Source organism: Arvicola amphibius, chromosome 9, assembly GCF_903992535.2.
Source record: "Arvicola amphibius chromosome 9, mArvAmp1.2, whole genome shotgun sequence".
In the NCBI taxonomy this organism is placed as follows: domain Eukaryota; kingdom Metazoa; phylum Chordata; class Mammalia; order Rodentia; family Cricetidae; genus Arvicola; species Arvicola amphibius.
The window spans coordinates 87,023,173-87,143,385 of NC_052055.2; the positions used below are offsets into that span (position 1 = coordinate 87,023,173).

General features: G+C 39.4%; 1 protein-coding gene across 5 annotated transcripts; it reads right to left on the reverse strand.

The window, feature by feature from the left end:
- Window positions 1–37,777: 37,777 nt before the first annotated feature.
- Phf3 (PHD finger protein 3) lies at window positions 37,778–112,198 on the reverse strand. Of its 5 annotated transcripts, none has more exons than XM_038342065.1 (16): window positions 111,903–112,198; window positions 101,202–101,470; window positions 80,736–80,897; window positions 73,158–74,880; window positions 67,434–67,743; window positions 64,707–64,890; window positions 56,448–56,592; window positions 56,212–56,368; window positions 52,876–52,992; window positions 50,639–50,770; window positions 49,751–49,883; window positions 48,543–48,738; window positions 47,506–47,653; window positions 44,905–44,994; window positions 41,187–41,382; window positions 37,778–40,967 (listed from the first exon to the last, which is right to left on the reverse strand). In XM_038342065.1, the coding sequence occupies exons 2-16, from the start codon at window positions 101,443–101,445 to the stop codon at window positions 38,878–38,880; spliced, it is 6,027 nt and encodes a 2,008-aa protein (XP_038197993.1). In that variant the 5' UTR covers window positions 101,446–101,470; window positions 111,903–112,198; the 3' UTR covers window positions 37,778–38,877. The 5 variants fall into 5 exon arrangements, with proteins under 5 accessions (XP_038197993.1, XP_038197994.1, XP_038197995.1 ...); XM_038342066.1 differs by having other exon boundaries at window positions 101,202–101,378; window positions 111,903–112,197; XM_038342067.1 differs by lacking the exon at window positions 111,903–112,198 and adding an exon at window positions 81,736–81,928 and having other exon boundaries at window positions 101,202–101,313.
- Window positions 112,199–120,213: the final 8,015 nt, after the last annotated feature.

Sequence of the window (120,213 nt, forward strand, 5' to 3'; positions counted from 1 at the left end):
ACAAACCTTAGAATCACAGAATTCAGGTAGAAAATAAGGGGCTAAGGGGAGGGCAGGGAGACATAGCTCTCCCTATTGTTAGGAATTTTTCCTAATGTGAGCTCCCTACCGAAGCAAAAATTCCAATCAAGTCAAATCACAACAAGCCAAATTAAGAAACGTCCAGGTTTAATGGGATTCCTGCACTTTCGGGTGGCCCCAAGGGGGAACCGGGAAGCCACAAATGTGACCACCACGGGGGGGGGGGGGGGGGGGACACGTGGGAACTTTCCCGGGAAGTAGTTTAAATAGACTGGGGAGTGGTCAAGATGTTGGCTGGCGCATCTTGACCCTCCTCCAGGGACGGGGTCTCCATTCCCTGACCAGGACTTCCACCTATGAAAGGGAAACAATAAATACTTATGGATGGGTGGGGTGGGGTCTGAAACTGAAGGATCAAGTGGGAAGGGGAAAGAAGATGAGAGAGGGAATACAGGAAGAGACAACCAAAAGGAAGAGCCATTTAAGGGGTCATACGGAAACATAATGAAGTAGAACCTTCCTAAAATATATACGTATATGAAAGCAATCTAAGTGAAATAGTCAAATAATGGGGAAACAGAGCCCCAACTGGACATCTCTCACCAAATGAAGCTTCCATTACTGGGACTGAACTACATCTAACTGAGTCGTTGGCCAAAGAGGTTCCATGCGAACCCACAAACAACCCAGGCTCTACTATAGGTTGCCCTCCACAAACTGGTGGCAAGGCCCCATTGCTGAAGACAGCACCTACGCAACTCAGTAAACAGGCAGAGGTCGAGCTGCGCCTGCGTAGAGCTGTCCCTCCTCCATGCTCCAAGGACTTGCCCCTGAGAGCCAGCACAAGCAGGCAGAGGGAGCAAGCTTCCGTTCTTAGCAGAAGGTGTGGCCCAGAGTAAAGGTGAATCTTCCCACCTCAAGAGATCAGGGTTAAATGTGGGTTTTTCCACTTCAAATGATTTAATTAAGAAAATATCCTTCCCAGGCAAATGTACCGGGCCTCTTGAGTTTTAATTAACTCCAGATGTAGTTGATTGCTGCTGCTCTAGAGGAAGTGGGACGCGGGAGAATGAAGCTGATTTATTAAAAAATAAATAAATAAATAACATAAAAGTAGGCTAAAGTCTCATGCAATACCAACTTTATTCAGAGCAGCAGACAGTGTACACTTCGAGGGTTAAGAAAGTTCATATGAGTAAATTCCTGTGAACTCAAGACAAGCTGAGCACGCAAAAACATGTGTTTCCCTAGAGGTCCGCCGCGGACAGTTTAAACATTTAGCTAGTTATCAATACCAAGCGCTGATAAGTTACGTTTAATAAACCCACCCCTTTCTGCTGTGCCCAGAGGGAGCACAGAAACGCCTTCCAAGAGCATTTCTGTTTTGAAGAAACTGAGTCACGAGACCTTTGCCCTGCTCTCTTGGAGCGTTCCCACGAGGATTCGGAGTTCTCCGCACCTGACTCCATTACTGGGTAGACAACCAAGAACAGCCATCACATTAGCGTATCCATTTCCTTGCCTTTTTTAGCTTTCCAAGATGCAGGGTTTTTCTCAGTTCCTCGTCACGCCCCGTATTTAAAGGCAGAGGAGAGGCCCACTTTGATGCTACCATCTCCGACCTTCTCTTCTGGTGCCCTTACACTTAAAGGTCTGTGTGATGTCATTTGCAGACCAAACATTCCAAGACGGCCTCCTTATCTGAAAGTCAGCTGCATTGGTGTCATCTGTGACCATTTCTCTGCTATGGAACCTGGTGTTTACAGATTCTGCAAAGATGAAGATGTCAATAGACATCTCTAGTGGGGGGGATCCACTCTACCGGGGCTTATAAATTGTAATTTATATTGAATTATAATTAAATTGTTAGCCTTCCGAGATCCTTATCTATTACTACGTTTTGGTAATCTTGAAAGACAATACTGAATACAGTATACGTTTTCTCCTAATTAGAAATACCTTGTATGATAGCACAAACCCTAGGTTTTCATCAGTCACTGTGTAGGGAGAAAGCTCTATCTCACAGCTGACCAGGAAAGCCTTACTTGACAAAATAATTAGACATGAGCAATAACAATACATCTTACAAGTTGCCTTACAGTTTCTAAGTGCTTTCATATAGAAACAGGCTGGGACTGAGTTTTCATGGTGCCATACATACTTAACATAAACATGAAGGGGACTGTTGTGGTCACTCTGGGATTCTCCAACAGATATAACCCCAAAAATATTTACTATGTTAATTATTAGCTGAGGTACAGCTAGTTCTTATGATTAGCATTGTAATAATAGCCTCCGAAACTTGAAGTAGCTGCATTCTCTGTTGAGTAAATGATGCCTCAACAAAAGTGATTTAAAGATATCAAGCCTGACATTCATGGCGCTCAGCTCTCTCTGCAGCAGAGTTCAAAGGATTTTTTTTCCTTTTGAAAGTTTTTCTAATTCAGTTCCCAGCTCAATAACAACAATCCCCCCTTTAAGGGAAAATAAAATGTGGGTTTTATGATACACTTTTTAGTAATGTCTAAGACGTTTTCTTCTGTATTTACCCGAGTCCTGGGCTTTTACTTTTATGTCTCTACACTTTTGTGTCTCACCTGAAGCAGAACGATATTGAGTTTCTAAATAACATTATGGATAATAAAGGGCTAAACTCACTTTTCTGAAAAAGTAACTAACAGTCGTGATAAAACATTTTCTAAATTCCCAAGAAGCAAATCCTAAGCCAGAAGCATAAATTTTACAGTGTTTGAAACCAATTATAAAAACAGACTCTTGAGGCAGATCAAAGCTATCCTCCTGCTTCAGCCTCCAGAGGACTGGGGCTCCGGTGTGCACTGCCATAGAAAGCTTCAAAGTATGGAAATGTGTAAAATGCTCCTTTTGATCCACTCCTCAAAGCTAGGGAAAGGAGACTTTGCTTTGGTGTGTAAAGAAAACTCTCTTTAAGAGAGGGGAGAGAGCTGTGTGCAGAGCCCTGGCACAGTGTTGAGAACGGCGCCCTTCTGTTTGGACTCCGTCAGCACACAGCTGTTTTCTAAGGCTAGCTCTTGTGGGACAGGGCTATAAGCAGCGTTCATGGCAGAACCTGCCATGCTCCTGGTGAAACAAAGAAACATGAAACTATATCTGTTGTTAGTGAGTAGAAAAATTTGTGGGTTTTTTTTTTGTTTGTTTGTTTAACACTCTAGGGCTGGTGAGCTGGCTCAGCAGGTGAATGCACTTCCTGCTCTGCCTGAAGACCTGAGTTTGATCCCTAGAGTACACACACAGAGACAGAGATAGATGATAGATAGATGATAGATGGATGGATAGATAGATAGATAGATAGATAGATAGATAGATAGATAGATAGATAGATGATAGAGATAGATGATAGATAAAAATGTAATATAAATAATAAAACTATTCTAATTTAACCATGTGGTCATGTTCTTTGAATGTACTTAAGCAGGTTTTATTCCACTAACATGCTTTTCTTTTTTGATAAATATAAGACATGTATTTATGATGTATATCATATTTTAAGCATGTCAGCATGGTAATATGAAAACACAATCCGCTCTCATGGTTTCCAAAACGTAGATGCTGCAGTAAACATTCGCCGTGTGGAACCTAAGCATCCTGTGAATGGGAGCGATGCCCAGATGCACCCCTTAGGAAGCACCAGACAAGCTGGGGGTCGGGGTTACTGGGTGTTAGAACGCCTGCCTACCACGCGTGGAGCCCTGAGTTCGGTCGCCAGCACTGCTCAAAGGGAGGGGGAAGGCAAACAAGGTAGAGTTGTTAAGGGACCCCAAACTTGACAAACAAGTCTGAAGCCAGTGTGAGTGTCAGAGACGGTAAATGCAATCCCGTCGCCGGGACCTCAGAGATGAGGGTATAAAACATGAGACTGAGAGAGGGTGTGGAAATAAGAAAACTAACTTTGCCTTTCGCTTTGTCTTCTTGCAAGTACATAAGGGGACCACTAGATGGCGCAGCCATCATTGAAAAATGTAAAGACTGGCCCGCTTAAAGTTCTTTAATAAGTTTTACTAGTTTCATTTCTTTTGTAAAATTAGTAATTAGTTCAACTTTTATAAACTGTCTACATATTTTATGCTCTCTGTAATCTTCAAACAATAATCAAATTCGTATATGATTTAGTAAGAGATTAATTCTACATTTTGTTGACCTTCATTTTAAAGATTATCATTTTAAAGATATAATTCAAATTTAACTTAAACACAACAAGCACAAAACTTCCTACTTAATAGTATACTATTATATATGTATATGTGTGTATACATATAGATACATATAAATACCCTATTTTAATGCAGTGGAAATAGTCCCACAAGTGCATTTGGTGTGTCTGAGTGGGGTGTGTGTATACTCATTCCTTATGCCACTTCCTCTAACTTCTAAACAGATGATGACTTTCCATTTAAATTTCTCATTGTGTCGTAGTCTAGGAGAGCACCAGTGAGCATGGATTTGTCGGGTTAAGTATGCTCTCATCCATCAGTTTCTGGGTTCCAGCAGAATCTTGCCACGCCACACAACGGCTTCCGATCCTCCGCAAATGCATCTGGCACTCATTATCCCAGTGCAGCACGCCTGTCCGGAAGCCAGAGCTTGCTTCTCACACCTCAGCTGCCTGTCTGTCTTCTGCACTGGTGTTATGAATGGTTATTAGCCACCTGTGGGTGCTGAGAAACAAAACAAGCTCCCGGTGAGAGCAGCAAGTGCTTATAATCATTGAGCACTCTTTCCAGCCCATGTAAGGGGTCGGTTGGTTTGTTTTGCTTTGTTTTAACAGGGAGCTCCATTCGTAGGATTTAGGGAAAAGCTGGTACACTAAATGGTTATTCAAACCTGAATAAGTTTTCAGATGTATACTTCCAGAGCATTTTTACCTAACGTGAAAACAAACAACTGGCAGAGGACAAATAATAGGAAGCAGGATTCTCAAGGGCCAGCGTGGAAGTGGCTCTGCCCCTAATGCTGCCTGCTGAGGCCGTGAGACTATGAACTTAACCTCTGAGGTCTATACAGAAGAGGATCCAACATGAAGGCTAATATAGGCCTAAGATGGGAATCTAATAAGAGACTCCTCATACTTTTGGGGACCTGAACAGTCACACACATGTAAGAATAAATGAGAAAACATGAATTTATGCAGAGACAGCAAGAAAAAAAAAGCTTTAGACCAGTTGAAGGGGAAATATATGAAATGGCAAAAGATAGAAAAAATAGTTAAGAGCCCTCAAGAAAAATGCGAAGCCACTTACCTTGCCATTGCAGACATAAAACCATAAAACTGGAGAAGCTAAGACAGTGCAACATGGAATCAAGAACAGACTTACAGAATAAGAGTGTGAAGAAGAGGCGTGGGACCATGTTCAAAGGAGCATAGCCCATCAGCAAGAAGGCACACGTTACACAGTAACGCATCCCTACAGACTAATGGAACTGGATCTTTGCCCTGAATAAAATACACACATTTTTTTCCAGATGTATTAAGAGTTTTGTTTTTGGTACAAAGGACAACAATTGTTAAATGTTTCAGGAGGTAACAGCATACAGTAACAGTGTTGGCCAGGTGTGGCAGTGCACGCCTTTAATCCCAGCACTCAGGCCGCAGAGGCAGGTGGCTCTCTGTGAGCTCCAGGCCAGCCTGGTTCCACATCAAGTCACAGGCCAGCCAGGGTTATGAGGTAACAAACTGTCTTTCAGAGTAGAGTGATATTGGGCTGGAAAGATGGCTCAGCCATTAAAGGCTAGGCTCACAAGCAAGAATATATAAACAAGGCAAAAATGTTAATATCATACTAGGGAAAGTAAATAAATCTGAAAAAATTAAAAGCATAAAAGAAAGATTATGATTTCAACCATGCTGAATTATGATCTTGTTGGGAGCAGTGAGACCCCAGATCCTGAATTTCTTGTAATCCCCTGATCTGAGTGCCTACAGCTGCTCTGAGCACGAGACCTTCAGGAGTTCCTGATGGCAGGAGAGTGGTTTCTCGTGGATTTGGCTGGGGCGTGGCTATCTCTATATAATCTGTCCCTGAACACAATAAAGGGGGCATTGTTGGGGAATTCAAGGATGACCCGTGTCTCTGTCTCTCTGTCTGTGTGTGCCTATGTATTTTAACCTCCTGCCCCTTGCCCGAATCTCGCGAACTGGGTGCCAGCGCACCAAACGCAGACACGAGGGCACAGTGCGCAGAATGACCTTCTCTGTGTTATTACATTTCTGTGGCAATGGGTACAGTTTTCTGCATGGCCAGATCCCCATGCAGTCCTGACTCAGAGGCAGTGTCTGAGGCTTCTACATAGTGTAACACTACATTTAGATGAAGCATAAAAACAAGCAAAATTAAAAACTGAAGCTCTGAAGAAAAGTATTCTCTTTAGTTTAGGACAGTAGTTAGCTAGCTCCCAGAGTGTGAGATCAAAGGGTGTGGAGCCTACATCCCTAGGACTTTGAAGGTCTCATGAATTCTTCAGATTTTATGTTTGGGGCCTGGTGGTGAGGGTAGTGGGTTCAAAGAGGTTCATTTTATCATTAATCTTTGTGCTGTAGAAGCACATGGTTGTATAATGGACTCTGCAATAAAAAATCTTTCTGAACTAAAGAGCTACAAAATATTATGTGGAGCATTTTTAAATGTTAAAACTGGCTTAGAAAGGTGCTGAGAAGATGCCTACAAAGAGACAAAAGCCGCTTCACTGTGATCATCGGTCAGAGCAAGTAAATTTTTGTGTAGTTTTTACGGTGTGTTCTGACCTGCTGTGAAATCCTGAGTCCTGCTAGTGCTTGTGGCCACATCAGTCTGCCCTTCTCTGTGCAGAACACATCTTCATTCACCTAGGAAGAAGAGCTGTGCGCACCTAGAGACCCAGTATCTGGGAGGGTTATTCCAGAATGAAGAAAACACAAAATTAAAGACGTTTCATACTTCCTTTTTTTAAAAGATTTATTTAATTATTATGCATACAATGTTCGGCTGGCATGTACATGCCAGAAGAGGGCACCAAATCTCACTATAGATGATTGTGATCCACCATGTGGTTGCTGGGAATTGAACTCAGAACCTCTGGAAGAGCAGTCAGTGCTCTTAACCTGTGAGCCATCGCTCCAGCCCTGACAGTTCAGATTTCTACCTTCTTGTCTTTATAGTATCAGAAATTATATATAGGAGGTGATTTTTCTTTTCTTCTTTCTTTTTGTTTCTTGGGGGGGGGGGAGTCTTTGAGATAGGATTTCTCTGTGTAACCACGCCGGCTGTCCTGGAACTCACTCTGCAGGCCAGACTGGCCCTGAACTCATGGAGCCCTCCTGTCTCTCCGTCCCAAGTGCTGCAATTAAAGCTCTGTGCCCCCACTGCTCGGCAGGAGAGGTGATTTTCCATAACTCTGTAGTGTTAGCAATGGTACAGCTCACCAGCTGTCAGTCTGTAAGTGACTCTGAGACATGATGAGGGCAAGTATGTGCAGCCCAGGCCTCATGGCTGTGCTCACGACATCATTTACTGCCCCCCTTTCTCTTTTTGTATTTGTCACATGGCTGACAACTATCTATAATTCCAGTACCGGGGAATCAAACGCTCTCTGCTGGCCTCAGCTAGTACCCACATGCATTGCACATACCCACACAGACTCACACATACACATAGATAAATGTAGTGATGAGCTGCAGGCAGGCCTGCTTTTCATCCCGCCCGGCTCCCGCACGGCTAGCTTTACACACAAAATAACAACACACAAACTGTATTCATTTAAACACTGCCTGGCCCATTAGCTCTAGCCTCTCACTGGCTAACTCTCATATCTTGCTTTAACCCATATTTAGTAATCTGTGTAGCACCACGAGGTGGTAGCTTACCAGGAAGGATCTTAGCCTGTGTCCATCTCGAAGAGGAGAGCCATGGCGACTGCCTCACTTCCCTTCTTCCCAGCATTCTGTTCTGTCTACTCCACCCACCTATGTTCTGACCTATCAGGCCAAGCAGTTTCTTTATTAATTAACCAATGAAACAACAGATAGATAGAAACACTCCTACATCAGATAAATACATATTTAAATTTTTTTAATTTTAAAATTTGCCTCCTGGGCTGGGCTTACGTCCCTTTCAAATGGATACTACTCCATCCGCATTTGTGATTGCTGAATCCTCTTGTCTGAACCTTAGATGACACAAACAAAAAATCAGTGACCCTCCCCCAGTCAAAATTCATTCAATTGAGTTTATTTACTCAGTAGCGTAAACGGTTATGGATGGCACTTCCAAATACCCTGAGTGAACCCACAGTAAAAGATGAATATGTTTTAAAAGTAACCAAGACAGTTGTAGGGAAATATGCTACCTTTTTACTAAGGAAGAAAAAAGAAGAGGAGGGGAAAATGAAGAAGAAACCTGAAGCTGGCCATGGTGACACTCTGCTGTAAGCCCAGCACCTAAGAGAACGAGATAGGAAAGTTAACCAGCCTGGGCCACCATACAGCGAAACTCGTATGAAACATGACATGCATTGGATGGAACAGATTTTCTGACCTTCTGAGAAGCCCAGGTGAAACAAAATGGTAAGAGTTGCCACAGGATCATCATCTAATAAAGAAAGCATGCCCATCCTCACACCAAAGGCAAAAGGAAGCCTGACTCTGAACTTTAAAATTCATTAAGTAGGCTGGAGAGATGGCTCAGAGGTTTAAAAGCACTGGCTGCTCTTCCAGGGGTCCTGAGTTCAATTCTCAGCAACGACGTGGTGCCTCACAACCATCCATAATGAGATCTGGTGCCCTCTTCTGGTCTGCAGGCAGACATTCACTGTATATATAATAAATCTTTAAAACGCATTAACCAAGCTTTAATTTCAAAAGAAGACAGTTAACAATATGAGTTATCTTCGAAGACAATTTTATATAAATGAAATAGTACACGTCTGGATATTTTTGATTGGTTATATCATAAAGGCTAAAGGCATATATTAAGTCACAATTCTGTAAATACATCTATGTCACAAGCCAATTGGTAAAGTGGATTTATAATTTGCTGGAGGATTATTAGATTATTGTTCTTTAGTAAAAATGTTATTTAACATTTCTATTAGAATGTTATTCTTGGATGTTAATTGTGTCGGTCAAGTTTTTGCATAGAAATAAAATAAAGTAAAATACCCTTGGAATGCTAAGTGTCCCAGTTATTGAAAAGCTCACAAGCATTTTATTTCCAGGCTTATGGATAACAAAGTTGCTGAGTTACTGTAAAAATTGAAAGTTTAACTTAGTTCCTGTTCAGATCCTCTAATTCTCTGCAAAGCCTGGGAGTTCAGCATCTCCTTCCAGAAGCTGCTAATAGCAGGGATTACCAGATGTCTGCCTGCCATAAAACAGTACTGTGATTGCATAAAGCACTTAATTCTTAAACAACATACAATCCTGATGGTCCTCCAAAGATCATTTAGAATAAAAGAACTACCCAAATACGTAAGTGTGCTAAATTGTTAAATGGAATTGTTCAATGTTGTCCATCTGGGTGTTGAAGAAAATCTGCCTGAGGGATAAATTTATTCTTTCAATAGTTGACCCTTAGCCATTCCTTTTGTTAGCAATTAGCCAAACAGGTTCAATTACTCATTCATACAACTCTCCGTAGATGCTGACAATGATCCATCCTTCCAGGAGGGGCAGAAGATGCCAAGCTTCCACTTTTTCTACAATTGCCCTAATTTGTACAAACTGCTGAAGCTGAAGTGAGGGCGCAATGTGCTAAGAATTGGCACCGTTCTTGATGGGAAAGGTTCTTTTAGATTCCTGTTGAGGCTGAAGTTTTGCAGAGGCTACGGTAAGATGGCATGCATTTATGCACAGGCCTGAAGGGAAATGGCAGACTAATAAATGCTACATAAAGCACTAAAATTGCTCTCGTTTCTTTTTCTAAGGGGACGGAACATAGTTATGGGTAGGAGAACAGCTAGCATGTGCTAAACTCAAAATGTTCTCATTAAATGTCATAAAACTGAGTATAGAAAGAGGAGAACTCTCCAGTTTCCGAAGAACAAAGGCATGTGCACCCATGAAGGCTACCCATTGAACTTGCAGATTGTGGTATGCAGACAAAGAGAGCTATAGATTTATTTTGAACTATTTCTTTATTTATTTTGAATTACTTGACTCACTTTGAAGAGCAATGATCTGGAACTCATCTATTCTAGGGTTGGATCTGCAGGTAAAGGGCTTGTTCTTCTTGCAGAGGACTGAAGTAATTGGGTCCCCAGCTCTCCCATCAGGCAGTTCACAACTGCTTATAACACCAGGTCCAAAAGATTGGACACTTCTGGCCTGTGCCGGTACTGCGCAGACGACATATGCTCACACCTACACAGAAATAAAACTTATTTTTAGTCATCTACCTTAGAAGGCTTGTGGTCACCACAGCAAACGCGAGACTGTATTGCAGTCAACGTGTTTAAATATATCAGTGAATGAAATGAGCAGGTACGGCTGCAGCCAGGCTAGAGAGACATCAACATTTATACCATGCGGATGAAACACAGCATTTGACCAGGACTGCTTTAAAGCCACGGGGCAGGAAGGGGGAGTGCACACTAGGAAACTCTAGCCCTTCTTCCTCACAAAGACACCGGGTTAACAACATTCAGAGAGAGCCAGGCGTGCCTGGTGTGGTGGTGTCCGCCTTCAATCCCAGCACACGGGAGGCAGAAGCAGGAAGATCTCACTGAGTTTGAGGCCAGCCTGGTCTCCCTGGCAAGCTCCAGAACAGCCAGGACTATGTAGAACATAGGAAAACAAAAAAGCAAAACAAAATCTATTCCGACCGGAGTACCTCCATGAGGACTGTAGCGCCATCTCAGAAGCTAAAGTACACAGTCTTTGCCAAACAAAGCAAGAGTCCAGTGAAAGAGCTAATAGATTCAGTCACCCGTGCCTCTGCTCCATGCAGCACGGGAGAGCCGCTAGGGAAACACCCGTACCTGCTCTCCTTCCTCGGAAAGGAAAGTGAAGAGGGTCTGGGGTTCAGTGCCTGTTTTGTCCCAACACCCAGAGGAGCGGCTCTAAGCTGGCTCCAGAGTTTTAAAAAAAAAAAACACTGGAAACTGAGCCAGATGTGGTAGGTAGCACACTCCTTTAAATCCCAGCATTAGGGAGGCAGAGATCTCTCAGGTGGATCTCTGTTGAGTTTGAAGACAGCATGACAGCCTGATCTACACAGCAAGTTCTAGGCCAGTCAAAGTTAAGTGGTGAGACCCTGTCCCAACACAAAACAAAAATCCAAGGTGAACAGTCTGTAATACCAGAACTGACGTTCTACAAAAAGACACCAGGGGGCGCAAGCTATCAGAAAACGTTTGAAGGATCCAATGATAGAACAAATGACCAACAAGCAGTATAAAAAGAAAACCCAAACCTCCAAGGGTCAGGGGAAAAAGGAAATCAGAAGCAGAATAATATATTTATTTGTTTAGATTGTGATTATTACCAACCGCGGTTGGAGAGAGGGAGGGAGGATTGGTAAAGAACAAAACAAGTTTGGCAAGGTAAAGAGGCAATGGACCCCTCCCTTACTTAGTGTTGCTAACAAGCAAACTATGCATCCTGTTTGGAATCCTCATTACGGATGCTGCTCAAAATATTCAAAATAGAATTATATGGGCCATCAGCCCAACTTCCATCAGGGAAAGGGAAAGTACTTATTTAATAGACATAGAATTCAAAGATTGAAAGGTTAAAAATATTTGGGAGGTTTGTTTCATTAACAAATGTGAATAAAGTTAACATTATTAGGTGGTTACACTAAAGAAAATTAAGGATGAAAATGTTCAGATTGGTAAAAAAAAATACATTGGAATATTGTTCAGTCTCAAAAAAATAGAGAATTCTGTGACATCGTGGATGACCCTGGAAGGCATATGTTAAATAAAATAATACAGACACAAGAGCAGATATGAAGGCAGATACTTAATATGTGGAATATTGGAAATTGAAGCTCATAGAAACAGAGGATAGAATGTTTATTACCTGAGGCTAGACCATGGGAGAATTAGGGAGATGTTAGTCAAAGCACACAAAATTTCAGTGAAACAAGAAAAAAAAGTTCAAAGGCTTTATTGTAGATCACAGAGACTAAAGTTACCATGTTGAGAGATGCTAGGTGTTCTAGTCACAGACAGAAGTGTAAGGAACAGAACAGACAGAAGTTAGGGAACACAGAGTAGGTTTGCTTCACCACCCTGCATGTGTCCTCATATCAAAACATCCTAAATAATTACCTGTCAGCTAAAATTTCTCAAACAATTAGGACACTTCTTGTTATTTATACCAAAAATAAAATGGATGCCATTTAACACACAGTGGTGAAGCTATGACTTATTCCCACAACTATAGACAGCACAAGCTAAGTGGGTTTTAAATTTATGATCTCATATTTGGGTAATTAAGGTGAGTTTGATCGGTCTGGGTTGTATATACATATCTTGATTTATTTTCAAATATTATTATCATAAAATGCATATGCTAACTACAAGCTTCAGGTCGTATATTGTAGGTTGTTGGGGTTTCTATTGTTCTGATAAAGCATGAGCACAAATACTTAGGGAGGAAAGGGTTTATTTCAGTTTATAGTTGCATGACACAGTCCATCACTAAGGAAATTCAGGGCAGGAAACCAAATAGGACAGGAACTGGGCAGTATGCATGTGCTTATTGCAGAGGCCATGAGGGAGTGCTGCTTACTGGCTTGCTCCCATGACTTGCTCAGCCTGCTTCCTTATAGAATACACTAGCCCAGGTGTGGCATCTCCCACAGTGATCTGGACCCTCCTGTATCAACCATCAATAAAGAAAATGCACCACCAGCTTGCCTACAGGCCACTCTGGAAGGGGTATTTCCTCAATTGGGGTTCCCCCTTCCAAATTACTCTAGTTTGTATCAAGTTGAAATAAAATCAGCCAGGCTGTACATAAACCCTGGAATCTGAATTAAGTGAACTACAGATCTGTGTCTCGTAGCAACATAGATTTAGTGCTAGTATTTCAAGTGAAAATCAAATTTTGAGAGATAAACCTAAACTGTAAGTTTTACTAAAGTGTGTCAGTATTTTTTACAATTACTTCTTAGTTGTCAGTGTAAGTTTCTATTTCATGTTAAATCCAAAGTTTAACTCCAAATGAATCAGCAATATAATTCAAAACCTACAGCAGTAAAACTAATAGAAGCAGCAGAGGGTGGGTTGCCAGTCTGTTGCATGTTACAATTGCCCCTCACATATGGTGCAACAAAAATTCAAACAACAAAAGAAAGATAAACAGGGTTGAATCCAGACGTATGCTTATACATATAGGGAGGTTATTTTTATGAAAAAGAACTTATCTAAGAAAGGGGACACTTTCAAACCTCATAACATATATGTTTAGTGTATAGAATAGGTAAACTTTCAATCAGCAGTCACTGAGATGATGGACCATGCCACATGTCCAAGAGTCCACCTGATAAAAGAATTCTGCTTTTATAAGCATAAAATAAATGTTAGAAGGAATGTGAAAAAATGAGAGTCCTCATGGGTTACTGCTGGGAAAGTACAATGCTTTTTTACTTTTTTTTAAAATCACTGTGGGAAAGTGTAGAAATTTAAACTGAATTATCATACAAGCTAGAAACTCCACTCCTAGGTATATAGTCAATAGAACTGAAAATTCCGTGTGTAAGTGTATTTGTGCATGTGTTTTTGTGAGTGTACACATGTGTATGCATGTGCTTATTGTACAGCTGAGCGTGGAGACAAGGTTTATAGTATACAACTGAATCAAGAAGGTAGACGTAGCAAAGCTCAGTAGCAGTGTGATAGTTTGAATGAGAATGGCCCCATAGGTTCATATGCTTGAATGCTTGGTCCCCAGTTAATGGAACTGTTTGGGAAGGATTAGGAGGGTGTGTGGCCTTGTTGAAGGAGGTATGTGTCACTAGCTTTGAAGTTTCAAAGTTCATGTCAGGCCCAGTCCCTGTCTCTGTCTCTCTCCCTGCAACTTGTGGATCAGATGTGAACTCTCAGCTACTGCTCCAGAGCCATGCCAGCCTGCCTCCTGCCACATTTCTGACCATAACGTTCACAGACTAACCCTCTAAATGCTTTCCTTCCTTTATAAGATGCCTTGGTTATGATGTCTCTTCACAACAGTAGAACAGTAACTATGACAACAGTCTCTGGAGGAGAGCAGTCTTCAGACAGCAAATATCCAAAGAGAGATATCCTTCTCTACACCGTCAACTCTTGCACTTGGCCCAGAAGGCTTTGCCTTTCCTCTGAGCCTCACGGGAGTGGGATGGAGCATTGCCAGTTTCCCATGTCTCTGAAGCTTTCTTCCTTGATATACCAGATCATCAACACACATCCACATGGGATTTCATACACTTGGGACTTCCTCTACTCCCCACATATGAGATGGGAAGAAGGCGGCTGTGGTGACTTATTTCCATCTATCCATTTTTAATGAGACTCTTTCAGGTTCATTGGTGGAAAGTTTCCTATAAGACATTAAGCCTCAAATGGTCTGTCTCTTATTCCCATGCCCTCTTTTTAGATTTCTTTTTATGGATGTGCATGTATATCATATGGGTGGTATGTTATTACACAGAAAAATAACTACAGATAAAAAATAAAGTATGTTTCAAAAAGTTAGGCGTTTAAATATACTCACCACTTAGGTGATAAATGAGAATATATTTGCTTGAGCTGATTTATTCATTAAGTGGTATATACATGTAGCACATCACACCATGCTCCATTAATAAGGACAGTATTTATATATCAAATGAATGTTTAAAACATTTTGTTATTTTTAATTTTGTGCATGTTGGAGGAGAGATATGCACTCTTGAATACAGGTACCAACAGGCTGGAAGTGTGGGATCCTCCTAGAGGTTGTGTAACAGGCCACGGTGAGCCACCCAGCTGCCCAATATGGGTACCGAGAACTGAATCCTGGTCCTCTATAAAAGCAGGAAGCACTCTTAGCCACTGACCCATCTGACTCTAGCCTAGACAGGACATTTTTATTTTACTTACTCATTCAGGTTCTATTTCCTTTTTAAGGAAATATTTTTGGCATCTGAATATTCTTTTTCTCCTGCCAGCTCATACATTTACTGCAAAAGATGTCTCAGAAAACTTCATCCAGACTTTCAGTTTTCATGATGTGCTATCCATCACTTGATTTATTTTGAAGAAGTCCTTCTGACAAGTGTTGTGTGCAATACACTCAGACCTAGAAGAAAGCTGAGCGATATGAATAGGAGGCTGTGGGAGGGAACATGACTGTTTGGTCCAGAGTTGGAAGGAGCAGGTACTGTGCATGCCCCAAAAGTAACTGCGAACTGGAAGAGAGACAATGCTAAAGGAAATGGCCCCTGTACAGTAGTACCATTGATGAGTCAGTCTGCGGCCCGCCTGCCCAGCATGCTCATTGAAGACAGAAACACTGGTCCTTCTCTCCTAAAACTTCATTGGAGGCTGGGAAGAGAGGTTAGTGGTAGAACACTTTGCTACTGTGCTTAAAGTCTATAACCAAGCACAGGGACACCAGTCTGAAGGTCCAGCACTGGGAAGGTAAGGAGGCCGATGGAACATGAGGCCAAAGATTGGGGGCTCAACGTCATTCTCGGCTACATAGCAAGTTCAAGGCTAGCCTAGGATACATGAGAGCTTGTCTTGAAAACTAACAAATAAGTGAATACTGCACTAATATTTAAAAATAATGATTTACTTCAACAGAAGAATTAAAAATCAAACCATTTTGGAATTTACGGCACTGGTAAACTTGGCCATAAAATGGCAAATTGAAAGCGTGCTTGAACCAAAAATATAGATTATAGAAATACAAATATAATGAAAAAGAAAAGAGGACTAAGATATGCCTTAATGGTGGAATGCTTGCTTACCATGAACAAAACCCTGAGTTGAAACCCTGGCACTGTCCTTCCAATGAGGAAAGGAACAAGACAACAGAGAATTGCTAAAATATATCATCTATTTATATAGATGGGCTATATTTCATATTTCACCGGGGTGTGCTATTTTGGAGTACTTTGGTACCCACAAAATGTTAAACAAGGGAATTCTGATTTATATACAAAAGATGCTTCTTCCCAATGCCTATGAAATACATGTATGTGTGTGTTCTGTGTACATGGGCATGAGGGTGTACACACCTGTGTGGATATGTAAGTGGAGGCCTCAAGATGTTGGCTCTCTTCCTTGTTCCCTCTCCTCCTACAGCCGTGAGATAGGGCCTTCCACTGAACCAGAAGCTTGCCAGTTTGGCTAAGCTGGCTGGCCAGTCCGTTCTCAGCACCCCTTGTCTCTGCCTATCTCTGCAGGGCATAGAACTAGAATATACATCCATGCCTGGCTCTTTACTTGAGTGCTGAGGATTCAAACTTCACGCCTGCAGACCACAGGTTAATACCTACACATCTTTGCACACTGTTTTCCTCCCAGTTTCTGATTTCAAGTGTGATATTCCATAGTTTCAGAAGGTGCCTCCAATGGTTACCTCATCCCTCACTGCTAGCAGCATCAAGAGTAAGAGCTCAACACAGTTTCTCTGAAGAAAAAAAGATGTTTTAAAATTACACTCAGCTTCTAGAGTCCTCTATTGGTTCTTCTTTAAGCCCCAAACCAGATTCTATAAGAATGGCATTTCTATATTTAATTGCAGCCTCCTCTACTTTCTTGTGCTCAACTTGAGAAACAAATTTGGAATAAAATTTGAAAATCAATCCAACTGGCCACAAAATCTGCCTGGTCTTCCTGCTGTAAGTGCGGAGGGTTTTTTATTAGTAGGAAAACCTGTCTGGCTGGCTCTATCTTTGAGATGAGTTGTCAGTCTCCTAGGAAATGTATAAGTCCTGTATGCAAATAGATTTCTGGCAGCACCCTAACATTCTGCCAGATCTACCCAAGAGATACAGGCCACATGGAAATAGACAGGTTCAATGCAAGCTTCTCTTGCCAAGTTACTTTTGACTAATACGCAAATGCCTTCCTGGAAAAATCTTAGACTATACTAAGTCAGAAGTGTCTGAACCAACATGCAACAAGATTTAAATTTAGCCTTCCTTAGTCTCTAAGCATCACATGATGCCTCAAAGTTGAGATGAACTAGATTCATGTAAACCCATGAGTCTAAAAAATAGTTTATGGATAATTAGATATCGTGGCACATCTACTGAAATGCCCAAAATAAAGCATGATGATGCCACATGCTGGTGAGAAGCTGCGACTGTCCAGAAAGTAATGGTGGTCATGTCTTCACTTCATTCCTGTTACTGTGATAAAATATCCTAACAAAATGCAACTTAGAGAAGGGTTTATGTTTTCTTTCTCATAACTGCAGGTTACAGTTCATCATCTGGGAGAATATGAGACAAGAATGTCTTAAAACAACTGTTCACAGCACATTCGCACTCAAAAGCAGAAAGAATGAATGCATACGTGCTTATTAGTGCTCAGCTTCTTCTCCACTTTGTACAGTCCAGGATTCCCTGCTAGGTAATGGTACCACCCGTGATGGGCAGGGTCTTACCACATGAATTAATAAGACAACTCTCTCCATACATATCCTATAGACCCACCTATAAAACTACCCAATCTAAACAATCCTTCATTGAGACTTTTCTTCCCAGGTGATTCTGGACTATGTCAAGCTGACAATAAGTGAGAAGAGATGGACAGCCATTCGGATGGACACAGGAACTGGACTGATCCCTTTATCCATCTCCAGACTATGTGCAAAAGAAGAGGTATGGTAAGAACTGAAACTTTTGAAAAAAGATTATGAGCAAGATCAGGATGTACATAAGAAAATAAATGAAAACAATATAAAAGTACCCACAGAAAGCAAAAGACAGCGTCAGAGGGACATCTCATGATTCTTTCACTGTTGACAGTTTCTGCCAATTCATACAGAGCCACTCTGCTGAACCAGAGTAGAAGAGGGGAGAAATATCTCAGAACCAGATCTGTGTTCCCTGTAGTGAAGACTCAAGAGCACCCAATCCATGTATAAAGTGTCCTTGAGGCAAAAGTCTAAATTTTTCCTAATGGCAGGCCAGGAGCAGAGCATCACTCCAGGGAGCCAAGGTACTCTTCCATAAAGAGCATAGCAGGAGCCCCGTAGGCATGGCTAAGAAAAGAAGTTGACTGAAAATTCAAATTGTCTCAAGAAGAAGGTGGAACTCACAAGAGCAGAGAGAGGTGTGAGTCTTGTCAGTAACTTCAGGATGGAAGTACCAAGGCCGGACTGAAGGGCATCTAAATAGCAACAATGTGAGCACAGAGAGGATACATCCATCAGCAGACTAAGTAGCAGTATACAGGGAGGACCTGAAAATAGCAACAATGTGAGCGCAGAGAGGATACATCCATCAGCAGACTAAGTAGCAGTATACAGGGAGGACCTGTAAATAGCAACAATGTGAGCGTAGAGAAGATACATCCATCAGCAGACTAACTAGCAGTATACAGGGAGGACATACCCTATTTCTCTCATCACAGGTCTTCCAAGTGTTCTTAGAAAAGACCAATGCAACCAAGTGGAACAATTAACAGAATAAATAACAAAATGCAAAATGGCCAATGTGACCTGCCCCACTTTCCTACAACTTTTCAAACTTGTATCAAATAGAACTTAAGTTAGAATTAGGTAGATGATGGGGAATTTGATTCAGGCTGAATGAGATTTTTAAGCCTAAAAACATTTCACTGAGACCTGAAAATGATCAAAGAGTAAAGGGATTTGCCCAAGACATCATAAGAAAAAAAGGATAACGAGGTCCACAGGCAGATCTGAAAGGAAAAATCAAGTTGGGTCCTTTCAATAAACCACAGGTCCTTGAAGCTTTTCCCTGGTTCCCTGGATCCCTGGAACAGTATTTTGCTCATGCAAAAATTATCGTTCTCTGCTGCACTATAATGCCTGGTCCTATGTGTTCTGAAAGGATACATCTCTCTTAGAAGATTTTCTTGTTTCAGAATCTATGATTCAGTAAATCAGCATTGCAGTACTACAATCTAGCTGTTTCCTTATCACCAATTAGTACAATCTTCTTTGGATTTTCACCAGATCACACTGGTTGGGTGCCAGGCAATACTGCATAAGTGGAAAATGTAACTATTTTATCTGGAGGAGTAGGGAGGTCCTGTTTATAAAATCAAGATCATAGAATGGCCATCATTTCAGTAACACTGGAATTATTAATGTGGGATTCCCCTCTGTATGCTGTGAATGCCATTAGTTAATAAAGAATCTGTCTTGGGCCTGGCAGGGCAGAATAGAGGTAGGCGGGGGGGGGGGGGGAGACACTAAACTGAATGCTGGAAGAAAAAAGGTGGAGCCAGAGAGAAACCATGTAGCTCTGCCAGAGACAGATGCTGGACAGAACCTTGCCAGTAAGCCACAGCCATGTAGCAATACACAGATTAATAGAAATGGGTCAAATTAAGATGTAAGAGCTAGCCAATAAGAAGCTAGAGCAAATAGGTTAAGCAATGATTTAATTAATACAGTTTCTGTGTGGTTATTTCAGGGAACAAACAAGCAACCTCTTACAACAGATGTAACAGATGTATTTAGTGCTAGCTAAATACACATGAAACCTGAGAGGGCTTGGAAAGGAATTCTAGACACTGAAAAACAAAGTTTAGCTGCATTTTTTCAGATAGGCTCTTCTTGCTGGCAGTGTGCCACAGCTCCTTTAACAGGGGTCTTCCTAATTCAGCAATAGTAGCAAACAAACAAACAAACAAACCCATGTGGTTTCAAAACAGTAGCTTCCTGGGCTATGCAGCCAACAGGAACTCTGGCTCTTTCAGGAGACTGAGCATTTAAATGGGGTTTGTGAGCAACATGATACAAATGGTTTAATGGCTCGACATTGACCCACTGCATACTTGGAACTGGGGCAGTGTGTGTGGCTTGCAGAGGCACTGAACATGCCTCTGACATGTTGGACTGGGTGGAGGCAAAAGGCAAAGCAAGCTTGGTCCTAGTCACACCACAGTTTAGCATTTTAAGAAGCGTTCCTGGACAGAAAAAGAGTTCAGATACACAATAGGACAGATTCGGACGTAAAAGACCTCTAAATGAGACACAGTGTGTTTTTAAAAAGTACATAGGCTTGGGAGAGAGAAGAAAAAGAGTAAAGAGACAGTAAATGTAATATAAAAGAATACAGACAGTCATAGATTAAAAGAGTAAAGATAATAAAATAAATATTAAACTTGTTTTAAAAAGTAATAGAGTAAAAAATAGATCACATAAAGATGGACTATACACAGAGAGTCTGGATTATGTATATTATTGTGTTTTCTTTGAATTTTTTTATGTTAAAGAGCTACTTAACAAGAGATATTTCATTGTATAGACTGCTAAGTTAAACCAACATAAAGGTATCTTGACTTCAGAATTTGAGTTTAAGGATATGTTGCTTTGGAAAAGAAGTTCTGCACATAAAATGAGAATCCTTCCAAACTAATTTCCCAAAAGGTTGCCATGAACACCCCTAAAAATTATTTCACCCAACAAAAAGCAGGAAACACTTTGGAGAGAACTATGCCCAAATTTCCAAATATTTTTATAAATGCTGTTTACATTTAAAGGGGAATATGCTATAGAGACTTGCATTGCTATGGATCTTGGTTTATTGATACAAATTTTAGGTCAATTTTGTTATTTGTATATTTCTGCTCTTGATTAAGGTGTTTGTTTAGATCATTTAAAAATGTAATATATAATTAAGAAATATAGGTTAATAGAGAGTCATATATAATAGTCAAGCTTATAGTCATGTTAGTTAGGTTTTTTGGATGGACAGATGTATTTCAGATAGATATTCTTCAGATCTTTCAGAGACCTTCAGAATATGGCATTTGAAATGTTTTAATAACTTAGAGCTTTTCATGACATGAGACACATCTGCTCCTTGTAGCACCAATTACTTCAAGAGGAAGATGAGCATTGAAGAGGCTCCTTATGGAGTTTGCTAACCAATTGGGCAAGAACTGTTCTTGCCAGGTCTACTTGATGTTATACTATGTGAGCTGGACATGCAGAACCAATGGAGAGAAGGCTGATGAACTTGCCTAAAGGTGAGATGGTCCTCTGGGGTTCCTGCTTCATGAAAAAGTCTGCCAGACATTCTTCAGGATACATAAGAAAGTGACTAACAAACTGTCAGGATAGGTGGAACTGTCTTTGAAATTTCCTGCTTCATGAAAAAGTCTGCCAGATACTATGGGCCTGTAGGCTGAAGATGTTATAGAAGAATTTTGGGTGATTGTTCAGACAGCAAGATGTCTTTGTCAGTTCTAGAGTTTTGGAAGTTGTTTATAATATACTTCCTGTTTACTTAGGTAATATACCCTTCTGCAGTCTTTAATGGAATCAAAGAATAGATAGTTATAGTTATAGTTTCCCTTAGTTATGATAAGAGATAAAGTAGATATAAATATTATAACTATAATTCTTGTTTGATAACTGTTTTGTTATATGTAATTTTACTATGCTAAAGTTGAAACCTTTCTTTTAATTTAGACAGAAAAGGGGAGGTGATGCGGAATTTCCCTCTGTGTGCTGTGAATACCATTGGTTGATAAAGAAGCTGTCTTGGACCTGACAGGGCAGAATAGAGGTAGGTGGGGGGAAAATTCAACTGAATGCTGGGAGAAAGAAGGCAGAGTCAGAGAGAAGGCATGTAGCCCCGCCAGAGACAAATGCTCGATAGAACCTTGCTGGTAAGCCACAGTCATGTAGCAATACACAGATTAATAGAAATGGGTCAAATTAATATATAAGAGCTAGCCAATAAGAGGCTAGAGCTAAACCAGGTAGTTGTTGTGCATGCCTTTAATCCCAGCACTCGGGAGGCAGAGGCTGGTGGATCTCTGTGAGTTCGAGGCCAGCCTGGTCTACAAGAGCTAGCTCCAGGACAGGCTCCAAAGCTACAGTGAAACTCTGTCTCCAAAAAGCAAAGCAAAAACAAAAACAACAAAAAAATAAGCTAAAGCTAGTAGGTCAAGCAGTGATTTAATTAATATAGTTTCTGTGTGGTTATTTCAGAGTTGAGCTACTGGGAACACACAAACAAACTGTCACCCATTATTCCTCTCTGGAAGCTACCTTTGGGAAAGAACCCTTTGCACTGACCAGAAAAGAAACTGATTGTCAGAGCCCAGTAGATCAGTTATCCAAGAAAAGTGGTTTTCTGAATTCTTCTTAAACCAACCTGCTCTAATGAACAAGCTCTTCAAAGATGATTCACTGCCAGAGTGACTTCACATGAGTTACTAGGAAACCAGGAACTTTCCAGCATTTACTTCAGTGAGTAACAGAGGAAACACTTGGCAGTGCATTTCAAGATGATGGATACTGCTTACCGAATAGGGGCCCCATCGAGTCCTATTTGTAGCCTCTACCTACTTCTTCAGGCAGACCCACTCACATTCAAAGGGCATCAGAACTCTCGCTCTCCCACTTAAGCTGCAAACACTCCTGCTTAGTCAGCTTCCTGATTGATTCCTTGGAAAAAATAAAAACAGAAAATCAGCTTAAGGAGGAAATAGCTTTGAGTCATGCCTACAGCTTAGATCAGAGTGTCCCTCTGTAGTCAGAGTCAAAGACCCACTGCACATGTCTTGGTTTCTTTCCTGTGTCTGTGACAAAATGCTCTGAAAAAAGGCATTAATGAAGAAAGATTATGTAGCTCACAATTCCAGGCTACAACCCATCATTGTGGGGGACATCAAGGCAACAGGAACGTAAAGCAGCTGGGCACATGACATCCATAATCCAAAACAAAGAATGATGAATGCATGCATGTAGGCTAGTTCTTGGTTCCCTCTCTCCAGTCTTACACTCTGCACTTTCAGTAACAGTTGGCACCCACAGTGGGCAAAGCTTCAGCCTAATGCTGAAGACACCATACACTTGAGACACAGGGCTCAGAAGACCCTGAGAGGTAACTGACCTAAAAGCCTCCTCCCTGAGCACCAGCTTTCACAATACCAGAAGGTGCTATGCACACTTCCAAAGGAGGAAGCCACCAACAGTCCTACTCAGCTATGGGTGCCTATGAACCTCAGCAATGTGGAGCATGACACAATAACCCTAAGGGTCCAGTAGTGGCATGCAGACCTTGGAAGTAACCAATGACTTTCTAATCAGAATTAAGCCCCATTCAACATGTGACCCCTTACCTATTCTCCTATTGGCCCTAAGACATTAATGCTCTGTCACCTAAGTGCATGCATGACTTTTTGAATGTTTAAATGGCTCTCTGGTCACAATATCAGCAGAAACTTGGTGTCAAAACCAAAACACACTCATGAAGTGGAGTGTTAAAGCATATGCACATATACATTGTGTATATACATCATATACATATATGCACATAACAATAATTAATTAAAAAGAGGCAGCAAATTTGAAAGAGAGCAAGGAGAAGTGTATGGAAGTGTTGGGAGAGACGAAAGGAAGGAGGAAAATGTAATTACCTAAAAAAAATGCTGACCAGGAAGTGGTGACACACACCCTGAATCCCAGCACTTGAAAGGCAAAGACAGGTGGATCTCTGTGAATTCAAGGCCAGTCGGGTCTACAAAGTGAGTTCCAGGACACCTATAGCTGTTACACAGAGAAACCCTGTAAATGGAGACTGTGTCTTCATTTCCCAGCCACAAACCCAAATAATCACACAAAAACTATATAGTTACAACACTGTTTGACCAATGACTTAGGTGTATTCTTAGCTAACTCTTGCAACTTAAATTAACCCATTTCTATTCATCTATGTAGCTCCACAAAGCTGTGGCTTACCAGTTAGGGTCTGGTGTCCTTCTTTGGCAGCTACGTGGCATCTCCTTGACTCTTCCTACTCTTTCCCTATCTCTGTTCCAATTTTCCACCTGGTTTTACACTGCTAAGCCATTGGCCAAAACAGCTTTATTCATTAATCAGTAAAAGCAACACATATACAGAAGGACATCCCATATCAAAACTCTGTCTCATCCTCCCTTCCCCCCAAAATTTACTGGTTTAATAAAAAAGCAATATTCTAGAAAATAGATCCATATCTATCACCATGCACAAAACTCAAGTCCAAATGGATTAAAAACCTCAACATAAAACCAACCACACTGAACCTCACAGAAGAGAAAGTGGGAAGCACACTTGAATGCATTGGCACAGGAGACCACTTCCTAAATATAACCTCAGTAGCACAGACACTGAGAGAAACAATTAATAAATGAGACCTCCTGAAACTGAGAAGCTTCTATAAAGCAAAGGGCATGTCAACAAGACAAAATGGCAGCTTACAGAATGGGAAAAGATCTTCACCAACCCCACATCAGACAGAGGCCTTATCTCCAAAATATACAAAGAACTCAAGAAATTAGTCATCAAAAGAACAAGTAATCCAATAAAAAAAATAAGATACAGACATAAACAGAGAACTCTCAACAGAGGAGTCCAAAATGGCTGAAAGACACATAAGTAAATGTCCAACATCCTTAGTCATCAGAGAAATGCAAATCAAAACAACTCTGAGATTCTATCTTATACTTGTAAGAATGGTCAAGATCAAAAACACTGATGACAACTTATGCTGGAGAGGATGTGAGGTAAAGGGAGCACTCTTCCATTGTTGGTGAGAGTGCAAACTGGTAAAACTGCTTTGGATATCAGTGTGGCGATTTCTCAGAAAATTAGGAAACAACCTACCTCAAGACCCAGCAATACCACTTTTGGCCATATACCCAAAAAATACTCAATCATACTACAAGGACATGTGCTCAAGTATGTTCATAACAGCATTGTTTGTCATAGCCAGAACCTGGAAACAACCTAAATGCTCCTTGACCGAAGAATGGATAAGAAAAACGTGGTACATTTACACAATGGAGTACTACACAGCAGAAAAAAAATAATGACAGCTTGAATTTTGCAGGAAAATGGATGGAGCTAGAAAACATTATTTTGAGTGAGGAAACCCAAGAGTCTCCTGCATTAGGCATTTAGCCTACCACTGTGACACACCCCTCACTCATAATGTAAGTTTTGATATTAAAATTCCAAATTAGGACTTCTGGAATGCAATTAATTATTTGTTGTTTGATAGCACCATGCTTTTCTGTTTTTTTTTTAACTACTTTAGAGCTTATTTCAGCATCACTCATGTGACATGTAATGTGACGACACCTTTAAATCTGTTGAGACATCATGGCAGTTCTTTCGTTAATTAGTGCATTAAATAAAATCTTTCACCCATGTTTAAAATGCAAGTTAAAACTAATTGTAGATCCCATTTCGTCTTTGTGTTCTGTTGTTGTGAAGAGACACCAAGACCATGGCAACTCTTTTTTTTTAAATTTTTTTTCTCATTTTTTTTTATTAAAAATTTCCATCTCCTCCCCTCCTCCTCCCCCTTCCCTCCCCTCCCTTCCACCCATACCCCCACTCCACCCCTCTCCAAAGACAAAGAGCCATCAGGGTTCCCTTCACTATGTTAAGTCCAAGGTCCTCCCAGCTCCCCCTAAGTCCAGGAAGGTGAGCAACCAAACTGACAAGGCTCGCAGTGAGCCCGTCAAACTCTTATAACAGAAAGCATTTAATTGGAGCTTGCTTATAGTTTCAGAGACTTAGTCCACCGTCATCATGTGGGAATGGCAGCACACAGGCAGACATGGTGCTGGAGAATCAGATAAGAATTCCACATCCAGACCTAAAGGCAACAGGAATACAGAGAGACTCTGGGACTGGCTTGGGCTTTCTGAAATGCCAAAGACCACTCCCAGTGACACACTTCCTTCAACAAGGCTATACCTAATCCCTCTCATGGAGTGCTACTCCCTAATGATGTAAGAGCCTACAGTGGGGGGACAGTCTTCTTCAAATCACCACACATCTCCCCCAGTCAGAATGGCTAACATCAAGAAAAGAAAACTTGAGATTCTAGTGGAACTGCTTGCACACTGGGCAGGAAGTTGAGTAACAGAGTTGGGTTGGACTTTTCAGTCATACCACTGCCTTTGGTTCACCCATGCTCTTAAAAGTAACCCTGTGCTGCTCACCTGTGCTGCTATTGGCTGTGGGACATTAACTCTTTACTGCCTGTCTAAGTGCATACATGGCATTTTGAATTTCTGAATGACTCTCTGACCACAACATCAGCAGAACTGTAGTGTCAAAAACAAAAAGCACACCTGAGATGGAGTATTAAAAAGCTTGCTGGGGCCAGGTAGTGGTGGCTCACGCCTTTAATTCCAGCACTTGGGAGGCAAGAGGAGGGTGGATCTCTATGAGTTTGAGGCCATTGTCTACAGAGTGAGTTCCAGGACAACCAAAGCTGTTACACAGAGAAATTCTGACTCGGGGGAAAAAATAAAAATAAAAAATAAAAAGCTCGCTGGGATGGAGTGCACACTTTTAATCCCAGCAACTTCAGAGACAGGAGCAGGCAGATCTCTGTGACTTCCAGACCTGCATTGTCTACATAACCAGTTCTAGTTCAGAAAAGAGATAGTCCGTCAAAATGAAGCAAAAACCTAATTGCTGCTGTAGTCAGGAATACAATGTCAGGTAACAAGATAAAAGCCCATATAAACTAAGTATTCAGATGAACTGATTAATCCCAATAAGGATTCTACTATAAATTGAGCCTAAAATATACCTGAGTTAATGTCCCTGGCATGTGATGCCACCAGGGGCCACAGATGTCAAGTGTCTAGGCTGCAATCGATGACCATATTGGTGTCTAAGGGCTGTGCTGCCACCAAGCTGATTTGTGTGGCCAGTGCTGTCACCTGGGCAATGATATCCTCAGGACCAGGACTGCTGCCAAGGGCAATGTCTGGGTCCCTGACCCAGCCGCAGCCAGGGTCTGTGTTGATTTCCATAGCTCCTGAGACCATAGAAGGCTACGTCAATGCCAGGGGTCTGGGCTGCCACTTGGGGCCATGTTGGTGTCTAAAGGGCAATGCTGATCCAAGTGACCTGTGCTGCCACCTGGGACCATGGTGACATCTGGGCCCAGGCCGCTCCTGAGGACCTTGTCTAAGTCCATGGTCCTAGCATAGCTAGTGTCTGTATTGATGTCCATGGCCCATGTGACTACCAAAAACAACACACATGCCTGGGGCTGGGTCACAACCTGTGGCCATGAGGGGGTCTGAGGTCCATGGTGTTGTCCAGGCCAGGGCTGCTGCTGTGGATCTTGTCTGGGTCTGTGGCCCTGCAGAAGCCAGGGTCTGAGTTGATGTCCATGGCTTCTGTTACCACCAAGGGCCATAAGGATGCCTAGGGTCTGGACAGCCACCAGAGACAAAGTTGGTGCCCAAGGACCATGCTGCTGTCAGGGCCATACTGATCTGGGTGGTCCATGCTGTCACCTGGTCCCATGGAGTTGTCCAGGCCCAGGCCACTGCCGAGGACCATGTTTGGGTCTGTGGCGCTGCAGCAGTCCAGGTTTGGGGTGGTGGTGTCCATGGCTCCTTTATCACTAAGGGCTCTGCAGATCACCAGGGACCATGGTGGTGCCCAAGGGTCATGCTGCCACCAGGGCTATTCTGACCCAGGTGGCCTGTGCTGCTAGCAGGGCCATGGTGACATTAAGGCCCGAGCTGCTGCCAAGGACTATGTCTGGGTTCATTGTCCTACTGAAGCTGGGATCTTTGATAATGTCCATAGCCCATGTTATCACAGAAGGTCATTGGAACCATATTGGGCTGAGCTAGTCACACCCTTTAGTGGCCTTGGGATAGCTGCCCTGCCCCTTGCTAGACAGGAGAGCTTGTCCTACCCCTTAGGGGAGAGCTACCCCCAGCCCTCCTGCATTCATGAAAAATGGCCCCACCCCTCACCACAGGTGTGCACCTCACCTGGGCAGCACACTAGAGCTGACCTTGAGGACCATGTGGTGGCACAGGTGAGAGAAAGATGCCCTCCCCCATTCACCTATCACCACCTGCAGCAGGTGAGAGTTGGCCCCAGGGTCACAAGAAGGGGAGAGTTAGCTCTGACCCTCACCAGCTACAACACACAAGAGAGCAACCCCTGTACCCCATCTGGGGAGCACACTAGAGCTGACCCTGTTGTCAGGTGCACAGGTGAACCGACAACCCTGAGGGCATGAGACTAGGAGAGCTGATCCCAAACTCCCTCGTATGCCCCCTCTTGCAACTGGGAGAGAGGACCCTGCATCCCACATGGGCCAAACAGTAGAGTTGATATGAGTGAGGGGGACCCAGATCAGAGGGCCTGAGAATAGGAGAACTGGCCCTGCTTCTTGCTGCCAGATGCATTGGGTGAGCTAGCAGAGGAAGTGCTGGACAGCTCACCCAGGTAGTGACGATGAGGGAACAAGGTCCGTGTTTGTCTCTTCTGTTTCTGTGAGTCCTATGAGCCTGCTTAGTTGATTCTGTCCTCATAGTGTCCTCAACCTCTCTTTCCTTCCTCCCCTTTTTCTGCAGGGCTCCCCTGGCTCTGCCTAGTGTTCAGCTGTGGCTTTCACTTCAGTTTAGTATAATCCATTCAACTTCGATTTAGTAAAATTCACTCATTCAGTAATAGCAATGTGCAACTAGGAAATTTGCAGCCAGTTCCTCAATGAAATAAAATACAGGTTATGTGTAGGGGTGTTTTGTTTACATGGAGATAAAATTCTATAGCATAGCCCTGATCAAGCTATACTACTGCTTTTTCTTCCAAGACCAAGAGCCAGGCTTGGTGGTAGGCATTTGAGTTCAAGTTGAGGCTGAGGCAGAGGATTGCCACAAGTTTGAAAACAACCTGGTTTACATAGTGAGGCATATTCCCCTAATAACAACAACACCCCCAAAAAAGGCCACTACCAAGAGTTATGCCAGTTACCTATCCAAGCTGTTATAAAGAGAACCTGTTACAATACACTCTATTATTTAAATTTTTCTTTTTGTTTGGGATCTCCAACTTGGGGCCCCATTCCACACTTACCTCTCACTCCTTTCATTCCAAACCCCACCCTCAAGTGGCAGTCCCTCCCCTGGAGCTGCCCTCTTCAAACTCTGCCTGGGAGAAAGCCCTCCAAAAGTCAGCCCCTCCTTGGGGGCTGCTCAAGATCACGCCTGTAGGCTACTTAAAACCTGGTAGCCATATTTGCCAGGTGATTCCTCTGCTGCCCTCCTGAGGGTCATCCAGGAGTTGCTTTGTTCTGGGCATTAAACCTGGATTTAATACTTTGGTTTGATTGACGTATTACATTGGCAGTGGCAGATTTCCATTAAACAGGGATCCAGAACATCACTTTTGATAGCTGATGTTTTAATGTATTTTTTCATATTTACTTATTCATTTGGTGTGTGTGCCATGGCGCACATGTGGAGGTCAAAGAACTTTTTCTCCTTCCACCATGTGTGTTCTAGATATTAATTCCAGAAGGAAGTAACATTTGTTGACAAGTGCTTTAACTCTCTGAACCCTCTCAATGTACCACAGGTGACTTCCCAAGCGTCTCTTTATTATATAGTTCTGTTCAGTTTTGCTTCAACCTTGGTGACTAAACTATCCTTTTAGAAACTCTCAAAAAAAAGTGACCACTAATAGAGTACTTGGAAAGTCACTAAAGCAGGAAGAGTTGGTGTTGAAGGCTATTGAGAGTAGCTAAAATAACTATCACTTGCCAGCCTCTGCTACAGTCAGTTAATACAGATTTCCAAATTGGAGGTGTCATCCTTAAGACCTGTAAATCCCATGGCAATTGAAAACGAATCCATAGGTTTTCCAGTTGTGTTTGAGAAGTCATTGAAATTTCAGTTGCAAAATATGGACAATTCCAACATCAGACACACCCATCCAAAATACAGAAAGCAAAACCTTCAGTCCTCAGCGTGTTCTCATATTTCAGTACTACTGGAATGGAAGGCTTGTGTCTATGGATGGGCAAAGCTCAAAACGCAGAAAATTACTTTCTAACATCTGGTCTTTATATCGAGCCCCTGAAAATAGTATAGTAGAAAACAAGTAAGTGTCTATGGGGATTTGACAAAGCTTCATTCTGTGTAACAAATGGCACCATATTGTTATAACAAAAAATTCAACTCATAGCAGTGTCCTAGACAGAACTTTGATGCCAAGGACACTGACCCTCACACAATGTGTTACTCTACACTGTGTATTTGTTATTTTGGTGTCTGTGAGTATGGACAAGAGGTACTGATATTCGAGGGATTTTTAAGGTGCTCATGGAAGATAATGGAGAAGGCTGGAGGCTTTCCAAAAAGGACAGCAAATCCCCTTACCAAGAAATACAGGTGGGTGTGAGTCACCTGCCATGGGTGCTGGAAATTGAACTCCAGGTCTTTTAACAGGTCCCCAGACATTAGTAGACCCCCAGATCTTAGTATGACTGACTATTATGGAAATACCATTCAGGCCATAAAACTCAACACATAGACAGCACACCTGCCAGAACTAAAACAAGGACCTAAACTATACAAGTCCATAATTCTAAGAATTTTGAGTCTCTAAATATACTATCTTGCTTTTTTGGCTTCTGTAGTTCTGCCTCTGGCTAACTGTTCTTGTCAACTGAAGTATGTCAACCCAGGATATGGTTTTTGTGCTTAAAAGCTCACCCTGAGAAATGTTAAAAAACTACCCTGGGATTCTGAACATACAGTGTAGTCGTAGTCCAGCTAATAAAGACTTTCTATTGGTTTAAACCCATGTAGAAGTAGTCTCCTCTGGGTGATACCAGAGAACCCACAATAGCTCTCTACAACAGTAACAATCACTTATTACTTTCCCTCCCAGCGCTCCTTCAAATTCATGCTTTATTTTTCAATTGTTATTACATGAATATATGTATGTATGTACATATGTGTGTGTATATATATATATATACATATATTCCTAAATATAACCTGTTGTCTGTATAATATTTGCATGTGTTTTCAAGGCTAAGCATTTGCCATTGGACAGTTAATTGGTATCTCTTCTCTGGAAAAGGCCACCTCTCCCCTCCTCAGCTTTCCTCAGTTGCCTATTTCTTAAGCAGGGTTGAGATCTCCTGGGTTTTTCCTTGCCCACTTTGGTATGTCTGTTGGTGTCCTTGTTCAGCTTGTTTGGGCAGTCATAGTGGTGAGACCTTATGAGTGTGGCTTCTGATATCACTAGAAGAAATAATCTCACTGCCTGACCCTCTGGCTCTCACGATCTTACTGGTCTCTTCTGCAATGAGTCTTATGTGTGGGGCTGTTTTGTAGATATGTCCAGTGAGCCTCTCTCTAGCCCTCAAGATATATTTTTTTTTTTTGGTTTTTTGAGACAGGGTTTCCCTGTAGTTTCTAGAGCCTGTCCTGGAGCTAGCTCTTGTAGACCAGGCTGGCCTCGAACTCAGAGATCCGCCTGCCTCTGCCTCCCGAGTGCTGGGATCAAAGGCGTGCGCCACCACCGCCTGGCCCCCTCAAGATATTTTTAAGAGCAATTTTTGCTATCAAAACTAAAGGTATATTTCTTCAGGATCCAAAAAAGATTGGGTTAATTAATCAGAAGGACATGACATTTATAATGGAGATGAACAAGATTAGGCATGGAAGTTAACACTAGAGACTTTACAAATTATGAATAAATGTAATTATTTTGACAATCTTGTTATAATTTTGATGGAGGAATGAAATGTTTCCTACCACCCAAAGGAATCGAAGTGATACATATATATGCACATATGTAACATATATGAATTTTATACACACAAATGTATTACATGCTTATAAATTACAGCTAAAGTTGAGGCTTTAGTTGTCTTTCTTACATTTGATTTTTAAACATATTATTTTTTGAGACAGGGTCTCTCTACATAGCCCTGGCTGTCCTGGAACTTTCTACGTATACCAGGCTGGCCTCAAACTCACAAATCTGCCTGCCTGCTGGGATTAGAGATGTGTGACCCACACACAACTAAATAGGGTGCCTCAGGTATTAAGCTTTTCAAGTACTTATTCATCTGAGAAATTCAATAATAAAATTCAGATAAATTAATAATGGATATTGAAATATGAAAAAGCAAAAATTAACTAAGAAAAATAGCCATATAGTGAAATGAAGCTATATTAAACTTAATTCAGAAATAAAAATATTTATATTCATGTTTGTATGAATATATAATTGTAATACTGCAAAACTTAAAGGCAAAAACAAAGAAAAATACTGCATGACTAAGTAGGAAATTGAGGGAGACTAGTTAAGAGATAAATTTCTGTTTTTCATGGTAGGACAGCAGATATGGCCAGTACTTGGCAAATTGTGTATGAAGACAAATGCACAAGAAATACCTGAATGATTAAGTAGTGCCTAAAGGTGCCGAGGGCAGTCGCTGCTTATAAGCCTTCCGGAACATCCGATTTTAAAAACCATGCACCTACAGAACCGAACGGAAATAATGCTAATCTTTACTTACATTTGTTTTCAAGTCTAAAAATCCCCAAACCAGACATAGGACAGATTCAGAATAATGCCACTGAAGAGTACTAAACTTAGCTGCTCTGGCCTTTTTCTGTGTTTTATTCCCAGGGACTGAAGCACATGCTAGGCAAGTATCAGCTCACTGTGCTTTTCAAAAATACCTTTCTACTGAGTGTTGAGTTCATCTCTCTTTCCCTTCCTTGTTCCCTCCCTCCTGCTAGTTCCCCCTCCCGTGTGTGTGTGTGTGTGTGTGTGTATGCACACGCATGTGCACATGTGCTCATACAGGTCAGAGGACAACTGAATGCCAGTGGCAACCTGTTACTGATCTGGAGCACTTATGCGTAAAATGGGTCACAGGGAGGAGGTCATAGTAAGAAGCAGCTTGTAAAAATAAAAAGTAATTATCACCAAGCAAATGGAGAACAAATGACACAGAAAGGAAAAGCGAACACAAGCTGAATCTAGACTCCAGCCTGTGTAGACCAACCAGGCAAAGGGAAAGCTTTTGTTTTTTAAGATTTATAATACTAGAGAGTTTGGAAACTTTTATTATTGCTGTATTTTTGTTTATTTGGGTCTCGGTATTTTAATTACCACAGTTCAAAGAGGACATTTTGGGCTTTCATGAAAGTACTTAAAACCACTCTGTGAGGCATAAATAGCTCCAATGTACTGTAAGATTTAGGAAAATTACAGGATGTCTACAAATTTACCAAATGTTTTTCTTTTTCTTTCCTTTGAGACAGGGTTTCTTTGTGTACTTTTGGTACCTCGCTCTGTAGACCAGGTTGGCCTCGAACTCACAGAGATCCACCTGCCTCTGCCTCCCAAGTGCTGGGACTAAAGGTGTGTACCACTGATGACCGGTTCCCAAATGTTCAACAGAAACCACAGAAAACAACTCCATTTGCAGAAAAGCGTTTACACTTGCTCAGTCCTTGTACAGAATGTGAGATACTCAGATTCAAATCAACATCATAAAGGATTTTCAGGAACAGGGGAGTTGGCTCAGTGGAAACACAGCATGGGGTGGGAGTGGATTTATTTTTTTGGCAGCTGGTTCACAAACCTAAACACATTTCCTGAAGTAATGAATCGGTTCTGTGGAAGCTTTCTAAGGTTCAAGAAAACTGCATCTTCTATATTAGATTGCATGTTCTCCCCCAACACAGCATGGCCTTTCTTTGGAGAAACACTTCCCAAGGGTGTTGAAAGAACCCCCAGGATCCACTGGATCTTCACAGGGGATGAAGAATCCTCCACTTTCCTAAACTCTCTATATAAAGATCCCCCCACCCCTCTTTTCCTTTTGAGACAAGATCTCACTATGTAGACTTGACTTGGCATGGAATTCACTCTGAGGCCAGGCTGACCTCAAACTAAAAGGACTCTACCACCGTATCTAGTGCTAGATGTATTTCAGTGTTGTTTTTCTTTTGCAAAAAATATAACATGTGGGAGATTAAGAAAAATAGATGGCAAGATTCTATATTGAAGACACCACTCCTGTTAGATGCAGAACAGAGAAACCAAATTCAACCATCCAGGAAACTTTCTCCCTGCTAACTAGCTTACAGTGTCAGATGGTGTTATGCAAGCAAGTTCTTGGGCAAGAAAGGGTATCAATGGTTGAACCCGCACTGGAATAGGCATGATATCATATTGAACTCCCTAGCAAGCTCACTGGCTCAGTAAAGGCATGGTGCTTATGAGGATAACCAACCAAATTCTAGTTAGATATGAAGTTTACTCCAAAGGAGGGAATTCATGCCTGGTACTGTTAAAAAAAAAAAAAAAGTCAAAAGCAAAGAAAGGTCACTGGTCCTAGGGAGGAACCTTGTTTTATTAAACAGCCATACTGTCAAACTGCCTTCTCAATAGCGTTTATACTCATGGGTTTGCGTTGGTCTCAAGGTTAAAGGAACATTGCAGAAAAAGCAGGTGGGAAGAAACAGCTGGCCAATGGGGAGAAGTATGAAATACTGAATTCAGAGCATGGGATGGCTGATGCACTTATCTACGCATAGCTGCTGTGATTGCCTGCACAAAACCAAACCAGTCAAGATTCCAGCATACACCCTTGGCAGAGAAGCTATAAGCAACTGAAGGCTGATGAACCAGAGTCACTCTGCTTTGAGGACATGAATGCTGGAAGAGCTAAGGAGGAATTGGGAAGGAGATGGTCATGCATGGATAGAAAATATACTGTGTGAAAATTCTGAAGAAAAATATTTTTACAAAACCAATGACATTCTCACTTAGTGTGGAAGCTACTTTCCGTTCCATTTTGAAACGTGTGAGACAGGCTCATGTACCCCAGCTGGCCTACAACTCACCACATACTTCCACTCCAAACTGCTACCATTACAAGGGTGCAACCCCTTGTCTGGTACTAGGGTCTGAACCCCAGGTTTGTACATATCAGGTTAAAAAACAAGAAAGATCTACCAACCAAGCTACAGCCCTACACAAATGCTATACTATAAATAAGAGGACTATCGCTAAAGTAATTACTCAAGAGTGCTAGAGATATAGGTCAGAGCAACCCTGAGTCGTTGTCTAGCATGGGCAAGGCCCTAGGTCCAATCCACAGCAATGTGGGAAGAAAAAATGAAGTTTTACCACTCAACTTTGGCCATCTCAACTAGCTCCCCCACACCTGCAGTCTCACACTCAACTGTCACTCCTCCCACCATGTGGCAAGACCTGCCAGCTTGGAAACTTACAATGACACTCAGTAATGAATTTCAAGTGCCATGCAAACGTCTGCAGAGCAGGTACATTACAAACATCAACAAACTCAATGCTTCCTAGAGATGGCCCAGTAAATGGCTTGGTGAAAGTATCTTCACTTTAAAACTGTACTCCATGTAACAAACTATGAAGTGATGGTAAGCAAGGCTTATGTAAACATGCTTTGAAAGCATGAAACAAAAATAAGAATTCTACATTACTTCACTTTCTTCTATACTGTTGGTATTTACAATGACCTTATTCTGTATTTCCAGGCTAAGAATTCGACAACTACCTTAAAATTTGTAAGCCTGGCTAGAATGGTTCCCCAACCTCGGAGATGTCGATCCACATCTTAGTTCTACCAGAATCTGTAAACACCAGGTTCCATAGCAGAGAAATGGTCACAGATGACACCAATGCAGCTGACTTTCAGATAAGGAGGCCGTCTTGGAATGTTTGGTCTGCAAATGACATCACACAGACCTTTAAGTGTAAGGGCACCAGAAGAGAAGGTCGGAGATGGTAGCATCAAAGTGGGCCTCTCCTCTGCCTTTAAATACGGAGATGTGATCAGGAGCTAAAAAGTAAAGTGCACCTTAAAGCTAGAAAAGGCAAGGAAGTGAATATTCTAGTATGATGGCTATTCTTGATTGTCAACCTGACTACATCTGAAATTAAAAGTGGCTACGTACATACACCTGTGAGGGATATTCTTTTAAATAATTTAAAGTGGGAAGGCCTACTTTTATTCTGGATCTTTCGAGTTGTGTAGTAGCATTTCATTTGTACTTTAATAAAGGTTGCCTGAAGATCTGAGAAAAACGACCCCACTGTTCAATCTTTACAGACCAGGTAGTGGTAACATACACTTTTAATCCCAGTAGCCACACTAATTTGCCATAGAAATTGGGTGCTGCATACCTTTAATCCCAGACCTAGAGAGGATTATAAAACAGGAGGAAACAGCTCTCACAGTCTCATTCTGAGATTGCCAGAGGCAGGATCGCCATTTCGGACTGAGGTCGAGGTAAAAGCCAGTGGCTGGCTGCTTGGCTTCTGTGGTCTTCATCTTGAACCCCAGTATCTGTCTCTGAGCTTTTATTAATAGTGCTTCAGAAATCTTTAACCTGTACCACACTCTTTGCTTGCTTGCTCGTTGAAAAGTCCATTCCTTCATTTGTCATTAGAACTCACTTCCCTGGCAATTCTGACAGCTCAGAAGACCAACAGACTTACCTAGTCTTGTGGATTGAACAACTACTGGATTCTTCAATCGACCACTGGTAAACAGACAATGTTGGACTAGCTGGATCACAGCCTGTAAACTATTCTAATATATACTATTCTTTAAGTTCTGTACCTCTAGAGTATCCTAATATACCTAGATTCCCCAATAGGGGCACACCCTATGGCTACCTCCCTTATATGCGTGTGACATTTTCATCTGCAGAACTGCAATGAGCGGTTGTAGCCACACCGAGGTAGCCACATTCACAGCAGGGACAAATGAGCACTGGTGAGTGAGTTCGGGCACGTGGCTAACATAATCTAGCCAATCTGTGTGAACAGATGTGTGGGCATACAGTTGTCTTGCTATTCCTGTTTGAGTTACATTGCTGAAAAGGGGTTCAAGAATGCTGATGGAACGAACAGAAAGGCTATAAATGCTTTTGCTTCCCTCTCTCCATTTTTAGAGCACAACTATTGAACAGACTGTAAAGGAAAGCAAAGCTTACCTGGGACTCCAACTCTGATTATAGCAGTCTAACCTTAGACAATTTCCCAGGTTCCAGATTCTTAAATTCTTAATCAGCTGTTCACCTATCAAGGCTGGTCAAAGATAGCATGAACCATGAACATTCAATACAAGACTGGCATCTAGGGCTCAATGCAGCTATCTTTTTCCATTCAAAAATCCCTTCTTTTTACGTGTACCTTAGAAAACAAGTCAGGTGTCAGGTGAACCCACAAACCACACACATGAAGAAAAGCAGATTTCCTGACACATGTGGAGTAAGTAACCCATGACTTCACAATCATGTAAACAATGATTAGCTTTAGGATTGGTCTTGTGTAAGACCTTTCTTTTCCCTTGCAAGTTAACTTCCAAAACAAGTAGACCAAAGTTAAAAATACTTTATTTAAGTGAAAACCCTTCACTTTAGAACTTTCATGATGATGATAAACTTTAGAGGCAAAGATGAAAGAAATCTATTGTAATCCTTGCAATTCAGACAAAATGTTTGACTCTTAATTTTCTCTAGAGAGAATAGCAAGGTTAATCCAGTTTCAAAAACCTGGTAATGCCCCTTTAGGTACAATTTTCTTAATTTTGTGGAGTTCCTGGCATTCTTATTCATGGGTACAAGTAGGCAAGAACACTGATAGCTCTTGATTGGGTCTCAAGTGTTTTAGCATCGTCTGGCAGCTAATGGTTTATAAGTTTTAAACATCAGCACAGGCTGTATTTCAGGGTGTAGGTAAGTTTAAATACGAAAGAACAACAGTCTCATGTATTTTCTATTTCAAGTCAAACTGGTATATTCAATTTTACAGTTGCCCTACAAACAAATCATTTTACAAAAAAATTTTCAAAATACATTTCACTTAAAAGTTCTGCAGTTTTACAATGATTACTGAGTCCCATATAACAAAGTTTGATCATATATAAGTGTTCAGAATCATAATAGCAACTAAGTGGATAACTGCAAAGCTCCCTGCTGGCAGGTCTCGTTCTAGTCTCTTTAGAAGTGGTACATCGACTGCAAACCAACCATTTCCTGTTGGTCATGTCTGACATTGTGTCTACACGTCCTTCCGGGGTAGAAGAACTAGGAATGTCTCCCGGGAAAGCAGCTTTGAGGAACCTCACTCACTACTGAATTTCAAATCACACACACAGAGCAGGTGAGAAATTCTTTTATCATATTTAGAATCAAAATATCCCTTAAAATATTTACATTGTACAGTAAAAAGGATAGCAAAACACAAGATCATGTACAAGCTTAAGTATTCAAGTTTCTGAAGAGCCAGAAGGGAAAGGAATATGGCCTACCATAAAATGCAGGACATGGTAAGAAACGCCTTCAATGAGTGCAGATTAAAGCCATTAAGTGGACTCCTTGGGCTTCTGATTCATGGTCAAAAATTGCCCAACTAGATGATTAGTATGGTCTGACTATGAAGTCGCTTGGCTTTTTTTGTTGCTCCTCTACATTTTCTTTAAAAACAGTGCAATTGAAAACAAATGTACAGAGCACAGGTTACTTTCAAATTAGTCATTATATAAACGACATTCACTAGAGGCAGTAAATATATTTCATAGTTAACCATATTTACCAATTAAGGAATAAAACTAAAATTTCTAAGCCTTTATTGCATATTAATAAAACAATCTTTGAATATACAGCATTGTAAAACTTTCAAAAATATTAAATTCCTGGAAGTAGGATGGTGGATGGTGGGCACTGTGCAGACCTGCTCCAGCAGCTGACTGCTCTGTAGACCACCAAGAGGAAAGATTTAAAAGGTGGAACAGTCCTACCAGGCGATCTTTTAAAGATACACAACTTCTAATAGTTTTTTAAATGGGATGTTGAAGCAGCCTGCAAATTTCACCTTTTGCTTTTTGCTCTGTCAGTGTGGTCCCTGTCTTTATGGTACCTCTCTCTGTCCTTCTCCCCTTCTCTATGCTTATTCTTCTCTCGTTCCTTCTCCTTTTCATGGTCCAGTTTCTTGTCTGCATTCTTACTCTCTCTGCCTGCTTTCGCATCTGTAGCTCGATCACTATGTGATGCCCGTGCCCGTTCCTTATGTCCTTCCTCTTTGTTTTTCCTGTCTCTGTCTTTTTCTTGGCTTCTGTCTCTGTGTCTGTGCCTTTCAGAGTCTTGCTCCCATTCCTTGTCATGACGCTCTCTTTTCAAGTGGTGCGAATCACTGTAAAATCTCTGGCGGTCCCCTTTGCCCCTATTGAATGGCCTGTCTAGTTGCTGTTGGTCTTGCCTACCCCAAGGGTCACTATGGCGCCTTTCTGGTCTCCGAATGTCTTTGACCTGATAAAAATTTTGTGGGCCCATATACCTTGATGCTTGTGAAAGCGGCCCCATCATACGTTGAGGTTGGCCTGGGAGATGAACAGGTGGCCAAGGAACCATAGGGTTTTGAGGAAAACCAAAGCCTGGAGGGGAAAGTAACGGAGGTGGCAAATGTGGTGGAAATCCAAACACACTTTGGGAAGGGAAGTTTGGAGGGCCTGGAAATGGGAACCCAGGAGAACTAGACTTGAGATGCTGGAGATTAGGCTGCTGTGGCCTCACAGGTGAAAAGTTTGCACTTGCCCTGGGGCTGGTACTCCTAGAAGTAAAGTTGACACTTTTAGAAGGAAATTCTGACTGGCATGTATTTCCAGCTTCAAAATGAGATGATGCTGTAGTTGATCCTCTTCTAAATGGGTGAACGGTTTCAATATTTTGTGTTAAAATATCCTCCTGTAGAGGACTGGCTTGTTCTGTCTGTGAAGAATTTACGTTTTCCGCCGAGGATGGGTTTTGAGTAGTCTCAGAATCATCATTCTGCTCTACACATGAGTTCCTCTCTACGGAAGACAGTTTTCCCTCCCCACTGACTGGTTCTGCTAAGAGCTCTTTGCTGTGCGATGGACCAGGAAGAGCATGCTTGTCTCCATTTCGGCAGCTCTCTGCATCTTTGCTTTCTGAGGGTGTCTGCTGATTTCGTCCTGCTGCTTGCCTAGGATCCCTTTTCAGATTGATAAACTGGGGGGACCTTGTGTTAGCAACAACATTTTCACTGCAACTCACATTCCCATCTACGCTTCCCTTTCCTGTACTAGGCCTGCATGGAGAATGACTTGAAGTCCGAGTATCTTGCAAACTACTCTCTTGATCTTGGAGCAGCTGTCTTTTTAATGTTCTGTCTTTGTTTTCCGCAGTTTCCTCATGTTTTGATGGAATTGATAAATTTGTTAAGAATGCTTCTGTAGAAACATCTGGTGGTTTCCCTCTCAGACTAAGACTCGCCAAAGGCCCTGGGGAAATGGAAGGGCAGCCCACTAATGAAGTGTCTTCTACTCCTGAATTTTTACCTATAGATTCTGAAATATTATCTGCTTTAACTTTTATCTCCTTGGCTTCACCTTCAGCTACCTCCACTTTATCTATTTTCTCTACTTTTGGGTTGGTTTGATCATTTATAAAAGGAATTTCTTTGAGAGTGCTTTGTTCTCCAGCTGGCTGAGCCTGCTCATACACTTGACCAGTGGTGCCCAAAAGGCTTTGGAGTATATCATCCACAGGAAGAGGCTTATTTGCTAATTCCAAAGTAGAGGGTTGATTTTCCCAACCTATTAGGACCCCAGGAAGGAACCGCAAGGGTTTTGGTGGCTCTGGCTTATTGACTTCCAACAGAGGTTCGGTGGTTGTGGGCAGGTCTTCCGGCATCGGCTGAGGGAGCTTGTTTCTCTGCTTGTGCAGCACAGTTGTGAAGGAATTGAAAAAGTCATTCTCCTCCTCCACGCTTTCCTCCAGAGATGAGTCCAGTTTACCCTTTTTGTCAGGTGGCAAGGCTACTGGGACAGTCTCAGGAGTCTCAGCTGTGTGACTAGGGCCAGCACTAGCACTATGCTGTCGCTTCAGCTTCTGACGAATAATAAGGCCCAACAACAGATTAGGTCTATGCAGCTCGAGTCCTGGAGAAAACAAACAAACATCAACCGTCATTTGCAATCAATTCCTAAAAGGGTACATTTCACAAACAGTCCATTCCAAGCTACTGAATGGTGGCTAGCCCTGTCACGCCGTCTCTAATGGGTCTGAATCCTAAGACAGAAAGCAGCCATTCTTTTTTATTTGGACTGACCCCTCCCACTTTATTTCAGTCTTATTCTATTACCAAAACATGTACCTACCAGGTCCATCAAAAGGCACAAGAGGGTGTGGAATTTTATCTGCAGCACCCAAAGGAATAAGGTACATATCTTTAACCTGCTTCATGTTGTTAGCAGCTACGCCATAACGCTTTCTGCTACTGAAGTACGCAAACAGCAAAGTATAAGAAATTTGATCTTCTTCAGTTACTGGTGTGAAGCGAACCACACAGATTTCCTATTCAAGAGAATAACAAACAATTGCTTAAAATAATAATCTAAAATGTAGCTTGATTTCAAATACAGTTTATTAATTAGTGCTAATCTAATTTGGAGTTTTATGAAGGTAATCAAATAGCAGTCAAGTTAAATAGAAACTAGAATACTAAAAGGAAACAACTTCTAAGAAAATACCCTTCCTGGTTCATTGAGGATTCTGTACTATTTGAAGGCCTCCCGTAACAAATTGAGGTCTGTGCGGGATAGCGGCATACACACCTATACTCCCAGGCACTTGGGGACTGAGAAGCAGAAGAATCAGAAGTTTAATTCCTGCCTGGGCTACCCAATAAGTTCAAAGTGAGTCTGGGCAATTTAGGAGATGCTCATTTATGATAAAATATGGTCTATGCAAATAGCTCTCCAGAAGAACATTTGCCTAGTATGAATAAGGTAGGGATGCAGGGGAGAAAGGCCCAAGGCACTTGGACATAATGAAAATATCCAAGGTCATACAAATTATCAGTGGCAAAGACAATGTTGAAACCCAAGTCTTTTGGTATCTGCACAATTCCTGATTTCCAAAGATATAACCTCTAGAGAGCAGCCTGTATTCTGGGCACACTGAAATAATAGTGCCCAACACTACTACCCACAGAAGTTGGTCCTATTGTGGGAGATATATCCAAGACCCCAGCAAATGTCTGAAATCACAGATAGCACTGAACATTATATAAATATTCATTCCCTGCATGTACCTATGACCCCAGTGATAAAGCTAATAAATTAGACACAGAAAGGCATACATTAATGGAAATATATAATGTATTAAAATTGTTAGTATCACTAATTTTATGTTTCTAAAATTTATTTATTTATTTGTTTTTTTATTATGTATACAATATTCTGTCTGTGTGTACGCCTGCAGGCCAGAAAAGGGCACCAGACCTCATTACAGATGGTTGTGAGCCACCATGTGGTTGCTGGGAATTGAACTCAGGACCTTTGGAAGAGCAGGCAATGCTCTTAACCTCTGAGCCATCTCCCCAGCCCACTAATTTTAGGTTTTGAGGCTATTATATAAAATAAAAGTTATCTAATGATAGAGATAGTTAGCGCGTGGGTAGCACACAGTCTGAAAGCTGGACGACTCACATCCTTGATGGACAGAGAGAGCAGAATGGAAAAAATTTTTTCATCATATACCTTAAAACTAAAACCTCAGAGAGTGGAAAAAAGTGATAATTGAGGACTTAGATACACACAAACACGCAAACCTGGTATCCAGTCTACAGAGCCTGGGCATAGGAATAAAGAGGACTTGGTTTTGACAACACTCTGAAGACACATACACACAAACTCTAAGCTTTTAAGGCGATTGGCTAACTCAGTAAGTTTGCTGCCCATTTCTGGGGTTCTTGGATTTATTATAAATAAAGATAGTCATAATTTTGTATTATTTTAGTAATGGAGGGTTCTTCCTAAAGGTTTTCAGTTAAAAATGGCAAAGGCCTGCTTCACTACAATGCCTAATGACACAAAAAAAGAAATATATTAGTGAGCTAAGCTATGGTCTGCCTCCTAGACATTAGATATAGTTCTTACAACTCCAATCTGAAGATTCGATATCAATGCTCTCAACTCTGAAATTTGGAAGGCCAACATTTAGAAAACTCCATACCTGTCGACGTGTGATAAGATGCAATCAAAACATGGGTATCGTAAAAATATGGTATGAAATTACCTTCAGTCTATGCTTGTAAGGTTTATGTAACCCATAAATGCATTTCACATTTATACTTGAACCTCTATTCCAAAGGTACCATCTTACATATATGCTAACAAAATTCAGAAGTTCAAAATCTAAAGCATTTCCGATCGATCATAAGCAGTTTGGATAAGGGATATCCAAAATGTCTTAGAAACATCACATTACATATAAGCTAAGTATTCTTGTGTTTAAACTCCCCATGCTTTCTCTCTCTCTCTCTCTCTCTCTCTCTCTCTCTCTCTCTCTCTCTCTCTCTCTCTCTCTCTCTCCTTCTCACACACACACACACACACACACACACACAATGTGTGCATGTGTATAAGCAAACAATACAATTCTGTCTGTCTCTACCTCCCAAGCTTAGTAGCCTTTTACCTGCCTCAAAGTACTGAAACACCAAAATCAATTTAATTTAAAAATCTACATGGGGGAGGGGGGAGCCTTCAGTGTTTAAGACTCTCCATTTTGGTCCACTTTAAAGAAAAACAAGAAACTTCTACAAAGAAATTACTTAAATTATTCGTGTGCATTACCATTCTCTGAGTTTAAGAAACTAGAGAAATTATATAGAGAACCCAGAAGAAGAGAAATATTACCATGATGGGGGCTACTGATTACCTCCTAGTTTATAGTCTCCTCTTGCTGTTACTAACAAACCTTAATTTTTGGCTGGCACTTGAGCACCCAGTAGAGACCACGTTTGCCAGTTTCCTTTGCAGTTACATATAGCTGTTTGACTACGTTTGTGCCAAGTAAACTAAAGAAAAAAATTAAGTGATGACTAATATCTCAGGTTTGCCTTTAAGAACCGGTGGTGGCGCACGCCTTTAATCCCAGCACTCAGGAAGCACAGGCAGACAGATCTCTGTGAGTTCGAGGCCAGTCTGGTCTACAGAGAGTTCCACGATAGGCTCCAAAACTACACAGAGGAACCCTGTCTTGAAAAACATGAAACAAAAAAACCAACCAAACAAAAACCCTTGACAAATAGCCCTCACTTATCCCCACCAGTTGCTGACATGAGCTTTGAACAATTTTGCCTAATGAAGGCAAGCACTCTTGGAATCAATAAATGGACAGAAGCAGCCTGGTTCCCAAATGATCCTACAAGACCAGAGCCCGAAGCCTCAAGCACCCTAACTGGTAAAGGAGGACTGGCTTCTGCAGCATCTGAACCCCTGGACAGAGAGTGCGAAGCTCGCCTGCAGCCAGACTAAAACAGGGTAAATCAACAACGACTCTAATACATTTCCTTCCACAGTGCTGACAGAGCTATGGAGGACATATTCCAGAGGACAGAGACTAAAAGGGAATGCTGCACCGCTTTGAACAAAGGGATTTACTTCAGTATGCATATTCACATGTGTGGATCAGGTCAACCAAAGGGTCATTTCTAGGAAGCTGTCCTTACTGTTCTAAGAAACAATCTTGCTGGGCCCTGAGCTTTAATTAGCTTGGCATCTGCCCAAGCATCACAAGTCTGCACCTGTCTCTCCAGTGCTGACATCATCAATGTGCACCACCGCACTCTAGACTGTTATGTGAACTGGGAATTACACACAGGTCCTTAGACTTGCATAGATGTCATTTTACCAATTGAGCTGTCTATCACCTCCAGGGCCCTTTACCTCCATTCTGTAATGCACATTATAACAATTCAAACTTGTATTAGCTCCCTTCTCCTAAGAAACACTGGACCCTTGTATAAAACATTAAGTAGTTTGATTCTTAAGCATTTCACATACTGGTATTTAAAAAAAGTTTACATACCTTGGTTCCTGAGGCTTTTATTTTTTCCACATAATCCCAAACTGTCTGAGGTGATATCCTGCCACCTACTTGAATACTATCTGGTAAGTCCTATGGTTTAAAAAAAAAATTCAACAAATATATAATATCTTCATTACAATATCCATGATTCATACATATCTAGCTTTGAGAATAATTTGAATGATAATAAAAACAAGTAAGCAAGGTAAGAACATGGTGGTAGAACACGTACTTAACATATATAAGACTCAAGCTTCAGTCAATCTCCAGAACACACAGTTGAGTAAAATTGCAACAGAAAACAAAACACAGTAGAGAAATAGCAACAGATCTTATTTCAAATGCCAACTTCAAATAAGTAATACTAAAAATGCAGTTTACTAAGGAGGAAAATGTAAGATAAAAACATAAAATACAGTCTCAACACTAAGAAAAAATATCCAAGGTCATGCCAGGTCAGAATAAACAAGCACAAGGAAAAGAACCAGCGGCCAACACAGTGATGTGGGATTTCCCTCTGGATGCTGTGATTACCACTGGTTATAAATAAAGAAACTACATTGGGCCTGCACAGGCAGGAAAAACTAAGCTGAGTGCTGAGAGAAAAGGAGGTGGAGTCAGGGAGAAGCCATATGACAGATACCGGACAGAACATTAGCAGGTAAGCCACAGCCATGTGGTGATACACAGATTAATAAGATCAGTACACTCCTGGATACTCAGAGGCAGGCTTTCTGTTCTTCAATGGTTATCTGTGGTAGTGGACAGGACAATTCTTTGCCTTTGGTTTTTTTGTTTTGTTTGGCTTTGGTTTTGTTTTTTTTGAGTGAGGATTTCTCTGTATAACAGTCCTAGCTGTCCTGGAACTAGCTCTTGTAGACCAGGCTGGCCTCCAACTCAGAGATCTGCCTACCTCTGCCTCCTGAGTGCTGGGATAAAGGCATGCACCACCACTGCCTGGCTGTTTTATTTTTTCAAACAGGTCTCACTATGTAGACCAGGCTGGTCTCAAACTCATAGAGATCCACCTGCCTCTGTCTTCAAAGTGCTGGAACTACAGGCATGCACTACTATGCCTGGTGCTTCTTTTAACTTTTTTTTTTGAGGTATTCTTAATTATTAATAGCTGAAGTTCAGATTTGATGCAACTTAATTACAAAGTATATTTTTGTAAAAAGAAAATTAACTCTGTAACAATGCAAAACATTTTTGAAATATATAAGCACATACAAGGTATACTGCTATTATATATACGTATATAAAATTAATCAGACATTTAAAACTTTATTCAGTGTATTCCTTTTTTATCTGAAGACCAAGGAAAATCATAAAGTAGAATTAAGATTATTTAACTCATTAGTTGCTTTGAATATTTTGAGATTTTAGCTCAAAAAAACTAAAAAGCAGAAATGGAGTTAAAGAAAGTGAACACACAGAAACTGTGGCATTCAGGAAAACAGTTTCATTCAAAGTTAAAGGGTCTGGGAGTCTAGGACCTAATTACCATGTAAAAGAATTGCCTTAAAAATAATATAAAGAAAAACTAACAATTCAAGACTTTTTTCCTTCAAAAGACCATCACTGCCCCATCTAATTTTTCTCTAACAAAACTCACATTCCTAAAATATTATTATCCTAAATTATGTTACATAATTCCTAAAAAAATTATGTAACAATAGCACTGTGTCGTAACTAAAAACAACAGTGATGTAAGGGTCTGTGGCTGTAGCTCGGTGGGAGAAGGCTTGGCATGCACACAGGGCCCTGGGATGGGTACCTAGAACCACAAGAAGGAAAGGGAAGGACTCAGGACTCAGGAAAATTTCAGCCTAATCAAAAGAAAACTCACTTTAACATTATAGAGAATGATATATGATTTGGACTTGTTAAAATCTGAAATGAATTATTTAAATAACTGTGGTTATGATTAGAAGACTAAGAATAAATGAAAAAGCTAATCTAACAAACTAGCAAAAATAATGTACATAATACATGTATACTGGCTTTGTCTCCTTTGATGTAGTTGTTTAAATGTCACAGCTGGTCACTAATAACAGCATTATGCTACTACTGTTTATTTTCTATTACTTAACATTTTCTTCCTTTGGATATACAACCAACCAAAGGTATCACTGCACTGATTAGTCAGTGGTCTCCTGAGATTGACAATTAGATGTAAGCTTTACTTCCCAGTATAAACAAACAGGCAAATACTCCGGTCCTGAATATAAACAGTGTAGGAATTCCATTTCTTTAGCAATTTAGAGACTTTTTTCATAGGCTACGTTTGCCATAAACATGGAAGTCTTTTATGCAAATCTCTACTTAAAAACAAACTTAGATAATCATGGAAACACAATGGTTTTTAACTGTCTCAGTGAAGTGCATTTTAGAAAAAGTAAGGTATCTAAGTTTAAAACTTTCAGGATACAGTTTTCTACCAGTCTGCAAACTCATTTGTGAATTAATAATTTCATTAATATAACTATTTTAAGGATCATTAATAAATGAGCTTTTTGACAATTATTAACTGTATGTCTCCCTGACTACTGCTTTCAGAAACACAACCCAAGTAAGGAAAGGCAGCAAAGTTCACAGTACCTCTGTCAAGTACTCAGGGGATCCAGATACAGGGTAGGCTTTGGTAACAAACTTTGCCACACTTGGCATATTGATAAAACCTTTCCAAATAAAGTTCAATCGAGCCAGGAAGGTAGACTCAACTTCAACAGTTCCAGGCATCTCTGGACTAGAACAGAATACTAAAGTTAGCAACAAAGTCAGTCATATGACTCTGTGGGTAAAGACACTTGCTTGCTACCAATCTTGAGGGCCTGGGTTCAATCGCTTGTACCCACATAAAGGTGGAAACAGAAAATCAACAAAACCAAGTTGCCCTCTAACCTCCACATGAGTGTTGTAGCACATACACACACAAGCAAGTGCAATAAATGCCCAGAAAGGAGTCAATTTTCTACAAAGTCATTAAAAGCATTTTATGTCAAGAAGATGATCAATAAAAATAAGTATAAATAAAGGTCAGTAAAAAGAAAAGCTATCAATCCACAGAAGTCTACATTTTCAATTTATAAATTTACAATCACAAACACATAGTCACGGTTTACAAAGTCACTGTTCTGGGCTGGCCTGAGGTAGGCTAAGATCCAAAACTGTGCAAGCATAGAGCAAGTGCTGTATCCCGTACTTCTTGGGACCAGCATATTTAAATCATTTGCTTCTGGCTTAGCTATAAAGATTCACTTTTTATTTTATGTGTATGAGCATTTGCATATGTACCATATGCATGTCCATGGAGGGCAGAGGAGGGTGTCAGACCCTTTGGAACTAGAGGCACAGATGGTTCTGAGCTGACCTCTGGGAGAGCAGTCAGTGCTCTTAAGTGATGAGCCATCCCCCCAGCCCATATTAGAATTTGAAAGTTGTTACTTCATACTCTCAAGTCTCTTAAATCTAAAATCCATTCAAAATAAATTAACTTTCAGAGTCCTGTTCACTTATCTCACTTGGCCTGAAGTACAACAGATAATTTCTCAAAAGTCCCTAAAAGTATGTCACTCTTCTATTTGTAAAAGGACAAGTGAGCAATGGTTACAGAATTATGACTGAGAGAGAGATACCGTGGCGTAGGAGAGAACGTTGATTTGGGAGACTCCTGTTTCTCTTCCTCAAAGAATTCTGAAGCCAGAATAGTTGTAGTTGAAGACAACGCATCCGCTATACTTTCTGCTTCGTTGTCCGAATGTTTGCGAGCTCCTCCCACAACAACTTTCACGGTTTTTGGAGACAGATCATCTACAGGTGGTGCCATTCGACCTGAAGCCACAAGACACCAAAATAAACTTGTTATCTGAAGTTTTAAAATGTTCATTCAGTTTAGTTTCTACAAGGATTTCATTTCTTTGGCTCAATTATTGAGTAAAGATTTCCTGAGATGATATATACCTGCAATGTTTTCTCACATCAAGTTATTACACCTATTCTCAGAACCAATAAGGAACTGTTCCAGAGGACAACTCCCTCTTCCACAGAGACCTAAACTAACCAAAATGCAACTCCCAGCACACTGTGGAGGGTTCTACCTGAACTAACCTAACACCCCCTTTGACCATTTTATAAAACATCACAAGTAAATGAGGAGTTGATGATGTCTGTCCTCACCTATGATTGTGAAAAATCAGCAAAACAATGTTAACTAATCAAGCATACAGGCACATGCCTTTCATCCCAGCACTAGGGAAATAGAGGCAGGAGGATCTCTCTGAGTTTGAGGCCAACCTGGTCTACAAAGCAACTTCCAGGACAGCCAGGATTGTTAGCCAGGGAAACACTGTCTCCAGAGGAGGGAGGGAGGGAGGGAGGGAAGGAGGGAGGGGAAGGAGGAGGAGGAGGAGGAGGAAGAGGAGGAGGAGGAGGAGGAGAGAGAGAGAGAGAGAGAGAGAGAGAGAGAGAGAGAGAGAGAGAGAGAGAGAGAGAAAGAAATGTTAAGCTACACAACATGAACGACACTGTAGTTTAGAAAATGATACAAATGTGGGACTATAGCATGCGAAAGGAAAAACAACTCAAACATTCTGAAAACAGGCATGTCTAGTTATCTAACAATCGCTTCCCATGTGCTCCTGTAAATTTACATTCTTGTGCACATAGAAAAGCATGGCTGTGCCTGCTTTTGCATTTGTAAAAAGGACCTAATCTCATAGAACAGGAGCAGGTAGATGCTGCAGCACCCAAGCTGGGAAAACAAAACCTACCCCAATTACAAAGACAACTACAGAAATACCCCTTAAACAACGAGCATAATACTGGAGAAGGCAAAACTCCCAACCTATGCATATTTTGCAGTTCAGATCAAAGAGATGCTGTCTGTGTTGACTGGTGGTATCTTTAGATGTAGAGTCAGACTCTTTTTGTTTTTCAGATCCTTCTGGCTTCTCCAATGATTTATTGGCTGAAGATTCCTAACATAAGTGAAAATAAAAATAAGATTTAGCTAATAAAATCTGGCATTGATTTAAAAATCAACTTGCTATTTCATAAACATATTTTCCAAAGCGAAGCAATTATGTTTATAAGGTTCTGATTTTCTTAGAAAAAATAACAGTTGGGCATGGTAGCACACATCTTTAATCCCAGCTCTCACTTGGGTGACAGAAGCAGGCTAATCTCTGTGAGTTCAAGCAGACTGATCTCTGTGAGTTCAAGGCCAGCCTGGTCTACATAGTGAGTTCTGGGACAGCCAAGGCTATATTACACAGATCCTGCCTCAAAAAAACAATAAATAAGTAAAAATAAGAATTAGCATTTATTACTTAGAGCAAAATCTCAAAACAACTCAAAGCTTTTAATCAGTCTTCAAATTATTTTTTTCACTGGTATTTGAAAACAAGGAAATTTGAAATAAAAATGTCTCCATCTTGATCTACTTATTTCTCATTTATTATACAAAAGAAAAGCTGAAATTACTCTCAAATTACACTATTTACAAAACACCAAAGAATTACTGTATCAAACACACTCAGGATTCCAACAAGTTTTTAAAAGGCGTCTATAATACAGACAATTTTCTGCTGAGAAAAACAAGCTCATAATAACCAATCCAGTAAAACAGACTCCTTTAAAATCCACAATTTAAAAATAATGTTCTGCTTTAATAAGACAAGTCTTCCCCCATCTTCATGTTCTAAGCTACAGATAGGACACATCTGCTCTTTACCTGCATCTCCATGGCTGCTTCCTGTTCTTTCATTGGGGCATCACTCTCAATTTCTATCTCCCCTTTATGAGTTATTTTTGTGATTGGTCGTCTTTCCACTTCTCTTTGCTCTTTCTCAATCATCTCTATAGTCTAACAGAAAACATTTTAAGAAATATTTAAAGTATGTGCTTTAATTAATGTACTTACCTAATAATTTTACATAATTTATAGCTTCTCTCTCATAGAAAATACAAATAAACGCTGTAAAATATAGATTTCAACTCTATGTCTCAGTCACGAGAGGCTCACATTAACATACGAGATAGTGTATGGGCAGGGTGTCAAATAGAGCAAGGAGAAGTAAGAAGTGTAAAGGTCTGTCCATCTATTCCTTGTTTGTTAGTTGTAAAATAAATATTAAGAAAGTCAGATAGGACCAGTAAGACGGCTCAGAAGGTAAAGGCTCTTACCAAATAACCTGAGAACCTCAGTTTGATCCCTAGAATCCATGGGAAGGCAAGTGGAGCCATTGTCCATTATCATACACACAATAGCAGCAAATAAAACAACTAAAAAAAAATTCAAGCAGAAAATCCAAGAAAAAGAAAACTGGTCTCCAATGTACGGGCAGTCAATTTTAAAACTTAACTTTGGCAGCCGGGCGGTGGTGGCGCATGCCTTTAATCCCAGCACTCGGGAGGCAGAGGCAGGCGGATCTCTGTGAGTTCGAGACCACCCTGGTCTACAAGAGCTAGTTCCAGGACAGGCTCCAAAGCCACAGAGAAACCCTGTCTCGAAAAACCCCCCCCAAAAAAACAAAAAAAAAAACAAAAACAAAAAAACAAAAACTTAACTTTGGCAAGTGTATATTTAACATGTGGAGAGAAAGATGGTGTTAACATTATTTTCAAAATAAAGAAGAGGCAAGATTATGTAAGAATAAAGAGGAAAAAATGATGTACAAACAGATAAGATATTGCATGAAGGCCTCCTGACCTTCAGACCACTGCTGACAGACCAAGGAGGGTTAATGCCCACGATGAATGCAAGCGTCACGTGGTGTAGGAGGCCCTTCTGTTTTTATGTTGCTTTCATTGGTTATTAAAAAAACTGTCTTGGCCTAGTTGATAGGGTGGAACTCAGGTAGGAGGGGAAGACAGAACAGAATTCTGGGAGGAAGAAAGAGACAGGCAGACACCATGAAGCTCTAATTCTATAATCCACTGACCAGCAAAAAAATCAAAGAAAAAACTAGAAAAATGTATAAAACAAAAAGGCAATAAAAAAGGAAAAACCTACAGTAGGATATAAGAATTTAAGAAACAGGCTAAAGAGGCTCAGTAGTTAAGGGCACTTGCTCTTGCAAAAAATGTGCATTCAGTTCCCAGAACCTACATGGAGGCTCACACGGGATCCAAAGCTGTGCTGGTTAGTTTTATGTCAACCTACAGTTATCCGAAGGAAGGGAACTCCAATTGAGAAGATGCTTCCACAAGATCAGGCTGTAAGCAGACAAGCCTAAAGGCATTTTCTTTACTAGCAATCAATGGGAGAGGGTTCATCCCATTAAAGGAACACAATGTGGAGGAACACAATGTGGGGGATACCCCTGGCCTGTCCCCCTGGCCTGGAAGTCCTGAGTTCTATAAGAAAGCAAGCTGAGCAAGCTAAAATGAGCAAACCAGTAAGCAGCACTCCTCCATGGCCTCCACCCACATCAGATCCTGCTCCAAGGTTCCTACACAGTTTTGAGTTCCTGCCTAGTCTGCTCTCAGTGAACTCTGACTCAGGATAAACCCTTTCCTCCACCTAAGGCTTTGGTCCTGTTGTTTCATGATAGCAAGAGAAACCCTAAAACAGATGCCCTCTTCAGACAGAGCATGCATGTGAAACACATACAGGCAAAAAGTTCATACATAAAATAAAAATAACTGAATCATTTTTAAAAAGAAACAAACAAAAAAAAGCTGAGCACAAAGGCATATGCTAGTCATCTCAGCACTTAAAATGCTTAAGTGAGATCACTCAACCCTAGGCAGAATATAAGGTCACCCTGAAAAACTGGGGAACATGACAAAGTTTAGAGGAGAAGGGAGGGGGAGAGAAAAATGGAGAGGGAGAGAAAATAGGTGTTAGAAAACAAAGCCTGTTTTACTTGCACTCTGTATTAACTGATCTTTGTAAAGTTTGCCCCCATGGTTAAAAAGCAAAGACTTTGATAGCCAAGCTAAACACAGAGTTACGAATGTCCTTACGTGTCTGTTTTCCCTTCGTCTCCACGCAGCTAGCTCTTTAGAGGCTAGTTCTTCTGGGCTCATTCTTATAAGATGATCAGGGGTTACTTCTCCTTTTAGTACTTTTTTAAATAATATCTACAGGATTTTAAAATGAGAAGGAGACACAAACATTTAGAAGCAAAAGAGCTATCATGTGTGAACTTCTAATAAGTAAACTTTGAAGCAACTTTTAAGTGTGATTTATAAACATTCATAATTTATATATAACCTAGTACATGCAGCCTAGCAGCTTTGCATTCTGGACAAGTAAAACACTTCCTATATACAATTCAATTTGATGCCAACTGGTGTCCACACCTGTAATGCCAGCAGTAGGGTGGAATGTTCAAGGACAACCTCAGCTACAGCTTGCAACACTGTGACATTCTGTTTCAGTTCTGCTCCACCCCACTCCACCCCCCCCCAAAAAGAAAATTTATGTAAAAATTAACAAGAAAAACAAGTGCAATGAAACTATCATACAGCTGTCCAAAAACTGCATTAAGTATAACCCAGGACAAATTATAATAATCACCCACTGTATAGTAACGCACTGAATAAAAACAGCTTTTATCACTGTAATAATTTCTGTTTTTAAGACATTTACATTTGAATCCTGGCAGGCCTGAGTGGAAACCATAGCAAAGTACCAACTGCAAGGAAAAACAGTCTTCATTTGACTACTGAGAAAGTTTCTAGATTATGTATGTCCAAAAGCTCTTGGTCCATGACAGATTGTACAACGTAAATTTTCTTCAATAGGTGTTAGTAACCTAAAAATATTTCAATCAAATACAGTTGTCCATAAACATTAGGGAGATTGGTCCCAGAAACTTCCCTGATACCAAATCCTCGGATGTTTAAACTGCCAATGATGACATACTACTATTTGCATTTAGCCTATATTCATGATCCCATATATAGTTGTGTGTGACCTAACATTTCAGTCTATAATAGACTATCCAAATAATAATAATATACAATTTTAATGCTTAGTGACAGAGAAGATGGCTTAGCTGCCTTAGTCTACGAAAATATATTCTGATGTATACACAATAGCAAAATCACCTAATGATGAACTTTTTATACTGTATCAGCATTGTTAAGTGTCACATGAGTATAGTTTAAACTATTTCTATATTTACTTATAATATCTAATATTATACATGTACATGCTAAGAGCCATGTACAGAGTTGTTACACATATTACACAGGAAATAACAACTAGAAAAATAAGCCTATATATGTTTAGTACCTGTTCTGCTGATGGTGGAAAACAGATGCAGAAATTCACGAGTACTGAGGGATGACTACATTGCAGCAAACATTACTATGCAAACTTACATAACTGATGTGAAAGCTCTTACACAAATAGATTTAGTTTAATTCTATAAACTAAAGTCATCTTTAGCCCAAAATTTTCAATGGCTCTATGTAAATCTAATACACAAAATAATCAATCTTATTTATATTTTGAACTCTGTGAAAGTGTTCACAACCTAACTTTTGCTTAGTGCACACAGCATAGAACTTTCTGTGTATAAACACATACAAATACACATATATACACACATATAAAACACACATACACAGAGCTTTAAGACTTTTGCTAAGTCTCAAGTAAGAAATCCCAAAAGAAAATTAAGAGATCAATAATGTTTACGCCACATTTAAAAACACATTTTTTAAAAAATCCTATTTCTTTTGGTAAAATTAATTCAAATACTTTTCTCAGGGAAAGGGATATTGCAAGTTGTGCAGGAACTCACAGCTTAAGTGAACTTTCTGCCTTAGATTCCCTAGGCAGCTGTGAAGTCAAACATGTGCCATCATGCATGGATTTTTGCTTTAAGTTTATAACTAAATGTGACTTGGGATTTTAGTGAGAAATGCTTAGGCTTGCTGGGTGGCGGTGGCACACACCTTTAATCCCAGCACTTGGGATAAAGAGGCAGAAGGATCTTGGTGAGTTCAAGGCTAGCCTGGTCTACAAAGTGATTTCCAGGACAGCCAGGACTGTTAGAAAAACCCCGTCTCAAAAACCTAAAAGGCTTAGACTTAACAGATTTTGAAGAATACTGAAGAATTAATTTTTTATTCAACTGAGTTATGCAAGAGAATAAAGGAAAGAACATGCACATAAATCTAGACATACGGTTCAACGGACTCACAATCCCTAATGTATAGGATTCACAAATTAGTAGCAGACCCTATTAAAATGTTATGTTTTGGGGTACATATGCAGCTCAGGTGGTGAAGTGCTTGCCCACCTTGAGTGCAGCTCTGGATCTGAGCCCATAAACATGGTAAGGAGAGCAATGTGTAATCCTAGCACTCAAGAGCTGGAGACAGAAGGAAGAGAAATTTAAAGTCATCCTCAGCTACATCTAATTCAAGACCATGTTCCCTTTTCTAGCCAGTAGAAACCTAAGGTGTTTTTAGTGAGTGCGATGGTTTAAATGCAAATGCCCACCATATTCTAAGAGGGGGTGGCATTATTAGTGTGACTTGTTGAAGTAGGTGTGGTCTTACTGGAGGAAGTGTGTCACTGTTGGGGTGGGCTTTGAGGTCTCAGATATGCTCAAGCCACATGCAGTGTCGCAGTTCACTTCCTGTTGCCTGTGGATCAAAAATGTGGAGTTCTCAGCTCCTTCTCCAGCACCATGTCTGTCTGAATGCCATGTCACTCCATGATCATAATGGACTTAACCTCTAAACTGTAAACCACCCAATTAAATGTTTTCCTTTATCAGTTGCTGTGGCCATGGAGTCACTAAGACAGTGAGGAAATGCGGTAGGTCAGCTGAGGGGACAATCTTTATGACAAGAGGCTGAGTGCAGTCACTAGCTCCACAAGCAAATAAACCAAGCAGCAGAGAATGTTGTGTGAGCTGCCCAGAGGTGCTGAGCATTTTCACCATGTGACACCCTGTCATCTACAAATGTGCCGGATCACACTCACAGCTATTCGGGATGCACTCAAGCTACAAACCTCTTGCAGGACATTATCTGAGACAGTCTCACTCCAAATAATAAATTGAAGCGCTATATTATATTATTTTACATTATATTGGATTCCTATTCAGGAAAGCTGCAAGCATAAACATTCACAAGACTAGGGATATGGCTCAGTGTGGAAAGGTGCTTGTTACCAAGTTTGTGGAGCTAAGTTCAAGTCTCTGAACTCACTGCAGAGAGAACTGACTCCTGAAAGTTGTTCTCTGACAAGAGCCAAAGTACACACATGCCCCCATACACAAACTTACAAAATTAAATACAATTGAAGAAAATTTAGAGACAAAACAAGCTACTTACATTGTTTTTAGGATCTTTTAGATTGAACATCAAGCTTCTGTATTTATTCTTATACTTGGAATCTGTGTCTCGAAAAAAAGAGAAAAGCTCTTTTTCAATTTTTGTGGCAACCTTTGCTGCCTTTTCCTCTGGGACCTTCAAATTTGAGTCTGTAAGTCTTAAAAATAAAACAATTCAATTATTTTCAAATACATGGAGTAAATGTCATTCAACCTTTTATAATAACAACATATTACCTTCTCATAAGAATATCTTTAAGAGAATGCCGGACACTCTGTCTGATTTGATCTGCAGAGGGTTTGGAAGCAGCAGCAGGGGGCTGCACATGAGGTCCTCCTTTTTCAACTTTCTTCTTTTTCATCTCTTGCTTCTCATGTGTACCTAATTTGAAAAAGTATCTAAACTCATTAAACTGTTTTAAAAGGCACTTTCTTTTATAATAAATGATTTAAGTTTAAATCAAAGCAGACTAAGTCACTACTTAGAAATAACGTCAAATGTCCTGGTGTTAAAGTGATAATTAAAATGTCCAGTGTTCTTTTAAAAAGCAGCCCTAAAGCCATGAAGTGTATGCACTCTTGTCCCCATTTCAATAAGGATTTCAAAGACAGTTACTCTTCACAGTCTACTGCACTTTTAAAAAGGTACTTAGGAAGCCAAGGCAGTGGTGGCACACGTCTTTAATCTCAGCACTCAGGAGGCAAAGGCAGGAGGATCTCTGTGAGTTCGAGGCCAGCCTCTACAAGAGCTAGTTCCAGGAAAGGCTCCAAAGCTACAGTGAAAACTTTCTCAAAAAAAAAAAAAAAAAAAAAAAAAAAAAAAAAAAAAAGAGGTTACTTAGGAAATCTGACCCAAATTTATTAGATAAACTACTTCATTAATAGAACTGACTGAGCTTTTTACCTTATTTGACATTAACCGAATACTAATCTCTACTCCACTGGTTTTCTTTCTTCCATTATTAATTCTCACACATTTTCAAATTTTCAATGTCAAACAACCTACTACTTTGACATCAGCTGATTTATTCTAGAATCTTCTCAGCTCAAGAGTTCTTTTCATTTCTATTTGCTAGCATTCAGAAAAATTATTTCAGGTGGATTGAAAGGTGGCTCACTGATTAAGAGCATATGCTCTTCTAGGACCATGGTCCAGTTCACAGCACCATGCCAGGTTACTCATGATCACCTATAACTCTGGCTCTGGGGGATCCAGCACATCTGGCTTCCACAGGCACCTGCACTAACACGCACATAGCCACACACTGACATACACACATACACACCATTAGAAATAAAAGTACACCTTTAAGAATAAATTTGACGGGGGTAGGGAGAATGGGAAAATGAGGGATCAGGTTGGGCAGGTTGAAGGTGGGATGGAGGAAGAAAAAATTAAAGAGATGTCTTGATTGATGGGGGAGGGGCAGTTCGGGTTAGCAAGAAACCTGGTGCCAGGGAAACTCCCAGGAATCCACAAAGATGAATTCAGCTAAGACTCCTAGCAATAGTGGAGAGGGTGCCTGAACTCTCCTTCTCCTGTAATCACATTGGTGACTACCCTAATTGTCATCAGAGAGCTTTCATCCAGTATAGAAGCAGATGCAGAGATCCACAGCCAAGCACTGGGCTGAGCTCCAGAAGTCCTGCTGAGGACAGGGAGAAGGGAATAATCGTACAAGCTAGAAGAGTCACGGTAATGACATGGGATTCCATAGAGACAGGTGACCCTCATGAGCTAGGGGGATGTTATAGACTCTGGACCAGTCCAACAGCTAGGGAGACTGCATGCAACCTAGGCCCTCTGCATGGGACTAACCGCTATAAAGCTTGGTCTGTTTGTGGGATTCCTAGCAGTGGGGATCAGGACCTGCCCACGGTCCCCTGCACTTGAGTTGGCTTTTAGAAACCTATTCTCCGTGCTGAGTTGCCTCACCCAGCCTTGATACAGGAGGAGGAGCTTGGTTCTGCCTCAACTTGAGGTGCTATGCTTTGGCTTTGTTGCTACCCAAGGGAGGTCTGTCCCTTTCTGAAAGGAGATGGAGGAGGAGTGGACGGCGGGAGGGAGTAGAGAGAAGGTAGGGGAAAGGAATAGGAAGAGAGGAGGGAGGTGAAACTGCAATGGGGATGTAAAATAAATGAAAAACTTTAGTGAATTTTAAAAAGAATGAAATTATATATATATATATATATATATATATATATATATATATATATATTTAAAACTGTACTTACTAATTACACCAGGCAATGTATAAGTTACCTTAAAATTATCTCATCACTTATCACTTCCATGCATGGTGAACACACTTAAACGCCTTCTGAAACACATCATTACTATCTGCAACCACCTTGTAACTTAGCCATTGCATAAATTTCCCTATCCAACTCTCTCCAGCCTCTGGTGACTCCCAGCTGACAAAACTGCCCATCTACTCTCAGCTTCTGTAAAATCAGAGTTTCAGACTCTAATATGATAAAAAGTAGACTTGCCACATGCCGTTAATTCCAGCACTCGGGAGGCAGAGGCAGGTGGATCTCTATGAAGACAGCCTGGTCTACAGAGTGAGTTCCAGGACAATCAAGGATAAACAGAAATCCTGTGAGGAAAAACCAAAAGGAAAAAAAAAAGAGTAGACTTCAACTCTATGTGTATAATGCATCAGCTGGCAGACACTTTGATAGTACCATTTCTCTTCAGCCCTTCCCATAATAGCCATTCCTAAAAGAGATAAACTGATATTCTAACTATAGTTCTGATTTGTACTTCCCAGATGATTAATATTTTTCACGTATCTACTATTCTGAAAATCATTAATTCTTTAATTTTTATTATCTTCATAACCCCATTTCCAATAAAAATCAATTAGACAGTACATCACCACTGCTCCTTGTATGCTTAGCACTTTCTCTCCTGCTAACAAGGCCCTCATCTACTGATCCTATCTTCCCAGGAACTCTGAGACCCCATTTAAGACATCTCATTCTTTCCCTTCTCTTAACAAAACACTCCCTTATCTTCTAGATTTATTTGCTTATTTCACATTTTATTGAGAAAACAGAATCTCAGCTAATACTTTTTTATCGTAAAGTCACTCCTACTTACATCAATTTGTTTTCTCTTACTGCACCCAATATTCTCTACTACTGATTGAACATCCCTAAACTGAAATCTTTTTGGAAACAGGATACTCAAAAAAGCTTCAGATTTGAGGCCAGAGGACTAAGACAAAAGAACTAAATAAAAGACATCTAGATAGGAAAAGGAGAGGTCAAATTACTTCTCTTGCAGGAGACATGATGTCATATATATGAAAACAAATACTCCATAAAGTAACACAAACAACGACCTCATTAATTTTAAGAATATATATCAATAACAAAATTACTGAGAAATAGAAAATTAACTTCACTGCTAACAGCCATAACAAAATAAAATACCTGGGAATAAATTTACCTAAGTCAAATTTTAAAACCATGATAAAAGAAACTAAAATACAGAGAAAGTTATCCCTTGTTACAAGCTGAAAAATACCATGAAAATGTTCATTCTAGGGTTGGAGAGATGGCTTAGTGGGTAAGAGCACTTACTGCTTTTCCAGAGTTCACAACCACATGGTGGCTCACAATCACCTGTAATGAGATCTGGTGCCCTCTTCTGGCACACAGTGACACATGCAGGCAGAACACTGCATACATAATAAATCTTTTGTTAAAAAAAAGTTCATGTAGATGGCTTCAGTGGATATACCCATTATGGTCTTGACCTCTTTGCTCATATTCTCACTCCTCCTACTCTTCAATTGGACTTTGGGAGCTCAGCCCAGTGCTCTTCTGTGGGTCTCTGCCTCTGTTTCTATCAGTTGCTGGTTGAAGGTTCTATGGTGGTATTTAAGATATTCATCAATCTGACTACAGGGCAAGGCCAGTTCAGGCACGCTCTCCTCTATTGCTTAGAGTCTTAGCTGGGGTCATCCTTGTGGATTCCTGGGAATTTTTCTAGAGTCAGGTTTCTTGCTAACCCCATAATGGTTCCCTCAATCAAAATATTTCTTTCCTTGCTCTCATCTCTGTCCTTCCTCCATCTCAACTATCCCATTCCCTCAAGTTCTCCTCGCCCCTCCTTCTCCCTTCTTCTTCCCCTTCTCCCCCACCCCTATGGTCTCAATTTTGTCAGGTGATCTTGTCTATTTTGACTTTCCAGGAGGATCTATATGTGTTTTTCTTAGGGTTCACCTTGTTACTTAGCTTCTCTAGGCTCAATATCCTTTGTTTATAGCTAGTATCCACTTATGAGTGAGCTAATGGGAGCTCACCAACACCAGCAGGACTGGGAAGATACAAGCATAGGATCAAACTTGTCCCTCTGAATATGGTTGACAGTTGCATGGCTGGGGCGCACTGAGGGGCCATGGATAGTGGCACCAGGATTTATCCCTACTGCTTATACTGGCTTTTTGGGAACCTATTCTCCTTGGATGGATACCTTGCTCAGCTAGATATAGTAGGGAGGGCCTTGGACCTTCCTTAAAGCAATGAGCCTTATCCTCTCTGAGGAGTGGATAAGGGGTGAGGTGTGAGGGTTAAGTGGAGGGAATTAGAGGAGGGAGGGAGTGGGAACTTAAGATTGGTACGTATAATGAAAAAAGATAGTTCCTTTTCTTTTTTTTTTAAAGTTTATTCTATCCAAAGCAATCTATGGTCAATGTAATTCCTACCAAAACAGCAAAGACATTCTTTCTCACCACAAAAATAGGAAAGACACTTCTAAAATTTTTAGTGAATGACAAAAGATTTTACACAGTCCTGAGCTGAAAAGTTGAAATCACTACAATATTTATGAGTCTAAACAGCACACTACTATCATTTAAAAAAATGCACAGAGCAATAGAACAAAACAAAGAACACAGAATAAGTCATCATATTTACAAACAACTAATTTTCAACAAGGCATCAAGAACTTACATTAAAGAACAAAAGCACACCAGTATCTCAAGTACAATTCCTTAACCCGACAGCCACCTCTACCTACCACTACATTCCTGCTCCTATAAGTTACCTATAATGAATCCCTCTGGTTTCTCCATCATATTCTGGCATAAGCTACAATTGTTTCTATCTAACTGCTCTCTAAAAGCATTTTTGTCAAGGTCATCAGTGACCTACTTTGCTAAGAGGTTTGTTTAATACTGTATCAGCTGCTGAGATACACCGGTAGCGCCTCACAGTTTATCACTTTCCTCCTAGCTTTGCAGCACCATAGTGCACTTCTCCCCATCTCAAACGTCTCCACCTCTCCAATTACCCTTGCTGGATCTTTTCATGTTCCCAGGTTGTCTTTTTTTTAAAAAAAAAAAAAAAAGCTGGTATTTTACAGGCTCTGCTTCTACCTTGCTGTGGAATATTCCTTTACACTGTGTGACTATATGTTGCTATGAGTGGTTTAATAAACAAGCTGACTGGCCAATAGCTGAACAGAATGAGGTTAGGTAGGAGAGTCAGGCTAGGAAAATGTTGGAAGAAGGGCAGAGTATGAAGTCTCCCGTCAGAAGCAGAGGGAGCAGGAGATGAATGTGCCATGCTAATAGTTACTGCCACATGGCAGGATGTAATACCAAATACGGGTTAACTTAAAATGTAAGAGCTAGTTGGTAACAAGTTTGAGCTACTGGCCGAGCATTTATAATTAATATAAGTCTCAGTACGTTTATTTGAGAGCAGCTGCAGGACCAAAAAAAACTCTGCCTACAAATGGTGCCCAAATATTCGGGAAGAATTTCCACATAAAACCTGAGAAGCTTTTTAAAAAGAGTTCTAAATGCAGAGAAACACAGACAAATGCAGTTTCTAGTCTCACAGTCTCATGCCAGCCGCAGTGCAAATCAACTCCCAACAGTTGCTGTGAGATGCAGACAGCTGCCAACTGCCATGAGCTAAACAGCATACCGGTTCCCAAAGTCTCTCAAAAGGGCCACCAGGGGCTCTCCCAGCAGCTGCCTGAAAAATCGCCAGTGCAAGCTCTGCCAGAATGCTGCAGGTTTGGAGCTTTGCTCATGCAGACAGAAAGGGATTACAGATACACAGTAAAAGCAGATTCAGATGGAAAAAGCCTCTAAATGGGTTATAATGTGTTTAAAAATGTACAAAGGCTTGAGAGAGAAGAGAAAGAGTATATAAAACATTAAATTAAAAAATACAGTATTAAAATAATGAAGTCTTTAAAAAGGAAGTAATATTTTAAAAAGCCATGTAAAGAAAAAACACAGAAACTGGATACTGTATGTTATTGTGTTGTCTTCGAATTTTTTGACTGCTGAGGAAAAAGCAATGGTTGGTAAGGGACACTGGGTTAAAGCTCCTAGATTAAACCATCCTATATATTTTCAAAATATCTTGACTTTAAATGTTAAGTTAAAAGGTATGTTTCTTTAGAGGAGAGGTTATGCTTTTATTTCCACATAAATTAAGAAGCTGTGGATTCATTCTTGGCTAAACAAAATCTGGTTTGATGGAGAAAGACTCCCTGAAAATCCAGGCTATGAACATAAAGAAATAAACCTAAAAGAACTACAAGATACATGATTACGTATTTTACTGCTCAAACACATAACAAAAAATTCATCTTTGGCTGAGTTATGTACAACGCACAGTAAATACTTGTATTGTGAGGATCTGACTTTGCAAACTCCATTTTAAAGAAGAGGCTTCACCTTACGCCATATAACGAGCTGGGGATGAGCAGATCTCAGCTCCAGAAATGTGCTGAGACAGCAGAAATCTGAACAGATACCCTAAAAAATGGTCAATTAAGAAGATAGGGAGCAGGATCATAAAATTTAATGAGGGCTAGATGTTCCTAGGAGGCATCTTGTCCTCGAAGATACCTTGTCAGTAATTTATGGCTCTTTGTTAGGTTTTTGCCCAAAAACCATCCAATGGTTTCAGAAACTACCTTATCCTATGTCCTTCTTACCTAATCCCAAGATGACAGGACATGAACTCCGTGATTACAGCATTTCCCCTTTAAAAGTTCTACACTCCCAGGGCTCCCTGACACACTTTCTCCTCCCCCCATGCTGGGTGCTGGAAAGGTGTTGGTCAAAACTTAAACTTGAATATTATTAAAAAACCCTCATGTAATTTGCATCAAAAATCCGGCTTCAAGAATTCACTGGGGACCAGAAACTTGAGTGTAACAGTATTAATGCAGATGTATATGTAATAAGTCTGAGCATTTATAATAATAATAAGTCAAGCATTTATAATTAATGTAAGTCTCAGTATGTTTACTTGAGAGCGGCTGTGGGATGGGAAAACCCTGACTACACAGCCTGTCCATTGTGGAAATTTCTACAGCTGTTTTTTTATTAAATCTTTGATTAAATAATAGCTATGGATTGATGTGTTCCAAATTCATACAACAGCTCTGGATATCTAATCAATGTTCAAAGTTCTAATGATTAAAGCCACAACTTTTTAAATATTCCTTCAAGTCTTTTTCTTTCTTATCTCATTAAATGAAACTAAAATTCTATCCAATCATCCCCACTTCCTTCATCTGCCTATAACTAATCCCCTGTCAAATTCTGTGTTAACTTACTGTAAAAGTCATCTCAACTTGAACATTTTCATTATGTCTGCTGCACCTGTGCAACAAGCCACTCTCCTTTCTTTTACAGGACACTGCTATGAGTGTCCTCCTCCCTCCCTACCGGCCTACAGACCAAACTATTAAGGTCATCTTTTACTCCCAAGCACAAAATCCAAAGGTTTCACACATATTGAAAATAAACTGAACCATCTTCCATAATTTCCTTGAACCTGCCTTCTAGTACTAGCCTATTCCGAAGTCTACATACACTGCTCCTGACCTTATATCTCTCCTTCAGTGTTTTATACTCTCCAAATTTCACAAGTTATCTCCCTCCTAAATCAGTCCCCCTGGTTCTCTCTCCCCAACTGGGACTCTGCATCTCATTTCCACACTTTTTCTTAAAGCTTCTGATACCGTTTTCTTACTTGTCAGTTTCTTGTCTGTCTCCTTCCACTAATACTTAAAGGCCAGGAAGATGGGGCTAAGGTCTTCTAGCTTCACTAGTATCCCCTAAGTTTAGAGCAATGTTTTTCATTACAAATATAGTCAATTTATTTTTTATTTTATTTTATTTTTGAGACAGGGCTTCTCTGTGTAGCTCTGGCTCTCCTGCAAGTCACTCTGTAGACCAGGCTGGCTTCGAACTCAAGAGATCGACCTGCCTCTCGAGTGCTGGGATGAAAGGCATGTGCCATCACCGCCTGGCAAAAATATTTTACTTTATTATCTATTTTTTTAAGTACATTGGTAGGAGAGTGTTAAATCCCCTAGAACTCAAGTTACAGATAGTTGTGAGCTGTTGTTAACTGTCATTAAAATGTTCATTGAAAAAAAAATTTCCATGATAAACTAACCTGTAAAATAAACTAAATATATGGTACATAATTCTTAGTAGTCATTACCTGATTTTGATGCTTTTTCTACTGTGCAAGTAACAGTTGTAGATTCTTTGTGTATTTTTTCACTTTTTTCATCTGATGATCTCCGAGGTAAAACTGGTTGTCCCAACTTCCGAAGAGGAGCTAGCTGCCATTTTTTAATTTCATTATCTCTACTATCAGATGAAGATTTTCCCTCACCAGACTCCTGGAAAATGGGATTTATTTCATTAAAATGAAAACTACCACATAAGAGAAACCGCAATAATATATAAGTGGAAGAAACTAAATCTAACACACAAGCTGTAGAGAGGAAACAATTTTCAGTCATCAAACATCTGAACTGTTTTAAGACACACAAAAATAAACTGAAAAAATGAATGACAGATCAGGTGGTAAGGTCCTCAGTTGGCTGTAAAATGAAGGCAGTGACTGTGGAGAATACAGACACTGAGCATCTGCATTTGTCAGTACTTCTAAAAAATCAGTCACACTATGTCAACAAGCCATTTGTACTCCCTGGGTACCATCACTAGTACTTGCTACTTGGTTCCTAAATTGAAACTTACAAATAATTTCTAGTGAAAAAAGACTTCTCAGATAAGAGAAATTAATTACATTACACTAATCTTGAAAAACAGGGAGAATAACCATGTACAGATAAACAAAATACAAAATGTGGAAACATGATATTTTCTTTAATGTAGGAATCCTCAAAATTTTTATTTATGCTTTGCTGTGCATATAAGTGCACCACATGCATATACCATGCCTTGGAGGCTTGAAGAGATGTCAGAGCCCACAGCTCCACTGTGAGCCACCATGTGGACACTAGGCATTATACCTGGCTCCTCTAAAAAAACAGCCAGTGCTCTTAATTGCTGAGCCATCTCCCTAGCCCCAGTAACATGTTTCACTGTCACAGGTCTGGTAATAACATTCCTAGCATACAACAAAAATACAATAAATAGTTCAACACAGAAATCTGGTGATGTGAGAAGCAGACACTGTAAATTACCAGACTGATCCAAAGATTCAGGAGTTCACCATCAGCCAGGTGTGGTAGAACATGTCTTTAATAACAGTACTTGGGAACAGAGGCAAGCAGATCTGTGAGTTTGAGGGCAGCCTGATTTACATACAAGTTCTAGGACAGCCAGGACTACATAGAGACCCTGTCTCAAAAAATTTAAAATAAAACAAAAAGGGTGGACAAAGAATAGAGTTCACCATCAAAAAGAAAGACGAGCAAAGACGGGCTGAATGCGGCACACATCTATAAATTCAGACCAACTTAAAGAATTTCTGAAAACATTAACAATGTTAATGTTCTATAATGTCTTTTCAAGTAAGAAAGATAAAAAGACAATACATTAAGACATATTTCCAGATAGACAAGAAACTGTACACAAATTTAACAACCAACAGTTGTTAAATAATAATAACATATAGAAGTTTTCAGAGAACATACTGTAAATACTAATATAGCACTCAGCCATATTGTCAACTAACTTTATGTTAACCAAGAAAACCTAACTCTCCAAACATCCTGTCAGAGAGAAATGTTAAATGTCAAAAAGATTTGACAAAATGGAAATCAACCAAGATTAGACAAAAAAAGAAGTGTGTGACAGAGCTGAGTCAGTAAACCATTGAGGAGGCCATCAAGAGACGCCCAGACTCTGGTGAAATACCTTCCCTGCACAGTAGAAAGCCTGGCTGTGCTCGGGAACTGCAGAGTTCGATGCCAGCTCAACTGCAGACCTTTCTACCAGAGCTCTGCTTCCTCACCATCTTTTGAAAACAGAAGCTGCAGCTTCTCCCCAAGCAATGTGTGGCTTACTAACAGATCTAAATGGCTAGACCAAAGGCTTCCAGTGTTTCCTTCAGCTTCTAAAAATCAGTGTTTTCTTTGCCTTTTAGATGACATTTGCTTATTTATATACACTTATTGCCACTACATTTTTTTCCTCATCAGGATTCTACTATAAATCAGGAATAAGAAAAATCACTGGTAATCAAAGAAAAACTGGATAGAACAATGCACCTTTATATTTTTCTTCTTTTAAATATGTATTTTAGAATTTGTTTAAAAAATACTTTTAGAAGGCTGTTCAAAAAGTCACATTAGGGCCAGGTGATGGTGGTGCATGCCTTTAATTCCAGCACCCAGAAGGCAGAGACCGGTGGATATCTGTGAGTTAAAGGCCGGCCTGATCTACAAAGTTTGTTCCTGGACAGCCAGAGCTGTTACACAGAGAACACCCCTACCCGCTTCTAAACAAACAAACAAATAAATAAATGATAAAAAGGATCAGGGAAAATAAACCTTTAAAAGTCTACAGTTCAACAGTGGAAGTGGGAGGAGTGACTACCAAGCAAATGAAATCAAAGATTATATTTTTTTTAATTCTTAAAGAAAATATAAAATGGTTCACCTAAAAAAAAAATCAGTATTTAGATTGAAAAGTTGTTTAAAAAACTTTGTAAACATAATTTGTACTCAGTTACACAGTCACAAACACTGTAAAAAAAAAATCAAATATAAAACTACAGCTTAGCACAAAAAAGCTGAAAATGCCAAAGTCCCTATTTTTCAGCAAAATTGTCCCCCAAAAAACTTAAATTCAACTCAGTCTTATGAAAAAATAAGGATGTACATTGTAATAAACCCGAAAGAGAAGTTTTTGAAACTCATTTAGGTCCATATAAAGCTTCTGAAATAATAAATGTACTTTTTGGAAAGCTTACCCGTTTTAAAATTTTGACCTTGTGCTTTACAGTATCATTCATGTATTTGCTTTTATCATTGGCTACCATGTGCTTCGACGACCCAAGCTTTTCACACTCCATGGTTTTCTCTTCACTGTGGGCTTCAACTGTAGTTTGGTCTTCCAAAATATCTGTGTCTAATATGTCAGTCTTTTTATCTTCTTCAGCACAACATCTTACACAAACATACTCTTTGTCTTCCTCTCCCATTTGTTGTGCTTGGGAAAGACTTAAGCCAACACAGTCACCATGAAACCAGTCGTCACATCTCCCACAGCCAACCATAAACCTGAGGGGAGCAGAAAAGTAAGTTATTAAAAACAGTATTCAAGTGAAAACAGTATCTAGCTACTGCTCCTACTTTCCATGTATGCAACAGTTCAACATGAAGGAAGTTCTGAAGGAATATCCCATGAAAATATAACTTTTAAATCAGGAGAGTCTCCGCTCTAGAACAGATAGAAGACACTAGGGGATGATAGAAATGAGGACGCAAGTTGGTTTCGGGTGAAAACTAATCTCCCATAGTACAAAAACACCGTAAAAGCAAGCAAAAACAGAAACAGTGACAAGGGCAAGGTGTGAGATCTTATCCTCAATCCATCCTAGAGCTGATATCATACAGAAAACTGGGGGGTTTGACTAAAAAAATGTTTAAAAAGGAAAAAAAACATAGAAGAAAGTCTCTTTCATTCTTACTAGCCAGTATGTAACCTGAATCATTCTTCATTCTGGTCCAAAGTGTCAAACTGATTCAGCTGAAGAAATCTGTTTACTTTTGGGAGTGGGATTTCTTAGTCAATGCCCATGTGTTTGAAGTTATCACCTTATTTCCCGAAAAACAATACTCTTAACATAGACGCATTCACATTTAGGTTTTATTTCAAATGTGGAAATTTTTTTCCTTTATTGCATTCTACCTAGGAAATCACATCATGAATCAGTAGTCAAATCCAGTGTGAAGTTTTAATTTAAAAAATTGTCATTCACCTAAAGATGTGACATTTAATTTTTTAAATTTATTTTTTTTGGTTTTTTGAGACAGGGTTTCTCTGTGCAGCTTTGGAGCCTGTCTTGGCGTTGACTCTGTAGACCAGGCTGGCCTCGAACTCACAGAGATCCACCTGCCTCTGCCTCAGAGTTCTGGAATTAAAGGTGTGTGCCACCACCGCTGCCCGGTCATTCACCTAAAGAATATTTGCAACTACTTAGGAACAAAGTGGCAAATCAGACATGACCACATAAGCAGCAATACTATCAGCTCACTTGCATATTCAGATTTCATCCCCTTTTCCTCTTTCACTCCGGCAATTCATGGTATCTGAAAGACTTAGGGATAGCCTTTTATCATGTTAGCACTTTGTGGCACTGAATTTGTTAGAGTGGCACCACCAAACATGCCCTTCTTTTTTTAAAGTATGTGTGGTGGTCTAACAGATGGAATGCTGAAAATTAGCCTAGGTGACATGACCCAACTCTTAAAAACACCCAAGTTCCTATTTTCATGTTGGAAATAACAAAATTCATACATTTAGGTGTTTTAAAAGTGGTACCAAATCCATCCATTCGTCTACAGTGGCTTCTTATTCTTTTTCTCCTGTGTGCATTCCTGTCTGCCCAACTACTGCTGCTATAAGGAAACTAGTACAACTGGCCACTCATCCTCCATGGTTATGTCTGCTGCCAGTGCTGTCAGCCTTCACTTTCCCTATGATGCTCTTGGTTTGAAGAATAAGGATAAAAAAATACTTTTCTTCATAAGATGAGAGAGCATTTAAACAAGGTAACATTTGTAAGAAAGTTTCTGTTTGAGATTTTTGATGATTTTGTGATGTTTCAAATGACGTAGCTCTTCCACAGGGTAGGGATTTTGAAGAATTCTTTCATTTTTAATACCTTAATGTTCTGTCCTTACTCCATACAAAGTACACACATTGCTATTTCCTGAAACCAACTGTCTAATATAAACAGCTTTGAGATTCTGAAAGAAAACTGGTCACTTCTCTTCTACAACCACAGTTGCATTGACTTCAAGGCAAGCCTGCAATGGTTCCATCTTAAATGTCAGATTATATAACACTGTAAAGTGAAACATAACCAGGCCATCTCACTGATTTATGATCATAAAATTTATCAAATTATTTCATCACAACTGATTTCAAGTTTACTTTGGAAAGGCCTACACTCAAATGTTGATGTATTTTGAAACAAATCTCTTGTCATCTAAAGATGTGATCTTAGGTTTGCTTTTAAAAACAATGCATTAAAATAAAAACTTTCTACAAAAACAAACAAAAAAAATGGTTAAAAAAAACCAAACTCCCAGCCAGCATTTGGGGTTGTGGAGGGTGGGAGAAATCTAATATAGTCAATTACAACTGTTAACACCAATTTCTAAAGTCAATCTAAATACCATGAATTTAAAAAAAAAAAACTATTTCTATAAAGACAGGACATAAACAGGGAATGGGAGAGAAGAGGGTTAGAGATGGATGGACGAGGGACCTTTCCTTCTTCATGGCTATCATGCTGCTTTAAAGATACAAGGACAAGGGGGCAGATTTAGGAAGCAGAGCTCAGAATCCATAGCAGTGGGGCAATAAACAACTATTATTACATTTCTTGTCCTATCCTTGAATTTCTGAGTAACAAGAGAAGTTTCTTTATGGAAAATAGTAAGTTTCTGTGCAAAAATAAATTCCATAATTTAGAGTTTCTAAATCAGTTAACTCGGGTAAATCAGTATGAGTTAGTTAAGTGGAAAAATGTAGCAATACTCATTGTTTTTTCTTACTATATGTTAACATACAAACAGACAATGAAGACAAAAATCCGTTACTGAAAATTAATAGAAAGCAACTATTTCTAATTTTAATTCTTTTTGGTATGAGCCAGAAAAAAAATTCTCAGAAAACTTCAGTTGTTAAAGTAAATTATAGAATTAATTCCAAGGACACCTGCAGTCACAACAAATAAAAAGTGGTGGGTCACAAATTAACACTGAAGGTGTTACAGGTTCTATTAGGTCTACTAGGTCTACAGTTCTATTAGGTCATAGAAGCGACAGCCCAGAACGTATTATCACTACGTACAAACTCACTCTTCTAAACTGAAGATTCTATTTCACATAAACATTAAATCTCCTTAATAGTAAACCTAGTCTGCAAAGAAAAATAGTCTACAAAACTTAAAATGAGAAAACCAAAATTACTTATTCTAATGAATTATGTCCTCAGAACTAAGTGTTCTTTTCTGAATATAACACTATGAATTAATGTTGTTATGTAGACTTTTTGCTCCTTGTTTTTGAAATTTTGTCCAGTTTACAATTAGGGTCAAGAAAATGCATTACAAATTAAAGTTATAAAACATCTTCCTAACAAAGGAGGAAAGAGAAACCCAAGGTAGATAATAGGAAGAGACTAAGATAATTTCCACTCAAAATTCCTTCTAATGAAAAGGTTCTAAATTCATATTTAAGTAAAAATAAACAAAGGTCTCATATTGAATAATTTTGATACATGTCTGCATCAGGAAAATAAATTTAAGAAAAAATGTACTATATTAAAAGAACTACTGTCTCTAGAACATAAGAATGTTAGGATATTATGCCATGAAGAATTGTTCATACAAATCATAATATTCAATGGGACATATTTATAAGAAGCTAACTCCAGTTGCAATTTGTGTAAAATACTGATTAACTCTACTGTCACAAGTGTGACTAATATATAAAATCAGACACTCTATATACTTTCCTAGTAAATCTATACTTTTACATGTACATTAAATGTGGAAAGTTACAAACTGTGAAAAGCATGCTTTATGTATTCAATGAATGAAAGGACAATGTAACAGTATAGTGGTGAAGCTAATAAATAAAAACAACCAATTACTTAGGTTTCTTTATTCACAGACTGAAAAAAAATTACTGAAGGTGTCTGAAGAACTAATTTAGAAACTGTTTCCAATGTACATCATCAAGATCAATTACAGAGGGTCAACATCCCAGTCCCCCCAGCTAACATTCTAAGCTGTATTCCAGACTAAAGCAAATAAAGTCCATATTTTATAAGGCAGGTTCAAAAATTACACTAAAAAAAAAAATAACCAGAATATGTAACCTTTCCTTTACAAAATTAACTGCTGATGCTATGAAGTGACAGCCACCACTAAACTAAAGAGCTTGGGTAGATTCCTCAAGACTAGGCCATTAGACAAAATTTATCTATTAAAAAGTAACTGTAGCATACTGGACACCGGTTCTAACTCTTATGCCGAAGTTGTTGCTAAGTTTTCTAACCCATGACTCATAAACACATAAGTGCCATGAAATTTGGAAGATACGAAGAGACAAAGGGCTGGCTTTTATTAAAAGGACAAGAGAAAGCACAATTTAATCCTTAAGTCTCTGAGATCTGAAGAGTATGTTTCTTTTAGAAGATGTAAATGTATCATGAACATAAAAGCCATTAGAAATATGTAACTGGGATAAAGGTAGCATTATATTCAAACATTAGAAGAACAAGAAAATACTTTTAAAAAGTACTTCCTGACATTAAAATAGGATATGAACAATTTTAGTACATAAAAGCTGAGTCAAGAAGACCACTCCAAGATCAAGGACAGCACATGTTACATACTGAGTTTCAAAACAGGCTCTGCTACAGGCTCTGTCTCAAAACAAACAAAAAAATTTAAAGCAACTCTCTGGCATAAAATCTGATTTAAAAACCCTAAAACTTCCCCTTTCCTCTCCAATTAAAATGATGTACACAACATCATTTATTGATTGCCTCTCTAAATTCAGTGTCTTTCTTATGTGAGCTGACAGAGTAGAAAGGTAACTGTCACTTTACTTGTCCACGTTTTATTTTCTCTTTAATGTATAACTGTTGACAGAAGTCCCAAGAGCAACGTGAATACTTGCTCAGCACCACCTATAGTAGCAACTACAGTAGAAACTTCATTTCTTCTTTGTACTCTGTCAAAGAAGACAGTAAATGAAAACACACTGAGGATGGGCACTGTCATACGCTACTAGAAATGGAGTCTAAAGCAACCCATGATAATAGTAGTGGTAAAGTCAACTCTAAAATTTTCAAAGATTACAACTCACAAATTCTTTAAACTACTAAAACTTTCCAAAAACATTTTCAGTCTATTCCATAACAGATACAAAATTCATCTAGGTTGCTTTTAGTTCCCAGCTCAAATTTGTTCATTTTGAAATGATAGTGGTTGGGTTTAAAGTGCATCATTTAAAAAAAAAAAAACAGCTTCGAAAGAAAACTAGCAATTCCATTATGACCTTCACACTTTATTACTAGTTCTTCTGCAGTCAAATAAAATGACAGATAACCTCCAGTCCTGAGGCAGTATGACAATTCTGATTAGCATAAGGGTTTTGAATTTTATCAGATGCAGTAACATTAAATCATAACTGGTTACAATGATAAAACATGTACATGCATATAAGCTATTGGTCAGACTAAGCTTTTTAAAAATATCCTATGATGATCTGATTGTAAATTCAGTGGCTCCAGGTTTCTATCATTTATCCAGGAATGGTATGGGGCTTTTAGAAGTCTTGTATATCAAATAATTACTTTTCATATTAGAAAGTTATCACACTGATCTCAATCCTCACCCTACAAGCTTCTCAGTATACACATCCATACACACATACACACGCACACACACCTGTTGCCATGTGGTTTTTTACAAAACCCACATTGCTTGCTGGGAGTCCACATATATTTGCTTTCAACTGAGGAGGTTTGATCTGACCCTTCTTTTTTTACAGTAGCTATGTTGTCTGGAATGAACAAAGGTGGCTCATCCAGAGAAAAACTTCGACTGCTTCTCCTTTGGCGAGGCTGTAGGTTTTTCTCTGGTTTTTTAAGTTTCAGTTTATCCTCCTCCTTAAGATGCTCACTGCCTGGATGCTCATGCTCATCCTTCACATGGCTAGTGACCTTCACTGGTGCCTGCGGTTGAGGCTTATGGCTCTGTTTCTGGCTGGAATGCACCAAGTGTCCAGTTTGTGCAGGGTGATGAGGCTCCGTAGAGCAGCCAGAGTGACCATGAAGCTTATCACTAAGAGAATGAGTTAAAGGTTTGGAAACTTGCATTACATTTTGATCCTGTGAGGTTTTTTTCAATACAAAATGATACTGGCTTTTCACAGACTTAACCCCAGAATTACAACTCAGACTCTTTGACTCCTTATCAAGTTGTCCTTTCCTCACTTTGGCCGGCCTCTGAAAATCATGCTGGTGCTCTCGCTGGTCAGCGTTCCGCTTCACACTCTTGACATTAGGTTTAGTTCTGCTCTGAACGACTTCGTGCTTCACTGCAGCAGCTTTTCTTGGCGTCTCTGTGGTCACACTTTGTTTAGAATGAGCTGTAGATTTTAAGTGCTTAGATTTTACATTTTTGGGTTCTAAACCACTTATATCATCCTGAAGATCTGCTGTTTCATGAGAATCTATTTTAATACTTTGAGTAATATTCAACTGCTTTGAATTTTTGTCGGGAACATCACAAATAGTGTTTTCCAAAGTACTAGTTTCTGGTTCAAATGCACAAGTATCAACCTCCTCCAAATTTGATTTATTAAACTCTGTACTCTGTAATTGAACATCATTAGATCCCATGTCCTCACAATATCCTGATGTTTCCATTTGATTTCTTGGAAGACAGTCTTCAGCTTTTTCAACAATACCTACGGTATTCTTCAATTCCAAATTACATTCAGCCAGTTCATTCTTTTCTGTCTTATTTTTATCTGTACAGAAAGAGTCACTAGACACATCAGAAGATACAGGTTCCTCAGTCATCTGGTCATCTTCACAGGGTAGCTTTATCTCCTCTAATTCTTGTTCAAGTTTTCCCATTGCACCCCTATCTTCAATAGTGTCATCCATTTCACCTGAAACAAGATCATTCTGTTCATCTTCCTTATCTGAAAACTTAAACAATGGGCTATGATCACTCTTAGGTTTACATTCCATCAAAACTTCATTTTTCTTTTCTTCTATACTATCACAAGTCTCTGAAAGAAGTGGACAATTTAACTCATGAGATGGCACATTTACTTCCCCCTGGTTATCACATGTACTCTTGGGATCCAATTCAGCTTCATCCTTCATTTTAACACAAGGCGACACTGAAGAATCAACAGAAGATGCTGAGACTTCTGGCACCACATTGACTGGCTCAGCATGCCGGCTACTCCTTCTATTCTCCTTGGGGTATTCAGATTTCAGAGATGTATGAAGCTCTTCTTTACTGTGACTTCTCTCTGATGGTCTCACCCCTACTTTAGGGGTGGATACAGTCTTCCCAGGTGGCTTTTTTGTGCTTAGAGGCGCTGCATTTGAACGCTTGGCAATAGTGCTTTGTCGCAAACTTCTTACTTGTTCTATCATAAGAGAAAAAATAAAATAAAAATAAAATAAAAACTTAGCTATTTGCTGTGTGCTTTTATTTCAGTAGAGATTAGAATATATTGCTTCTTCATTCTGAACTATGAAACTTACCTTATCGTAACAGCAACAATTTACTGATAGCTACTCATGATGATCACATATACATTAATATATATAATTTAATGTTAATTACATTCATGAGAATCTCTTGAATTCTGGCAGAAGAAATAGAAATGCAAACTTCAGACTCATCTAATTTGCAATTATCTTTTCTATACAAAGTAAAAGATGGAAATCAAAGTAACCAAAATGAGAAACTATTACCACTAATAAATGCTTAAAGATTATCTCATATTCCTAAATAGCAAATATTTCTAATTATATAAAACCAAGTTATGTCCAATTGCCATTATAAGCCCAAATGCCAATAAAGTCTTAAATGCAAATGGAACCATGTATCCTAAACAATATCTGTTGTTTCAAGAAATAACTGCTAAAGACTTCCAATCTCCATTTTAATATATTTTCCTTTTACTTTGAAGCTATTTTTTTAGGTGAGACTAGTCTCCTATAGCCTAAGGCTAGCCTTAAACTCCAAGATGTCCCTTGAAGTTGATCCTCTTGCCTTCACTTTTACATGCTGAGGCTTAATAGGCTGTTAGCACAACTAAAACCCACGTTTCTGCATGCTAGGTAGGTAAGCACTCTAAAACAGAGTTACCTACAAACATCTCCAGTCCCTACACTATTCCTAAAGAAGAAATTAAAGTTTACACCAGTGTACCACATACAGACTGCCAAATGAATCAGTAACTTAATCTGAGAAAAATGTATAAGGAAAATATTTTTTTAAAAAAAAGGAAAGAAACTTCCTTAACAGTGCTCCTAGTGGAATCTATTAAATTTGATTTTCCCCCTTTTCCCTGAGTCTGATACAAATCTTCTAGAGAAAGGAAAAACACACAGAAAAAAAAAAAAAAAAACTGGGGGGAAAAAAAACACAAAAAAACCAAAAAAACAAACTTTAAAAATTCACTAAACAGAAAAGCAATTTCATTAAAATTCAAAATAGAAGCATAAAACTATACTTATCTTGTTCCTCTAAATCAACTTCACATGAATCAATTTCTTTTAAAGTTCCCCAGTCAAAATAAAATCCTACTATGCTACTGCTTTGACTCTTTCCTCCAACTTGTCACTTATCATCAGCGGATGAAACTACTGAAGAATGTCCTTCCACCTGCAGAAAATCCCAGGTGATACTCAGGCCCTGGTGTAACATAACGGCACTCTCACTCCTCAGTGTTCCATTGGGAAATAAACTATACACAGTCATCCAGTGTTTGGGACCCTTTCTATTCCCTCCAGGCCTCACATTATCTGGACATTTGGGACACACTCTATAACTTTAAAAATTACGGGCTGTGGAGATAGCTCAGTCAAAAAAGTACTTGTTATGCATGCACAAGGACTTGAGTTTAGATTCTCAACACCCATATAAAAGATGAGCAAGGAAGTCTATAATTCCAGTGCTGGAGGTAGGACAGGCTGCTGAGACTGGACCCCTGGAACTCACTGACCAACCAACCTAGTTCAATCAAGGAGCTCCAAGTTCACTGAGAGATTCTGACTCAAAACAGAAGGTGGAAGACAATGGAGAAAGACAACTGGCCTTCATATTCACACATACACACACACCCACAAATATGCGCATGCAACACAAAAAGATAAAATCAATAATAAAACAATGTATTATGAACTGTTCATTATATGCTCAGTTATTTTTAAAATAACTCCCTAAATTTTGTATCAGATGACATTTAAGTTCTGAACTCTATACATCCATGAAATGGAACCATTGAAAAACAGTAAAAAAACAAAACAAAACAAAACAAAAAAAACTTTTGGCTTTGAAGTGGTTGCAAAAAAAAGCAGCAGCTGACTCAGAAGTATTCAAATGAAATATTATTTTCTAACAGCAAACTTATCTATTCAGTGAAGGATAAAGCTACTTTTGCTTCTCTAAACTGCCTTTTTTGCCTTTCTCTAGGCAAAGTTACTCTTCTACATTAAGTATACATGTACTAATAAGTAACTGATTTTTAAAAACTAATCATATATATAATATATATTATATACTATTATATATATATATATATTATACACACACACACACAAACACACACGTATCTCAAGGAAATTGTAACAACAACCTTTATTCCCTTAGCTACAATAAAGAATCTTTTTGAAAAGATATGAAGCCACAGAAAATGAAGAACAAGAAGAAACAATGACAAATCTTATAATTCAAACAAGAGACAATTAAGACATAATATCCTTAACCTGGGCTCATAGGCACTCAAGAGACTGAATCAACAATCAAGGAGCCTGTATGGGACTGACCTAGGCCCTTTACATATATGTGACAATTGTGCAGCTTGGTCTTCTTATGGAATTCCTAACAACAGGAGCAGGGCTCTCCCTAATGCTTTGGCTGGCTTTGGGGAGCCTATTCCTCATACTGGGTTGCCTTGCCCAGCCTCAGTACAAGGGAAGTGCTTAGTCTTACCACAACTTGATAGACCATAGGAGGCCTGCCCCTTCCTGAATAGAAGAGTGGATTGGGGGAGAGGGGTAAGCAGAGGGGAGGTAAAGAGAGGGAAGGGAAGGAGAGGAAAGAAGGGAAACTGTGGCCAGACTGTAAAATAAATTAAAAAAAGAAGAAAAGTAGTATCCTTGAAACAAACACTAATAAAAAAAAACTGGCAAGTTTAGCAAATTCACCAACATCATGCCCAAAACTGATGGCTTATTCCCCAGAGTAAGAAAAGGGTTTTTCTAGACTAGTAATGTCACAGTTAAGGAGTATAAATACGAGACACTGATGATAGTTGTGAGACAAAGAGAATTTACATATACTGAAAGTTTTGAGATAGTCCCATCAGCTGCCTTCACAGAGTACCAAAATATGCCAATATACCAGAGAAATAACCTGAATTCTGTTGAGAGGTTTCTCAAAGAACAAGTAACACTCAGTTCATAAATTCAGCCCACACACTTACAAGTTCCCAGTGTTTGTTCACTGAAGCAGGAGCAAGAGTAAAGGGTCAAACATCTTTAGAATTATGGGATTGTACATTTATTGCTCCTCTGTTCCAGCATTCCCAATCTCCGTCCACACCCCTTTGAAACACCGACTTCTGACTTAGTGACCCTCACCACTTTCCCTCACTGTGTCGCTGTGATAGCAGGCACTTGTTCTACTTCTGAAACAAATACAACGACAAAATGACTTCTGTCCTTTCAGCTAGCAATCCTACTCACTAGCCCAAGAAGCCAGTGATGAACCCTGTGATGTACAAAATCTCTGTATATTTGAAGTTTGCTTAGTTCTTTGACTTCTTGCAATTCCTAAATAAAACAGATTTACAAAATGAGGGAAGGAAGGTTTCTAAATGAAAAAGACTAAAACTCCTTTTCTCTTTTAAAGCAAAATGGAGAAAACAAACTATTAAAGGAAATGAGACACTTTAAAACATTTTGATTATCTTCCTAAAGATAAAAGGTATCAGCACTTAAAGACAAAAGCTATTAATATACACTAAAAAAAGAAGAATGCATCCCTACCATCAGAGCCATTCCCCAAACAAAACAAAGACATATTTGAGCATGAGGACAGAAAAGTCAGAGGAAAATAAAACAATTTCAAAAGATTAAGTAAAAAAGTAAGATAGGAAAATGTAAGGAAAGAAAATGAAAGGCCAGCATCTTTTATCAGATATACATTCCAGAAAGCAAGAGTTGACAAATGAAAATAAGTAAAGGTAATTTAGAAAAACTCCCAGGAGTGAACAATAGTTTCCAGACTCTGAAGCTAATCAGTGTTAGGTAACTTTAATAAATAGAACATACCAAACACCAAGATTTCATGTTATGAAAATTTTTTTAAATATAGTGGAAGAGATTCTACAAACTTCCCACATATAGCAATGCAACACACACACCAAAACACAAACAAACAAAACAGAGGAAAACATCTTAATAAGTAAGTGAATGAAATCACTTTCAAATCACTTCCTTTGGTAATTTGTCCTTGCTAACATAAATTATTCCCCACCGATGCCCATGAAAGCAACCCGAATTAAATGCTGTGGATACACAAATAGAGACATTAAAGTAGGGAAAAGACTAGGCAAGAGGACAAGAAGTATTTCCAGCAGCAGTAGAAGGGATGATGATGATGATGATGATGATAGTGGGGGAGAGGTGACATATATATATCTATATATATATGCATTTATGAAATTGTGAAAATATATTTTTAAGTATACATACATAGTTTAAATAAAGAAACTCCCAGAAACAAAGACAATCTAACAAAACCCCTAACACAAGGTCTGAGAATCCCTTTTTTGAGTTGTTAGGGTTGTCTGGGAGACTCCCAGAACATTATAGGCTACTGTTACTACCTTGGGTAGGTCCCTATTGCTGAAGGTGTACCATGCACTTGAGACACAGGGTCCAGAGGCCCCTGAGCTAGAACTGGCCTGAAAGCCTCCTCCCTGAGGACCAGCTTTCATGATAGCAGATGGTGCTGTGCAAGCTTCTGAAGGAGGGAACAAGGAACCAATAGTACTACCCGGTTATGACAGCTATGAGCCACATCAATGACTAGCACAGCACATAACCTTAAGGATGCAGTACTGGCACACACAACTTGGCAGTAACAAACAGCTCTCTATTGGACTTTAACAAGAAGGTAATTATGTCTGGTACTAAAAACCTAGCCAAATACTCAGGGCTAGTTAGTAAAGCCAAGGATCTTGCAGTAGAACCTACAACCACCACTTTACAAAAAAACAGCATCATCCCTAATTACATTCTAAGTATGTGACTTTATATCCACAGATAAGTGTGGCACTCATGCCTCAAGTAACCTTCTCTTTGTAACAGATGAGGACCACTATAGAACACTACAACCAAAAAAAATACAGTTGTGGAACCCAGTCCCAATGGTTACACTTACAAAAGAACTGCAGAACTTAAGGCTCAGGTATCATTGCAGAAGAGGGGGAGGAAAAACTCTTAAGAGCCCAAAGATCTGGGAGTTTGTTCTAAGATTGCAATCCTAGTAATATCAGAAGCTACACCCATAAAATCTCATGAATATGACTGACTAAAAATGAGCTGAACAAGGGCAGCAGCAACAGACATGCTATTATAGACGGGGCAAGTGCAAGAGGCCTCAACCTCAACAAATAACAATGAACAACTGAAAATGATGAAAATGAGAGAAATAGTCTTCCCCAGGGAAGAGCTCAACAATTGCTTATCCAATACCAAATGGTCAGCTCTGAAATATTATACAGACTGAGCATGAGGTATTTGTATATTTAGGAACACACACACACACATATACATCAATCAATGAAAAAGATGCCATGAATTTGAAAGAGATCAAGGAGGGCTATATGGGAGTATGAATAGAGGAATGGGAAGGGAGAAATGATGTAATTTAACTATTAAAATCTCAAAAAAACAATAATTTAAAAACACACCAGAAAATACATTTTGAAAAACAATCTTTCAAGCCAGACATGACTAGAATACTCCTGTAATTTTAGTCCTTGGAAAATGGAGTTAACAAGATAGGAAGTTGAGAGCGAGCCTTAGCTTCACAGGATGTCTGATGTCAGCCTGGGCTGTAAAAGACCATATTGATCAGCTGATTGGTAGGTAGATAGGTAGGTGGATGGATAAATAAATAGATAATCTGCTTAGCAAGTGTATGACCTAACACATGTTTTATGCATCTGACTTTCTAGCTTAACCTCTTGGGGAGAATTACCTTGTGCCATTAAACGAGGTGATTTTCTTGGTGATCTCACTGAATTGTCTTCTACTCTGTCCCTCAAATTCCTGTTAGGTAAAATCAATTCTTCTTCATCAATGGTATCATTACCACTTTCTTTAACAACTCCTTCATCCATAATATCGTCAAGACCAACAACTAGAAAGAGACAAAAACAAAAATTAATTTTAAAAATATTGGGTGTGTTATAAATTTAAAAGCAGTACATTGGGGAAAACTGAAGTATTTTAATGTGATACTGTATAGTCATAGAAATCTAAGTCTATTAATAATCTACTTGATACTGTTACTAGCAAGCACCCACATCAATTCCATTTGACAAATGTCAACCTGTGAGGTAATTACTCAGAGAATTAGCAATAACCTTTTCCAATTTGAGATCAACTACTGCTCTATTATTATCTGCTTGCCCCTTGAGACTATCATAGGCAACTATACCTGGAATACTCAATTATCTTAATTCTACTGAGGTAGTAAAAAAGTGTTCTATCTTGAGACGCTATGATGCATAAGTGAGAATGATACAGGTAACTTATAGATGGTTAAGTAATAATGAAGGAAGAGCAGACAGAAAAAGAAAATGAAAGCTGTACTTCTTCCCCCAATGGAGAAAAAAAGCAGTGGGTATTTGTAGTTCAACAATTAACTTTCTTTCCCTTAACCAGTAAGACAAAGTCATTCACTCAGGAGAGAATGGAAAAGGTCTGGGGACACTAAAGAAAATATTAACAATATTCACATTGTTACTAAGTTTATTTCTGTACAGAACAAATGTCACCTTAACAAGTCAATGTGTATAAATAATCTTAAAACCACACTTGCTGAAATCTTGTACGAAGAATGTTACTATTTTCATTAAATGGCTTGGATATAAATTTCTGGCAAAACACGCACATGAAATGTGATTACGGCATTTAACCTGTCTACTAGTTTCCTCTATCTCTGAAAGGAGAGTAACAGTACCTGTCCTACCTACCTCACAGGGTTGTTGTGAGGATCAAGTGGGATGATGTATGCAAACTCACTCTGTAAACTTTAGACTATACAAATGTTAGTTATTATCTTCATCCTAGGGGTTAGAAGGAACCTCAAGAGGTTATCTAGTCCTCATCTTTGTATCCAAGTAGAAGAACTTCATTTAAAAGAGCTCAACAAGATAGTGGTCTATCCTAAAATTTAAAGAGAACAAAATTCTTAATAAATATATTTTCAAATAACACAATCTTTTTGAAGAGCAATTCAGCAATGAATAGATTCACAAAACTGCTTCAACCCTTTCCCCAAAAAACACAAAAAAAGAGGAAAAGAATGAATTGAGAAGAAAACGTTGGCCAGAAAACATCTAATCTTTGTTCAAGAAGTCATATAGACGAAATGCATAACCATACACATTTAGACAGGGAAAAAAGACTGGCAAGATACAGATGAAAATATAACAATGGTAGTATTAATTCTTCTCTATAAAAGGTAAGGCTTTACCTTTAATCTAATCTAACTATCTTAATACAAAGCATGCATTACAGAATGTAACACAGACTGCTAGCATCAATTACCTGTAACAGTTAAGGTGGATAAGGAATAATTGATAGTCTAGTTTCTTAATCTTTCCTATACTTTCTGTCAGCAAATGTCTACAGTAAGCACATGCTTTATACTGCAATCGGGAGAAACAAAAGGGAGGGAAACAATCTGGAAAAGTAAAACTGTCCAAGAGAATAGAAAAGGCTAATAATGGTTGGGGAGATTTAGTAACTCAAATCCACAGGCTAATTATTGAGTTTTACATATTGTGAGTATGTATGTAAATACCATAGCACAAATGTGTGTGGGTCAGAAGACAACTTACAGCAATCCATTCTCTCAACCCACAATTTAAGTGCCTGGGATTTTAAACTGAGGTCTTCGGGCTTGGCAGCAAGAACCCTTATTTGCCATTTCTCACTGGCCTTAATCTGCAGTTTTTTCAGACAGGGTGCTTATAATCCTTTTGAAGAGCCATTAACAGTACCTCCCTTGCTACACGTGTCTCCTTACCCACTTACTATACTAATAAAAATGTTTATTTGACTCAGCAAGTCTTTGAGCTAGAGGTAAATGTGATGATGAAACTGAAAGGGGATACATAGGTAAGAATATTTATCAGCATTACTTATATCCCTATTTATATTTAGGAACATAATAGTAAGAAAAAATCTAATTTACTACGAAGAAGTTAATTTAATGTATGTTATGTACAATTTGATAAAGCCAAACTGGCCATGTTCATACATATCTCACTGAGAGAGACTCCTGTCTCAAAAACAAGATTAATGGCTCCTGAAGGATAACAATGAGGGTGATCTTGGGCCTCTACACACATAAACAAGCATACTGGAGAGCTGAATCACAAAGGTTTTTAATTTTTTTAAATTAGGGAATCAAGTGACATACCACGAGGTAAGTATAAATAGAAGAACTTGTTTAAAATGTGAAGCATAAAAACAAATAAATAATCTGGAAAAATAAAAATATTTGAGTGAGACATATGAACCAGACAAGTGAAAAAATATTCCAGAAAAGCAGGTCAATTAAGTTAAATGTCATTGACAGATGAAAGAAAAGATAAATGATAGCTACTAGTGTGACCTTAAGGAGTGGTAATAGTGATCTAGACTCAAAGGAGAAATATTTTGATAAAGGGACAGAAAAGTGAAATGTAGATGTTGAAACAAAATAATTTCAAAATAACATGTATTGACAATGAAATTCAATAGTAAAGGCCCCACACTTCAATTCTTCCAAGTATAGAAAGGGAAAAGAAAAGACAGGTATATTCTACATCATATAACTGCAAACCATATTTATGGAAAACATGGAAAAATCTAATTTCAAAATACCATCTTAAAACCAATTTCATGAAATGAGTATCTAAATACAGAACATCACAAGAAAAGCTAACAATGAACCAAAGGGCATTTTTTTAGCCTACTAAACAACATTATGAAACTGAGGAATATACAAAAATACACATTGAAGTTTTTTATTTCAGTTTGTACCTGCCCTATGCTTCTAAAAGCATGTGCGCAAGAGACACAAGTATTCACGGGTCAATTCTAGAATGCCTAATGATGGGATAAACACTCTTAATTGGCAGTCTTTGGGAGAGGGATGTAGGGAATACTTAAGGGCTCCTTCATTTTATTTTTATTATTCAGGCTTTTCTTTTCTGCTAAGATAGATCATGTGGAGATCAATGTCCTAATTCATTTGAACAGCCTCCCTGTTATAATGCTAACCCACAAGTAAAAAGTTGTAAATTATTATAAAAGTGTAAGAACTCTAGGCATGACAAAATTATTAATTTACAGTAAGTTACCTTAAATGAATGAGTTAACCAACCACCTCTTTCCATATGCTTTTGTTACAATGTACTTTACTTTGCCATAATCTTCAAAAAGCTGGCCACTACATGTCTCCCTGAATACGGCTACTATTTGTTGTTTCTTGTTTTGGTATGTTTATGAACACCTGTGCACAGAGGCCAGAGAAAAAGGTCAACCGTTTTATCTTCCTTTTGCTTTTTTACATTATTACGGAGACAGTGTTTCTCACTGAAGCCGGAGATAGCCAAAACAACCAGTTTCTCTACAATGGCAGGACTGCAAGCCCTGGGGATCCTTTTTTTCTCTGTCTTCTCAAAACTTGGGTTATTGGTGCACATCACTGCAGCCAGCTTTTTAAAAAGCTTGTCCTATCTATCTACCTACCTACCTATCATCTATTGATCTATCTATCATTCATCCATCTACTTATCATCCATCTATCATTTACTTCTACCTACCTACCTACCTACCTACCTACCTACCTACCTACCTACCTACCTACCTGTTTGTGTACTAGAGGTGATGACCATGTGTACTGCCTGGCCCACATATGGAGATCTAAAGACAATTTGCAGTGACCTGATCTCTTCCTAATAATGTGGCTTTCAGGGATCAAACACAAGCAGTCAGCATTGGTATCAAGCATCTTTAAGCACTGAGCTACCTCACCAGACCAAACCCAGCTTTTTATGTAAATTCTGTGGATCTGTGGTGGTTTGAATGAGAAAGATTCCCACAGGCTCCTGTACTTGAGGATTTGGTTCCCAGATGGTGCGACTTGGATGTGTTTTGGAGGAGTGGCCTGCTGATGGAAGTATGTCACTCAAAGCAGGTTTTGTGGCTGTTTAGACTCTGGCCACGTCCAGCTTGCTCTGCTTTGTGTTTACATTTGAAGGTTGAAATCTCAACTTCTGTGCCTGCTGCTATGCTTGCCATTACCCTAACATGATCTATCCTAATTCCCCTGGAACAGTAAGCCCAAATAATCTCTTCCTTCTCTAAGTTGCTTAGGTCATGGTGTTTTACCAGGGACAGAAAAATAACAGGATCAAAAATAATGAAACAGTCAGGTTTTCATGCTTGCAGGGCACACTACCAAATGACACAATTCCACAGCCTCCAAATGTTCTTTTTAATAGAACACACTCAAATAATCTGTCTTTCGCTATGTAAGAAAAAACGACTTTTGCAAGTAGACTAGGGGACAAGAGAACAGGAGAGATCAAGTAGAGAGGGAGAAACAACTGGAATGGAGTAGGCATTTTGGGGATGAGGTCGAAACCTAGTACAAGGGAAACTCCATGAAATCTACAAAAGTTAACCCTAGCAAAGACTCCTTGTAATGAAGGACACAGAGCCGAAGCAGCCATCTAAGGTAATCAGGCAAGGCATCAAGTGGAGAGATAGGAAGACCAAATTAGCCACAAAAACCTTTGACTTAGTTTGTCCTGCCTGCAGTGTCCTGGGATCGTAGCCTAGCAGAATCGTTATCAGAGACCAGAGAAACTTCATCTCCAACTTATGGGAGCAGACACAGAGTCCCATAGTCAAATATTAGGCAGAGTCCTACAGAGAAGGAAGAGGAAGGATCGGAGGAACCAGAGGGGTGAGAGAGCACCATAAAAACATGGTCCACAGATCAACTAACTGACTGGGAACCATAGGGACTTGCAAAGATCAGGGAGCCCATTGGGTTCTGACCTAGGTCCTCTACATATATGTCTGTTATTGCTGAGTAATTTGGAGTTCTTATGGGATTCCGAACAGTGGAAGCTAGGGCTGTTTCTGATTCTTCCACCTACTGTTTGCTTCCGATTGGGTTGCCTCATCCAAACATGATATTACGGGGTAGTTTGATATTATTATAGCTTGTTATGCTGTTTGGTTGATGTCCCTACGAGGCCTGCTCTTTTCTGAGGGAACTGCAGTCATGATGTAACATATGAATGAATGAAAAAGAGGAACGGAGGGAAGGAAGGAGGGAGGGCTGTGGGAGGAAGGAAGCAAGCAAGCAAGGCAGGAAAAACTATATTATCTTACAATTATACTTAGAAGCTACATAAGGGCAGAACTTGTATCAACTATCACTGTACCCTCCAGCACTTTAAACAGTACAACACTTGACAGATATACAGCATTTTAAAAGTGAGCAAGTAGTACAGAATCAACTACTTATAAGTCAAAGTAAACCTTAATTCCTTACATAGACTTTCCAACCATGCAGTATACTGCTAATGCTTAGGATGTTCTTTAATAAGAATCAAGCTGCCATAAAATAGGAATAAGCTTTTAAATGTAAAGACTCAGCCTCTTATTGAAACATAAACTGTTTTTATTCATTGAATGTCTCCTTTCAATGAGTCAGTTCCCAATTAGACTCTTCTGTAACTGCTGTAGCTTGGATCGTAGTTGGTTCCCTACTGTCCATGTGTCAGACGCTTGGTCTCCAGGAGGCTCTAATGGAGGCTGGAGAAATTGAAGAAGTGGAGCCTGGTGGAAGGTCTTCAGGTAATTTTGAGGGTGTTCTTGAAAGGTGTTTGGGGATAAAGGTCCCTTCCTCAGCCCACTCCCTCCCAAACATAAACTAAGTTCTTTTGCTACAGCACACATTCTAAGGACGACATGCTGCTTCCCACATCTGAAAGTAAAGGTGTCAACTGACTGAACTGAAACCTACAAAACTGTTAGCCCAAATAAAACTTCCCTGTGCTATTTGGTTACCTAAGACATTTGCTATAGTGACAAAAACTGGACTAACATACACTTTAACATAAATGAAAGAAAACAGAGACAAACAAGAAAGGCTTCTTCAAATTTCTTAAGGAAATGTATTCTTCCCCTAGAAAGTAAAAGCTGAGCACTGAACACCACACCCAAGGAAGGAACTTTGGTGGTTGTACACATACAACTAAATAAAACAAACTTCATGAGAGTATTAATTTGTGCTTAAGCCTTCTGACAGAATATCAAAGTCTAAATAGTTGCAGAAGTATGCACTATTCAATCTTAAGGACTAATGGGCACAAAACATCAGATTCCAATTATCTACGACAAGAACTTACAACCTTCATGTTCATCTAGAGTTAGTCAGCTTAATCAATAGAAATAAAAGAACTCTACTAAATAAATCACAGAAGTGTTGGAAAGTCCTTTGCAGAATTCAGAGTTAGGATGCTAAAAGTTTAGAAACACAAATTAGAAGTCAACAGACACAAGAAAAAAAGCCACTCTCTCTCAATAAAAAGCAAACACAATTAGTATTTTTTAGAACGCATGTCTAGAAACTAAATCCTCTTTAAAACTACAAAGGGAAAGATTAAAGACAGGAGTTTTGAGAGAAAAATCAACTCTGCATTAAAGATGGAGCATATAAGAAACATTTTAGAAAGTGGAAAACAAGAAAATCCTGATAACTGTGATCAATATTCTTATAAATGTACATGGGTATGGGCCATGGTTTCATGAGTAAAGGTAAACTATTCAATGTATTTAGTTGTGAGCAACTAGACAAACACATCTTGTACCATCTATTACACAGGTCTGAAAGTCAGTACTTTCTGATAACTTTAGTACTTTTTGATGTTTTGTGTGCACCACAATAACAATCCTTTATCTAGTTATTTTCAATAAAGACGCTCAATTCTACAGTCTTGAATGCACACAACTTAACTTTTATTCCCCATAGTTCTATGAATCTCTGTCTCCTGGCGCTGAACTAGATAAATGGATGGTGTATAAGAAATGCTTGAGGTTCTAAACTAATAAAAAGATGAGAAATTCAAGAATTATTCTCTTCCCCAAGTATATTTGTCTAGAGACCAACTGAAGGACCAGAAGCCTTACCTACTAAACCTGTAGTTGACAATCTAATAAAGAATAATGTGAAGGCACTGAGGGTAGAGAGCTTGGTGGTAGAGCACTTGTTTGACATGTCTAAGGATCTGGGCTCTATCCTCAGTACCACTATGAGGGGAGCCACAGCAGTAACTAATAACTGTATTTTCTAAAACAACTTAACAGTTAAAAGCAAAATTTTCAATATACTGCTTCATAAAGGAATGAGGAGCTATTAGTTATAACAGGTTTTAAGCTTCCAATTTTATTTATATGGAATAATTATTTTCTAAACTGTCGCAAGAGCATTTCCTTAGCAAAGCCAATGAACACTATCATTCACTATTCCAGGTTTCATTTGACAATTTCCCTGTCACCACTGTGCATCAAATTTGTTTTCAATATTGAGTCTAATGCTAAAAAATATTTTTGACCAAACCTTATCAACAAGTTCATTTTCAAGCTACCCTGTTTTTATGTATTTAACTTTACTTTTGGGAAACTGCGTATCAGGAAATCTTTCATACTGAAATTGACAGTAACCACACATGGGAAAAAAAAGGCTGCAGTCAAAGTGAGCACAAAATCCTCAAATTTTAAAATAATCAAAAAAAAAAAACCTCAAAAGGCACTTTTAAAACAGTGCCTCTACAACAGTCACACACACAACTAGACATTCATCTAAAGCCAGTATTAGACATTTATCTCACTGACTATATGTGAGGTCATCTGTATATAAAAGAAAAAAACCTTAGAATATCAAAACCAAGTATAGTGATGTATGCCTATATAACAAGCACTCAAGTGAAGCAAAGGATCACATGTCCATGCTGAAGGACATTTTAACAGTATTTTAGATCCAGAGTCCTTGTGACAAAAGGGATAATAGTAGCACCCTCCCCATGGTGTCAGATATAACTATCTCACCAGTATAAACTCTCAAACTGCTAATTAAATGCTAGTTTTGTTCCTTGCAGCAGTCTCAATAGGAATTGTATTATTACACCTTGTAGGTGATGAGCAAAATTTTAATTTCACTAAAGAATGCCAGCAAATAAACAAATTAAAATAACCAATGGTTACAATTGATGCCAACAAAGCACTGCCAAAGAATGAAACGCACTAAAGGAAAAAACCTAATGAGAAACAGAGTATTCATGTTGGCAAATTACGGTTCTATGATGGCATGTCATCTTAAGTCCTAAGAAGAGGTCTCTTATTACCTTAACCTCGTAATCAAACTTAACATAGAGTTCCACAATCAAGCACAGTAAGATTTCTGACATTATATATTAACTACAAAGCCTTACACATGAAGAAGTCTTTTAAATATGTTTATCCTTAACTCTAATCAAGCTTTTAATTCTCACTTCCAACTTGGAGGAAATAAAGAACAGAACAAGACAGGTGACCTAATCACCATACACAAACATACGTGTGTGTGTGTATGTGTGTGTGTGTATAAACTGTTTTAAAAGTCTGTGTCAAGTATTTAGCAAAATTTAGGGGGATAATATATGAAGTCAGTATATACTGAAATCATACTGTAATATCAATTTTATAGAATCCCTTATATAGCACTTTTTAAAAGATGTGTTTTATTTTTAATTCTGTGTACAATCGTGTGTTTGTTCATGTAAGTGTAGTGTCCTGAGAGGCAGTGTATCTTCAGATGCCCTGGAGCTGAAGTTGCAGGCAGTTATGAGCTGCTGCCTGACATGGGTCCTTGTTGGAGAATATAAGTTTAAGGTGTGTTACTTTTGTTTATGCTGTGGAACATTTGCTTAATGATGTAAAGATGCGTTGCTTTTGTTGATGCGGCATTTGTTTAACTCTGTGAAGCTGTGATTCTTTGTTTAAAACACCTGATGGTAAAATAATGCGTTGAACAGCCAACAGCAAGGCAGGAGCAAGGAAAGGTGGGCCAGGCAAGCAGAGAGTATAAATAAAAGGTGAAATGAGGAAGAAGAGAACAAGATGGAGCAAGGAGAGGACATCAGGGGCCAATCACCCAGCCAGAAACAAAGAGTGAAAGATATAATTAGAAAGAAAAGGAAATAGCCCACAGGCAAAAGGTAGTTGGGACAATTTAAATTACGAAAAGCTGGCAAGAAATAAGCAAAGCCGGCAAGAAATAAGCCAATACCGGGCATTCATAACTAAAAATAAGCCTCTGTGTGTGATTTATTTAGGAGCTGGGTAGTGAGCCCCCAAAAAGTCAAGCGTAAAACACGGCACAACAGGCCCTCTAAGAGCAAGTGCTCTCTACTCCCCACACAGCCGCTTTAAAAGTAAACACAAGAAACTACTTTTGTTCCCAGAAAGTATCTATAAATAGATAATCAATGACCTAGAAGAAAAACTTGTACTCACCTAAAATATAAAACAAATTAGCTTTCCCAATATTCAATCAAGCTAACACTAGCACAACACTTCCTAATGAGAGACACTAAGGATCAGAACCTCCTAGAAGAAACTGACACATACACCTGCCTTCAGTGTTCTGCATTACAGCATTGTTAATACACAGTTCTCTATATTTTAAAACTTTATGAACAGTAGACTGTTTATAGTAGTAGAAAGGGAAATGACTATTAAGATATACCACATCAAGTGTCTGTATCAATTCACAGCAAAGGCTTTAAAACAGTTATTATACTTAAAGATGAGTTCAATATTTTTGTTTTACAAAGCAAGCTAAGTGTTTTTAAATGAGACAGTGTTGTAGGGAGGCCGCTTATTTGTTCCCAGCTGCCCAACTCGAAATAACCACACAGAAACTATATTATTTGCAAGACAGGTACTACAAACATAATGGCCTCTTCTGTAATGAAAAAAATCTAAGCGGTAAGTGATAAAAAAAAAAAAAAAAAAAAAAAAAAACACCCTTAGTCTGTCCCTTCCAAAAAAGCAACATTTTAGTAATGTGTAGCAAAAGGGGTATGACAGTGAATCCCTATACTCTCAGCAACTTGGGAGGTAAAGGCAGAAAAATCAGGAATTCAAGATCACTAGGCTACCTAATGAATTCAAGGCTGTCCTGATTTACATGAAACCCTGAGTCAAAAAAAAAAAAATGAAGTTAGAGTAACTAAGGAAGTCACTTGACATGGACCTCTGTGCCCACCCATCACCACACATACACACACACACCTCCCACACTAACACACCCACAAGAATGAAGCCTCAAATAAGCAAGCAGTACTGTGGACACCCATCTTCTTCAGGGCTAAACACTACAATAACCTGCTTTCTCCCCTTATGATAAAAAAATGATGCTGGATGCTTACAATCCATTAAGGAAGTGAAAAATAAACAGAAAAGGTATAAAGTCTTAGATAAGTAAAGCAGGGTCAGCTCAGAAAATAAGCCAAGCATTCTAAATACCCTGGGTGACACAGAGTGGGAAGAGGTATCAGTACATAGAGCACTAGTGAATGGCAGGCAAGCTTGAAGCTACTAGTGACTGCTCAGGATCACTCAGCTAATCTTTTTTGTATCTGGGTACATGTCACTCATAGAGACTGCATTACCCAATCCACCTTACTACAGATGCTGAGTACTATCTAGGCTGTGACCTACAAGGTTCACAATGTCAAATGCAGTTGTTTTCACACTAGGGTGAACCTAGCCCTACCTAAAACTGCAGTCAAATATTCTGAGACCATATAACCCAGTAAGTCAGAACCTAGGAAAAAGCAAAGGCTGGAAAACAGTGTTTCTGGAGTTAGCAGGAAGGCAGAGAATGTCTAGTGAAGTGAAGTGAAGCTTCACTTCTAGCTTGTGAAGTGGATGGAAATCAGGTTATCAGTGAGACTTTTCTTCTTTAAAAATAGGACCTGCCCCTACTAAGACATTACAAAACCCAAGTAGGTACACATCAAGAAGAAAGAAAATGAGCCAAGACAAGGCCCTGAACCAAGAATCTCCCTCCAGGCCGCTGAGATGCCAGTCCCCACCTCAATCTTTAGTCAGAACTCTTTCCTGTTCAGTGTCCTTAAAAGGCAACACGGGAAAGCCCTTAAAGGTTATTATTATTCACTGTCCTTCCTAACATATCTTGGTTTATAGACCAAGATAAATTCAAGCTCGGAAAAACATCTCATGAATCCTTTACATAAAAAAAGAAAACAAGGGCAGGAGAAACATCTCAGCAGATAAAAACATTTAACACACAAGCCTAACAACTGGAGTTCAATGCCCAGAACTCACATAAAGGCTGAACGAGAGAACTGACTCACAAATCTTCAACCATGACCTGTGCACCATGGTACACACGTTCACATCATACAAACACACCCACAATGATAAAAATAAAATAAGAAAATCATAGACTGCCCACCGTTCTGCCTAAGAATGCCTATTACCCACATACATGAACACGGGTTCCAAATTCTCTTACTGTTCTTTCTGGGGGAGTAGTTCTATTTGGAGGAGGTGAGTTCTTTTTTTGTTGGGGGCGGGGGGTCAAAACAGGGTTTCTCTGTAGTTTTGGAGCCTGTACTGGAACTAACTCTTACAAACCAGGCTGGCCTCAAACTCAGATATCTTCCTGCCTCTGCCTCCCAAGTGCTGGGATTGAAGACGTGTGCCACCACCATCTGGCTTTTGTTCTTTTTACCCAGGGTGACATATAACTTGCAACAATCCTCCTGCCTCAGTCATGAGTGCGCTAAGATAACAAGCACCAATTTCAGTGCCCATAAACATTTTTTTATCTTTATTACATTTATCTCATGTGTGTGTGTGGGGGGGGTGCAAGTAAAGGTCAAAGGAAAACTTCCACGTTTTTTTCTCTCCTACCACATGTGTTTGTTATGTGGATTAAACTCAGGTCATTAGGCTTGACCAGTGTACCTTTACCCATGAGCCATCTCACTGACCCCCCCAAAATTTTGTAAATTCCACATTAAAATGTATAAATATAAAATAAATATAAAATTATATAAAATCACCAAACAATTAAATTAGAACATTCTCTCAAAGTAGTATATGAAGATATAATAAACTTACTTAAATTTTCAGTTGAGAGTATGGGCTATAAAAATAAAATTTGGGGAGTTAGAGAGCTAGTTCAAGGGTTAAGGTCAGCACTGCTCTCCCAAGTTCAAACCCTATCAAGTGTCTCACAAACACTGGTAACTCAAGCCCCAGAAGGATCTAACAACTATGACTTCTGCAGGCAGCTGCACCAACAAGATACACAGGCACACAAATGGTAGTGCACACATGCGTGCACATGCACACACATGCACACAAGAAACATAGCAGAAAAAAGAATGAGACGAAAGCCAGGTGCTGTGGTGCACACCTGTGACCTAGTATCTGGAAGGCAGATGCAGGAGGGCTGTGGGACCAGCAAGCATTTTTCCTACTAAAAAGAGTAAGGCTATCAAAATATAGTCGTTTTACAAAAAACAATTTCAGAATATGTTAATAGTATCCTTTAAACTAGTATCAGCTGCTGTCCATTCAACACAAGAGGCACTTTTCACATTTTATTAATGGAGTAGGTATCTAATGTAGTTGTGCAACCACATGAAGAAAAATGTCTCATCCTAATTTCAAGAGTAGTTACAGGAAATTAGCTTTACCAGGAAAAGAGGGCCTACATCAATCAGCACTCAACAATCTCATCACCTTCGATATCCTCAGACTTTAACAAATGTCTATGTAAAGGATTTCACGATAGTTTTCCTCTAAGCCACATTTAATAATTATCATGATGCACTTACAGCTATGACTTCTGCAAGCAGATTACAAGTCTGTAGCAAAAACGTCAGAACTAGGAAAAGGTAATATTTGAGACAACTGGACAGCAAAGCACAGTAATCACACCAGAAACTTCAGCTGAGAAATTGTCTAAGAAGATTCTCCAACTAAACCAATGAAGATGAGATAGAGGGGAATCCACGGAGAAAAATCAAGACATAAAAGAATGGCAAAACCCAGCAGGTAGTGCTGTGGAGATAATGATAGCAGGATTCTGCAATGGTATCTTAACTGGAAAAAAAAATCAAGGATAATCATTCAACAAAAGATGATCAAACACAGGAATTCACTCTATAAGTTACCACTTTAAACTGGAGTTGTAAAATAAAATTTATGACAAAATTGCTTGTCTAATTCGAGTCCTCCCCCATGGAACCTCTCCCCCCACCCCACACACACACACAGCACATTACAGAGAATCCCAGATAGCTTCTTGGCCCTATCTTCTACAAAGAGAGCAGTGCAAACCTGTAAACAAACGTCCCTAACAACCCCCTTAAATTTTCACAATGTCATCCCCATGTACTTAACTGACAAAAGAAAACAAGAAAAACTTTGTTGCCTTGGCAACACTCAAACAGTATCATATAACTTATACCCAAGAAAAGTTATTTGAAAAATAACTTTAAGATCCATCTTGAGATTAGGCCATACTAGTTAGTCTTCGTTAGTCTCAGAGTACTGCCTATATGGGGATATATTGGGAAACATGTTTTAAAAAATCTGTGTTCAAAATATAATAAAGCCTATGTTCCCTGAAAGTACATTGTTAAAGACTGCCACTTATTAAACATTAAAAATAAAACTATGGACAGAAATTCTAGTTTAGTTTCTGAGATAATTTTCCCTGAGGCACCAGGCTCTGCTCTTTTACAGTGAAGGTTTCTACACTTCACTGGTTAGAAGCTGCAGAAGGCCAGATGCAGCACACCTGCTCACTGTCTGGCCTCCTGGTCCCCCACCCTCTTCTTTCTCTGCTTTATTTTTCCAAGTCAAGATTACTAAGTGCCTACTTCTTTACTGCATATATGAATAACAGAAATGTTAAGAAGTGTAAAGGGACTAGGATTTGATTGATTTATGGTTGCTGACAAGATACACAAGACTATCAGGACAAAAGAAAGTCTTCTTTGTAGCAGAGTAAGATCAAGGATCATGATGTTGTGAGCCAGTGTCTCTGACCTCTTCCAGTTTCACAGGAGTGACATACAAGTATGCCTGGCAAGATGCCTGCATGCTCAGTGAACTATAGTAAGAAACTGGAATAATCTATGTAGAGCAGTTATTGTTTTTGTAGTGAACACTCAACAAGTCTGCTCTTTGGGATAAAAGATGTGATAACGTACTTTTATTTCATCATTCAAGGTTATTTGCTGAAATCACAATTCTGAGAAATAATCCAAGATTTTCTGGCATAACAACACAGCTCAGGAACACTCAAGGCCACTGCTACACTCTCTTCCAACAAATGAATGCTAAATACATAACTAGTCTTACAAAATATACTAAGAATTCATCAAAAAACTGTTAATTTCTATATTAGATAGTAAACTCCATGATAACTGAGGCAAATTTTGTTTTATTCGCCTTCGTATATTTGTAGCCTAGTAAATGGCTAGTACAAAACACACATTCAGCAATGAATACAGCTCAAAATTATTTCATTTTAAACAAAAACACTGTGCTTAGCAGGCTATGGTAGGACTGTGACAGTTGCAGGGACAGTAAGGACAAGGCTAGGCAAACTCTACACAGCAAAATACTATTCTTAAAAAGATTTTAAGACTAGACGGGCAGGGGTAGCGTGTGTCTTTAATCCCAGCACTTGGGACACAGAGACAGGCGGCTCTCCATGAGTTTGAGGCCAGCCTGGTCTACAAGACCTAGTCCCAGGACAGCTAGGACTGTTACATAGAGAAACACACACGTGTATATATATACACGTATATATATACAGCTTTAAGTTATGTGTGCATATATAATATAAAATCTGTTATGCTACACACACACACACACACACACACACACAAGGGTAAGGTTTTTTCTTCTTATAGCTAACTGAATTCTACCTGAAATGATAGTTTGCCTGACAAAACCATTTAAGGCAGCTTGTCTCATACCTCTCTACCCACTGTACTTCCTAACTGCACATATTTAAGAGCATTGCTTTGCACAACCAACTGAATCACTAACCAGCTGTTTCATGTCACTCCTCTCCATTTCCCTTTCTAAATCCCAGTCTTTTTTTAATTAATTAACTTATTTATTAAAATTTTCCACCTCCTCCCATTTCTCTCCCCCTCGCTCTCCAGTCCTAAGAGAAGTCAGGGTGCCCTGCCCTGTGGGAGGTCTAAGGCCCTCCCCCCTCCATCCAGGTCTAGGAAGGTGTGCATCCAAACAGACTAGGCTCCCAAAAAGCCAGTACATGCAGTAGAATCAAAATCCAGTGCCGTTATCATTGGCTTCTCAGTCAGCCCCCATTGTCAGCCACATTCAGAGAGTCCGGTCTGATCACATGCTCGTTCAGTCCCAGTCCGGCTGGCCTTGGTGAGCTTCCATTAGAACAGGCACACTGTCTCAGTGGGTGGACGCGCCCCTCGTGGTCCTGACTTCCTTGCTCATGTTCTCCCTCCTTCTGCCCTTCATCTGGACCTTGGGAGCTCAGTTCAGTGCTCCAATGTGGGTCTCTGTCTCTATCTCCATACAGACACTAATCTCCCTTAAAGCCATAATCTTAAAAATAAATCTAGCCTCTTTATTCTTCTAAAATCAGAGTTTAAAACATCATCCTAACTGAAAATAAAACTAAATGAAATTCGAGGAAAAGCTTTAGAGCCCTGACTGAAAGAGTATTCAACTATATAAGCAGCAGAAAACTTAAGACATATTCCAATCTTGATACTGTGGCTTTTTTATTAATGAACTTGGGAAATTAACCATCTAGAAAATCTGTTGATAACTGTTGTGGTTTCCAAGAAATAATCCCTAGAGGCGCATGTGTTTAAACACTTAGTCAGCAGTTGGCAGCACTTTTTGAGCCTGGGAGACTGCAGAACTTTTAAGACTATAGCCTTGCTGGAGAAAGTTCATCACTGGGGTGAGCTATGAGGGTTTAAAATCTCAGCTCTGCTTCCTGTTCTCCTTCTCTGCTTCCTGTGTAGAGCTGACATATAATAAGCCACCTTCCTACGTTGGCCCTCAACTGGGCCACGCCTTCCCTACCATCACAGACACTGACAATCTAGATCTCTAAACCAAAATAAGTCTTTTCTTCCTCAAATTTTTCTTGGTCCTAATACTTAGCCACAGCAATGTAACTGCCAGTTACTATGTACAGTTACTATGTACAGCTCTTAAGATGTCCTGAAGATGTAATAAGGTCAGTTAACCACCTCTACACAGTATCTGGTGCATTAACAAGAAAGCATTAACCTTGGGGCTGGAGAGATAGCTCATAGGTTTAAGCATTGCCTGCTCTTCCAAAGGTTCTGAGTTCAATTCCTAGCAACCACATGGTGGCTCACAACCATCTGTAATGGGGTCTGGTGCCCTCTTCTGGCCTGCAGACATACATGCATACAGAATATCGAGAATACTGTGTATATATAATAAATAAATCAAATTCCTTCATAGACATCCTCTGTGAAAAAAGAACTAGGAGCTTTTTTCATAAACTACCTCTGCCTGCAAGCTCCTTCTGCAAACACTGCCCCAAAACTTTTAAGACTGAAATGACTTTCATGACAAAACAAATACAAAGTAGCAATTTGAAATAAGTTACATGTTTGCCAAGTTCGGTGTCTTGATGATTAATTTTACATCTAGGATATGATACCTAGATATTCAGTTAAACAATAAGGTATTATTTTTAAAGAAGATTAACGTTTAAACTTTTGAGTGAAACAGATTTCCCCCTCCACTTCATTACCTAACAAGGCCTATCTATACCCAAGCACTGACTTGTAAGGAAATAAAAAAATCTTTCCTTAACCTAAAACTGAAGGAGAGAAAACAGGACAGAAACTATTTAGTAGTAAATATTTCTCAATCTGCTATTTAGCATTTCCCCAAATAACTGCGGACTACCTGGCTAACAATTATTTCACAGTAAAACATCACTAAATATCCTACTTACCATCAACAGAGCTAAAACAAAATAATCCAACATTTGGGGAATATTCACACTACTACTGGAAAAGAAAAACAAATTCAGAGAAGAACTACTCTGTCCCTATGACAATAGAATGCCATTGTAAAATGGTATATACAGAATACATTAAGAGTTCTTAACAACTTCCACAATTAAATTTTCAGACAAGAAAAATATGACCGTGCAAATCAAAAAAGAAAAACTCTAAAACAAATTTCTAAAAGAGAAAAAACAGAAAAGATGTACAAAGTAAACAAAAATGATGCTGAATACAAAGGAATATGGTGACACGGAATAAAGTGCTGTGAAACTTGTCAACACAAGTCAGTCTTTAAAGGGACCATCATGCAGATGCAGTGCATACAAGTACTGAATTATCACACTAACCTATGAAGATGCATAATTATTAATAATTTTTAAAAGAAACAGGCAAAAACAGTACTGAAGTATACTACTGCTAAGAAACCTCACAATCGCTATGAATCACAACTCTCCTCTGCTCAGAAGGAAGCAGTGTGAGCAAAGGTTCTGAGGAGACTGGGTCGTATGGTTTCCTTAACTGAACTGCAACTCTTGACAATCCTCCTGCCTCACCCTCTTAAATACTGAGATTACAGGCATGAGGTTTCTATAAACAATGAAAATATAATACAAACCACCCAACTGTGTCACTAAAAAATGAAATCTGCAAACAGCTACAGAAACACCCCAGAGTTCTGTAGAGTGGAGCTAAGTTTACAGAACTCTAAAAAAAATCCAAAGTTATAAAATAACCACGGTATACAGTCTTCCTGAGAAATACAGACAGGAACATTTCTCTGTTTACCTCCAGTCAAAATCATGAGTAAAAACCTATGGAGCCAGGTACAAATGTCTGGCTAGAAACTACATCATGTTTACAACAAGAACAAAAAAACAAAGTAACTTATGAATAGCTGGAAAAATTACACTCCACAAAGTATACAATAAAGTTACAATAAAATTTCTTCTTTGAAGCTCTCTTAAATATAGTATTATTCCATAATTAAAAAATGTCTCCCATTTTGTAGTCATTAGAAAATAAGTGAGCTTTTGACCAATCCAACTATCTCAAAAGAAAAAAGAAGCATGAATCAAATCCCCTGACTGACTGGCAAATAATGAAATTTAAACAATCATTAACAGGAGCTTTAACATTACTGTAAGTGTCCCAAAGATTATTTTGCATGTCTTAAAAAGTGCATATACCAGACAAATATGGATACAATAATTTACTAAATACCTAAGATAATTACAGCCAACAAATTAATGAGAACATTTCTACTCAAAACAGAATCATTATAAATATTAATAAATAATTCTCAAAAGTATTTCAATAACGGAATTTTAAATATTTAACTAGAAATGTTAACCAAAACGGAAGTCTTTGTACATCAGTTAAAAACTTTTATATCAGCAGAAATTATCTTTTAAAAAGATTTTTTAAATATCCAGTAGAAATATTAGGATTACTAATGAACCAGAATTTTACAAGTAAAAACTGTCAAGCAAGATGCTAACCATGCTAATTCCAGAACTCCAAAGTATTATCAGTGGTGACTGATTTATTATCAGTAATTTCAACAAGTGTACAGGTATGAAATGTTTCTCCTGAATGTGCACTAAACCAGCCAATAGTGTGAGGACAAGTAAAGGCTACCAAAGCACTTCACAAAAAGATATATTCAACTACACACAAACACAGGCATAAATGTAAAAAAAAAATACCTTGCACAACACATACAGAAAACAATTTTAAAGTTTTCAAACATTTGGTAATACAAATAACAAAGTGACCTATGTGACACCACACAAAAGGAATCATTTCAGAGATACACTATTAACAGCAATTCAAACACTTCAGTAATAAGGAGTGATTGAAATCAGAGTCCTAGTGTTGAGGTCTTCAGGCAGTATGGTATGAGTCAACAGCAATCCAGACATTCCAAACCTTCAGTTACTATATAAATTTAAAATATTGGACAAAAAATATTAAAAATAAATAATAAATAATACTGAAAGGAGAAGAGAGATCTAAAGTCACTAGCAAACAAATCAGCATCACATAAGTCTGGGAAATACTCTGGGAAACAGGTGTTCCCCAGCCTTTTTCCTTGACTTTGAGACAGGGTCTTGATATGTTGCCCAGGTTGGCCATAAACTTAAAAAAAAAATCCTCCTCCATCAGTTTCCCAAGTGCTGGGATTATAAGCATGTACCATTATATAAGCCACTTCTCATCAAGAATACTTTAGCCTAACAGAAAGTTGTTCTCCTTACTACTCTTTCAGCTACTTCAACTACAAATACTGAAAAAGTGCTTTCCAACAGTTCCAGTCACATGAGTGATTTCAAAGGTCCAAATAGCCATTTGTTTATAAAAACAGGCTAGGCTTACATCTGACTAGTGGCAAGTTATTTGTATGGCATGTGCAAGGCCCCGAGTTCAATCTCAGCAAATAGATAGATGGACAAATAAATAAATGTCAACAAAGAAAGTAAGCCAGGAACAGAAATCCTCCACTCAGGCAAAAGGATTTCATGAGCCCAGGAGGTAGAGGCCAGCTTGAGGCATTTCTTAAGACCCACATTCATAAAATAACTGTAAAAAACTAGGCAAAATTAATTTTCATAATTTAACCAAATGTCTTCAAAATATTGCTTTAACACATAATCAAGAAGTTAATGAAATAGTTTGTAATCTTTCATATCAAATATCTAAAATTTAATGTACATTTTATAGCACATCTCAACAAAAACTAAGTTAGTTTGGGGTAATAATTATGCATGGCTAGTGGTTACTGTACAGGACAGCACAGACCTAGAGTTCTCTGTCTAGTTTTGAAACACATGTACAAAATGTATCTGTAATTCTAGCCAAGAAAACTATGTAAGCTGAAGGCTTATATCAAATCAGTCCTTGTCCCTGACTCTAGCAGGCCAAAGGTGACAGTGTGTCCCATCTGCCAGACAAACTCTATTTCTAGCATGAGTTCCAATTTTCACAAGTTATGAGGACGTAATTATTAACAGAAACCCCTTTAATCCTTATAAACATTCCATCTTATATGACAATTTACACGGTCACTTTACCTAGATCCATGATATCCTTGAAAACAACTCTATACACTGCATGGAAGAAAGCCTAGCTGAAACTCTCTAATTTTGATGCCTGGAAGAGACTCTACATGTAAAGAAAAGAACCCTAAATTCACTACGCTCATGTTTAAAAAAGAAAAGGAAAAAAGGATGCTGCTGAAAAGTCTTTATTTTAAATTGCAGACTTAAAAAAAAAGTAAGAATTACCTGTTGAACAAGGCATCTGGAAATTGGGATCATTGCTATCCAAAACAGGCAAACAGAACTGGTTACTTGCAGATCCTAGCATAGGATCCTTATCGCTGAGCATGTTCTTCAGCGAGTCCTCTAAGACATTTTGACTTGTACTAAAATCCTCACAGACTTCATTCTCCAGGTTGGATCCTAGAAATAGGGCATCATCTAAGTGTTCAGTAGGAATTAAATGATTAAATGTATCAACTATATCCATGAAGACTTCTGTGTGTCTTTCAACCCTATAGAAAGACAAAAAAAATACCATAAGAAATAAAGCTATCAATTGAAAATCACCTAATACCAAATTATTTTAATAATTTTGAATCTAAGAACACACTTCTGAATCTGTTTTCTTTTTTAAAAAAAAAAACCTTCACTATTTTTTAGAATAAACATTTGGAAATGTGGAACAAATCTTTATTGAATGACCTTTCTTCATGCATGTAGAATATTATTTTACCAGAAACCCTACCAAATGTTTACTCAATTCATTATTTTAGAAAAAATAATTATATAGCTCATTAATTTGACATATCTGAAAGAATTACATGGTTTAAACCATAAAACTGTATGTTTTTAACCATAACATTTTCATAAAAATAATCAAACAATGCTTTTACAGTAAGTCCACATAAAAGAGCTAAAATTCATTTATTTAAATTATGGTCCCATAACTACTAGAAACCACAGATAGCCTTGTTTTATTTACAAAGCATTTAAATTATTCACATATAACAAAGCGAAACAAGGTTTGTTTTTTTCCCTGTAGAATCAAAGAAACTATTAACTACACCCAACAAATGACAAGTCTGCACATGCATACAAAGTTGTGCACATATACACACATTCTCCGAGGGTCTTCTTTTAGGAGAAAACAAGATAAAGAACAAGAAAACAATCACATCACATATGTAGATTTATTTTAGTGAGTTATGTATGGTTTACACAGATGTTGAATTTGTCTACTTGAACTGTACACACCACTAGCATTAAGCAAAAGATATTTCATGCGTTCAAGATGCAGTAATTATCAAAGACTAAATTATTTTTATGAATGGTTTTAGGTAAAAAGTGAACTAGTTAAAAAAAAAGCACTGATTGCCTAGAATATCTTGTACTCTGTATTTTCAAAATTTTACAGTAACTTCAGATCTAACAAAACTTTCTTAACCAGGCTTAAGCTCTTTCTCCTTAAAAATGAGAAGGAAAGCTAGGTGTGGCGCTGCACACCTATAATCCCAGAATTCATGAGGATCAGGAGCTTGAGGCCAGTCTGGGCCACATGCTAAGATACTATCGTAAAAAAGGGAGGCAGTATGGAGTTCCCATATAAAACTACTGGATCTAAAATGTCCAGATATTATATGCAATACTTTGGTGAGCATTTTATCCAAATGTGTATAACTTAATCCTCGAGGATAAACAGGATCAGATAATATGCTTGCTTTACAAGGAAAATACATTTAAATAATTTAAAGGTCTTCCTCAAAGTTAACCAGTTCCATAGTCAATGCCTAATACCTATTCACCCTTAATACTGTGAGCTTAAGACCTGGAAAGACTTGGCTCACTGAAGGCTATTGAAAAACAATTTCCCAGCAAATTAGTGATTGCCAGGGGATAAAGACAAGGAAGATGACTCTGAAGAATAAAGGAAAACTATAAGGAATGGCGGGATGTCTTAATTATTAATTACTAATCTTAATTATTGCAATAGTTTCAGAAATATCCCATCACTCTTCAAATGGAAGATGACCATGAGTTCAAGGTCAGCCTTGGCTTACAGAAAGAGGAGCTTGAAGTCAGCCTGGGCCAATAAGACCCTGTCTCAACTTATTTTCCCTTGCCAAAAATGAGCAATTAAGAAGGAAGGAAGGAAGGAAGGAAGGAAGGAAGGAAGGAAGGAAGGAAGGAAGGAAGGAAGGGGAGAGGAAGGGAGAGAGGAAGAAAAGAAAGGAAATAAGGAAGAAAGGGGGAAAGGATGGGGAAGGGGGGAGTGGAGGGGAGAAAAGGGAAGGGAAGGGGAAAGGGAAGGGGAAGGAAGGGGGAAGGAACAGAAAGGAAAGGGGAAAAAGAGGAAATGAAAGGAAAGAGGAAAGAAAAAATAAGAAGAAAAAATAAGGAAGAAAGGAGGAAAGGACAGGGAGGGGGGGGAGGGGAGGGGAGGGGAGGGGTATGCAATTAAGCATACTGACTGAACTCTTTAAAATAGGTAAACTTTCCAATATGGCTCTTTAATCCAAATGGTGTGACTTCGTGTTTCCCTGGATTTAGAAAGCATTATGAAGGAAAAAAGATTCTATGATCAAAAGCTGAGAAAGACTGGGTATAATAAGGTTGCATTTCTTTAACAATATTTTCTTCTTTAAGTCGTCAAACATTTACTATGCAGCTACCACTGCATGAGAAACCTTGACAGGCCAGTAAGAATAAAAATCTTTTAAGACAAAAAGCAAAAAGATCCCCATATTTATGGATCCAAAAGAACAATTTTCACAGGACATATCACAACACTAATACTCTGGGAACCTATTTTATGGGAAAGAGATGGCTCTTGGCTAAAAGCGTGTGCTGCTCTTACAAGAGATGAAAACGGGTTCCCAGTACCCAGTCCTGCAGCTCCAGGAAGACGGGGATCTCCATAACCAGTCAAACACTGACATAAAATTTAAAATGCACCTTAAAAAAATAATCCATGTTAAGTAGTAAAACAATCATTAGTAAATTACAGAAATACTAACTGACTTAAAATAGACACATTAATCTAAGTAAAATGTGGATTGACAACAGAACAGAAAAGGTACATTTCTGGAAAGCTGGTAAAATCTGAGTATAGTATTAACTTCAGTTAATAATATTCTGTTTACTCTGACAGAAGCACTAACATTACATCAGAGGTCAGTAATAAGGGGAAATGGATTGAAGATATACACAGGGTATGTAGGAACACTTATCCTGCCTTTCGGATTTTCTATAAATCTAAAGTATTCCAAAATAAGACAGTGTTCAAAAGAAAGAGAACATTGGGGATACCAAGTAATATAGAACACAAAGACAAGCAGGTCTAATTAAAAAGGTATTTTCAGTCTCTGTTAATTATATAGCTGCTTGATATAAACAAATCTCTGTCTCCAAGTTTTATTTAAGTACTTCCTTACATTTGGTATTTTAAGTAAAATACACTCTAGTGTCTATTTAAAATGGCTCATGGAATACATACAATTAAATCTTATAATTTACACATGTTAAAATCTGAAAATTTTCTGGGATTTTAGTCACACTTATTTACAAACAATATAATACACATAGTTGTCACAGAATTGGATATTAGTTCAAACCATTTATTCATTCATTCATCCATTCAGATTTACTAAACATCTACTACAAAGGGAAAGCTACTACGGTCTCAAATTTAAGAAATTCATAATCCAAGACAGATTACAGACATACAAATACAATAATATCAATACACTATTAATATTTGAGGCTGCTAATAGGATCAGAAATGGGAACTTGGGAGGTAGGGAGATATGTGACCTGAGTTCTAAAGGTTCAGAGGGTGGACCAAGAGAAGGAAAACAGTGCTGATTATGAACAGTAGTGTTCTGTTCTATTAAACCATTTATAAAGACTCAAAACATAATTAAAACTATAAATATTAATGCTGTAAGTAAAATTTAATCTCATAATTAAATTTAATAGTGTACGTAAAATTAAATACCCAAAAATTTTTCCAATTTTAAAATAATTAATTTTAAAAATTAAACTGTAGTTAAATTTTAGGTTACAGTAAATAAAACCAAAATATGCTATTCTGATTCAGGTATAAACTGAATGGGGAAAATTACAAAGTGCAATAAAAATTAGTTTAAAAAATTGACTCTAAGCTTAGATTTTAAATGTCTCACTTTTAGCTGGGTCTGGTGGCAGATGCTTATAATCTTACCTACTCTGGTAGGCAGGCAGACAGGCACAGGATAATCATAAATTCAAAGGCTGCCTGGGCTTCAGAGAACATTTCTGTTCAAGGCCAACCCAGGCAACTCAGTGAGACTGTCACCCAGAGATACAGGTCAGCAGTAGATTTCTATCCCAATACTATATACATTTAAAAAAAAAAAAGTCTCAAACAAAAATCTCTAATGCAAACCTACATAAAATATATTCTTATCAAATATTACTTTTTTCAAAGCCTAAATAAATAATTGCACCAGTATCACAGCTAGGAGAGCAATACATGGGTAAAGAGTTGTAATTCAAGCACTAAAGAGGAAGGGGATCAAGGTTAGTTTTGACTAAATATCTAGCTCTGAGACAACCTGGGACAAGAGACCTCCCATCATTAAAGAAAAAAAAAGGCTGAAAAGACTGGGGGATTATATAATGAGCTTTAGCTGCCTCATGTAGTCTACACATGTGCATGGACATATGTAACAGGTAACATGAAGAAACAAAAAATATCCATGATGTCTAAGTGAGACGGGCCCCCACTAGCTCATCCGAATACTTGGTCCTCAGTTACTGATTGGTTTGGGAAAGATTATGTGTGGCTTTGTGGAAAGGGGTTATCACTGGGGGTGGGTGGGTTTTGAGGTTTCAAAGGCTCACCCATTCCCAGTTGCCTACTTCCTTTCTGTCCCCTTACTGCTTTTGTGTCAAGATGTCAGATGTCAGGTGTTCCTGCAGCCAAGCCTTTTTTCTGCCATCATGGGCTCATAAAGCCAATCACATGCTTTCTTTTTTTTTTTTGATTTTTCGAGACAGGGTTTCTCGGTAGCTTTGGAGCCTGTCCTGGAACTAGCTCTTGTAGACCAGGCTGGCCGCAAACTCACAGAGATCCGCCTGCTTCTGCCTCCCGAGTGCTGGGATTAAAGGCGTGCGCCACCACCGCCCGGCTCACATGCTTTCTTTTAAAAGTTGTCTTAATCAAGGTGTTTTGTCATAGCAATAGAAAAGTAACTAAAACACAAGGGAATAACAGCCATGAAATTTTAAATAAGGTAATAGTAACTGGAAGGGAACATCTTATATATGCTAGTGAAGTTCTTACTACTAGGATAACATGTTAGTGAAAACCTAAAGAGAACTATGTGTAAGAGAAATTCAGGCAAAGACCTAGAAGAAAAGCAAAGCCCTAGAAAGGGACCATACTTGATGCTTTCCAGCATAGACATAATAGTTTAAATTTTAAATTAAACTAATTAAACTTAATTTGAGCTTTAAATCAAGAAATTTGATCAGGTATACTTAGCAAAAACAAATTTCTAACAGGCAGCTGCAGTAAAAAAGTACTGCTAAAAAAATAAAAATTAAAAAGTACTGCTGCTACTAACAGTAAAACAAAAAACTTAATGTATTCTAACTTAATGTCAAGCTGCACAGAAACCACACAACTTGCCCACCCACTGAGGATGAGACAAAGACACCTGTAGCCCAGGCTGCCCTAACTTAATCATCCTACCTCTGCCTTCCAATACTGGGGTTCCAGGTGTGGGTCATCAGAACCACATTATTCTTAATTAGAGGCAATTATACCAGTCCAAAGATCTGGCTATGCTTAGATGCCTTTACTGTCAAAACAGTTACAAAGGGTACCACAAGTATCTAGTAAACACATTATAATACATTCAAACAATCCACATTACATTGGGGGGCAACAGTATGGGCCAAGAAATGTTCCTTTATACATATTCATTTAATGAAACAACTCTATATTATAAACCCAATTTTTAAAAATTAATAAGCAAAGATCAAACTGATAGAGTAAGCAGTGGAGCATAAAGCTGAACCCAGATAAAATTTAATTTGTAAAATTAAATTCATTTAATATTTACTAATCAGGACACTGTAGTACACAGCTCATTATTATTATTATGCCATTTAATTCTGACAACCGTACTTTTAAGCAGGTACTACTTACTCTACTATTGCTAACAATTTCTAAGAAAGGTGCTACAGCTTACAAGTTACACCTCTTGTTCAGCATATGAAGCAGAACACATAAGCTCACTTGAATGACAGCAAGGTGATTTCTTAAGGACTGGTATAAAAAACATTATAGGTAAGGACTAGAAAGATAGTCCAGGGGGGCTGGAGAGATGGCTCAGAGAGGTTAAGAGCACTGCCTGCTCTTACAAATATCCTGAGTTCAATTCCCAGCAACCACATGGTGGCTCACAACCATCTGTAATGGGGTCTGGTGCCCTCTTCTGGCCTGCAGGCATACACGCAGACAGAATATTGTATACATAATAAAAAAATATTTTAAAAAAAAGATAGTCCAGTGGTTAAGAGTACCAGCTGCTCTTCCAGAGGACCCAGGTTTGAAAATACTGAGAAGTATAACTCAAGTCCCAGGTGATCTGAGGAACCAGGCACACATGTGTAGACATACATATAGACAGATATAACACCCATACAACTTTATTTTAGAAATTCATAAAACTGTAGATGAATCCTAGGTTATCCTTCTAGGACAATCAAGGAAAATTATGAAACAGGTACCATCCTACAAGTGACTGTCCATACACTTCAAATTCTGTTCTAGTTTCATGAGTTAGAATCTACCAGTAAAATCTCATAAATGAAGATAAAGGCCATTAAAGTCTTTGTGAATTTATCCAATAAAAAGAAAAACCTGGTACCCTGCCTACAATGACACCAAAGGCTCAAGCAGATCTATGAACTTCAAAAAAGAACTAGCAGGTAGAAGCTGAATCTGCAAATGCCAAAGGTGGTAAAAGAAAAAAAAATTATTTCAAAATTTAATCATTTTGTATTTTAAGTAGCATTAAAATGCTGAATTTTGAATTAACCACTGAAACATCATTATAGCATGGCACTAACAGTCAAACAACATATACTTCACACTTACTGAACATCAGACCTTGTAAAGCAGGTACAATTATTGTTTCTCCTCTACAGAAGAGCAATTTAAAACTAAATTAAAGTAAATAATTAATTTTCAAAAGGTCTCACAATACCCGCAGTGTGATTTCTGAACTAGCATTTCTAAACTTTATTTTATGCACTGTACTTACTAATACAGTATTTTTATAACTTTAACTCACAACAATAAAATTTGTAAAAATGTTGAACAAGTATCTCAGTTTTTCAAAATAAAGCAGAGAATATGTACTTAGCCACATGATTCACACAAAAAATAAAATGGCTTTCCTCGATGTAGATGAACATGTCATTTCGAGGAAAAGTAAACTCACCAGCTAAAGACTTGGCAATGTACTTCAGAGCCTACTGTTTTGCTTCACATGTTCACCTCACACAAACTGTGAATTACAGTATTATGTTTATCCTTTATCACCTACCATGCCATTCAAAACCGTCCGATATACTTAAGATTATACCAACAGATTAAAACTTCTGGATAATATTCAAGTCTCAACTACTTTCTTAGAGCCATTCTTCACTGTGTAAATGGTAAAAAAAAATTAAGTCTTGAGCCAGGTGTGGAAGTGCCCACCTTTAACCCCAACATAGACTATGTGAGTTCAGGGCCCATCACTCTTCAGGTCAGCAAAGTCTAGGCAGTGAGACTCTGCTTTGAATAATAATTATCTCTGACAAAGAACAGTCTAAAATTAAACACATAATGAATGACACTTGGCAATTCATACAGTGATTTCCTAACACCTGAATTCCCTTCTACATTTTAATACACTGATTTCTGATCTAATATCTTTAAATTTTTTTCAGTCAAAACTCCATTCTCTCAGAGTACCTTGGTTTCAGATACGTTTAGGGAACCAATGCTCTGGGATCCCCTATGTAATCAAACAGCAACAATTAAAGAGTATTTTTCTTTCTTGTTCTCAAAATTGTAACAGCACCCTAAGTTTTTAATAGCTTACAAGTCATTATTGTAGTTAAAAAAATTAAGCTCTCTTACATTTCTAATGGTTTTCTCAGGATTTCTTTGAGGATATACAAAGGCACATGGAGGGGGCAGGGTACTAAGCCCAAGACATTATGTTCCAATTTAAAAAAAAAAAAAAAAAAAAAAAAGCTAGCAGCCATTTGTAAATAAAAAAAAATCTTGAAAAGCAGGTGAATGAACATATTTAGCACTCTAAGAAGTTCAAGCTCTTGAAACTGAAGTGATTATGTACATTAGAAAAGGGACTCTAGGAAAAGAACTGAAATACAAAAATTACTTTAAGGGAAATAACGAAGCTCAATCTGGACTTTCTTCAAAAGTGTACTTTCAAGAAAGCAAAATGTGCCATGCAGTGGTGGTGCACACCTTTATTCTAAGAGACAGGCAGATTTCTGTGTGTTCAAGAACAGTCTGCTACAGGGTGAGTTCCAGGACAGCTGGGGCTATTACCTATTTAGACACCTGAAACATAAAAACTGTAGTACTGGTTTTCGTAGAGCAGCTTTTCTAAGCAGGCCCATATTAAACAAACGCCTCAAGTATTTTGAAGTTTCTGTCTATGCTGAACCACATTTGCAGCGGTCCTCAGCCATGCGCAGCCTGTGTGGGCACATCTGCTGGAGTGTGAGTTGTTATATTCCTGCCTGAAAACCTGGCCTTCTGTTTCTCCATTCCCTTTCCTTGTATATTTACTTATTTGCAAGTTCACTTTCACCCCAAGACTGAGGGACCATAAAGAATCACAGCAGAGCTCTCCAAAGTAGTGCTTTCCCACTTTATGACACCAATCCAATGCCTATGTCTCTATGTGTATGGCTGAGAGTTGGCTGTCCATGTCTCTTTGTGAATGCCTATGTGTATGAGTAAGTCTCCAAAATCTCAAACTCTTAAGATAATTATATTTCAAACTGTCACTTGCTGCCTTCCACCTTTTACCAAAAAGCAATCAAAGGCTATCAAACTTTCCTTAGCTGATTCCCAGACTACGTTAAATCTTAATGATGTGGCTTTAAAAACGATTAAAAGTTTCAATTTCCCTATCCCAAAATTATTAACTTAACCTAACCTAGTTCCTACCTACATTTATACATCATTTTTCTCTTACAGCATGAGAATATTCAGCATTAAGTACTCAAGAAACCTATACAGACATATAAACTAATTCGGTGCAAAGGATAAACCCACTGTTCTGCCACTCGGATGCAAGAGCACAGTAAGCAATTACACCACTCGTGCTCTTCAAGAAACATCTATAAAGTGTAAAAGGGCCAGGAGAAAACGTCGGTCCCACCACTGAGTCATTTATCATCTTGACACATCACTCGTACAACTATAAAATAAAGCTTAACATCTCCGGTCTTAACTCTTTTTAAAATAGCCCATTTCACCTCTCAACAAGTCTTTCTGCTGCTAAAGAATTATCTGAATGTGTGGCTTCATCGGAGCTAGAATGACTGCTCAACGTCCTGTTTACATTGATACTAACTGAAAAACAGAGTATTCGTTTTTTTTTTTTTTAAAAAAAAAAGTGATAATGGTAATGATGATGAAAAGAAGAATCATTGTGAACACAAATGACCGGCAAAGAGAACAGTGGGAAGGGAGGAGGGACCTAAGTACAGCATGCTAAGGAGGATTGATTTTTCTCTCAACATCTGTGCTCTGGAATGGCACTATAAACAAAAAACATAAAGATGCTACAACAGAACACTTACTTCTTTCAACTATCTCTTTTATAACACACACCATCCACATCTTCCAAATACCAACACTTCATTAAGAATTTTAAGAAACGTAGGAACTGAGATGTGGGTCTGCAAACTGAAAACACTTGACAAAGTTTGAACCCGAATACTAAGTGCAGCAATATAATCTGCTGTGATCAATTTAAAAATCTCGTCGTAAAATAATCAAAATTCATAATGGGAGAAAGGTCTCGATTGTTCGATCCTTGTTTAAAAGATCTGTACGAAGAATGAACATCAGGTAGACATCAAAGCATTGTTGCCACTTCCCTCAAATAACACTCACGCTCTGCTAATGATTACTGACTAGCAATAATAAACACACATTCGAACTATAACGACTAGGAAAAGGCATTTTGCTACCCAAAGACAAGAAGGGGCGTTTGAGGTAAGGGCCATCTAAGGAAAGCGCCCCGGGCTGGAAGGTGCTACAACACTCTCTCCCCTCTCCCTGGGTCCCCAACCCCCGCCCCGTGTCAGATGATCAGTTATTTAGCACCATTAACACGTACTTATCGACTAGTGGTTCATTAAATTACACGTCCTGTCGGCAGGCAGGACTCTAGGATTCCCATTTCAAACTAGGCGAAAGGAGTCCAATGTCTGGGTCCCCAGCACAAAAGCGCGCGTTCCCCCAAGGTCCGCAGCGCCTGGCTCCCCCGATGCGGGAGTAGGGATCGGCCTTGGTGCGGCCCGGCTCCGCGAGCCGGCGGAGTCCGAAGTGCCAGGCCCGGGGCCTTCGAACCCGGCCTGGCCCACGACGCCTGCCCGCGCGGCGGCGGCGGAGACCGGGTACGCTCGCCGGCGAGGGCCGAGGCTCGGCGGTCGCGCAGAGGCCGCGCCGCCACCTCTGCTCCGAGCCCGCGGGCCAAACGGTAGGGCAGGCCGGGGCGGGGCGAACCGGGGAGACCCCGGAGGCCGGACGGCCAGGGTAGGAGAGGGCGGCCCCTGCGCGAGGGATGAAGGACGCGGGCCGCCCGCGTGGGGAAAGGAGGCCACCGAGTGCCCGTCGCGGCCGGCGCCGCCACTCACCAGCTCCGCAGACGAGCGCTGCCACCGGCAGCCAGAGGAAGATGGAGGCCGCGGGGCCGCGGAGGAGGGGGCCGCGGAGGGGGTGCGCGCAGGGCGTCGGCGTTGCTGCCTCGGCTCGGGGCTCCAGAGCCCGCGCCGCCGCGGTGACGACACTACGGCTGGCCTGCGTGCCGCCCTCCCCGTCCGAGCTGCAGTCGCTGCCTCCCTGAGCCCGGGGGTCGCTCGCCTCGTGGAACCAGTGAGGCGCCGCGAGAGCCCGCAGCCATCGGCGTGCGACGACGGCGGCGGCGGCGCGGGAGCAAGAGCGGGGCCGCGTCACGTGACGCTACTGTTTACCGTTCCGGGGGCCGGGGTTGCGTGAGCCGCGCCTGCGCGCGACGGCCTGTGCGCAGCCGCTCGGAAGGCTCCGCCTGGCAGGCCTCTGCTGCGGTGGAGGCGGCAACGGCCGCCTGCTGCCAACCGGGATGAGCAGGAAACCGGACCGTTGTTGCCGGGCTGACCCCTCTCTTTCCCCGCCTACTGCTTACCCCCTGCGTGTGACTTGAAAATGGAACCCTTAGGCCTCAGTATTCTGGAAGGCGCTGCCCCCACCCTGCAGCCGGTTAGCCAGGACCGGCTCAGAACGCGAACTGCCTTATTCAAGAAACATTCCTGGAAGCGAGGCGTGGTTTATCACAGTGCTGGAGGCCGAGGCAGTCGGATTTTCAGGAGTCCTAGGCCAGCCTGGTCTACAGAGCGAGTTCCAGGCCAACCAGTGAGACACCCTGTCTCTGAAAAAAAGAAATATTCCTGGATACCAAAAAAATATTCTTGGTAAGCAGTTTTCGAAATATGGGCCGCAGTCCTTGGTCGCCACACTCCATTGCTAACATGCAGAGATATCTCATTCCTCTGACAATAGCATATGTCTAAGTTTCTTGTCCCCCTTACAGAGCACTGGTTAAATACTCTTAAAATTTTTCAGTCTTCATTTTATTGCAGAATCGATCATAATATTTGTGACATGTAATGGAACTTGTGGTTATTTTTTATCTTGTTTTTCTTACGTTTCCTTCCCCAAGGTATCAATGGATACAACTATAACCCCCTTGGAGTCCCTCATTTTTTTATTTTTTTTATTTTTTATTACTTTGTAAATAGCACCAATCAAAATTTCCCACTTCCTCTCCTCCTCCCACTTCCCTCCTGCTTCCCCACTCACCCTCCTCCCCTCCCCCTTCAGTCCTTAGAGAGGACAGAGTATCCTGCCCTGTGGGAAGTTCAGGGCCCTCCCCCCTCCATCCAGATTTAGGAAGGTATGGATCCAAATAGAATAGGATCCTAAAAAGCCAGTATGTGCAGTAGAGACAAATCCCAGTGCCATTATCATTGGCTTCTCAGTCTTCCCCAATTGTCAGCCACATTCAGAGGATCCAGTTTGATCCCATGCTCTTTCAGTCCCAATCCAGCTGGCTTTGGTTAGCTCCCATTAGCTCAGGCACACTGTCTCAATGGGTGGACCAACCCCTCGTGGTGCTGACTTGCTTGCTCATAGTCTCTCTTCTTCTGCTCTTCAACTGGACCTTGGGAGCTCAGTCCAGTGCTTCGATGTGGGTCTCTGTTTCTATCTCAATTCGTCGCCTGAGGAAGGTTCTATGGTGATATTCAAGATAGTCATCAGTCTGACTACGGGGTTCCTCAATTTTTAATAGTGTGTAGAAGTCCAAAGAGCAAACATTGAGACTCCACAACAGTTTGTTTACCCCCATCCCAGTCTTTAGTTAAGTGTAATGGTCTGTTTCCTGTCAGTCACGGTAACCAAAATGAACCCATTGACCACAGTTGTGTTTTCAAGTCTGCAGAGACAAGAGACAATTACAGTGTTGTCCGGACCTGCTGAGCACCTCACCATGAGGCCTGCACACTTCCTTTGAAAGCCTTTGTTAAGCTAAACCTCACACCAAGCACCCTTCACAGACTAAGGTCAGCAGGAGGTAGAACAAGCCACAGGCCTGTGGTGACCTGCTCTTCTGGTAACTTCACCGCTAAAAGCAAACACTTCTACAAAGGTTGTCCAGATTCGAGTGGCAGTCCAGGATGCCATCCCCTTCTGTAATACATCAGCCCCTCGAGTCTTTGTGTCACAGTCTTAGAAATGTTCACTTGAGTTGTTTGGGAAGGTACTGCAAAAAGTTAACACTGTACTAACTCTTCTTGACCTCGGTGTCATAAAAGCAGGGGAAGCATTAAGAACTGAGGAAAACATCTTTTCAGAGAAATCTTAGTAAATTTAGGACAAAACCCAAAATGAAGGTAAGAATGAGTCATAGCACTGTCATGTTCACAGAGCAAGGATTTCTGATCCAAAAAGAGTCAGCAGTGCCATGAAACATGGTATTTTTTTTTTTTTTTTTTTTTTTTTTTTTTTTTTTGGTTTTTCGAGACAGGGGTTCTCTGCAGCTTTAGAGCCTGTCCTGGAGCTAGCGCTTGTAGACCAGGCTGGTCTCGAACTCACAGAGATCCGCCTGCCTCTGCCCCCCGAGTGCTGGGATTAAAGGCGTGTGCCACCACCCGGCGAGTCTGTTTTTTAAATGAAGCAAATTCGTATTTGCCCACTCCTAGGCTTTGCTTGTTGTTTCTAAAGGTAAACAAGAGTATTTGTCTTTTACCCAAGTCATAGGTTGAAGAAAAAAAAAAAAAAGAACCCTGAGAATGGTTATAACTACGGATAGGTCCTTTTTAACTAAAATGTTTAAACACTTATGTGAAAAATCAGGTAATACTGGTAGCCTTAAAAGTCCAAATTAACTTGAAGAAATTGAATTTAGTGGAAAAACACAAAACGAATAGTGTGTGTTTATATTTGACTGAAAATTATGGGGGCAGGTTGGCACAATTTGGATCTTGCAAAAATGTGGACCCAGCAAAACCAAAGTCCACCAGAAATGGAAGACAGTAGTTCATGCAAATACCAGAATTAACTTTGATTGCAAAGTTAAGCAGCCGTCTGGGGCTCATCTACTGCCTTTAACAGCTAAGCTGCAGGCAGGGGACTGGGCTTACCCAGCCTTAGGCAAAAGAGGGTTATGTTTGTGTGAAACACCATTGTTGCCATAGATAGAACAAGCTCTTGCAAGTCCCTGTTGGCTGTTCTGTTTGGTGTCCTGTCCTAAATCCTGGAGATGGCAGGCCTCTGGGGGCCAGAGTCTTTCATCACCCTTGTAGATGTGAGCCTTGCTGGTGCTCCTGCAACTGAGGTTCTCATTCTAGGGTGAGCTTTGCTCTTGTTTTCCTACTGTTGCTGACCTTCCAAGGCACACATAAGACAGAGGGCTCATGATGCACAAGGGAGGTCAGGCCAGGCTGGGAACTGAAGACACTAGTGTCAGTTTTTCAGTATCTTGGTGCTTCTCCAATATTAGGACTCAGATCTTTTAAGAATTTCATTGTGAGCTGGAGAGATGTATTCATGGGTAAAACCATTGCTGCTCTTCCAGAGGAGGACTGCAGTTCAGTTCCTAGCACCATCCACAGCAGACAGCCACAACTACCCATAAACTACAGCTCCAGAAATCCAGTACCTCTTCTGGGTAGGCACTGGTATCATGTACACATACCTGCACACACGCGCGCACACACACACACAAATACAAATAAAATCTTTAAAAGATTTAGGTTTGCTATGGAAAGTGTCTTCACTGAAACACTGGTCTCTACAGTATCAGTTCAGTCAAGTGGTAAAATTGTCGGGGTCCGGTGCTAGCCCGGACCATCAATTATTTCTCTCGACCAGACCCCAACGTAAACTATCTCTCTCTGGACCGGCATGGAGGAGACGGGAATAAAGACACGACTCACGTGGTTTCATCGGGAGGGAGATTCTCAGAGATCCCTCTTGATATCCTGAGTTCACATCCTGAAGAATTTCCTCCATTTATTCTCCAAAACAGCCTTTATACCAAAACTTAACTTAGGGGAAATACATTTGCATTCTGTCTCCTAGGTAACCAGGTGAATGGCTTTTCCTCACATCCACAACTTCCTGCCTGCTCTGTATGCTAGCTGTCACTTAAGCTTGTATCAGCATCTCTATCAGGCATCCTCCAAATTGCAAAGAAAGGAGAAACAACATCCTGACTCTTTGTTAGGGCAGTGACAGCCTGTCTACAGGGCTATGTGACCCATCTCAGGTGTGGCCTATGGCTTGATGGCTTGGCTGCCATGCCATGTAGAAATATGGACCTACATAAAATGGAAAATTTTTGAGTTACCTATTATGAGCAGATAGATAATTTGGCATATGGGGCTGGCACTTGTTACCAAGCCTGACCACCAGAGTTCAATCCCTGGGTTCCATTTAGAACAACAGTGATTATCAACCTGTGTGGCAAACCTCTATCTCTGAAAATACTTAATTATAGTTCTTAACAGTAGCAAAATTAGAGTTATGAAATAATAACTAATTATTTTATGGTTGTGGGTCCTCAACAACATGAGGAACTACTGTATTAAAGGGTCGCGGCATTAGGAAGGCTGAGAAATCCTGCAGTAGGAGAACCAGCTCCTGCAAGTTGTCCCCTGACCGCCACACGTGCCATGACATACATTCCCCACTTCCTGAAAGCAAAGTATTTTAGAAAATAAAATGTACTTGTGTAGTAGGATTTTTCTCTAGAATCTGTTCTAGATACACACTGTCATGTTTGTTTAGAAAAGCTTTAAATGTTTTTATGTTTCACCATATGAAAACAGCAGTCAAAATATCTAGATCTCTTTTTAGTGAGATTGTCATTGAACATCTAAGCCTAGTCCAGAAAACTGTATCCCTGATAGTGACGGACTTCCTTCCGTCTACACACTCACTTCTCTGCTAAACGTGGCTGTGTGAGCCCTCAGCATCATTAATGGGTAAAGGGAATGCCATCCCTGTCAAGAATAAATAATTGCTGTCACATCACAGAGCTCAAGAGAGGGTAGCTAGGAAGACTGGATCAAATAATAAAATAAGCTTCCATCTACCCCAGGCCTTTGTAAGCCATAGAAGCCTTTTAAAGATGTCAATCATAACGTTATCTCCTCTGCATTAGTCTCCTTACTTACCTACAGGTCTTTCATTTGCTCATTTGTTTGTCCATTAAATACACCAGGAAAGAACCCAGTTATTCCTGCTCTGAAGAAACTCAGAGGAGTGGGAAAGATGAGCAGTCTACGATTACATGCAGCATGGTGTGACATTAGCAGGTACAAAAGACAGGTGCTTATGTTTTCTACTGCCTGCAAAATTTCTGGGACATTCCCAAGATCTGATGGGGAGGCTGCCCTCACCATAATAATACCTAAATTTCTCCATAAAGTGTTTTTATAATGTCCCTCTATGACAAGCTCAATGATATTTCCTCCTACTTAAACTCTCCATGGTTTTACAAAACATAAAATCCAACTAAATAAATTTCTTCAGTTTGTTTCTCTGGGTTTTTTTTTTTTTTGGTTTTTTTTTTTTTTTTGAGACAGAATCCTACTGTGAGGTAGCTCTCTGTAGCCTAGAGTTCAAGGTCCTACTGTCTTAGCCTCTAAAGGTAAGACAGAGCACTGGGGTTGCAGCTAAGTAGTGACCATCACAGCAGGCTCCAGCTTAATGTAGTAGTCAAAGCCTTTAGGATTGATCACACCTACCTCTTCAGCTTTTCATTTCCTGAGATACAACAGAAATAAAGACGTAATTTAACAGGAAGTTTGCCAATCTACAGCAGGAGAATATAAACCTTAGTAAGACAACTTCAAAATGAGGGTCTGTGAATTAACTTCTCGGGGATAAACATGACCTTGGTTGCCCAGGTATAGTTCTTTCAGATGCTATTTCTGAAATCATTAGCTAGACCACCTCCTAATAATGTCATCATCATATTATAAATTTGTCAAGGGTTAATCAATGTTCTTAGATCAGAGATGTGAGAATCTACTCATTTACCCAAAACCCATCAGGCAGCAACCACATCCCACTACTTGAACTTTGGGGTAGGAGTATCTGAGATCCAAACCATACAACAGGTCATCTTATGACCCAAGTGCTTGTTTCTTACCCTTTGGGTACATGACATAATTAAATCTGTAATGCCAGGCAGTATATCCCTTCCTTGCTGTGGGACAATGGTCTGTATCCTGTCAATTGTATTTTAAATAAATGCTGATTGGCCAGTAGCCAGGCAGGAAGTATAGGTGAGACAATGGGAATAGGAGAATTCTGGAAAGAGGACTCAGTCTGCAGTCATCATCCAGACACAGAGGAAGTAAGATGTGACTGCTTCACCGAAAAAGGTACCAAGCCACGTGGCAAACACAGACAAGAATAATGGGTTAATGTAAATGTAAGAATTAATAAGAAGCCTGAGCTACTAGGCCAATCAGTTTATAATTAATGTAGACCTCTGTGTATTTCTTTGGGACTGAATGTCTTTGGGACCGGGTGGGACAGAAATCTTTTCCTGATTATATCATAAAAGAGAGAATCACTGGGCAGTGGTGTTGCACGCCTAATCCCAACACTTGGGAGGCAGGCAGATGTCTATGATTTCGAGGTCAGCTAGTCTGCAAATGCTAGTTCCAGGACAGGCTCCAAAGCTACAGAGAAACCCTGTCTCAAAAAATAAACAGGAGGAGGAAGAGGAGGAGGAGAGAAGAGGAGAGGAGAGGAGAGGAGAGGAGAGGAGAGGAGAGGAGAGAGAGGAGAAGAGAAGAATCTTAAAAAAGAAAGAAATAGAAAAGAATCCAACTTCCGTGAAGTGGTACAAAATGGGAGCTTGAAAAATAAGGCCAGTCTCTACTCACCAGTCCCTGGAATACTGTTTCATAGAAAAATCAACAGCTAAGTTGCCTTCCTTTAGAACTAATTTGTAAAGTTGTTTGAGACAGAGTCCTTGAAGTTGTGACCCTCCTGCCTCAGCTTCCCAAGTAATAGGATTATAAGCATGCATCATCACCCCGCTAGTTGTTATGGCTAGGATCTGAAATAGTCTGCACAAGCTCTAGAATTGCAGTGGGTGGTGCTGTTTAGAGCAGTTGTGGAATCTTTCTCATATAAGGCCTGGCCGGCAGACACAAACCATTGTCAGTAGGTTTTAAGGATTATAGTCCAGCCTTGCTTCCAGGCCAGATAGAATTGTTTTTATCCACTACATTATTGTGTGGCATTTTCCACCAGATTGCAACATTCCCTCCAAATTGAAATATCTCCTCCCAGAGGAAAGACGAAGCTTTTTGAGCCTCTGGAGGTGAACAAAAGGTTACATGTGAGAAGAACAGAAACTTGAAAAATTTGTTTTTTGGGTTTGGGGGCTTTTGTTTTGTTTCTTGAGACAGGGTCTCACTATGTAACTCTGGCCATCCTGGAACTCACTATGTAGACCAAGTGGCCCTCCAACTCACAGAGTTCTTCCTGCCTCAGCTTCCGAGTGCTGGGAACAAAGGCATTGACCACTACACCCAGCACTATCTTGGAGATCCCTTTTCCTAGAGTATAAAAAGGAATAAACTGAAGGGTCTCTAGCCAGCCCAAACGTGGGAAACATGACTCTTGTAGGCCTTGCCCTTATCTCCCATTCCCTCTGCCTTGCTAAAACCTACTAGATTACATTCCTGAAGCTAGCTAGCTCCAGAAGTCTATTCCCTTATCTGGCCAATTCCTTCTCCTAAATCTGATGACCAAGGTTCAACTATCAAAGTATTGAAGACCAACAATCAGAAGCCCCCTTTGGCTCACCTAATTAGCATGCCAAATCCAAACATCCCACCACATCCTAGCTGACACAGACCTCCCCTTTCTCTTCTGAAAAATCTCACCTACAAAGTCATTTGCTTTTGTTTTCTACCTGAGTTGAAAGCTGCCTCCTTTACAGTTGAAAGCTGCCTCCTTTACATTTCTTTCCTGGTTAAGAAAGGATCTTTTTTTTTTTTCTTTTTAAAAATGGATTTACTAAAACAGCTTCACACCCAGAGGACTTATAACCCCATATCCTCTGATGAAGCCATGGTGTTATTCATGAACATCTTCTGGGACCATGTTGGAAACTACAGGCTTAGTTAAGGTTAGGGCTGCATGGCAAAAGCTGTTATTTGTCAGTTTTGCTCATGGCCATGCCTGAAGCATGGTGGAGTCTGGAATACTTGTGAAAGAGGGTTTCCCAGATAAGCATGCGTCTGGGAGGCTCAGTAAAATGTTTTCATTAGTCATCCCTATTTCCTCCAGAAACCTGGGTCCATGTACCTCCCTTCTCTAAAACAGACCCAGACTGACTTCTCAAACCAATGGGATACTTGCCTTGAAACAGGAAAAAAA

Coding starts and splice junctions, on each gene's coding strand:
- Phf3 (XM_038342065.1), bottom strand. CDS start 101,445: ATGGATATAGTTGATACATTTAATCATTTAATTCCTACTGAACACTTA. Junction 74,881..80,735: donor ACCTCGTTTAATGGCACAAG/GTAATTCTCCCC, acceptor CTCTTATGATAG/AACAAGTAAGAAGTTTGCGA. Junction 49,884..50,638: donor AAGCAGCCATGGAGATGCAG/GTAAAGAGCAGA, acceptor CACTTATGTTAG/GAATCTTCAGCCAATAAATC.